Source organism: Carcharodon carcharias, chromosome 20, assembly GCF_017639515.1.
Source record: "Carcharodon carcharias isolate sCarCar2 chromosome 20, sCarCar2.pri, whole genome shotgun sequence".
Lineage (NCBI taxonomy): Eukaryota > Metazoa > Chordata > Chondrichthyes > Lamniformes > Lamnidae > Carcharodon > Carcharodon carcharias.
Window position 1 is genome coordinate 158,016 of NC_054486.1, and position 144,179 is coordinate 302,194.

Sequence of the window (144,179 nt, forward strand, 5' to 3'; positions counted from 1 at the left end):
CTCTGACACTGACTTTCTCTCTCTGATTCTCTCTCTCTTTCTCTTCCACTGTCTTTCTCCCTCTGAATCTCTCACTTTCTCTTACATTGTTTGTCTCCCTCTGATTCTCTCTCTCTCTATCTCTCACACTGTCTTTCTCTCTCTGATTCTTTCTCTCTTTCTCTTCCACTGTCTTGCTCTCTTTGATTCTCTCTCTCTATCTCTTACAATGATTTTCTCTCTCTGATTCTCTCTCTCTTTCTGTGACACTGATTTTCTCTCTCGGATTCTCTCTCTCTTTCTCTTACACTGTCTTTCTCTCTCTGATTCTCTCTTTCTCTTACACTGTCTTTCTCTCTCTTTCTCTCTCTGATTGTCTCTCTCTCTTTCTCTTATACCGTCTTTCTCTCTCTGATTCTCTCTCTGATTTTCTCTCTCTTTCTCTTAAACAGTCTTTGTCGCTCTGTTTCTCTCTCTCTCTCTTTCTCTTACAATGTCTTTCTCTCTCTGATTCTCTCTCTCTTTCTATTACACTGTGTTTCTCTTTCTGCTTCTCTCTTTCACTTACACAGTCTTTCTCTCCCTGATTCTCTCTCTCTTTCTCTGATACTGACTTTCTCTATCTGCTTCTCTCTTTCACTTACACAGTCTTTCTCTCCCTGATACTCTCCCTCTTTCTCTTACACTGTCTTTCTCTCTCTGATTCTCTCTTTCTCTTACACTGTGTTTGTCTCTCCGATTCTCTCTCTCTTTCTCTGACACTGTCTTTCTCTCTCTGATTCTCTCTCTCTGTCTCTCGCCCTGTCTTACTCTCTCTGATTCTCTCTCTCATTCTCTGACATTGTCTTTCTCTCTCGGATTCTCTCTCTCTTTCTCTTACACTGTTTTTGTCTCTCTGATTCTCTCTCTCTTTCTCTAACACTGACTTTCTCTCTCTGATTCTTTCTCTCTTTCTCTTCCATATCTTGCTCTCTCTGATTCTCTCTTTCTCTTACTCTGTCTTTCTCTCTCTGATTCTCTCCCTCTTTCTCTTACACAGTCTTTCTCTCTCTGATTCTCTCTCTCTCTATCTCTTACACTGTCCTTCTCTCTCTGATTCTCTCTCTCTTTCTCTTACACTGTCTTTCTCTCTCTTTCTCTCTCCGATTCTCTCTCTCTGTCTCTTACACTCTCTTTCTCTCTCTGGTTCTCTCTCTCTCATTCTCTTACACTGTCATTCTCTCTGTGATTCTCTCTCTCTTTCTCTTACACTGTCTTTCTCTCTCTTTCTCCGATTCTCTCTCTCTCTCTCTTACACTCTCTTTCTCTCTCTGGTTCTCTCTCTCTCATACTCTTGACACTTTCTTTCTCTCTCTGATTCTCTCTCTCTTTCCCTTACACTCTCTTTCTCTTATTCTCTCTCAGTCTCTACCACTGTCTTTCTCTCTCTCATTCTATCGCTCGGTCTCTGACACTGTCTTTCTCTCTCTGATTCTCTCTCTCTTTCTCTTACACTCTCTTCCTCTGATTCTCTCTCTCTCTTTATCTTCCATTGTCTTTCTCTCTCTGATTCTCTCGTTCTCTGACACTGTCTTTCTCTCTCTGAATCTCTCTCTCATTCTCTGACACTGTCCTTCTCTCTCTGATTCTCTTTCTCTTTCCCTTACACTCTCTTTCTCTGATTCTCTCTCTCTTTCTCTACCACTGTCTTTCTCTCTCTGATTATATCTCTCGCTCCCTGACACTGTCTTTCACTCTCTGATTCTCTCTCTCTTTCTCTTACACTGTCATTTTCTCTCTGATTCTGTCTTTCTCTGACACTGTCTTTCTGTCTCTGATTCTCTCTCTCTCTTTCTCTTACAATGTCTTTCTCTCTCTGTTTCTCTCTCTCTTTCTCTTAAACTGATTTCTCTCTCTGATTCTCTCTCTCTCTTTCTCTGACACTCTCTTTCTCTCTCTGATTCTCTCTCTCTTTCTCTTACACAGTCTTTCTCTCTCTGATTCTCTCTTTCTCTTACACTGTCTTTCCCTCTCTGATTCTCTCTCTCTTTCTCTTACACTGTCGTTCTCTCTCTGATTCTCTCTCTCTTTCTCTGACACTGTCTTTCTATCTCTGATTGTCTGACTCTTTCTCTTGCACTGTCTTTCTCTCTCTGATTTACTCTCTTTCTCTGACACTGTCTTTCTCTCTCTGATTCTCTTTCTCTTGCTCTTACACTGTCTTTCTCTCTCTCTTTCTCTTACAGGGTTTTTCTCTCTCTTTCTCTCTCTGATTCTCTTATACTGTCTTTCTCTCTGATTCTCTCTCTCTCTCTTTCTCTTACAATGTCTTTCTCTCTCTGATTCACTCTCTTTCTCTGACACTGTCTTTCTCTCCCTGATTCTCTGTCTCTTTCTCTCGCACTGTTTTTCTCTCTCTGATTCTCTCTCTCTTTCTATTACACTGTCTTTCTCTCTCTGATTCTCTCTCTCTTTCACTTACACAGTCTTTCTCTCCCTGATTCTCTCTCTCTTTCTCTGACACTGACTTTCTCTATCTGCTTCTCTCTTTCACTTACACAGTCTTTCTCTCCCTAATTCTCTCTCTCTTTCTCTGACACTGTTTTTCTCTCTTGGATTCTCTCTCGCTTTCTCTTACACAGTCTTTCTCTCTCTGATTCTCTCTTTCTCTGACACTGTCTTTCTCTCTCTGATTCTCTCTCTCTGTCTCTCGCCCTGTCTTTCTCTCTCTGATTCTCTCTCTCATTCTCTGACATTGTCTTTCTCTCTCGGATTCTCTCTCTCTTTCTCTTACACTGTTTTTGTCTCTCTGATTCTCTCTCTCTTTCTCTAACACTGACTTTCTCTCTCTGATTCTTTCTCTCTTTCTCTTCCGTCTTGCTCTCTCTGATTCTCTCTTTCTCTTACACTGTCTTTCTCTCTGTGATTCTCTCCCTCTTTCTCTTACACAGTCTTTCTCTCTCTGATTCTCTCTCTCTTTCTATTACACTGTCTTTCTCTATCTGCTTCTCTCTTTCACTTACACAGTCTTTCTCTCCCTGATTCTCCCTCTCTCGTTCTCTGACACTGTTTTTCTCTCTCTGATTCTCTCTCTCTTTCTCTGATACTTTCTTTCTCTCTCGGATTATCTCTCTCTTTCAGAGAGAGAAAGACAGTGTGAGAAAAAGAGAGATATAATCCGAGAGGGAAAGAAAGTGTTAGAGAGAGAGAGAGAATCAGAGAGAGAAAGACAGTGTGAGAGATTCTCTCTCTCATTCTCTGACATTGTCTTTCTCTCTCTGATTCTCTCTCTCTTTCTCTTACACTGTTTTGGTCTCTCTGATTCTTTCTCTCTTTCTCTTCCACTGTCTTTCTCTCTCAGAATCTCTCTTTCTCTTAAACAGTCTTTGTCGCTCTGATTCTCTCTCTCTTTTTCTGACACTGTCTTTCTCTCTCGGATTCTCTCCCACTCCCTCTCTGCATCTCTCTCTCTGTGCCTCACTCTCTCTCCCTGTTCTGGTTTGCTTCCTCATTTGGCTCCATGTGTGGGGGAGATTTTCCAGAACGTTCCCACAGCTGAGGCGTCTTCACTCCATGTGGAGAGACTGGGGAACCCAGGATCGTTCTCCTTCCAGCAGAGAATGTTCAGGGGGAGGTTTAATGGAGACGTTCAGAATGGGCAAGGTTTTGGAGAGAGTAAATAGGGAGAAACTGTTCCCAGTGGCAGCAGGGTCCGTGCCCAGAGGGGCACAGATTGAAGAGAATCGGGAAAAGGACCAGAGGGGGATGAGGATGAGGAGAAATGTTTTCACAGAGCGAGTTGTTGGGATCTGGAATGAGCTGCCTGAAAGGACGGTGGGAGCAGATTCAATCGGGACTTTCCAAAGGGGAATTGGAGAAATAGTTGAAAGAGAGAAATTTGCAGGGAGATGGGGACAGAGCGAGGGGGAGTGGGATTAATTAGATCACTCTGTTAAAAAGCCAGCACAGACACGATGGGCTGAATGGCCTCCTGTACTGTATGGTTCTATCAATTGACAAGTCACTGAGCTGTCTTGTTGCACACACACTGACTGTCTCCTCTTGTTCCCTCAGTTCAGATTCAGGCTGCCCGACTCCCAGTGAATGGGTCCCTGGGTCAGTCAGTCTCCCTGTCCATGGGGATCGAAGGTTTACCAGGTTGAATGGATGCGACCTTCACCTAAACGCAAAATAGCGAAATGGGCAAATGGGATCATCATCATCAAATATTTTCATACTGAGGAGTACAAGAAACGATTTAAACTTCATCCAGAGGATTTGAGTCTGCAGATCAGTGAGTTACAGAGAGAGGACGCTGGGGTCTATGAGGTTTCTGTTGTTCTAGATTCAGGAGATGTATCTTCACAGACGGTACAACTGAACGTGTACGGTGAGTGAGATTCTATCTGACACACCTGCCTTTCACCTCTTGCTGAAACTTATCACATTCCTGTTTGGGGATAGATATTTCCCGATTTCTTAAATTGCTCCTGTCCTGGATTTCCTGTTCAGGTAGAGGGGGTGTGGCTGTCTCAGGCTGGGGACAATTCCCAAAGAATTTGGTACACCTCATACTCATCAATCAGCTGCCCCGTGTAAATAACAGAATTGTGGTTCCAAATCCAGTGCCCTGGTCTAGACGCTCATTTCCCTTGAGTGTAGACAGGACATCCTGTATTATGTTCCAGTAGTTGAGGTATATTTTATTCTTTCCTGGGATGTGGGTGTCACTGGCACCACCAGCATTTGTTGCCCATCCCTAATTGCCCTCGATCTGAGTGGCTGGCTCGGCCAATCAGGGGGCAGCTAATGATCAGCCAAGTTGCTGTGGATCTGGGGTCTTATGTAGGCTAGACCGGGTAAGGAGGGCAGATTTCCTTCCCCAGAGGGGCACTAGAGAACCAGATGGGTTTTTACAGCTATCGATGATCATGTCCTGGTCACCGCCACTAAGCCTAGTTTGCAATTCCAGATTATATTGATTGAGATTTAATTTGACAATTTGCTGTGGTGGGATTTGAACTGCTGTCCCCAGGGCATTAGCCTGGGTCTTTGGATTACAAGCCCAGTGACATCAGCACTACACAAACATCTCCCTTGAGCAGGGTAAGGAACCCTGGGTCCCCATCACAATTCTAGATCCTCCTTGTCGTTAACCAGTCCGGTCTCGTTTAACCAGTTACCGGGCAGATTAAGAGGGTGCACTCCAGTTGATAATGGTTACAGGGATTGCTGGCAGGAGTCACCAATAACACTGATCCAGAGAGAATTCCCAGGATTCAATCCCAAAACTGGGACAGTCACTGAGAGAGAGTGACTGAGTGTCTGTGATTGGAGTGAAAGTGTGTGTCACACTCTGTGTGATGTACATCCACCCGTTATATCCACACATGGGACCTGTTTGAACTCAATGGCTGAGGGAGCTGTTAAAATGGGGGATGGAGGAATGAGCCGGGATCACAGTGGGTTAGTGAGGGTCTGAAGCAGCGTGAGGGTTCGGGATATTGAGGGGTTACACAAGGGGGGACAATCCTTCCTCATGTGTCTTTTGTCTTTCCATCTGAATGTCAGAGACTGTGACAGGAACAAACATCACGATTGATCAGAACAGGAGGAACTGCAACATGACCCTGAACTGCTCAGTGAACACAGGCGATCACGTCAGCTTCAGATGGTGGAGGGGAGGTGAAGCATTGAGAAACGACAGCACCCATCATCTTTCCAAAACCGGAGAGGAGTTACAGCTTTATTTCACTGGGGAGCCCAAGGACAGTGTGTACAGGTGTGAGGCCAGGAACCCAGTCAGTGAGGACACTGCACAGATCACACTGAGAGACGTCTGTAACATAACTGTAAACGGTGAGTGTCACAGAGAGAGAAATAAACAACTGCATTCAGGTATTACACAGTCCAATGTTGTACCTTTCCTGGGTGTGTTTGATGGGGACAGTGTAGAGGGAGATTTACTCTGTATCTAACCCCGTGCTGTACCTGTCCTGGAAGTGTTTGATGGGGACAGTGTAGAGGGAGCTTTACTCTGTATCTAACCCCGTGCTGTACTTGTCCTGGGAGTGTTTGATGGAGACAGTGTAGAGGGAGCTTTACTCTGTATCTAACCCCGTGCTGTACCTGTCCTGGGAGTGTTTGATGGGGACAGTGTAGAGGGAGATTTACTCTGTATCTAACCCCGTGCTGTACTGTCCTGGGAGTGTTTGATGGGGACAGTGTAGAGGGAGATTTACTCTGTATCTAACCCCGTGCTGTACCTGTCCTGGGAGTGTTTGATGGGGACAGTGTAGAGGGAGCTTTACTCTGTATCTAACCCCATACTGTACCTGTACTGGGAGTGTTTGATGGGGACAGTGTAGAGGGTGTTTTACTCTGTATCTAACCCCGTGCTGTACCTGTCCTGGGAGTGTTTGATGGGGACAGTGTAGAGGGAGCTTTACTCTGTATCTAACCCCATACTGTACCTGTACTGGGAGTGTTTGATGGGGACAGTGTAGAGGGTGTTTTACTCTGTATCTAACCCCATGCTGTACCTGTCCTGGGAGTGTTTGATGGGGACGGTGTAGAGGGAGCTTTACTCTGTATCTAACCCCATACTGTACCTGTACTGGGAGTGTTTGATGGGGACAGTGTAGAGGGTGTTTTACTCTGTATCTAACCCCATGCTGTACCTGTCCTGGGAGTGTTTGATGGGGACGGTGTAGAGGGAGCTTTACTCTGTATCTAACCCCATACTGTACCTGTACTGGGAGTGTTTGATGGGGACAGTGTAGAGAGAGATTTACTCTGTATCTAACCCCATGCTGTACCTGTCCTGGGAGTGTTTGATGGGGACAGTGTAGAGGGAGATTTACTCTGTATCTAACCCCGTGCTGTACTGTCCTGGGAGTGTTTGATGGGGACAGTGTAGAGGGAGCTTTACTCTGTATCTAACCCCGTGCTTTACCTGTCCTGGGAGTGTTTGATGGGGACAGTGTAGAGGAAGATTTACTCTGTATCTAACCCCGTGCTTTACCTGTCCTGGGAGTGTTTGATGGGGACAGTGTAGAGGGAGATTTACTCTGTATCTAACCCCGTGCTGTACTGTCCTGGGAGTGTTTGATGGGGACAGTGTAGAGGGAGCTTTACTCTGTATCTAACCCCGTGCTTTACCTGTCCTGGGAGTATTTGATGAGGACAGTGTAGAGGGAGATTTACTCTGTATCTAACCCCGTGCTGTACCTGTCCTGGGAGTGTTTGATGGGGACAGTGCAGAGGGAGATTTACTCTATATCTAACCCCGTGCTGTACCTATCCTGGGATTATTTGATGGGGACAGTCTAGAGGGAGATTTACTCTGTATCTAACCCCGTGCTGTACCTGTCCTGGGAGTGTTTGATGGAGACAGTGTAGAGGGAGCTTTACTCTGTATCTAACCCCGTGCTGTACCTGTCCTGGGAGTGTTTGATGGGGACAGTGTAGAGGGAGATTTACTCTGTATCTAACCCCGTGCTGTACTGTCCTGGGAGTGTTTGATGGGGACAATGTAGAGGGAGATTTACTCTGTATCTAACCCCGTGCTGTACCTGTCCTGGGAGTGTTTGATGGGAACAGTGTAGAGGGAGATTTACTCTGTATCTAACCCCGTGCTGTACCTGTCCTGGGAGTGTTTGATGGGGGCAGTGTAGAGGGAGATTTACTCTGTATCTAACCCCGTGCTGTACCTGTCCTGGGAGTGTTTGATGGGGACAGTGTAGAGGGAGATTTACTCTGTATCTAACCCCGTGCTGTACTGTCCTGGGAGTGTTTGATGGGGACAGTGTAGAGGGAGCTTTACTCTGTATCTAACCCCGTGCTGTACCTGTCCTGGGAGTGTTTGATGGGGACAGTGTAGAGGGAGCTTTACTCTGTATCTAACCCCGTGCTGTACCTGTACTGGGAGTGTTTGATGGGGACAGTGTAGAGGGAGATTTACTCTGTATCTAACCCCGTGCTGTACCTGTCCTGGGAGTGTTTGATGGGGACAGTGCAGAGGGAGATTTACTCTGTATCTAACCCCGTGCTGTACCTATCCTGGGATTATTTGATGGGGACAGTCTAGAGGGAGATTTACTCTGTATCTAACCCCGTGCTGTACCTGTCCTGGGAGTGTTTGAGGGAGATAGTGTAGAGGGAGCTTTACTCTGTATCTAACCCCGTGCTGCACCTGTCCTGGGAGTGTTTGATGGGGACGGTGTAGAGGGAGATTTAATCTGTATCTAACCCCGTGCTGTACCTGTCCTGGGAGTATTTGATGGGAACAGTGTAGAATGAGATTTACTCTGTATCTAACCCCGTGCTGTACCTGTCCTGGGAGTGTTCGATGTAGATAGTGTAGAGGGAGATTTACTCTGTATCGAACCCCGTGCTGTACCTGACCTGGGAGTGGTCGATGTAGATAGTGTAGAGGGAGATTTACTCTGTATCTAACCCTGTGCTGTACCTGTCCTGGGAGTATTTGATGGGAACAGTGTAGAATGAGATTTACTCTGTATCTAACCCCGTGCTGTACCTGTCCTGGGAGTGTTCGATGTAGATAGTGTAGAGGGAGATTTACTCTGTATCTAACCCCATGCTGTACCTGACCTGGGAGTGTTTAATGGGAAGAGTGTAGAAGGAGATTTACTCTCCGTCATAAGAGCTGAACTCCCGAGGTGAGGTGAGAGTGACAGTCCTTGACATCAAGGCCGCATTTGACCGAGTGTAGCATCAGTGATCCTGAGACAAAGTGGAGTCAATGGGAATCAGGGGGAAACTCTCCGCTGGTTGGAGTCATACCGAGCACAAAGGAAGATGGTTGTTGTTGTTGGAGGTCAGCCATCTCAGCTCCAGAACATCACAGCAGGAGTTCCTCAGGGTAGTATCCTCGGCCCAACCATCTTCAGCTTCTTCATCAATGACCTTCCTTCCATCATAAGGTCAGAAGTGGGGATGTTCTCTGATGTTTGCAATTCCTCAGATACTGAAGCAGAACATGTCCAAATGCAGCAAGACCTGGACAATATCCAGGCTTGGGCTGACAAGTGGCAAGTAACATTCACACCACACAAGTGTCAGGAAATGACCATCTCCAAGAGGAGAAAATCCAACCATCGCCCCTAAATCTTCAATGGCATTATGATCCCTGAATCCTCCACTATCAACATCCTGGGGGTTACCATTGACCAGAAACTGAACTGGACCAGCCATATAAATACTGTGGCTGCAAGTGCAGGTCAGAGGCTGGGAATCCTGTGGAGAGTAACTCACCTCCTGACTCCCCAAAGCCTGTCCACCATCTACAAGGCACAAGTCTCACATCAGTCATAGGGAAACTATTGGAGAAAATTCTGAAGGAGAGAATCTATCTCCACTTGGAGAGGCATGGTATGATCAGGGATAGTCAGCATGGCTTTGTCAGAGGGAGGTCATGCCTAAAAAAATTTGATTGAATTTTTTGAGGAGTTGTCCAGGTGTGTAGATGAGGGGAGTGCAGTTGATGTAGTTCGTAGGGATTTCAGCAAAGCCTTTGACAAGGTCTCACATGGGAGACTTATAAAGAAGGCAAATGCACATGATAATTTGATAAGGTGGATTCAAAATTAGCTTAATTGTAGGAGGCAGAGGGTCATGAAAGAAGGATGTTTTAGTGACTGGAAGCCAGTGTCCAGTGGTGTACCACAGGGATCTGTGCTGGGTCCCCTATCATTCGCCATTTATATAAAAGACATAGATGACTATGTGGGCAGTAGGATTAGTAAGTTTGCGGATGATACAAAGATTGTGGTTAACAGTGAGGTTAAGTGTCTTGGGCTACAGGAAGATATAGACAGGATGGTTAAATGTGCAGATAAGTGGCAGATGGAATTTAACCCTGAAAAATGTGAGGTGATACACTTTGGAAGGAGTAATTTGACAAGGAAGTATTCAATGAAAGGCACGGCACTAGGAAGTTCTGAGGAACAAAGGGACCTTGGCGTGTGTGTCCATAGATCTCTGAAGGCAGAGGAGCATGTTAGTGGGGTGGTGAAAAAAGCATATGGGACACTGCCTTTAACAATTGAGGCATAGATTACGAAAGTAGGGAGGTGATGTTGGAGTTGTATAGAACCTTGGTGAGGCCACAGCTGGAGTACTTTGTGCAGTTCCGGTCGCCACATTATAGGAAGGATGTGATTGCACTGGAGGGGGTGAAGAGGAGATTCACCAGGATGTTGCCTGGGATGAAACGTTTAAGTTATGAAGAGAGGTTGGATAGACTTGGGTTGTTTTCATTGGAGCAGAGAAGACCTGAGGGGTGACCAGATCGAGATGTACAAGATTATGAGGGGCAAGGACAGGGTGGATAGGGAGCAGCTGTTCCCCTTAGTTGAAGGGTCAGTCACAAGGGGACACAAGTTCAAGGTGAGGGGCAGGAGGTTTAAGGGGGATGTGAGGAAAAATGTTTTTACCCAGAGGGTGGTGAGGGTCTGGAATGCACTGCCTGGGAGGGTGGTGGAGGCGGGTTGCCTCACATCCTTTAAAAAGTACCTGGATGAGCACTTGGCACCTCATAACATTCAAGGCTCTGGGCCAAGTGCTGGTAAATGGGATTAGGTAGGTAGGTCAGGTGTTTCTCACGTGTCGGTGCAGACTCAATGGGCCGAAGGGTCTCTTCTGCACTGTGATTCTGTGACTCATGCACTAAGTGACCCAGATCCCTCTGCATCTCAAAGCTCTGCAATCTCTCGCCATTTAGATCAAATGTTTCTTTTTAATTCTTCCTGCCAAAACGTACAGTTTCACATTGTCACAATTTATACCCCATTTGCCAGATATTTGCCCACTCCTGTAACCGATCTCTCTTTTTTGTAGTCTCTGTATATCCTCTTCATAACTTACTATCCTACCTCTCTTTGTATCATCAGAAATTTTGGCAACCGTCCCGTCCATCCCTTCAGCCTATTTCTATAAATAGGAACCAGTTGAATTCCCAGCACTGATCCCAGTGGCACATCAGCCCTTCCATCTTACTGACCTGAAAAGAGCCATTTCTGCCTCCTCTCTGCTTGTCTGATTCCTGTCATAGAAATCCTGAGCAATGGGTTATATGTCTCCATGCCAAGCAAGGAATGTTTGTGTAAGTGTAGTTATATTCTCAGAAATTGAAATTAATCACTTTAGTGATGGATGTTGCAGGCCAGTGCATCATTTTCATTGTACTGTATTAATGGGTTTTACTGATGTAACTGTGCCTTTACTTCTTCCACAGTCACTTTGTCTTCAGTTACTGAAGGGCACAATGACTACGCGGGAAAGTGTGAATAACCTTCATCCTGCCGCACCATACTGTCATCAAACCCATTGTTGGCAGCTAGAGATTTATTAGTGGTTTCACATTTAGTGAAATGGTTGCTGTCAGCCATCGATATTAAGAGCAGAGCCTGTAGAAAAAAGGGAAGCAGTTCTTTCAGCAGTCAAATGAAAAGCACAGAGGCCATTTTATTTCCATTTTATTCAGGGGTGTGAATTGTAAGTTTCTGGCATTTTGAACTGAAATTAACTTTTGTTCATTTGAGAGTTTAACCATACAGACAACAGGTGACAGTTTGGAAATGTAATGCAGGGAACTTTAATAAGTTATAAATAATATCTACCATAGTGGGGCAGTGACTTCACAGAGGGACTATGGTCCTTGCTTCCCGGTCCAGCTCTGGGTGCAGGTGGACACTCGGTCTCTGTTCTCTCTCCCTCCCTTCTGTGGTCTTGTGTTTCCCTGTGGACAGCGAGCTGTGCAAACTCTAGGTTCCAACTTGGTGTAAACCTTGGACAGGGACAGCTGCTGCTTCTTAACCCTTTCCAAACCACAACCCACAGCGTGATCAATGATGTCATTGCATTCTGATTGGCCGACCCGAGGCGAGGCCATGCCATAATTATGATCAACCTATGATTGGCCCCCAGGGGTGATGATCATCAGCTGATGTCATCTCCCAGTATCCTTCTTCCTTAACCGAGGTTTTCCACCCATGGTCGTTGACAGGACTCTCAACCGTGTCCGGCCCATCTCCCGCATATCCGCCCTCACACCTTCCTCTCCCTCCCAGAAACATGATAGGGTCCCCCTTGTCCTCACTTATCACCCCACCAGCCTCCGCATTCAAAGGATCATCCTCTGCCATTTCCGCCAACTCCAGCATGATGCCACCACCAAACACATCTTCCCTTCACCCCCCCTATCGGCATTCCGTAGGGATCGCTCCCTCTGGGACACCCTGGTCCACTCCTCCATCACCCCCTACACATCAACTCCCTCCCGCGGCACCTTCCCATGCAACCGCAAAAGATGAAACACCTGCCCCTTCACTTCCTCCCTCCTCACCATTCAAGGGCCCAAACACTCCTTTCAAGTGAAGCAGCATTTCACTTGCACTTCCCTCAATTTAGTCTACTGCATTGGTTGCTCCCAATGCGGTCTCCTCTACATTGGAGAGACCAAACACAGACTGGGTGACCGCTTTGCAGAATACCTTCGGTCTGTCTGCAAGAATGACCCAGACCTCCCTGTCGCTTGCCATTTTAACACTCCACCCTGCTCTCTTGCCCACATGTCTGTCCTTGGCTTGCTGCATTGTTCCAGTGAAGCTCAACGCAAACTGGAGGAACAACACCTCATCTTCCGACCAGGCACTTTACAGCCTTCCAGACTGAATATTGAGTTCAACAATTTTAGATCATGAACTCTCTCCTCCATCCCCCACCCCCTTTCCAATCCCCCACTTTTTTCCCCAATAATTTATATCGATTTTTCTTTTCCCACCTATTTCCATTATTTTTAAATGCATTTCCATCCTTTGTTTTATCCCCACCTTTTAGTCTGTTTCGATCCCTTCCCCCCAACCCACCCCCACTAGGGCTATCTGTACCTTCCCCCCACCCCACCCCCACTAGGGCTATCTGTACCTTCCCCCTACCCCACCCCCACTAGGTCTATCTGTACCTTCCCCCCACCCCACCCCCACTAGGGCTATCTGTACCTTCACCCCACCCCACCCCCACTAGGGTTATCTGTACCTTCACCCCACCCCAGCCCCACTAGGTCTATCTGTACCTGCCCCCCACCCCACTCCCACTAGGGCTATCTGTACCTTCACCCCCACCCCACCCCCACTAGGGCTATCTGTACCTTCACCCCACCCCACCCCCACTAGGGCTATCTGTGTACCTTCACCCCACCCCACCCCCACTAGGGCTATCTGTACCTTCACCCCCACCCCACCCCCACTAGGTCTATCTGTACCTTCACCCCCACCCCACCACCACTAGGTCTATCTGTACCTTCACCCCCACCCCACCACCACTAGGTCTATCTGTACCTTCACCCCCACCCCACCCCCACTAGGTCTATCTGTACCTTCACCCCACCCCACCCCCACTAGGTCTATCTGTACCTTGCTCATCCTGCTTTCTACCCTTAATTAGCACATTCCTTTAGATAATATCACCACCTTCAACACCTCTTTGCCCTTTTGTCTGTGATTTATTTTGGTTATCTCCACCTATCACTGGCCCTCTACCCAGCTCTACCTGTCCCACTAGCCCCCCCGCACCGCCCCCCCCCCCCACCAAACCAGCTTATATTTAACCTCTTTTGTATTTTTATTTAGTTCTGTTGAAGAGTCATTCGGACTCGAAACGTTAACCCTGTTCCTCTCCGCAGATGCTGTCACACCTGCTGAGGTATTTTTATTTTTGTTGTGGATTTCCAGCATCCGCAGTTTTTTGCTTTTATACCAGTATCCTTTGACTGATTCTGAAAAATGTCAATGACTTATGGTTCACCCCCTGCTGATTAATGGTTCTTTATGTTATTTACCATCATTACCATCACTAAACATCCTATTATCTATATCCTGTGGGTTACCATTAACCATAAACTGAACTAGACCAGCCACATAAATACTGTGGCTGCAAGAGCAGGTCAGAAGCTGGGAATAGTGCGATGAGTCACACATCTCCTGACTCCCCAAAGCCTCTCCAACATCTATAAGGCACACACCGGTCATGTGATGGAATGCTCCACAGTTGCCTGGATGAGTGCATCTCCAAAAGCACACAAGAAGCTTGATACCTTCCGGGTTAAAGCAGTCGCTTGATTGGCATCCCATCCACAAATATTCACTCCCTCCAATACCGACACACAGTGACAGCATTGTCTACCATCCACATGATACACTGCAGGAATTCACCAAGGCTCCTTAGACAGCAAACCCACAACCACTACCATCTGGAAGGACAATGGCAACAAATAGATGGGAACACCACCACCTAGAAATTCCCGTCCAAGGCATTCAACATCCCAGCTTGGAAATATCTGACTGTTCCTTCACTGTGGCTGGGTGAAAGCGCTGGGACTCTGTTCGGACAGCACCGTGGGTGCAGCTACACGACATGGACTGCAGCGGTTCAAGAAGGCAGCTCTGCACCACCTTATCAAGGGAAAATAGGGATGGACAATAATGCCGGCCCTGCCTTCCAAGCCAATGTCCCGTGAATTAACATAAAAATGATGTTTTGCTCAGATAAAAGAATATGTTTTATACCTTCCTTGACCATTTTTTCAGGATAGGGGAAGTATGCTGTATTGCCCTCATGAGTGATACCCTGAGCTCATCGTCTCAGACTTTGTTCAATGGTGCAAGTTCCTCATGAAATCCAAACCTTTATCAGTGACCGTTTTCGAGGCCAAGCACAGTCATGGTTTTCTCTCTGTGGCTGCTCCTGCTTGGAATGAGTTTCTTTTATAACAAAGGATTGGATGGTTAAGTTGCTTATAACATTGAAATGATGTCGGCCTAATGCAAAGGATTGCAGAGCACTGAGGGAAAAGTTTACAAAATAAGTAGTATAAAGTTATACGAGCGTGAATAAAATATAAGTGCAAAGCAGTGATCAGTTTTTAAATATAAGGAGATGATCTCTCTTTCTACATTCAGTTAATACATGGCCTTGAGTGATAAAAACAAGTCTAAAAGGATTACATGGTTACAATATTAACCACACATTATTACAGAAGTTACCTTTAATACAAAGAATGCATTGAGACAAATGTTTTCCCTAAATCACTGCTAATGAAATCTAACTTCAGGTAGAGCACAGCTGTTTTTATTCATTCCTCCTATTACATGCTGAAGTCCTCTATTGGTTATATTTTATAATGATAATGTACTGTTTATTTAATTCATGAAGATACTTTGTTTCTGTGTAAAGTGAACGAAAGCTAATCATTAAACACAACTTTCCCTGCAGAATTTAAAGTTTGATTTTGAAGGTGCAGTCACTATTTTAATGCTGCCTGCTTCTCTGGTATTTATCCCTATGTTACAACTGAGAGAAAGGAAGGAAGAGAGACAGAAAGGGAAAGAGAGAGAGAGAGGCACCTAAAAAGACAGGCAGATCAATGCATTGAAAGAGGGAAATTGACAGGATAAAGAGAGAGACAGAAAGTGTGGTGTGCGAGAGAGAGAGCGAGATAGAGAACGAGCAAGAAAGAAAGAGAGAGGGAATGTGTGAGAGAGCAAGATAGAGAGCGAGTGAGAAAGAAAAAGAGAGGTAAGGTGTGAGAGAGGGAGAGAGCGAGATAGAGAGCGAGTGAGAAAGAGAAAGAGAGAGGTAAGGTTGAGAGAGGGAGAGAGCGAGCAAGAAAGAGTAAGAGAGAGAGGTAAGGTGTGAGAGAGGGAGAAGGACAAAGAACAAAGAGAGAGAAAGGAACAGAGAAAAAGAACAAGGGGGTCACTGAGAGAGAGTCTGATAGAAAAAGAGCCAGAGGGAGAGAGAGAGAAAGCGAGAAAAAGAGAGGAAGATGAAAAGAGAGAAAGACGAGATGGTCAAAGAAATCTAAATCAGAAACTCAGAAAGTGAGTTGTGAAAATGTGGTCTGTCTTGTGATCTTGTTTGTGTAGAAATGAGTTACAGCATTCATTGGGCAGAGAGTTCACTTTGAGGGGTAAATGGAATGCACAGCGGCCATTTCAATCCATTTTACTGTGTTAATGATCGTGCATTTCTGTCTTTGTCTCTCTCTCACTGCCCCTCCACCTTGTGAGGTGTGTGTGAGAGAGCAAGAGGGAGGGAGAGAAGCGAGAGTGAGAAAAGTCAGAGGGACTGAGTGAGTGAGAGCAAGAGAATGAGAGAGAAAGGGTGAGGAAGACAGGGACTGATAGAGAAATGGGAGGGAGTCAGGACCGAACAGGGAGGGGGAAAGAGGCGAGAGTACTGGGGAAACGAGGGAGAGGGGGTCGATAAAAAGAGAGTGAGGGGAAAAGAGAGAGAGGGAGAGCGATAGAACAGGGAGTCAGAGAAGGGGAAACAGGGAGAGTGAGAAAGCGAGTGAGAGAAACAGAAAGGAATGGGAATGAGTGAAGGGTTAACGGGGGAGAGATGGAAAATGGAGTGAACTGTGGGTGGGGTGTTGAAGAGAGACAGGACCTTGAGGATCTCCAGTGTGTAGTCACAGACCCAGCTCCATTCTCAACCTTCCAGAAATAGTGACTTGGAAGAATTAAATGTCGGGTTGTTGATATTAAGAAGTGCCCAAATTGATCAGTTTCTTCCAGTTTAAATACGGAGATAACCTTTTGTGGGGGCTGAAGTGGTGCGGGGGTGGGGGGTCAATTACTTCACCTCTCCTGAACATTAACTGTGGTGACACTGCCCCTAGTGAGATTTACTGAAGACCTGATTGTGGATTGCTTCCATTCCAATGTCCTTCCCTCTCCATCCCCTCACCTCTCTACATGAATCATATGTAAATAAAAAAATGGCCACAGCGTCGAGTGTTGTTATTTATAACCGCGAAACAGCAAAATCTTCAGGGTGCATTTCGATCAAGATTCACCCCGAGACAGGCAGGATAAGGGATAGAGACATCCAGATATTTATCAAGACCAGGAGCAATAGATAGATGAGCAGAGATGGATGAGCTGGATAGATACAGAGAGAGGAGGGGACAGAGAGAGAGAGAGAGGTAACTGTGCTAGGAATTGAATGTTTACTGTTAATTATTACTGTACACACAGCACCAATCCTGGACTGAGAAGACACAGGGAGTGAAGGAGGGGGAAGGGCAGGGGAGGGTGGGGGTGTGGGTGGATGGCGATTAGTGAATGTGTTCGGGTCAATCCTGGACTGTGCGGGCACATGGCCGGCATGGAATAGGAGAGGGACAATCCCGGACTGAGTGGGTATAGAATGATATCAATGGTGACAGGGCTGGCATGGAATAGGAGAGGGACAATCCCGGACTGAGTGGGTATAGAATGATATCAACGGTGACAGGGCTGGCATGGAATAGGAGAGGGACAATCCTGGACTGAGTGGGTATAGATTGATATCAATGGTGACAGGGCTGGCATGGAATAGGAGAGGGACAATCCTGGACTGAGTGGGTATAGAATGATATCAACGGTGACAGGGCTGGCATGGAATAGGAGAGGGACAATCCTGGACTGAGTGGGTATAGAATGATATCAATGGTTCGGTTGAGTGGGCAGGAAAGTGACAAATGAAATTCAAACCGGAGGAGTGTGAGGTAATGGAATCTGGGAGGATAACAAAGCAAAGGGAACACTCAATAAACTGGAAGGATATTGAGAGGGGTCGAGGAAGTGAGAGATTTGGAGTGAATGTTCACTGGTCCCTGAAGGTGGCAGTACAGGTGGATAAGGTGGTAAAGAAAGCGGACAGAATGCTTTCCTTTATTGGATGAGGTATTGAGTACAAAACCAGGGATGTGATGATAGAAATGAATAAAAATAATTGTTTAGGCCACAGCTGGAATTTTGTGAACAGTTCTGGTCATATTACAGGAAGGACATATTTGCCCTGGAGAGAGTACAGAGGAGATTTACAGGAATGTTGTCAGGGCTGGAAAACTGCACCTATGAGGAGATTGGATAGGCTGGTGTTGTTTTCCTTGGAACGAGGGAGTCTGAGGGGTGTCCTAGCTGAGTTGTGCAAGATCATGATGAACTTTTCAGGTCTAGGGGAGGTTCAGGGCCCTGAACTGTTAACCCAAACTTCTCCACAGATGTTTCAGGATCAGCCTGTCCAGCATTTTCAGATTTATTTCATTTTATTCTGTTTGTATTTCACCCCCATCGCTTTGGCTTTTATTTCCTGTGAAACTATCAGCTTAGTTTTTATTGATATTTGTGTACGTTTTATTCAGTCATGTAAAGCTGAGAAATCAGACAGAAATGGTGCTTAATGTCTAGTAAACGATAACATGGTTAATTAACAATAATCCAATGAGTGAAACAAATAGTTATTATTTCTCGATTGTACTCATTTCTCACTATAAAATGTGGAACAATACAACATAATTAACAGACAGAAACTATTTGTTTACATTGCACATTGTGGCTGTGTTTGTAACACTGACAGTGAACGTGAATCTGAGCCGCTCTGTTACAGTTCTCAGTTCCGGACAGTAGATGTCCCCACACTCCGGAACAATGAAGTTCACAGAATGGAGAAGAACACAACACAATAATTGTTCACATTGTATTGGACAGGGGGAATTTGGGATTAATAGGGAAGAAGACTAGCTCTAGGTCCATTAAACAGGAGACACAACACCCAATAATTGTTCACATTGTATTGGACAGGGGGAATTCAACAACTGATGCTTTCTTTCTGAGGGACGACAGAAAAGCATTGAGGAACAACACCTCATCTTCCGACTAGGGACTTTACAGCCTTCCGGACTGAATATTGAATTCAACAACTTTAGGTCGTAAGCTCCCTCCCCCATCCCCACCCCCTTTCTGTTTCCCCCTTCCCTTTTTTTTCCAATAAATTATAAAGATTTTCCTTTTCCCACCTATTTCCATTATATAAAAAAAAACCCCACTAGAGCTATACCTTGAGTGTCCTACCATCCATTCTTAATTAGCACATTCGTTTAGATAATATCACCAACTTTAATTTTAACACCTATGTGTTCTATTGTACTATTGTCGTTGACATCTTTTGATGATCTGCTTCCATCACTGCTTGTTTGTCCCTACAACCACACCCCCCCCCTCCACCTCTTTGTCTCTCTATCTCTCCGCCCCCCACACACACACCTTAAACCAGCTTGTATTTCAACTCTTTCTTGGACTCGAACACAAGTTCTGTCGAAGGGTCATGAGGACTCGAAACGTCAACTCTTTTCTTCTCCACCGATGCTGCCAGACCTGCTGAGTTTTTCCAGGTAATTCTGTTTTTGTTTTTGATATTTTCAGTCCAATCCCTTGGTTACAGAATCCACTGGAACCTCCTCAATAGGATCCTCTCTCTGGGACACCCCATGCAGTGGGTGTTTGTCTCTATTGGACAGTGGGATCTATCCCAGCTGAACAGACCCTGTACCCACCCTGAACCCACACAGGGTCACCCTGTACCCACCCTGAACCCACACAGGGTCACCCTGTACCCACCCTGAACCCACACAGGGTCACCCTGTACCCACCCTGTACCCACACAGGGTCACCCTGTACCCACCCTGAACCCACACAGGGTCACCCTGTACCCACCCTGAACCCACACAGGGTCACCCTGTACCCACCCTGAACCCACACAGGGTCACCCTGTACCCACCCTGAACCCACACAGGGTCACCCTGTACCCACCCTGAACCCACACAGGGTCACCCTGAACCCACACAGGGCCACCCTGTACCCACCCTGAACCCACACAGGGTCACCCTGTACTCACCCTGAACCCACACAGGGTCACCCTGTACCCACACAGGGTCACCCTGAACCCACACAGGGTCACCCTGTACCCACCCTGAACCCACACAGGGTCACCCTGTACTCACCCTGAACCCACGCAGGGTCACCCTGTACCCACCTTGAACCCAGACAGGGTCACCCTGTACCCACCCTGAACCCACACAGGGTCACCCTGTACCCACCCTGAACCCACACAGGGTCACTTCCCAGCAGGGTCACTGGGCAGTGATACTGAGCGGGAGCCCTAGGGGGCTTTACCCCCAATCCCAGGAATCCTGAGTGTAATTGTCAATGTCCCACTGCAGCCCAGACTGATCCCCACCCTGGGCCCCTCCCTGTCTGTACATTTCCCCAGTGCCCCATTGGGGAACATTCAGCCCCGGATATCCTGCAGAAGCAGCGCCTGTGGGGGGGCGGGGCCGGGCTGAGTCACGTGACCCGGTGGCTGGGCCTCTGACGTCACAATGGGAGATGACGCTCACTCAGCTCGAACAGGAATGTTTATCAATCCCAAGGTTCACATTATCACTCTCAGTCCAGGTCTGGTTCCCTGCAGCGACTCCAGCTGATTTTCTCCATGTGAACTGAACCGATTGCCCCGCAGCCTGAAAGAGATGGAAGGTTAAAGAGGAATAAACAGATTGAACAACAGTGTCAATAACAGGGAGACTGGAGTTAATGGGACAAATCTCCTGCTCACTGGCTCAGCAGAGACCAGACATGAGGCTGAAGATGGCCAGCGGGTCCCTGTCATGTCCTGACTCGCAGGCCTACATGGGAATTGCCCCAGAGGTTTAAATTTCCACTGGGTAATCGCCCTGCTGCCCGGGACCCTGTGTGAATGTCTCTGACTCTGGGTTAGAATCGGAGACTTGGGACAAATCCCCAGGATTTACCTGGGTAGTTACCCAGGAAATGTTAGACTGTAAAACCTGGTCTAATACCTGGGTAACTCCACAACCCAGTCCCCCAATCACCCCCCACTGACCATCATACTACACCCACACTCCCCCATTAACCCCTCCAACCACCCCCACCAACCCCACTCCCTCCTGACCCTCCCAACTCTGTCCTTGACCAAATCTGACCAAACCCCCGGCTTTACAGCCCGATCCAACAACACGGCTGACCCAGCCCCATTAGCCGTCACCCTGACCGCATTAACCCCCCCGACCCCACCGACACCCCCACTCTCCCCCTGAGCCGACTAGACTCTGCTCGGATGGAGCTCCCCCGGGGGGAGGGAGTCACTGCTGAAGGTCCTGGGAGGAAAATGAAGCAGTTTCAGTTTGGGAGAATCTTGTCGAGCTGCGGAGATCCGCTTTTCATTGCTGCTGTTTGATAGATTCAGCACCATTTATATTTTAAATCCCATTTATATTTTAATTATTACACTAAACATTAACACAAACACTCACTCGATCACATTCAGAGTCCGGCAGGTCAGGATGAGGCGGCAGAGAGCGGGGACAGATCGGTCTGTGAAGCGGTTAAATCTCAGGTCCAGATCCGTCAGTGACCGGTTTGTACTGAGAGCGGAGGCGAGATCCTCGGTACAAGAATCACTGAGATCATTATCCCTTAGACTAAGGATCAGGGGGAGAAAAATAACAGGAATCTGGGTAAATCCACAGTGTTTTAACGAATACTATTAATAATAATACACAGTAAGAGGCAATCCAAAAGCACAACATCCGTTTATAAAGGAAAATGAAAACACTATAAATGCTGCAAATTAAATATAAATATAATATATTGGAAATACTCAGCAGATCCGGCAAGTATTTGTGAAGAGAGAAACAAAGTTAAACATAGAAACATAGAAACTAGGAGCAGGAGGAGGCCATTCGGCCCTTCGAGCCTGCTCCGCCATTCATTATGATCAAGGCTGATCATCCAACTCAATAGCCCGCTCCCGCTTTCTCCCCATATCCTTTGATACCTTTCGCCCCAAGAGCTATATCTAACTCCTTCTTCAACACATGCAAAGCTTTGGCCTCAAATACTTTCTGTGGTAGTGAATTCCACAGGCTCACCACTCTCTGGGTGAAGAAATTTCTCCTCATCTCAGTCCTAAATGGTCTACCCCGTATCCTCAGAGTGAGACTCCAAGTTCTGGGCTCCCCCACCATCGGGAAAATCCTTCCTGCATCTACCCTGTCTAGTCTGCTTAAAATTTTATATTTCTCTGAGATCCCCCCTTATTCTTCTGAACTCCAATGAAAATAATCCTAACCGAATCAATCTCTCCTCATATGTCAGTCCCGCCATCCCAGGAATCAGTCTGGTAAACCTTCGCTGCTCTCCCTCTATAGCAAGAACATCCTTCCTCAGGTAAGGAGACCAGAATTGCACACAATATCCCAGGTGTGGTCTCCCCAAGGCCCTTTATAATTGCATCAAGACATCCCTGCTCCTGTACTCGAATCCTCTCGCTATGAAGGCCAACATATCATTTGGCTTATCTGCCGCCTGCTGTACCTGGATGTTTACCTTCAGCAACTGGTGCACGAGGACACCCAGGTCTCGTTGCACATTCCCCTCTCTCAATTTATAGCCATTCTGATATTAATCTGCCTTCATGTTTTTGCTACCAAAGTGGATAACCTCACATTTCTCCACATTATCCTGCATCTGTCATGCATTTGCCCACTCACCCAGCTTGTCCAAATCACACTGAAACATCTCTGCATCCTCCTCGCAGCTCACCCTCCCACCCAGCTTTGTGTCATCTGCAAATTTGGAGATATTACATGTAGTTCACTCATTTAAATGATTAATATATATTGCGAATAGCTGTGGTCCCAGCACCAATCCCTGCGGTACCCCACTAGTCACTGCCTGCCATTCGGAAAAAGACCCATCTATTCCTACTCTTTGTTTCCTGTCTTTCAACCAGTTTTCGATCCATCTCAAATCAGTACCGCACTTTAATGTTACACGCTAATATCTTAGGCGGGACTTCTGGAAGACCAAATAAACCACGTCCACTGGCTCCCCTCTCATCAACTCTACCAGTTACATCCTCATAAAATTCCAGTACATTTGTGAAGCATGATTTCCCTTTCGTAAATCCATGTTGATTCTGCCCAATTGCGCCACTGTTTCCCAAGTGCTCAGCTATTAAATCTTTTATAATGGACTCTAGAATTTTCCCCGCTACTGACGTCAGGCTGACTGGTCTATAATTCCCTGTTTTCTCTCTGCCTCCCTTTTTAAATAGTGGGGTTACATTAGCTCCCCTCCAATCTGTAGGAACTGTTCTAGTGTCTATAGAATCTCGGAAGATGACCACCAATTCATCCACAGTTTCTCTGGCCACTTCCTTAAGTACTCTGGGATGGAGATTATCAGGCCCTGGGGATTTATCGGCCTTCAATCCCGTCAATTTACCCAACACCATTTCCCTACTAATGCTGATTTCTTTCAGTTCCTCCCATTAACTAAATCCTATGTGCCCCAACATTTTTAGTATGTTATTTGCGTCCTATTTTGTGAAGACAAAGCCAAAGTATGTATTTAGTTGGTTGGCCACTTCTTTGTTCCCCATTATAAATTGCCCTGTTTTTGACTGTGAGGGACTTACATTTGTCTTCAACAATTTTTTTCTCTCCACATACCTATCGAAACCTTTACAGTCAGTTTTATGTTCCCTACAAGCTTACTCTCGAAATCTATTTTCCTCTTCTTAATCAATCTTTTGGCCCTCCTTTGTTGAATTCTAAACTGCTCCCAATCCTCAGGTCTGTTCTTTTCTCTGGCCAATTTGTATGCTTTTTCCTTGGATCTAATGCTACCTCTAATTCCCCTTGTAAGCCATCGTTTGGCCACCTTTCGTGTTTTACTTATGCGCACGACAGGAATAAACAATTGTTGTAGTTCACCCACGCGCTCTTTGAATGTTTGCCATTGCTTATCTACCGACACCCCTTGAACTAACGTTTTCTCAATGCATCATAGCCAACTCGTGTCTCATACCATTATAGTTCCCTTTGTTAAGATTCAGGACCCTAGTCTCAGAATCAACTACTTCACTCTCCATCTTGATGAAGAATTTTATCATATTAAAGTCTGAGCTGTTAGTAGAACTGGGAAATACCAGTGAATTGACAGGGTTTAAGCTATGGTGTTTGGGTGATTTGGGGCAAGGAGAGAACAGAATGGAATTTGTGGTGTGATTAAATGACAAAAGGGATGATGGTGCAAGACAACAGCGCAGTATCTCCATGTCACTCGGTGGGGGGATATGGGATGGTGCTTGACTCAGGAATGAAGTTTGTGGTCGGGATGTGGATAATGGCTGTGATCTTGCTGGAAGCTATGAAGACAACATCCCTGATTTACTGATGTCTCCCTGGGTCGCTTCTCCAGGCTGCTCGGGCTCGGAGGGAGGTCTTGTTCCCTCAGGACAGGAGGAGGAGGTCGGCCCAGTCAATCCGAGCAAGCTTGGGGGGAGATTGCCGAGGAGGTGAGCAGGTGTGGGGCACGTGGTTGCAGTGACAAAATGATCAACATCCTGATGTGTTCTGGCAAGGTAAGTGCAGCAAACACTGTTAAACGTACAGTCTTATACGTGACTAAGGATGCCCACGGAGCAGCATTGACTGTCAGAGACATGTCAGCCTCTCTGTGGAAGGCCGCGGCCAGTGAGAGTTGACTCCTGCGCTGCCAAGACTGAGTGGCCACATGTAGGAGGCATCTCTGTGATGACATGATGGGCAGCCAGGCTGACATCAGCATAGACCAATGTGTATCTTAGATGGGTGAGTAGCCATAGAAATGTATGTGCTTGTAGAAGAGAGTGCATGATGTCAGCGAAGGAGGCACTAAGAGTGCTGGCGTCCAGATCTTGCCATCCTTACACCAATAGAAGATGAAGTGCTGCAGCTGAGAGGCCTGAAGACAGGGCGGATGGTTGGTGGAGCTCAGAGATCGAGTGGTTTAATGTGGTGGGGGATGTGATCCCAGGAGTAGAATCAGATAGGTCAGCTTCAGATCAGAAAAACTGAGGTAGATCATTAGCTAGGGACGTTGTGATACGCATGGAGTTACAGGAGGAGCAAAGTTTAAAAAGTGTCCAGCAAGGGAAATTGATAGGGTTAAACTGTTTATACATCATTGCAAGGAGTATTACAAACAAGGTAGATGAGTTAATGGCACAGGTAGACACATGGCAGCAGGATGTCATTGCTATAACGGAGACCTGGCTAAAGGAGGGACAAAACTGGCAGCTAAATATCCCTGGTTATAGAGTCTTCAGACATGCTATAGAGTAGGAGATTAAAAAAGGGAGCGGGGTAGCACTAATGGTTAAAGAATCAATACCAGTTGTGAGAAGGGATGATGTATTAAATGGGTCAACAAACGAGGCTTTATGCTTTGAGCTTAGAAGTAAAAAAGGAGCAGTCACACTACTGGGGGTATAGTACAGAACCCCAAATACTGAAAGGGAGATAGAAGAATAAATATGTAGGCAAATTTCTACTTGTAAGAACAAAAGGGCAATAATAGTAGGAGACTTCAACTATCCTAGGGAAAAAAAATCGTGCAGTGTGACCAGGAAAATTTTTCAACCAATTAGCGACAAACACAACGAGAGGAGATGCAATTCTAGACCTAGTCTTGGGGAACGAAGAAGGGCAAGTGAATGTAGTGACAGTTGGCGACCATATCCGGGACAGTGATCACATTTCAGTTAGATTTAGCATTACAATGGAAAAAGACAGAGATAAGGCAGGCATTAAAGTCTTCAACTGGGGGAAGGCAAATTTTGCAGAAATGAGAAGGGACTTGGCTGAGGTGGACTGGACAGCACTGCTGGAAGAAATAACAATGGAAAATCAGTGGGAAGCACTAAAAAGCAAGATCCTAATTGTACATAGTAGGCATGTCCCCTACAAACATGAGAGGTACTGCCAAATCTAGACCTCCCTGGTTGTCTAGAGGAATACAGGGAAAGATCAAACAGAAAAAAAGAATGTGTACGATTGGCAGAAAGAACTAAGCACTGCAGATAACCTAGACGAATATAGGAATATAGGGACGAAGTAAAAAAGGAAATAAAGAAATCAAAGAGAGGACATGAAAAAAGATTAGGAAGAAAAGTTGAAGATAACCCAAAGATGTTTTACCAACACCTTAATGCTAAAGGATTAGTTAAGGAAAAAGTGAGACCTATCAGAGATGAAGATGGAAACTTGTGTGTAAGTGCAAAGGCTGTGGGAGGGGTTTTGAATGAATATTTTGTCTCCGTGTTTACAAAGGAAAGGGAGGATGTAGATATAGTAGTCCAGGAGGAACACTGCGAGATATTGGATGGGATAGTCACGAAGAGAGAGGAAGTGCTGGAAGGGTTGAAGTCCTTACAAGTTGATAAGTCACCAGGGCCAGATGGATTGTTTCCGAGGCTGCTGAATGAAGTCAGGGAGGAGATAGCAGATGCTCTGAGGATGATTTTCCAATCTTCACTAGATACAGGGGAGGTACCAGAGGGCTGGAGAAAAGCAAACGGAGTCCCATTGTTTAAAAATGGATCAAAGGAAATGCCAAACAATTATAGGCCAGTTAGTCTTACATCGGTGATGAGCACATTAGTAGAATCAATCTTGAGAGATAAGATTAACTGTCATGTGGAAAGCCATGGTCTAGTCAGGGATGGTCAGCATGAATTTGTTAAAGGAAGGTCTTGCCTCACAAATTTGATTGAATTATTTGAGGAAGTGACAAAAAGGGTTGATGAAGGTAGTGCAGTGCATGTTGTGTACCAGGTCCCACATGGCAAATTGGTCAGGAAAGTAAAAGCCCAAGGGATTCAGGCTAATGTGGAAAAATGGATAAAAAGATTGGCTTTTGTAACGGGAAACAAAGGTTAATGGTCGATGGATGCCCTTGTGAATGGAAAATTGTCTAAAATGGTATTCCACAGGGCTCGGTAATGGGATCCTTGCTGTTTGTGTTATATATTAACGATTTGGACGTGAATGTGGGGGGCACAATTGGGAAATTTACAGATGACACGAAGATTGGCCCAGTAGTGGATAGTGTAGAGGATAGTCATAATCTCCAAAACGATATAGATGGGTTGGTGGAGTGGGCGGTAAAGTGGCAGATGGATTTTAACATAGAGAAGTGTTAGGTCATACATTTAGGAAGGTCAAACAGTTACATGGATCACATAATAAATGGGAATATACTAAGGTGGGTAGATGAAGTGAGAGATATTGGCGTACAAGTACACAGGTCCCCGAAGGAAGCAGTTCAAGTAGACAAGGTTGTAAAGAAGGCATATAGAATGTTCTCCATTGGTTGAGGAATAGAATATAAAAGCAAAGATATAATATTGGAATTGTATAAAACACTGGTGAGGCCACAACTGGAGTATTGTGCGTGATTCTGGTCACCACATTACAGGAAGGATGTAATAGCTCTGGAGAGAGTGCAGAGGAGGTTTACAGGAACATTGCCAGGATTAGAAAAGTGCAGCTATGAGGACAGGTTGGATAAATTGAGGTTATTTTCCTTAGAACAAAGAAGGATGAGAGGTGACTTGATTGAGATGTACAAAATTTTGAGGGGAATAGATAGAGTGGAAAGGATAAAATTGTTTCCCTTCATGGAGAATTCTAAAACCAGGGGACATAGATTCAAGAGAAGTGGCAGAAAGTGTAGGGGGGGGGGGCATGAGGAAGAAAATTTTTACGCAGAGGGTAGTGGATGTCTGGAATTCGCTGCCCAAGTTGGTGGTAGAGGCAGAAACTTTAAACTCTTTGGAAAAAGTACCTGGATCTGCACCTAAAGTGTTGTAAGCTGCAGGGCTATGGGCCGGGTGCAGGAAGGTGGGATTAGAATGGACACTTGGGTGTCCTCAGGCTGGCATGGACAAGATAGGCCGAATGGCCTCCTTCTGTGCTGTAACTTTTCTATTTTTCTATGTTTCTAATGAATGGCACAGGAGAGCCTCTGGGGTCCGCAAAACATAATGCTTCTCTATCCATCCCTGGGCACAGATTGTAGTCTGAAGAACGTATTGGAATATGAACAGAATAACTAGGAGCAGGAGTGGGCCATTCAGCCCCTCAAGAATTCTCCGTCATTTGATAAGAAGATGGCTGATCTGATTCTGGCTGATCTGATTCTGGCTGATCTGATTCTGGCTGATCTGATTCTGGCTGATCTGATTCTGGCTGATCTGATTCTGGCCTGAACTCCGCTTTCCTGTCGGTCTGCAGTAACCCTCGTTTCTCTCGTCAATCAAAAATCTACCTTAACTCAGCCTTGAATATACTCAATGACCCAGCCTCCATTCACCTCTTGGGAAGAGAATTCCATAGACTAACTAAATTTCTTCTCTTCTCAGTCTTAAATGGGGGAGCCCTATTTTTTTTTTTGAAATAGTGTCGCTTAGTTCTACTCCCACAAGAGGAAAGATCCTCTCAGCATACATCCTTTCAAGTCCCCTCAGGATCTTGTATGTTCAATAAGATCACCTCTCAACCTCCTGAACACCAACGGGTATAGGCCCAATCTGCTTAACTTTTCATCGTAAAATAAAACCCTTCATCCCAGCAATCAGTTGAGTGAACCTTCACTGAACTAGTTCTAATGCAATTATACCCTTTAACTAAATAGACCAAAACTTTATAGTTTACTCCAGATGCTGTCTGACTAAGGCCCTGTATAGCTGCAGCAAAACTTCTCTACTTTTACAATGCATTCCCCTTGCAATAAAAACATATGAAATAGGAGCAGGAACCAGCTATTCAGCCCTTCGAGCCCGCTCCGCCATTCACTGAGATCACGGTTCATCTTCCACTTCAACAACATTTACTTGTGTTAACCACATGTTCCATGATGCTTTCAATGTGTAGAAATCTATAAATCTCAGTCTTGAACATACTAAATGACTGACCCTCCTCTGGGGCTGTGAATTCAAAAGATTCACCACGCTCTGAGTAAAGAAATTCCTCCATATCTCAGTCCTAAATGGCCTGCCCCTTATTCTGAGACTGTATCCCCTGGTTCTAGACACCCCCAGCATGGGGCAACCTCCTACCTGCATCTACACTGTCAATCCCTGTAAGAATTTTGTATGCCTGAATGAGATCACCTCTCATTCTTCTAAACTCCAGAGAACAGAGGCCCAGTCTATTTAATTTCTCCTCAGCACGCATTGCTCCAGGAATTATTTTAGTGGAAACTTCATCGCACTCAGTCTAAGACAAGTACATCTTTCCTTAGGTAAGAAGACAAAAACTGTATAGAATGCTCCTGTCACCATCTCACCAAGACAGTGAGTCATCTTTACTCCTAAACTCTAATCCACTTGTAATAAAAGCCAACATACCATTTACCTTTTTAACTGTTTGCTGTATCTGCATGTTAGCTTTAAGTGACTCCTGATCAAGGACATTGAAATACCTTTGAAGATCAACACTTCCCAGTCTCTTACCATTTAACAAATGGTCTGTATTTGTTATTTCCTGCCAATGTGGATAACATCACATTCCTCCATATTATATTCCATCTGCCAAATTTTTGGCCACTCTCTTATCCTCTTCAGATCCCCTTGAAGCTACTTTGCATCCTCCTCACAACTCACACTTCCACCTAATTTCCTGTCACCTGCAAACTTCTAAATATTACATTTAATCCCCATGTCCAAATCATTGATGTACATTGTGAATAGCTGTGACTGTGATCCTTGCCCTATCTCATTGTACCACATCCACGGGTCTCCCCTTATATATTCTACTGACTGCATCCTCAAAAATCCCCAACAGGTATGTTACACATGATTTCCCTTTCATAAATCCATGTTGAATCTGCCTAATCCTACCATTATTTTCTAAGTGTTCTATTATCACATCCTTTATTGCAAAATCTAGCATTTTCCATCCTCCTTATGTCAGGCTAACAGATCTTTAGTTCCCAGTTTACTCTCCCTCTTTTCTTAAACAACAGGGTTATATCTTCCACCTTCCAATCTGCAGGAACCATTCCAGAGGCTACAGAATTTTGAAATATGATCACCAACGCATCTCCTATCTCTGCAGCCACTTCCTTCAACACTCTGGGATGTAGATCATCCGGGTCAGGGAATTTATCTACTTTAGGTCCCAATAATTTCTCTAATACTTTTTTAAACAAATATTCATATCTTGCAGTTCCTCGTTTACATTAGTCCCTGATTCTCCTTTACTTCTGATCGATTTTTAGTATTTTGCTCCGTGAAGACAGACACAAAGTATTTGTTTAATTTCTCTGCCATTTCCTTATTCCACATTGTAATTTTTCCTGACTTTGCTTGAAATGGACCCACAATTATTTTTACTAATACTTTCCTTTTTACATACCTACAGAAGCATTTACAATCAGTCTTTGTGTTTCTTGCTAGTTTACTCTCATATTCTATCTTTTCTTTCTTAATCCATTTCTATGCAGTTTTCTAAAATGCTCCCAATTTCCAGGCTTTACTTTTTCTGGCAACTTTATACATCTCTTCCCTTGATCTAATTCAATTCTTGATTTCTTTTGTTGGGACACGTTCATTGCTGGGATTTTGTGCATCAAAGGAATGCATTTTTGTTGTAAACACGTCACATTTCAAAGCCTTAAATGGAAGCTGGGGGTAAAGACACCACTGAGATTCACACTCAGGATCTTCGGTTTACTAGACAGTCATTGAAACTGCTTTATCCACAGCATCCACATGAACACCAGCATACCAATTGTCTTCCTAATCACTTGCTCCACTGCATGCCTAGCGATCCATAGACTGGGGCTCCCAGATCCCTCAGCACCATACAGTCTGCAGTCTTTCTCCATTCACGTAAGACACTACTTTTCTATTCTTACAGCCAAAGAGGTTAAATTCACATTTTCTCACATTAAACTCCATCTGCCATTTTTTTGCCCATTCACTTCACCTATTTCAATCCCTTAATAGACTCTTTATGTCCACTTTACAAGTTACTTTCCTACCTTTGCACCATCGGCAAATTTAGCTACCATGCATTCAGTTCCTTCACCCAAGTAATTTACACAGGTACTTTAGGCCCCAGCACTGACCTCTGTGTCACTTCACTAGTACCAGTTTGCCAAACCAAAAATGGCCCTTTACCCCAAATCTCTGTTTGCTGAGTTAATCAAGCGTCTATACATACTAACATGCTACCACCTGTATAACAAATTCTTATCTTGTTATCTTTGTTATCTTTGATGTGACACCTGATCAAATTGCTTTTGGAAATCCAACTGCACCAAATCTACACATTCTCCTTTACCAGTTTTCATGCTACTTCCTCAAAGAAATCTAATCCATTCGCCCCATGTGATTTTCAATCCACTGGGCCTCCCATGAATCTGGGGAATTTTGAAAGATCACAACCAGTGCATCTACTATGTCTGCAGCCACTTCTTTTAAGACCTTATGATCAAAGCCATCAAGACAAGGGAATTGAGAACCTGTGGTTCTAATTGTTTCCATAAGAGCTTTTCCGAATAAACCTGGATGTTTGAAGTTCGTCCTTCCTTTTTACCTCTTGATTTTCAACTATTTTTTGGGATGTTTCTTTTGTCGTCTACAGTGAAGAGAGACACAAAATACCTATTCAATGCTTCTGCCATTTCCTCATTCCCATTATTAATTTCCCAGCCTCACCATCTAAGAGACCAATGCACACTTCAGTATTCATTTCCTATATAAATATTTGGAGAATATATTAAACCCATTAACGTCCCAATTGTCAGCGGGTTTTCATGGCCCATCCAACCTGACGTTGGGGGAGCAGCCAATCGGCCAGGAAACCTTTACATTCTTGATGAAACCTCATCCAAGGGAGGGACGGAATCTCCGTTAGGATTTATAATAAAAATAAATACCTGGCTGTGTGTGTTTTGTGTGAGAGCTGCTTTCAGGAGCTTGATTGTGCTGCAGGGACAGTTTGGCAGCACCTTTTGTGCTTTGTTTTATTATTTGGAGGTCTGCAGCTCTCGGAGGCATCTGTCTGCCTTCAGGGAGCTGACTGGAAGCGCTCACCAGCACTTACAGTGAGGTCGGTGCCGCCCTCTTCCCTCCCCCAGCGGCAGTGCTGAGCCTTTCCCCGGCTCCGCTTCACACTGGCTGCCTCTCCATTGGCCAAGCAGCGTAAGATCATGGTCGCGGGGCTGATCGGGCAGAAGCGCATTTCACACCCGCTCCCAGGCTCCCCGATCATGCACCCGACAAGGGAAACATTCAGGACAGCTTCATGTCTCAGTTTGATGGGTTTACATTAGAACTGGGAAAAGCAGCGTCTGCACTGGTTTTAAGTGACAGTAAATTGGGGGATTGCAACATGGAAATGCACCGATTATTAACGTGACAAAACTGGTGAGGGTACAAAATAAATCACGGCTTGGCCTAAATAGCCAAGTGGTTATGGTACTGGGTTTGTAACCCCAAGATCAAGAGCTCAAATCTCACAATGGCAAACTATGAAACGATGTAACTTCATCTGAAACAGATGGAAACGGGTTTATACTCGAAAGAGTTACAAAACAAATCACGGGAGTCCACACCTTAAACTTGTGTGTGGACATGGGGGGAGGATGGTAAAGGACTACAGTTTGTGGTGGGGAGAAAGATAATGGCTGTGAGGTCAGTGCACAGTGTTAGCCTCACAGCTTTATTTGTGACTAAGGATAAACGTGAACTTGGTCAAAAGCTTTTGCCCACCCAGCCACTGGCAATGCCCAGCCAGCAGCATTGGCTGTCCGAAGCTAATATGAGTAACAGTGCTCAAAATAATACCATAAGACATAGGAGCAGAAATTAGGCCATTCAGCCCATCGAGTCTGCTCCGCCATTCAATCATGGCTGATAAGTTTCTCAACCACATTCTCCCGCCTTCTCCCCATAACCTTTAAACACCTTCCCAACCAAGAACCTATCTATCTCGGTCTTAAATACACTGAATGACCTGGCCTCCACAGCATTCTGTGGCAATGAATTCCATAGATTCACCACTCTCTGGCTAAATAAGTTTCACCTCATCTCTGTTCTAAATGGTCTTCCCTTTACTCTGAGGCTGCGCCTTCGGGTCCTAGTCTCTCCTACTAATAGAAACCTCTTCACCACGTCAACTCTATCCAGGTCTTTCAGTATTCTGTAAATTTCAATCAGAATCCCCCTCATCATTCTAAACTCCATCGAGTAGAGTGCCAGTGTCCTCAAACGTTCCTCATATGTTAAGCCTTTTATTCCTGGGATCGTTCCTCTGGACCCTCTCCAGGGCCAGCACATCCTTCCTGAGATACAGAGCCCAAAATTGCTCACAATATTCTAAATGTGGACTGACCAAAGCGTTACAAAGCCTCAGCAGCATATGCCTGTTTTTATATTCTAGTCTGCTCGAAATAAATGCCAACATTGCATTTCCCTTCCTAACTACCGACTCAATCTGCAAGTTAACCTTAAGAGAATCCTGGACCAGGACTCCCAAGTCCCTTTGCACTCCAGATTTCTGAATTCATTCCCCATTTAGAATGTAGTCTATACCTCTACTCTTCGTACCAAAGTGCATGACCTCACACTTCCCCACGTTCTATTCCATCTGTCACTTGTTTGCCCATTCTCCTAATCTGTCCAAATCCTTCTGCAGCCTCCCTGCCTCCTTGATACTACCTGTCCCTTCACCTATCTTTGTATCATCATCAAACTTAGCCAGGAAGCCCCAGTTCCTTCATCAAGATCATTAATGTATAAAGTGAAAAGTTGTGGTCCCAACACTGACCCCTGCGGAACTCCACTAGTCACCGGCCACCATCCTGAGAAGGACCCCCTTATCCCCACTCTCTGCCTCCTGCCAGACAGCCAATATTCTATCCATGCTAGTACCTTGCCTCTAACACCATGGGCTCTTATCTTACTGAGCAGCCTCCTGTGCTGCACCTTGTCAAAGGCCTTCTGGAAGTCCAAGTAGAAAACATCCATTGGCTCTCCATTGTCTAACCTACTCATTACCTCCTCAAAGAATTCTAACACATTTGTCAGGCATGACCTCCCCATGCTGACTTTGCCCGATTTTACCATGCACTTCCAAGTATCCTGAAATCTAATCCTTAATGATGGACTCTAAAAACATACCAACCACCGAGGTCAGGCTAATCGACCTGTAATTTCCCGTCTTTTGCCTCATTCCCTTCTAAAACAGAGGGGTTACATTAGCGATTTTCCAGTCCTCTGGGACCCTCCCTGACTCCAGTGATTCCAGAAAGATCACCACTAATCCCTCCACTATATCTTCAGCTATCTCCTTCAGAACTCTGGGGTGTAATCCATCTGGTCCAGGTGATTGATCTATCTTCAGAGCATTCAGTTTTCCTAGCACCTTCTCCTTGGTAATGGCCACCATACTCACCTCTGCCCCGACTCTCTTGAACTGTGGGGATGTTACTCATGTCTTCCACCGTGAAGACTGACGCAAAGTACCTATTCAGTTCCTCTGCCATTCCTTAGTTCCCCACTACTACTTCTCCAGCGCCATTTTCCAGCGGCCCAATGTCCACTTTTGCCTCTCTCTCATCTTTTATATATCTACAAAAACTCTTGCAATCTTCTTTTATATTACTGGTACTTTACCCTCATATTTAATCTTCTCCCTCCTTATTTCTTTTTTAGTTGTCCTCTGTTGGTCTTTGTAGGCTTCCCAATCCCCTGCTTTCTCACTGCTCTTCGCCGCATTGTATGCTTTCTCTTTAGCTTTTACGCTGTCCCTCACTTCCCTTGTCAGCCATGGTTGCCTCGTCCTCCCTTTAGTATGCTTCTTCTTCCTAGGGATGAATTTTTGCTGTGTCTCCCAAATTACTTCCAGAAACTCCTGCCATTGCTGTTCCACTGTCTTTCCTGCTAGGCTCATCTCCCAGTCAATTGTGACCAGCTCCTCCTTCATGCCTCTATAGTTGCCTTTATTTAACTGTATTATCGTTACATCTGATTCCATCTGTTTCCTCTCAAATTGCAGGGTAAATTCTATCATATTATGGTCACTTCCTCCTAAGAGTTCCTTCACCTTAAGCTCCCTTATCAAATCTGCCTCATTACACATCACTAAATCTAGAATTGCCTGTTCCCTAGTGGCTCCACCACAAGCTGCTCCAAAAAGCCGTCTCGTAGACATTCCACAAATTCCTTTCCTTGGGATCCACTACCAACCTGATTTTCCCAGTCTACATGCATGTTGAAATCCCCCATGATCACCGTAACCTTGCCTTTCTTACACACCTTTTCTATCTCCTGGTGTATCTTGTGCCCCACATCCTGACTACTGTTCGGAGGCCTGTACATAACGCCCATTATGGTTTTTTCACATTTGCGGTTCCTCAACTCTACCCACACAGATTCTACATCATCTGACACTACGTCATTTCTTGCTATCGATTTAATTTCATTCCTTACTAACAAAGCAACGCCGCACCCTCTGCTAAATGGCCTATCTTTTCAATAGCATGTATATCCTTGGATATTTAGCTCCCAGTCCTGATCCCTTGCAGCCATGTCTCCGTGATGCCCACCACATCATACTTGCCATTTTAATCTGCGCCACAAGCTCATTTACCTTATTTCGTAAACTGTGTGCATTCAGATACAACACCTTCAGTCCTGTATTTCCCATCCCCTTTCTCATTGTTGTCCCTTTATCTGATGTGCTTGAAGTTAGATTCCTAGCCCTTTCCAAACACTCTGTCCTATTATGTGTTCTGGAAACTTTAATAGCCTCTCCTGGGCTCTCCTTTCTGTTGTTTTTTTCATAATTTTGCATGAAGTTGAATCCACACCCAGCACCCCCCCACCCAAAAAAAGAAAACACACGCACACGCTAACCTGCTGCTTTGTTTCCCATTACTCATACTTCTTGGTATTTTTCCCTGCCCTCCCACCCACTTTTTTGGTTTACAGTCCTGTTGACCACCCTATTTACCCTCTTCCCTAGAACATTGGTCCCAGATTGGTTCAGGTAGAGACCATCCCAACGGTACAGATCCCGCCTCTTCCAATACTGATGCCAGTGCCCCACGAAATGGAACCCTTCTATCCGGCACCACTCCTTTAGCCACGTGTTTACTTCCCTTATTCCCGCGTCCCTATATATTGTTAAATATGAAGTTATTCCAAACACAATCTCACACTGTCTGGTACTTACTGCAGTTTCTGTATTTTACAGTCTGATCCCCTCAGAGCTACAGACAGTCGTTTCACTCCTGAATCTCCCAGTTTGTTACCATACAGGTTCAGATCTGTCAGTGAGTGATTAAACACAGAGGCAAGATCTTCAGCACAAGAATCTGTCAGAGTGTTATCCCCTAGACTGGGGGGTGGGGGGAGGGTTCGAGACAGAAAAAATAACAGGAATCAGAATAAATTTCCAGTTTCTTTACAAAGAACGTAACTGATTAAAATAATAATATACAGTGTGAAACATTCCAGAAACACAACTACAAAACATAACAGCAATCTATAATTGATGCTGTGGGTGTGAAATATAAAGGAATATTCTGTAAATAGTCAGCCTGGGAGACAGTATCTGTGACGGGACAAACAGAGCCCAGAGTCCCGCTGGGGGGCGCGCGCGTGCCTGACCCAAGCAGGCGGGGAATCCCGCGATGATGATGTCAGACCAGCGTCCTGACGTCATCGCGCACCCGGGCGATATTGGGCTGGGCACGCACGCGCAGACGTTGAAGAGTTCCCGCGGACAATGAGGCGGGAAATTAAACCCATTCACGTCCCAATTGTCAGCGGGTTTTAGTGGCCCATCCAACCTGACGTTGGGGGAGCAGCCAATCGGCCAGGAAACCTTTACATTCTTGATGAAACCTCATCCAAGGGAGGGATGGAATCTCCGTTAGGATTTATAATAAAAATAAATACCTGGCTGTGTGTGTTTTGTGTGAGAGCTGCTTTCAGGAGCTTGATTGTGCTGCAGGGACAGTTTGGCAGCACCTTTTGTGCTTTGTTTTATTATTTGGAGGTCTGCAGCTCTCGGAGGCATCTGTCTGCCTTCAGGGAGCTGACTGGAAGCGCTCACCAGCACTTACAGTGAGGTCGGTGCCGCCCTCTTCCCTCCCCCAGCGGCAGTGCTGAGCCTTTCCCCGGCTCCGCTTCACACTGGCTGCCTCTCCATTGGCCAAGCAGCGTAAGATCATGGTCGCGGGGCTGATCGGGCAGAAGCGCATTTCACACCCGCTCCCAGGCTCCCCGATCGTGCACCCGACAAGGGAAACATTCAGGACAGCTTCATGTCTCAGTTTGATGGGTTTACATTAGAACTGGGAAAAGCAGCGTCTGCACTGGTTTTAAGTGACAGTAAATTGGGGGGAGGGGGTGGGGAGATTGCAAAATGGAAGCGCACCGATGATTAACGTGACAAAACTGGTGAGGGTACAAAACAAATCACGAGAGTCCACACCTTAAACCTGTGTCACTCGTGTGTGGACATGGGGGGAGGATGGTAAAGGAATGGAGTTTGTGGTGGGGAGAAAGATAATGGCTGTGAGGTCAGTGCACAGTGTTAGCCTCACAGACTTGTCTGTGACTCAGGATAAAAGTGAACTTGGTCAAAAGGTCTTGCCCACCCAGCCCCTGGCAATGCCCAGCCAGCAGCATTGGCTGTCAGAAGCATGTCAGCCTCTCTGTGGAGAGCCCCGGTCAGTCAGAGTTGACTCCTGTGCTGCTGTGACTCAGTGGGTGTAAGCAGGAAGCATCCCTGTGTCTCCATGATGGACAATCAGGCTGTCACCAGCGTAGGCTCGTGTATGTCTTTGATGGGTCAGTAACAATGGACAGTTACGTGCTTGTAGAAGAAAGCACACAATGTCGGGGAATGATCCAAGATGGGTGGCTACATCCAGATCTTGTCATCCTTAACCCAATGGAAGATGAAATGCTGGAGCTGGGAGACTGGAAGCAGGGCGGGCAATCACTGACAGTGAGATGGTTGTGGAGCTGAGAGAGTGAATAGTCTAACAGATGGACATAGGAGAGCCTATGGAGTCCACAAAACATAGTGATCATGTATCAGTCCCTAGTCACAAGGAGTAGTCAGAAGGAAATTTTGGAATGTGCATTGCCCTATAATCACACTCCTCCCTCTCACAAATCAAGGGCTGTGATTGGGGGACAGCCGTCCACCTCTGAGGAGGAGGAGAGGACCTCCGGGTGCACCGTCACATTATTCCTCACACCCTCGGCACAAAATTCTGTTGGACTGACATCCCATAGACTGGGGGTTAGAGAGAGAGACATAACAAGAGGCAGAGGAAATGCAGTTTCATTTTCATTAATAACATTATCACTGACATTAATAATAATGAACAGTGTTTATTTATTTTTCTAATAACACTGCTGAAAATGTATTGTTAAACATTCAGATATTATCAACAGAATCTCTCACAGTTTGGTACTTACCTCAGTCTCTGTATTTTACAGCCCAAGTTTCTCAGAGCCACGGACAGTAGTTTCACTCCTGCGTCTCCTAGTCGATTACCACCCAGGTCCAGATCTGTCAGTGACTGGTTTGTACTGATCACAGAGGAAAGATCCTTGGCACAAGAATCTGTGAGATTGTTATTCGTCAGACTGAAGATAAGGGAGAGAAAACCAACAGGAATCAGGGTAAATCTCTGGTGTCCAAGGGAACACTATTAATGACAATAGTAATGTACAGTGTGAGACACACCATTATATAGAGGGACAATACGATTGATGATGAAAATCTGAAATATAATTAGAAAATGCTGGAAATACTCAGCAAGTCAGACACTATATGTGAAGAAAGAATTCGAGATAACAGTTTGAATTTTAAGCCCACCCGCCAGTGGGTTTTTAAGCAATGGGTGAGAGTAAAATGTTTCGGCTGGCCTTCCCACCAGCCGAGACCTCTCAGCGATTGACGCTGGGGTGGACGGGCCTCAGACGGGTGACATTTTACCATTCCTAATTCTTATTTCTACTCAAACTAATTCTACATCCTGTTCTTGTGAACTAAGGTCATCTCTGACTACTGTACTCATGTCATCAGTTATTAACAGAGCGACCCCACCACCTTTTCCTAGCTTCTGACATCTAAACACTTTTCTCTTTTTCCCAAATCAATGGCCACGATGACCGGGGACAGCCACCCAACTCTGAGGAGGAGGGGAGACCTCACAATATTCCCCTACACCCTAGACAGAAAGTTCTTTGGGGCTGGAATCCCATAGCCTAGGGGTCAGAGAGAAAAATAACAAGAATTAAATTAAATGTTTCTTTTTATTCATAGCTAACACTAATAATAATGGAGAATGTTTTTTAATACTAGTAACAGTGTCAAAAATATGTTGTTAAATATTAAGTTATTCTGAGCAAAATCTCACACTATCTACTGTATTTTACAGTCCGGTTTCCTCAGAGCTACAGACAGTCGTTTCACTCCTGAATCTCCCAGTTTGTTACCATCCAGGTTCAGATCTGTCAGTGAGTGATTAAACACAGAGGCAAGATCTTCAGCACAAGAATCTGTCAGAGTGTTATACCCTAGACTGGGGGGTGAGGGGAGGGTTCGAGACAGAAAAAATAACAGGAATCAGAATAAATTTCCAGTTTCTTTACAAAGAATGTAACTGATTAAAATAATAATATACAGTGTGAAACATTCCAGAAACACAACTACAAAACATAACAGCAATCTATAATTGATGCTGTGGGTGTGAAATATAAAGGAATATTCTGTAAATAGTCAGCCTGGGAGACAGTATCTGTGACGGGACAAACAGAGCCCAGAGTCCCGCTGGGGGGTGCGCGCGTGTCTGACCCAAGCAGGCGGGGAATCCTGCAAGATGATGTCAGACAAGCGTCCTGATGTCATCGCGCACTCGTGTGATAATTGGCTTAGAGGACACGCGCAGACGTTGAAGAGTTCCCGCGGAAAATGAGGCGGGAAATTAAACCCATTCACGTCCCAATTGTCAGCGGGTTTTCGTGGCCCATCCAACCTGACGTTGGGGGAGCAGCCAATCGGCCAGGAAACCTTTACATTCTTGATGAAACCTCATCCAAGGGAGGGACGGAATCTCCGTTAGGATTTATAATAAAAATAAATACCTGGCTGTGTGTGTTTTGTGTGAGAGCTGCTTTCAGGAGCTTGATTGTGCTGCAGGGACAGTTTGGCAGCACCTTTTGTGCTTTGTTTTGTTAATTGGAGGTCTGCAGCTCTCGGAGGCATCTGTCTGCCTTCAGGGAGCTGACTGGAAGCGCTCACCAGCACTTACAGTGAGGTCGGTGCCGCCCTCTTCCCTCCCCCAGCGGCAGTGCTGAGCCTTTCCCCGGCTCCGCTTCACACTGGCTGCCTCTCCATTGGCCAAGCAGCGTAAGATCATGGTCGCGGGGCTGATCGGGCAGAAGCGCATTTCACACCCGCTCCCAGGCTCCCCGATCGTACACCCGACAAGGGAAACACTCACGACAGCTTCATGTCTCAGTTTGATGGGTTTACATTAGAACTGGGAAAAGCAGCGTCTGCACTGGTTTTAAGTGACAGTAAATTGGGGGATTGCAACATGGAAATGCACCGATTATTAACGTGACAAAACTGGTGAGGGTACAAAACAAACCACGAGAGTCCACACCTTAAACCCATGTCACTCGTGTGTGGACATGGGGGGAGGATGGTAAAGGAATGGAGTTTGTGGTGGGGAGAAAGATAATGGCTGTGAGGTCAGTGCACAGTGTTAGCCTCACAGACTTGTATGTGACTCAGGATAAAAGTGAACTTGGTCAAAAGGTCTTGCCCACCCAGCCCCTGGCAATGCCCAGCCAGCAGCATTGGCTGTCAGAAGCATGTCAGCCTCTCTGTGGAGAGCCCCGGTCAGTCAGAGTTGACTCCTGTGCTGCTGTAACTCAGTGGGTGTAAGCAGGAAGCATCCCTGTGTCTCCATGATGGACAGCCAGGCTGTCACCAGCGTAGGCTCGTGTATGTCTTTGATGGGTCAGTAACAATGGACAGTTACGTGCTTGTAGAAGAAAGCACACAATGTCAGGGAATGATCCAAGATGGGTGGCTACATCCAGATCTTGTCATCCTTAAACCAATGGAAGATGAAATGCTGGAGCTGGGAGATTGGAAGCAGGGTGGGCAATCACTGACGGTGAGATGGTTGTGGAGCTGAGAGAGTGAACGGTCTAATGGATGGACACAGGAGAGCCTAAGGAGACCACAAAACATAGTGATCATGTATCAGTCCGTGGTCACAGGGAGTAGTATGAAGCAAATGTTGGAATGTGCATTGCCCTATAATCACTCTTCTTCCTCTCACAAATCAAGGGCTGTGATTGGGGGACAGCCGTCTACCTCTGAGGAGGAGGAGGGGACCTGTGGTTGCATCATCACATTATTCCCCCACATGCTCACCTCAACAATCTGTTGGACTGACAACCAGACTGGGGGTTAGACAGAAATAATAGGAGGCAGAGGAAATGCAGTTTCATTTTCATTAATAACATTATCACTGACATTAATAATAATGGACAGTGTTTATTTATTTTTCTAATAACACTGCTGAAAATGTACTGTTAGACATTCAGTTATTATCAACATAATCTCAGACAGTTTGGTACTTACCTCAGTCTCTGTATTGTACAGCCCAAGTTCCTCAGAGCCACGGACAGTAGTTTCACGCCTGCGTCTCCCAGTTGATTTTCACCCAGGTCCAGATCTGTCAGTGACTGGTTTGTACTGATCACAGAGGAAAGATCCTTGGCACAAGAATCTGTGAGATTGTTATTCGTCAGACTGGAGATAAGAGAGAGAAAACCAACAGGAATCAAGATAAATCTCCGGTGTCCAAGGGAACACTATTAATGACAATATTAATGTACAGTGTGAGACACTCCATTATATAGAGGGAAAATACTATTGATGATGAAAATCTGAAATATAAATAGAAAATGCTGGAAATACTCAGCAAGTCAGACACTAGATGTGAAGAAAGAATTCGAGATAACAGTTTGAATTTTAAGCCCACCGCCAGTGGGTTTTTAAGCAATGGGTGAGAGTAAAATGTTTCGGCTGCGCTTCCCACCAGCCGAGACCTCTCAGCGATTGACGCTGGGGTGGACGGGCCTCAGACGGGTGACATTTTACCATTCCTAATTCTTATTTCTACTCAAACTAATTCTACATCCTGTTCTTGTGAACTAAGGTCATCTCTGACTACTGTACTCATGTCATCAGTTATTAACAGAGCGACCCCACCACCTTTTCCTAGCTTCTGCCATCTAAACACTTTTCTCTTTTTCCCAAATCAATGGCGACGGTGTCCGAGGACAGCCACCCAACTCTGAGGAGGGTGCTGGGTGTTGGGGGCACGGGTGGAACCTCGCATTATTCCTCTCAACCCTTGACATAAAGATATTTGGGGCTGGCATCCCATAGCCTAGGGGTCAGAGAGAAAAATAACAGGAATTAAATTAGATGTTTCCTTTTATTCATAGCTAACACTAATAATAATGGACAGTGTTTATTAATACTAGAAACAGTGTTCAAAATATGTTGTTAAATATTAAGTTAATCTGAGTAAAATCTCACACTCTCTAGGACGAGTTCCTATAATTTACAGTGCGGTCTCCTCAGAGCTACAGACAGTCGTTTCACTCCTGAATCTCCCAGTTCGTTACCAGACAGGTTCAGATCTGTCAGTGAGCGATTAAACACAGAGGCAAGATCTTCAGCACAAGAATCTGTCAGAGTGTTATACCCTAGACTGGGGGGTGAGGGGAGGGTTCGAGACAGAAAAAATAACAGGAATCAGAATAAATTTCCAGTTTCTTTACAAAGAACGTAACTGATTAAAATAATATACAGTGTGAAACATTCCAGAAACACAACTACAAAACATAACAGCAATCTATAATTGATGCTGTGGGTGTGAAATATAAAGGAATATTCTGTAAATAGTCAGCCTGGGAGACAGTATCTGTGACGGGACAAACAGAGCCCAGAGTCCCGCTGGGGGGCGCGCGCGTGCCTAACCCAAGCAGGCGGGGAATCCCGCGATGATGATGTCAGACCAGCGTCCTGACGTCATCGCGCACTCGTGTGATAATTGGCTTAGAGGACACGCGCAGACGTTGAAGAGTTCCCGCGGACAATGAGGCGGGAAATTAAACCCATTCACGTCCCAATTGTCAGCGGGTTTTCGTGGCCCATCCAACCTGACGTTGGGGGAGCAGCCAATCGGCCAGGAAACCTTTACATTCTTGATGAAACCTCATCCAAGGGAGGGACGGAATCTCCGTTAGGATTTATAATAAAAATAAATATCTGGCTGTGAGTGTTTTGTGTGAGAGCTGCTTTCAGGAGCTTGATTGTGCTGCAGGGACAGTTTGGCAGCACCTTTTGTGCTTTGTTTTATTATTTGGAGGTCTGCAGCTCTCGGAGGCATCTGTCTGCCTTCAGGGAGCTGACTGGAAGCGCTCACCAGCACTTACAGTGAGGTCGGTGCCGCCCTCTTCCCTCCCCCAGCGGCAGTGCTGAGCCTTTCCCCGGCTCCGCTTCACACTGGCTGCCTCTCCATTGGCCAAGCAGCGTAAGATCATGGTCGCGGGGCTGATCGGGCAGAAGCGCATTTCACACCCGCTCCCAGGCTCCCCGATCGTGCACCCGACAAGGGAAACATTCAGGACAGCTTCATGTCTCAGTTTGATGGGTTTACATTAGAACTGGGAAAAGCAGCGTCTGCACTGGTTTTAAGTGACAGTAAATTGGGGGGAGGGGGTGGGGAGATTGCAAAATGGAAGCGCACCGATGATTAACGTGACAAAACTGGTGAGGGTACAAAACAAATCACGAGAGTCCACACCTTAAACCCGTGTCACTCGTGTGTGGACATGGGGGGAGGATGGTAAAGGAATGGAGTTTGTGGTGGGGAGAAAGATAATGGCTGTGAGGTCAGTGCACAGTGTTAGCCTCACAGCCTTGTCTGTGACTCAGGATAAAAGTGAACTTGGTCAAAAGGTCTTGCCCACCCAGCCCCTGGCAATGCCCAGCCAGCAGCATTGGCTGTCAGAAGCATGTCAGCCTCTCTGTGGAGAGCCCCGGTCAGTCAGAGTTGACTCCTGTGCTGCTGTGACTCAGTGGATGTAAGCAGGAAGCATCCCTGTGTCTCCATGATGGACAATCAGGCTGTCACCAGCGTAGGCTCGTGTATGTCTTTGATGGGTCAGTAACAATGGACAGTTACGTGCTTGTAGAAGAAAGCACACAATGTCGGGGAATGATCCAAGATGGGTGGCTACATCCAGATCTTGTCATCCTTAACCCAATGGAAGATGAAATGCTGGAGCTGGGAGACTGGAAGCAGGGCGGGCAATCACTGACAGTGAGATGGTTGTGGAGCTGAGAGAGTGAATAGTCTAACAGATGGACATAGGAGAGCCTATGGAGTCCACAAAACATAGTGATCATGTATCAGTCCCTAGTCACAAGGAGTAGTCAGAAGGAAATTTTGGAATGTGCATTGCCCTATAATCACACTCCTCCCTCTCACAAATCAAGGGCTGTGATTGGGGGACAGCCGTCCACCTCTGAGGAGGAGGAGAGGACCTCCGGGTGCACCGTCACATTATTCCCTCACACCCTCGGCACAAAATTCTGTTGGACTGACATCCCATAGACTGGGGGTTAGAGAGAGAGACATAACAAGAGGCAGAGGAAATGCAGTTTCATTTTCATTAATAACATTATCACTGACATTAATAATAATGAACAGTGTTTATTTATTTTTCTAATAACACTGCTGAAAATGTATTGTTAAACATTCAGTTATTATCAACAGAATCTCTCACAGTTTGGTACTTACCTCAGTCTCTGTATTTTACAGCCCAAGTTTCTCAGAGCCACGGACAGTAGTTTCACTCCTGCGTCTCCTAGTCGATTACCACCCAGGTCCAGATCTGTCAGTGACTGGTTTGTACTGATCACAGAGGAAAGATCCTTGGCACAAGAATCTGTGAGATTGTTATTCGTCAGACTGGAGATAAGGAAGAGAAAACCAACAGGAATCATGGTAAATCTCCGGTGTCCAAGGGAACACTATTAATGACAATAGTAATATACAGTGTGAGACACTCCATTATATAGAGGGACAATACTATTGATGATGAAAATCTGAAATATAAATAGAAAATGCTGGAAATACTCAGCAAGTCAGACACTATATGTGAAGAAAGAATTCGAGATAACAGTTTGAATTTTAAGCTCACCCGCCAGTGGGTTTTTAAGCAATGGGTGAGAGTAAAATTTTTCGGCTGTGCTTCCCACCAGCCGAGACCTCTCAGCGATTGACGCTGGGGTGGAAGGGGCCTCAGACGGGTGACATTTTACCGTTCCTAATTCTTATTTCTACTCAAACTAATTCTACATCTTGATCTTCTGAACTAAGGTAATCTCTGACTACTGTACTCATGTCATCAGGTATTAACAGAGCAACCCCACCACCTTTTCCTTGCTTCTGACATCTAAACACTTTTCTCTTTTTCCCAAATCAATGGCCACGATGACCGGGGACAGCCACCCAACTCTGAGGAGGAGGGGAGACCTCACAATATTCCCCTACACCCTAGACAGAAAGTTCTTTGGGGCTGGAATCCCATAGCCTAGGGGTCAGAGAGAAAAATAACAAGAATTAAATTAAATGTTTCTTTTTATTCATAGCTAACACTAATAATAATGGAGAATGTTTTTTAATACTAGTAACAGTGTCAAAAATATGTTGTTAAATATTAAGTTATTCTGAGCAAAATCTCACACTATCTACTGTATTTTACAGTCCGGTCTCCTCAGAGCTATAGACAATCGTTTCACTCCTGAATCTCTCAGATTGTTCCCAGACAGGTTCAGATCTGTCAGTGAGTGATTAAACACAGAGGCAAGATCTTCAGCACAGGAATCTGTCAGAGTGTTATCCCCTAGACTGGGGGGTGGGGGGAGGGTTCGAGAGGGAAAAAATAACAGGAATCAGAATAAATTTCCAGTTTCTTTACAAAGAACGTAACTAATTAAAATAATAATATACAGTGTGAAACATTCCAGAAACACAACTACAAAACATAAAAGCAATCTATAATTGATGCTGTGGGTGTGAAATATAAAGGAATATTCTGTAAATAGTCAGCCTGGGAGACAGTATCTGTGACGGGACAAACAGAGCCCAGAGTCCCGCTGGGGGCGCGCGCGTGCCTGACCCAAGCAGGCGGGGAATCCTGCGAGATGATGTCAGACCAGCGTCCTGACGTCATCGCGCACTCGTGTGATAATTGGCTTAGAGGACACGCGCAGACGTTGAAGAGTTCCCGCGGACAATGAGGCGGGAAATTAAACCCATTCACGTCCCAATTGTCAGCGGGTTTTCGTGGCCCATCCAACCTGACGTTGGGGGAGCAGCCAATCGGCCAGGAAACCTTTACATTCTTGATGAAACCTCATCCAAGGGAGGGATGGAATCTCCGTTAGGATTTATAATAAAAATAAATATCTGGCTGTGTGTGTTTTGTGTGAGAGCTGCTTTCAGGAGCTTGATTGTGCTGCAGGGACAGTTTGGCAGCACCTTTTGTGCTTTGTTTTATTATTTGGAGGTCTGCAGCTCTCGGAGGCATCTGTCTGCCTTCAGGGAGCTGACTGGAAGCGCTCACCAGCACTTACAGTGAGGTCGGTGCCGCCCTCTTCCCTCCCCCAGCGGCAGTGCTGAGCCTTTCCCCGGCTCCGCTTCACACTGGCTGCCTCTCCATTGGCCAAGCAGCGTAAGATCATGGTCGCGGGGCTGATCGGGCAGAAGCGCATTTCACATCCGCTCCCAGGCTCCCCGATCGTGCACCCGACAAGGGAAACATTCAGGACAGGTTCATGTTTCAGTTTGATGGGTTTACATTAGAACTGAGAAAAGCAGCGTCTGCACTGGCTTTAAGTGACAGTAAATTGGGGGGGAGGGGGTGGGGGGGTTGCAAAATGGAAGCGCACCGATGATTAACGTGACAAAACTGGTGAGGGTACAAAACAAATCACGGGAGTCCACACCTTAAACCCGTGTCACTCGTGTGTGGACATGGGGGGAGGATGGTAAAGGAATGGAGTTTGTGGTGGGGAGAAAGATAATGGCTGTGAGGTCAGTGCACAGTGTTAGCCTTACAGCCTTGTATGTGACTCAGGATAAAAGTGAACTTGGTCAAAAGGTCTTGCCCACCCAGCCCCTGGCAATGCCCAGGCAGCAGCATTGGCTGTCAGAAGCATGTCAGCCTCTCTGTGGAGAGCCCCGGTCAGTCAGAGTTGACTCCTGTGCTGCTGTGACTCAGTGGGTACAAGCAGGAAGCATCCCTGTGTCTCCATGATGGACAGTCAGGCTGTCACCAGCGTAGGCTCGTGTATGTCTTTGATGGGTCAGTAACAATGGACAGTTACGTGCTTGTAGAAGAAAGCACACAATGTCGGGGAATGATCCAAGATGGGTGGCTACATCCAGATCTTGTCATCCTTAACCCAATGGAAGATGAAATGCTGGAGCTGGGAGACTGGAAGCAGGGCGGGCAATCACTGACAGTGAGATGGTTGTGGAGCTGAGAGAGTGAATAGTCTAACAGATGGACATAGGAGAGCCTATGGAGTCCACAAAACATAGTGATCATGTATCAGTCCCTAGTCACAAGGAGTAGTCAGAAGGAAATTTTGGAATGTGCATTGCCCTATAATCACACTCCTCCCTCTCACAAATCAAGGGCTGTGATTGGGGGACAGCCGTCCACCTCTGAGGAGGAGGAGAGGACCTCCGGGTGCACCGTCACATTATTCCCTCACACCCTCGGCACAAAATTCTGTTGGACTGACATCCCATAGACTGGGGGTTAGAGAGAGAGACATAACAAGAGGCAGAGGAAATGCAGTTTCATTTTCATTAATAACATTATCACTGACATTAATAATAATGAACAGTGTTTATTTATTTTTCTAATAACACTGCTGAAAATGTATTGTTAAACATTCAGTTATTATCAACAGAATCTCTCACAGTTTGGTACTTACCTCAGTCTCTGTATTTTACAGCCCAAGTTTCTCAGAGCCACGGACAGTAGTTTCACTCCTGCGTCTCCTAGTCGATTACCACCCAGGTCCAGATCTGTCAGTGACTGGTTTGTACTGATCACAGAGGAAAGATCCTTGGCACAAGAATCTGTGAGATTGTTATTCGTCAGACTGAAGATAAGGGAGAGAAAACCAACAGGAATCAGGGTAAATCTCTGGTGTCCAAGGGAACACTATTAATGACAATAGTAATGTACAGTGTGAGACACACCATTATATAGAGGGACAATACGATTGATGATGAAAATCTGAAATATAATTAGAAAATGCTGGAAATACTCAGCAAGTCAGACACTATATGTGAAGAAAGAATTCGAGATAACAGTTTGAATTTTAAGCCCACCCGCCAGTGGGTTTTTAAGCAATGGGTGAGAGTAAAATGTTTCGGCTGCGCTTCCCACCAGCCGAGACCTCTCAGCGATTGACGCTGGGGTGGACGGGCCTCAGACGGGTGACATTTTACCATTCCTAATTCTTATTTCTACTCAAACTAATTCTACATCCTGTTCTTGTGAACTAAGGTCATCTCTGACTACTGTACTCATGTCATCAGTTATTAACAGAGCAAACCCACACCTTTTCCTTGCTTCTGACATCTAAACACTTTTCTCTTTTTCCCAAATCAATGGCCACGATGACCGGGGACAGCCACCCAACTCTGAGGAGGAGGGGAGACCTCACAATATTCCCCTACACCCTAGACAGAAAGTTCTTTGGGGCTGGAATCCCATAGCCTAGGGGTCAGAGAGAAAAATAACAAGAATTAAATTAAATGTTTCTTTTTATTCATAGCTAACACTAATAATAATGGAGAATGTTTTTTAATACTAGTAACAGTGTCAAAAATATGTTGTTAAATATTAAGTTATTCTGAGCAAAATCTCACACTATCTACTGTATTTTACAGTCCGGTTTCCTCAGAGCTACAGACAGTCGTTTCACTCCTGAATCTCCCAGTTTGTTACCATCCAGGTTCAGATCTGTCAGTGAGTGATTAAACACAGAGGCAAGATCTTCAGCACAAGAATCTGTCAGAGTGTTATACCCTAGACTGGGGGGTGAGGGGAGGGTTCGAGACAGAAAAAATAACAGGAATCAGAATAAATTTCCAGTTTCTTTACAAAGAATGTAACTGATTAAAATAATAATATACAGTGTGAAACATTCCAGAAACACAACTACAAAACATAACAGCAATCTATAATTGATGCTGTGGGTGTGAAATATAAAGGAATATTCTGTAAATAGTCAGCCTGGGAGACAGTATCTGTGACGGGACAAACAGAGCCCAGAGTCCCGCTGGGGTCGCGCGCGTGTCTGACCCAAGCAGGCAGGGAATCCTGCGAGATGATGTCAGACAAGCGTCCTGACGTCATCGCGCACTCGTGTGATAATTGGCTTAGAGGACACGCGCAGACGTTGAAGAGTTCCCGCGGACAATGAGGCGGGAAATTAAACCCATTCACGTCCCAGTTGTCAGCGGGTTTTCGTGGCCCATCCAACCTGACGTTGGGGGAGCAGCCAATCGGCCAGGAAACCTTTACATTCTTGATGAAACCTCATCCAAGGGAGGGATGGAATCTCCGTTAGGATTTATAATAAAAATAAATACCTGGCTGTGTGTGTTTTGTGTGAGAGCTGCTTTCAGGAGCTTGATTGTGCTGCAGGGACAGTTTGGCAGCACCTTTTGTGCTTTGTTTTATTATTTGGAGGTCTGCAGCTCTCGGAGGCATCTGTCTGCCTTCAGGGAGCTGACTGGAAGCGCTCACCAGCACTTACAGTGAGGTCGGTGCCGCCCTCTTCCCTCCCCCAGCGGCAGTGCTGAGCCTTTCCCCGGCTCCGCTTCACACTGGCTGCCTCTCCATTGGCCAAGCAGCGTAAGATCATGGTCGCGGGGCTGATCGGGCAGAAGCGCATTTCACACCCGCTCCCAGGCTCCCCGATCGTGCACCCGACAAGGGAAACATTCAGGACAGCTTCATGTCTCAGTTTAAATACAGAATTACCTGGAAAAACTCAGCAGGTCTGGCAGCCTCGGCGGAGAAGAAAAGAGTTGACGTTTCGAGTCCTCATGACCCTTCAACACAACTGGGTGAATCCGAGGAGAGGGGTGAAATATAAGTTGGTTTAAGGTGGTGGGGGGTGGGGGGGGTTTGGGTAGGGGGGGAGAGAAGTGGAGGGGGTCTGTGGTTGTAGGGACAAGCAAGCAGTGATAGGAGCAGATCATCAAAATATGTCACAGACAAAGAACATATAGGTGTTGAGGTTTGTGGTATTATCTAAACGAATGTGCTAATTAAGAATGGATGGTAGGTCACTCAAGGTACAGCCCTAGTGGGGGTTGGGGGCGCATAAAAGATTGAAAAAATAGTGGAACTAGGAGGGTAAAGAAAAATCTATATCAATTATTGGAAAAAAACAAAAGGAAGGGGGAAGATACGGAAAGGGGGTGGGGATGGAGGAGGGAGCTCACGACCTAAAGTTGTTGAATTCAATATTCAGTCCGGAAGGCTGTAAAGTGCCTAGTCGGAAGATGAGGTGCTGTTCCTCCAGTTTGCATTGGGCTTTACTGGAACAATGCAGCAAGCCAAGGACAGACATGTGGGCATGAGAGCAGGGTGGAGTGTTGAAATGGCAAGCGACAGGGAGGTCTGGGTCATGCTTGCGGACAGACCGCAGGTGTTCTGCAAAACGGTCACCCAGTTTACGTTTGGTCTCTCAATGTAGAGGAGACCGCATGGGGAGCAACAAATACAGTAGACTAGTTTGGGGGAAATGCAAATGAAATGCTGCTTCACTTGAAAGGAGTGTTTGGGCCCTTGGACGGTGAGGAGAGAGGAAGTGAAGGGGCAGGTGTTGCATCTTTTGCATGGGCATGGGGAGGTGCCATAGGTGGGGGTGGAGGAGTAGGGGATGGTGGAGGAGTGGACCAGGGTGTCCCGGAGGGAATGATCCCTACGGAATGCCACCAGAAGGGGTGAAGGGAAGATGTGTTTGGTGGTGGCATCATGCTGGAGTTGGCGGAAATGGTGGAGGATGATCCTTTGAATGCGAAGGCTGGTGGGGTGATAAGTGAGGACAAGGGGTCCCTATCATGTTTCTGGGAGGGAGGAGAAGGCGTGAGGGCAGATGCGCGGGAGATGGGCCGGACACGTTTGAGGGTCCTGTCAACCATCATGGGTGGAAAACCTCAGTTAAGGAAGAAGGAGGACATGTCAGAGGAACTGTTTTTGAAGGTAGCATCATCAGAACAGATGCAACGGAGGCGAAGGAACTGAGAGAAAGGGATGGAATCCTTACTGGAAGCGGTGTGTGAGGAGCTGTAGTCGAGGTAGCTGTGGGAGTCGATAGGCTTGTAATGGATATTGGTGGACAGTCTATCAACAGAGATTGATACAGAGAGGTCAAGGAAGGGAAGGGAAGTGTCAGAGATGGACCATGTGAAAATGATGGAGGGATGGAGATTGGAAGCAAAATTAATACATTTTTCCATGTCCCGACGAGAGCATGAAGCAGCACCGAAGTAATCATCAATGTACCAGAGAAAGAGTTGTGGAAGGGGGCTGGAGTAGGACTGGAACAAGGAATGTTCCACATACCCCATAAAGAGACAGGCATAGCTGGGGCCCATGCGGGTACCCATAGCCACACCTTTTATTTGGAGGAAGTGAGAGGAGTTGAAGGAGAAATTGTTCAGTGTGAGAACAAGTTCAGCCAGACGGAGGAGAGTAGTGGTGGATGGGGATTGTTCGGGCCTCTGTTCGAGGAAGATGCTAAGGGCCCTCAGACCATCCTGGTGGGGGATGGAGATGTAGAGGGATTGGATGTCCATGGTGAAGAGGAAGCGGTTGGGGCCAGGGAACTGGAAATTGTTGATGTGACATAAGGTGTAAGAGGAATCACGGGTGTAGGTGGGAAGGGACTGGACAAGGGGAGACTCCATCGTCCGATGTCACCGTGTGTCATTTTATGCATCAGCGAGCAGGCCCCACCCACGCTCACTGACTCGAAAATTCTGCCCATATTTAACCAGTTTATTGGGAATTATTTGAAGGAGTAATATGCACTGTGGATAAAGGGAGCTTGTAGACATACTGTACTTGAATTTCCAGAAGGTGTTTGATAAGGTGCCATGCCAAAGGTTACTGTGGACAATACATACTCGTGGTTAGGGGGTAACATATTAGCATGGATAGGAGATTGGTTGGCTGACAGAAAGCAGAGTATGTATAAATGGTCTTTTTTCTGAAAAGCAGGATGTGTCGAGTGGAGTCTCACAGGGATCTGTGCTGGGGTTACAACCTTTTACAATTTACATCAATGATTTACATGAAGGGAGCGATGGCACGGTTGCTAAATTTTCAGATGACACAAAGAATTGGTTGGAAAGTATGTTCTGAAGAGGATAGAAGGAGGTTGCAGATGGATAGAGATAAGTTGAGTGAGCAAAGATTTGGCAAACGGATTATAACGTGGGAAACTGTGAAGTTGTTCACATTGGCAGGAATAATAAAAAAGTAGAGTATTATTTAAATAGGGAACGACTGCAGAATTCTGAGGTGCAGGTGGATCTAGGTGTTCTAGTACATGAGTCATAAAAAGTTAATATGCAGGTACAGCAAGTAATTCAGGAGGCTAATGGAATGCTGACCTTTATTAAAGAGGAATTGAACAGAGAGGTAAGGATGTTATGCTTCAGTTACACGGTGCATTGGTAAGACCGTACCATGAATAATGTGTAGTTTTGGTCTCCTTATTTGCAGAAGGATGTAAATGCGTTGGAGGCAGTTCATAGGAGGTTTCTCAGATTGATACCTGGAATGAGTGGGTTGTCTTATTAGGAAACGTTGGACAGACTGTGCTTGTTTCCACTGAAGTTTAAAAGCGTGAGGGGTGATTTGATTTAAGTAAATAAGGTGCTAAATGGTCTTGACATGGAAAAGATGTTTCCTCCTGTGGGTGAGTCCAGAACTCGGGGTCACTGTTTTAAGGACAGATATGAGATTTTTTTTTTTCTCTCAGACAGTTGTGAGACTGTGGATCTCTCTGCCTCAGAAGGTGGTGGAGGCGGGGTTATTGAATATTTTTAAAGCGGAGCTGGATAGATTCTTGTTAGGCAAGGGAATCAAAGATTATCAGCAGCAGATAGGAATGTGAAATTCGAAACACAAGCAGATCAGCCATGATCTTATTGAATAGCAGAGCAGGCTTGTGGGTCCAAATGACCTACACCCACTCCTATTTCTTATGTTCTTGCATACTTTCTGTATTTTACTACCCAGATTGCTCACAGCTGCAGACAGTAGTTTCACTCCAGAATCATTCAGTTTATTATTACTTAGGTCCAGGTTTGTCAGTGACTGGTTTGAACTGAGAGCGGGGGTAAGATCTTTAGCACAAAATCTGTGAGAGCATTGTTACACAGTCTGGAGATCGGAGGGAGGGAAAACAGTGGAAATCTGGAGAAAATACAGGCAGGGGTGAAATTGGACATGGATGGAGTTGCAGAATAGTCAGCACTGCATCGGTCATCTGCGATATGGATCTACTTCAATAGACCTCAATATCAGGTGTTCCTATAGACACCAGAAAACGTGATTTTACCTGTTTTTCATCCTTGCCATTTCCATGTCCATTTTCACCCCACTGATTAATATTAATCCTATTACTGATACTCACAATAATGTACATAGAGCTTTTAATAAACTAATTCCTGATACTAATAATAATATACAGTGTCAGACATCCGGTTATTATAAACACAAACTCACACAGTCTGGTACTTACTTCAGTTCCTGTATTTTACAGCCTGGATTCCTCAGGGCTGCAGACAGTAGTTTCACTCCTGAATCTCCCAGTTCATTAAAACTCAAGCTAAACAGAGAAGTGAGAACCACATTAAAACAGACTGAATTTTCACAATGGAGGCAAGGAACAGGAGCTGGGGTTATTTTGGGTCAGAAACCCACAATTGGTGGGAAAGTGATTACAGTTATGATTTTTACATGGGGACGTGATTATTTGTCATGGAGACAGATTTCCTGTTCACTAGGCAGCGATCACTGAGGCTGCTGGTTGTCCTGAGGGAGAGATCAGGAGTTTGTACCAAAGCCTTCCACAGCACCAGAGGGAAGTGAGATGTCACAGGGAAGCCCGAGGCTTGGCACCCAGGGCAGGGAATCCCCTCACTTTATCACTGCCAAACTGGAGGCCATGAGGGAGGGGGCGGGGGGCGAGCTCCTCTTCCCCGAGGGTGGCAGGAGGAAGCCGCCTCATCATGCAGCAGGGACTCCACTTTGTTCAGTGTCCCCTCCCTTCACCTCCTCTCTCACAGCCTGCTGTTCCCTCGATGGGCTGTGTCATCCCAGTGCCTCATTGTCCTCAAGGTCCACACCTCTCTGGAGAGCCATGTTATGGAGAATGCAGCAGAGACACTGATAGAGACACTTGCAAGAGGGGATTGGAGGTCACCATCCAACTGGCCCAGGCACTGGAATCACATCTTCAGAAGCCTGATGCCCTGTTCAATGGTTGTCCAACCACTGTGCCTCTTTCTGGGACTCCCACAGAGAGCTCAGTAACATCACTTTGAGGAATATCCGTTATCCTCTAGGACACACACTTTGGAGGATGAAGTATCCTGGCAGTTGCCAGGAAAGTGAGTGCACACATGGAGGAAGTTTTTGTTGTGGTCACAGACGAGCCATTGAGGGAGTGGAAGCCCTTCCTGTATGGATCTCCCTGACCAGTCACTGGGTACCTTGATGGCCAATGGGTACAATCAGTGATACCTGCTCCTGGGGGAATCCCTGTGTCCCTGCAAGGCCTCCCTGTTATTAAATGAATGCGCTGTCCAGCTCTGGCAAAAAGTGAATCCATGACCTGTGAGATGGCCTGGTGAGCAGCCACATGCGACATGTCTCTAAGGTCCACACCTGATCATTGGGAGGAGCCAGAAGTGAAGGAGTTCAATGCCACAATAACTGTGACCAGAGCTGCGAGGTATTCAGCATTGAGGGCACAGATGTATGTGACCACTGCCTGAAGGGTCATAATACCCACCATCACTGGGCCTTGACAGCTCCGTCTTCAGCAATAGTTCCTGCATTGAATGTTTGGCCTCTGTTGCCTTCCTGCCCCTCTTGCCTCTCCCGTGCCCTTCTGATGCCTGGGGTTCTGCCCTTCCTGTGGAGGGTTTTGCCCCTCATTCAACATGCAACAGCTGGAACCATCCTTCTGGGAAGGTGGCCTCTCAATTGTCCTTGGCAGCATTTCTCCCTCTTTTACCCCCGCACTGCTGGGAATGCCAACCCCATTCAAACCCTGAGTTTCCCTCCGCACTGCTGGGAATGCCAACCCCATTCAAATCCTGAGTTTCCCTCCGCACTGCTGGGAGTGCCAACCCCATTCAAATCCTGAGTTTCCCTCTGCACTGCTGGGAGTGCCCACCCCATTCAAATCCTGAGTTTCCCTCCACACTGCTGGGAGTGTCAACCCCATTCAAATCCTGAGTTTCCACCCTCCCTGCCACCTCCACAGCACCAAGTCACCCCCTTACTAAGTGCCTGCCCCACTGACCTTCCTATCGGGCTTTGACAGCCATGGCTGGCTCCCTCTCTGTGCCCACTCTCCTTCAGATGAACAGATAAACTGTCCGCTCTATTAGAAGTTTAAATCTCAAACCTTATTATGTGCTGAACAAAGTTCTCAACTGTCTTAATTGAGATTCCTGTCCCAACCCGCCTCCTCTTGGTGATTCATGATGAAACAAGCATCATCATCTTGAAATTGACACACTGCCGGTGTCAGTATTCTTGGCACTTTCGCCTGCTCCCTCCATTGCCTCTGTTTCCCTCCTTCGGGAAGCCCCGAAATGTAATTACATTGAATAAAAACTCAGATTAGATTCAATTGTTTTGCCCAATATTACAGGAAACATGGAAGCAACATCAGAAATCAATGCAGACATTTTACTGTTACTGTAAATTAAATCTATTGGGGGTAATTTGATCTTTTGTGGATAGTGTATGATGGGTGATATTGGATCACCCACCCATACTACAGCTCACCCGATTTTCCTTTCACTTGAACGGAAAAGGAAACAGTGAGCAGTGTAAACTGGTGAACAATTCACTATCACTAATTTGACTACTGGTGAATTGCACTTTCACCCCTCTCAATGTTTATTAGACAGAGAGTTGTCTGTGTGCAGCCTCTAAATGTCACCCAGTTTGGTCTCAATCCCTGATGATCAGAATTACTCTCCTGAATTTCAGTGACTGACCCGCCAAGTTTGAGGAAACTTGTCTCATTTCTGTTCTTCCTTAATTCTGGGCTTTTATGAGAACGGCCCAATTTTCCAAGAATTCAAGGAGAGATTCCATGTCCTTCATAACTCTGTGTATTACATAACTCTGTATAATACCTCAGAGTGAATTATATTGTGAAACTCTGCGAACTGTTGCTTTAAAATCCATACCACTGGATTTTATACATCAAGGAAATGTTATTCTCTCCCCTTTACAAAGTTGAAATGTCGCTGTTCTCCTAATTGACAGTGAAGAGGTCTCCCCCACTTTATTTAGCATTAAAGAGGCTCTGCCTTTAGTGCAGGTGAGACTATTCCTATAGTTCAGAGAAATTTCCAGGACTTCCTAATCCCTCGGAATCCCCACACACGGGGCTGAATAATCCGCTCCTGTACGGAGGGGGAGGGGCAACTTGACCAGAAAGTGGGCGGATCTCCGAACCCACCATTCAAACTTGGCGTATGATCCGTTAATTGATCCAATTGCGAACGGAGGGTGGGTTTCAGGCCAACAGGGGGCGAGCATCTGCCCAATCAGTATTGGAGGGCGGCATATCCAGCCTTTGAGGTCATTGCCCTTGACCTGAAACGAAGTCACAGTCAGTAATTTAATGGGCCCTCTGGAATGGGGCAGTGTCAGGGGACGCAGCAAACGCTGGCACTGTTCACAGCTTGGAGGCTCACTTGGACTTCAGCTATTTCCAGGCTGTTAAGCTGAGTGTTTATTTATGAGTTCTGCTGTCTCCAAACTTTTCCACTGAGCAGAGCTGACATTCTTTGTGAACCGTTGCATGGTGGAGTTGTCTAGTTGCTGCATGTTTTCCTTCAGAGATGTCTGCACCATTGGAGCGAGGGGAGAGGCAGGGGAGAAGGGCCAAACCAGCCCCTCGATTTAATGAGGACTCACTCAGAGCCCTCCTACATGCAGTGTCCAATCAACATGAGCAGCTGATGCCATCTGGTGGGAAGAGGAAGAAGCCAAGCCAAACACATGCTGCCTGGGAGCAGGAGCTGAAGAGGTCAGCAATGTTGGGCTTGTCAGGAGAACCTGGCCTCAATGCCAGAAGGGCCTCATTGACCTCATGAAGGTGGCCAGGGTGAGGAAGGCCTCAGTATGTGCAATCTTGTGCCAGTGTACTGCAGGGCACAGTCACGAAGGCAGGAGGAAAGAGAGTTTGGCTGGGCCTCCAAGACAACATGATGAACAAAGGCTTCACTGCCAGTGACAATGTCTGAGTGTCTTTAAGGCTATGGTCCAGTAGGAGGGTGGGAGTTTGGTAGAATGTGAAGGTGAGAGATTTGCACAGTATCCAGGCTGCCAGGCACTTTACTAATAGAGGGTCCAGCATGCCATTCAGTAATCTGAAATTGTTAACAAGTGAATATTACACATTCAGGAGGTGCAACCACACAATGCCCATTTTATAGCCTATATGATGGACAACATTTCAATACAACACTCAGCAGAACACTAAGCAGCCAAAAAAATGTTTCTAATTTATCTAGGTTTGAAATGGAACCTGTGCTCCTTACATTCAGCACTCCCAGCAGTTACTCTTCACATCCTGCCAATCAGAAAAAAGACCCAATTATGCATAGCCTCTGTTTTCTGAAAGCCAGCCAATCTTCTATCCATGCTAATCTGATAATCCCTACACCATCGTCTTTATTTTACGCAGTAACCTTTGATGTGGCACTTTATCAAATGCCTCTGGAATTCCAAGCAGAATACATCTATAGGATCCCCTCTACCCACTGCACATGTCACTCCTTCAAAGAACTTCATTAAATTGGTTAAACATGATTGACCTTTCACAAAACCATGTTTACTCTTCCCCATTACCTTGAGTTTCTCTAAGTGCCCAGCTATAACCCCTTTAACGTTCGACTCTAACACCTCCCCCACTTCAGACGCCAAGCTAACTGGTTTCCTACTCGTTTCTTGCTTCCTGCCTCCCTCCCTTCTTGAATAGAGGGGTTATATTTGCTAATTTCCAATCAGATGGAACCTTTCCGGAATCTAGCGAATATTGGAAAATTAACACCAGCACATCCACTACCTCATTAGTCACCTCTTTTAAGACCCCAAGATGAAGCCCATCAGGATGTGGAGTCTTGTCAGCCTGCAGCTCCATCAGTTCACTCAGCACTGCTTCCCTAGTGATTCTAATTTCACCAGGTTCCTCTCTCCCTTCCACATCTTGATTTCCAGCTATTGCTGGATATTGTCAATATGTGCTAACTGCTGCTGTAAAATCTATCTGCTGGATTTTATGCAACAAGGAAAGTTTATCCTGAGCTGTTACAAAGTTGACATGTGCCTGTTCACCTAGTTGATATGAGAGGGGTGTTTCCCACATTATTTCCCATTAAATAACCTCTACATTTACTGCAGGTGCAGCTTTTATTACATTTGAAGGGAATTTACAGGAGTTCCCTGCTCCCGGCAGTTTCACAGATATAGGGTGGATTATCAGAAAATCCTGTTACATACCAACTGTCAGTTCTACCAGAGACTGTCCACTCTGTGTAAGAACCAGTCAATGGTACAGATTCCTGAAAATACCTCCCAGTTGTCCAACGTGTGTCTGCATTCTGGGTATAAACGTGCAATGGGGGAATTTAAACTTATAGATTAGCAGCAGGTTTCTTCATTAAATGATCAGAATTGGGAGCAAATTTAAATAATTAGAATTCGAAAGGTCTTCTTTCGTAATTATCTAAATTTAAGATATTTCACCCCCCCCGCCAGAAACAATTTGATTAATTATGATGATATATAGGACTTATTTCCCCTTGTGATCCGTACAGCTTATAGTTGATATAGTTTATAATTATTATTTAATTATTTTTATCTCCACAGGTGTTTATTGTCCTTGGACTATCTATATTCTGTTCCCTTTGTGTATAATTAGCACTATTTCTTATCAACAAAATTCCACGCTTAAACTATTTGATTCACCATTACGTATACCAACAATGTGTTCACAAAGGCATTATTCTTAATTTCTAATTAGGAATTTTACACTCATCTTATTTTGTCAAGTTTTTTCTGGCTCTGCCTCTTTTTTCTTGAACTGGAAGTCATTTATGTTTTCACTTCTAAAATAGTAAATTTTCCTCCAATAATGAAAACACGAGCTACAGGACCAAACAAGCAATTACCTCAACCTCTGACATTTGTACAGAACGTTTTCCAGCCGCTGGAGTCCTTCACACTGAATGTAACATTGGTTTAGATCGAGGTGTTTTATTGTATCACAGCGTCCAAGGACAAGAGACAGGACGGCACAGTCAATCGGGGTCAGTCGCAATCCACTAAATGCAAGTGTTTCCAAAGATCCCACTGTGGCCTGAGCCAGTGCTTTATTCTGAGACTCATACAGGCAGTGGAATGTGTTCAGGAGGTTCCTTTTACCAGTTTCAGTCGCTGTGTTTCCAATCTGTCCTTTAACCTTCTCCTTCACCCAGTCAATCACTTGACAGGTTGTTTGATGAAGAAATGGACTCAGAAACTCCTCTAGGGGCCGAGCTGACTGTGGGGAGGAGAGACCAACAACAAAACGGAGAAATATCTCATATCTCCCATCTTCTTCACTGTCCGCTTCACTGAGGAGTTTCTGGATGTCATTGGGACGTGGAGTCAGGAATTGTGCGAGTGCAGCAAGAAACTCTTGGATGGTGAGGTGTGGGAACGTGTAAACCACGCTCTGGATAGAATCATCTCTCTCCAAAAGTTCCATCAGGAACCCAGACAGGAACTGGGAAGGTTGCAGATTGTACTTGATCAAATCTCCATTTCTAAACACAATCTTCTTCTCAGAGACTCCTGTGAAGGCCATCTCACCAAGCTTCAGGAACACATCACGGGGGCTTTCAATCTCTCGGCCATGGTTTTTCAGAATGTTGTAAATATAGTAGGAATATAGTTGGGTGATGGTCTTGGGAACTTGCTGCTGTTTCCTGTTTCTTTGTGTAAAGAAGGGACCCAGTGACAGACCGAGGATCCAGCAGTAGGAAGGGTTGTAGCACATGGTGTACAGGATCTCGTTCTCCTCCACGTGTTTGAAAACAGCTGCTGCCACTGCCTGATCTTCAAAAAACTTGTTGAAATATTCCTTCCGTTCATCACCAACAATTCCCAGGATTTCAGCCCAGACACTGATCTCAGCCTTTTCCAATAGATGTAATGCAGTGGGCCGGCTGGTCACTAGCACTGAACATCCTGGGAGCAGCTTGTGCTGTATTAAACTGTACACAATGTCAGACACTTCACACCAGCATTCAGGATCAGTGCACATGGACTGAGGTTCTGTATTTCTCCAATTGTCAGCAAAATCGATCCTGTCCTTGAATTCATCCAAACCATCGAATATAAACAGCAATCCCTCTGGGTTCTTCCAGAGCTCTCCCAGGGTATTCCCAAAGTAAGGATAGAAAAACAGTATCAGATTCCTCAGGTTTATTCTGCAGTTAATGGTGTTCAAATCCCGGAATTTAAAACTGAAAACAAATTGAAAGTCTGGATATATTTTCCCAGTGGCCCAATCATAAACAATCTTTTGTACCATTGTTGTTTTTCCGATCCCTGGGACTCCACTCACTGCTGCGGAACTCCCAGATTTGGATTTTCTCAGGGAAAAACTGCTCTGGAACAATTGATCAATTCGGATTTTTTCCAGTTCTCTCTGGAGATGTTTCTCTCTCCACTTTTCATGGTCCCGGCCTCTTGCCAGCAGTTCATGTTCTACAAGTATCCGATCTCGAACGTTAGAAATGATCGTTAGCTCAGCGTATCGATCAATCAGCTGGAAAATCTTAACCTTCTCCTTTATTAGGATAGTGTTCACTCTCAGTGTTTCAGCTTGTACCCAGAGTGTTTCCTTGTGTTTCTGTTGAACATCTTAAATTAGAACAGATAGAAAGTGGTCCTCAATGTTAGCTATATTGATGCAACAACAACTTTCTAAGACTATTTCTGTGTTCAGTAAAATGGCACAAGATTTAATTCACAGCTTCAATAGAGATGTGAGTAGAAATTAATTGGAATTGTTGCCTGAAAGATAACAATGAGGATTTGTAATGAGCTGTTTATAGATCAGGACAGCGTTAACCATGAGAGAAAATATCACATTCACAAAAATCTCCATGTTTAGTAAACATCAGGCGATATTTTCTCTCCGATGGTTAATACTGTCCTGATCTATAAACAACTCATTACAAATTCTCATGTGATTTTGGTTATAAGGCAATAGAGGTTCGGGTGCAGGTGTCTCAAACTGTAGGTCTCGACCCCGACTGAGTCAGAGAAATCATGTTTGAGGTCACGAGCTTCCCTTCCTCCAAGGCAGCAATAGTGACAGTGGAAAGGAGATGCCCAGTCCAGAGGCACTGGAAGGACCGTATCGGACTCATTGCATCGATGCTGTCAAGAACAAGGTACTGACTCTGAGCTAAAATGCTCTCAAATCTTAGGAAACACGTTTATCAATGAGTTCGAGCAGGCTTGGAGTGTTTATGAGCCAACTTGGCTCCGGCACATACAGTTAAATGTATTTCACTGACTGACTGACGTGTTTGCAGTTGCAGAAAAGACTGGGAAGTCATGTGTGGCTCAGAAGGTGAGTGGTGACTTTGAACTTCTCTGCGTTCCTGTTCCAATCTGCCTGTTGCACAGGCTCCTTCCTGCAGGATAATTATTCTGCGGAAGCAGAAGCAGCGGAAAAGGACTGGTGGAATTTGCCCTGGGGGGTGATGGGGAAGGGGATTGCAGTGCGTGTTAGGCCGGAAGGGAGAGGGGCCGATTACGGTGTGTATGAGGGGAGAGGGGAGAAGGACTGATTGCATTGCTTGGGGATGAGGAGGAAGGGGACAGTGGCTTGTTACAGTCTGTGCAGAGGGAGTGGTGATGCATGAGGGAGAGTTTGGCTGATTAGAGTGTGTGGGAAGAGTGGTTCATTACAGTCTCTGTAGATGGACTGGTGAAGGATGGAGAAAGGGGCTTCATTGAATCTCTGTCACCAGGGAATATGGTGTTTGGCTGAAACCTCAGTGGTCAGTAACTGTCCCAAGTTGTGTTCTATCCCTGTTCCAAAATGCTCCACTTTCCACATAGAACCCGGCTCTGAGTTGGGAGGAGCACGGTTCCACATTCAGGTAGGTTACTTTCTTGTGAATTAAACCCATTTTATTTTACAGCTGCATTGTGTGTTGCAGAATCCCTAATGGAACTGCAGCCTCTGGGATTATGGTTTTATTTTTGTGTGTCGTTTAATATCCTCAATTGAATATTGAAAGTTAATTTGATTTAACTCAGGTTGAAATTAAAGATTTCAAGATGACCCTTATGGACCCTCGGAGTGATGTTTCTAGATCACTAATGCTGAATGTAAATGTGAACCTCTATATTATCCACTGCTCGCAGGCTAAGGTACATGAACTGGAATGGACTGAGACTAAATCAAATAGTAACATCCTTACAAGTATTTTAAAAACAGAGATTTTCAGATTTAAATGATGTAGTGCCTGTTGACCTGTAATCCAAAACTTTAATTATATGCTACATGTTACTATATTGCTGCTATTTTTCACTGGTGTCAAATGTTAAAATAGGGCCACATTGGGAAATGGTTTCAGAAGCACTGTCCTATAGTGCTAATCTGTGAAAGAGCCAGTGATATTAATCTTCAGCAGAATTTTAAAACAGGATATTGGACATCACCAATGAATGACGTGAATGTGCTATGAATGGTCAGGAAGTTCACAGTTACCATATCTGATATTGGGCATCTTATCTGGGAATTTTGCATGCCGACAGAGGGACAGAATACGCCTGGACAGGAGTTCACCTGTTACTATATCAGGCTGAGACAGTTTCTTTGGGATATTGCCTGAATGGGTAAAGGGTTGACTTCCAACCCCATATCCCCGCCATTAATTTCTGTTCATGACACTTCAATGATTTATGTACTCGGATCCCCAAATGTATTTTAACCTCCATTGTTTCTAGCTTGTCATCATTCAGAAAATACCATGCTTTAGCATTTAAAAAAAAAAACAGCCTTAATATTTCAGCGATAATATGTTTATTTGAACTCCAGTACACTCCACCACACGGTGTCCTTTAGGGCAGAAAACATTTACACAGTATTCCAACTGATCTACTAATAAATATACTCATTGTTCATTTTGGTTTGAACTTCTGGGTGTCTTGAAGCTATTAATGTATATCATATTTTGGAAAATATTTTTCGTTTAAAGTAAAGGTTTATTCTGCAGGTATGTCTTAACTGGATTAAAGCCAGCTAGTCTGGATATGTACTAGTTTTGATATATAAGAGAGGTAGCGTGCATTTGCATTCTTAGAATCAAGCATTCAAGGATAGTGGTGAAAATTGATGCCTTTCTAGCAGCTACCAAGCAATATGTTTATATTATTAAGAAAATTGGTATTTTGAAAATGGTTTCAATGTTAAAAGGTGGAGTTCAAAGAGGCTGCTGATACAATGAGGATTAACATCAAATGGGGCTGGTAGGTATAAATTCAGTAGTTTTCGGGGGTGCATGCAGAGGTAATTTAAGATCAAAAGGCAGTTGCAAGCCCCCAACTGGCTCCACAGTGAAAAGAACCTCGTTCTGAATTCGTGAGGTGAAAATACTTTGCCTGGCCTTTTTGTTAAGTCTATGGGTTGCTGTTGTCTTAATGGAGATTAGTTTGGGAATTTGTTAAAAGTTATGATAGTAGTAATTTGTGGGCATGTGTACATATATTTTAACATGTTTAACTTAATGAAATGTTTTATTTTGATAATGTAAATCCTCGAGAACTCGTGGCCGGATTCCTGAATTTAGAGTCACATCTCAAAAGTTATGCTTAAAATTATAGGTTATGACAGTTGTTTAAAGTTTCCCTGTGGGATTTTTAAATAACTCAACTTTACCACTGCAACGGTCAGAACACTTCCTGTAATGAAGGTTTGGGAAAGTACCACCAAATATCGAATTGACATTGATACAGCCAAAAGACGTAATGAATAAAATAATTATTCTTCGATTAGAACAGCGTGCTCTATCTCTTTCATTGCAATGGTGAAGCAAATCAATAACTTCCCAGTCACTATGAACATTGTCTTTTCCTCACATTTCGCCAGAGATAAATATTCTATTGATGAACATTGAGACCATGTACCAAATCGCATCCAACATGATCTGACTACTCATTTTGTGCTGTAGAAGGATGACATTAACGTAACGCGTCCCTGACAGCTTACGGTGGGTCAGCATTCTAGGAAATCAGTTCACACTTCACACCTAGCTCAACGCCCTGAGTTTTACTTATCACCAGACTGAATGTGCCACATAGAGTAGGTTTGTAATAGGATTCACAGTGTATCAGGATCCTGCCATGTCTGGACAGAATTTCACAGCGTATCAGGATCCCACGAAGTGTGTACAACACTTCACAAATGATAGCGACCTGCATAATTAGAGAAAATAGCAAAAATCGTTTGAATTGTAATTTTATGCTGAAAAGTTGAGGATTGATTACAAATCCAAAGCACATTCAATCCAGCTTTTCAGGCCACTGCAGTTCTGACTCCCAGATTCTGACCATCTTGAAACAAAGTGCTACAGTTAAACATTCAGATCCTCAAGCGTGGAATAAATGTTTTGAGATTTCTGATTAATTACTTACCTTCCAGGTGACTCGGTAGTTCGGATGCCTCTCGGTTCACATTTATATAAACACATGGATCAGCCCCTGTTTAAATTAATTAGCTTTCATGAAATCAGCTCAATAATGGTATAGTAACATTTGCAGTGTTTGAAACTGAAATTGAATTCAATTTGATTTTACCATACCACGTTCCTGTATTTCTTTCAGTATTTTATCCAACTTTGGTAACTCATGGCGCATTTTCTCCAAGGATTCCCACATCACTCTTCGTGCCTGAGACCCCTTCTCCATCACCAGGCTGAGAAGAAGTTTGGAAGTGTCCACCCGGTTTCCCTTCTCCATGAGTTCAGTGACTTTCTGTAAAGAATAATCAATAATGAATGTATTGAGAAGCAGAGTGAAAGGTAAACACTGATAATGAGGATGAAAGTGATTAGTGGTGAGAATTCCAAAGTTGTTTTGAGCACAGAAACCAGTCACTGGGCAGGGTCATGACCCATGGTCAACATGGGTAGATATTCCGTAAATATAACCAGTCACTGGGCAGGATCGTGATCCATGGTCAACATGGGTAGACAGTCCGTAAATATAACCAGTCACTGGGCAGGGTCGTGATCCATGGTCAACATGGGTAGATAGTCCGTAAATATCATAATTCAATCATAAACTGGAAATAAAATGGAAATCAGGATTATATTTAGGGAAGACTGAGGAATCACTGAGACTCAGCAGTAATTTTAACCTGGTTAGTGTTCTTTGTCCATTAGTATCCTGCATGATGTCAGATTACTGACTGATAATATGATCCATTTTTTTCTCACACTGACTTCCTATTGCCACACTTTGTGATTTATTCAGATACAAAATAACATCGAATCAGAGCTCAATTTGCAGCAAAGGGACTTTTTGAGCTGAGGTAAACAGCTAGAAATCTGTCTGAGAAATTACCAGTGACTATTCAAAACAACCACTTTCAGTCAGGAGAATTCGCAACAACAGTGGTGGAAATCCAATCAATTCAATCACTGTTCCCCTTGGCCTCTAAAATATCTGGAAACAATATTTTGTACATCCACAGCTGGTGCTACATCCCAGTAACCCGGAACACGTGCCCGCAGTGGGCATGTGTAGTCAGCACTTCCATCACCAGCTTACATTGAACCAGGAAACTAAATGTCCCACGGTGTTTTCGCATAGGGGAGCAATCAAAAGATGAATCTGGTATGAAGCAGGATATATTAGCGGATTTAAGAAAATAGAAATGTTATGCAAGGGGGAGCCGTGTGTTGAGAGGTGGACAATAAGACAACTAAACACTTGGTCACGAGTCGTGGTGTGAAGAGGAACTGCACAGGAGGGAGTCTTCAGAGGAACTGATCATTTCAGTGGCACAGGATGGTTTGTAGAGCTGGAGGAGTTTACAGAGATAGAGAGGGTCAAGACATTGAAGGATATTTAAATAGGAGGATGGTAATTGGAACAAGAGACTTTAAAAGACTGGAGGCCGTTACAGGTGAACATCCAATCTGAACAGGACTTGTGGAAGATAAGAGGACAAACAGCAGACTTTGAGTTCCTCAGGATTAGAGAAGATAGAAGACTGGCCAGCAGTGAAAAAAAGGTTTTTTTACGAAGGTTCAGCAGATGATGAGCTAATGCAGGGCTGGAGACAGGCAATCCAATGATGATAGAAGCAGGCGATCTTTGATGGAGAGTATCTGGATTTGTGAGTCCATCTCACACATGGACCATGAGATGATGGACATTCTGGTTCCGCCTTAGACATTCAGCTCTGAAGTGGTAAATAAATATGCATAACTTAATACTGTAAATGTCAATATATAATCCTTGAAAAATCATTCCAAATCAGGGTTTGAGTTATATGCAAGGCAAAGGAGCGAAATCTTATGCCTTGGTGCTCCTTCTGCACAACTTATCTCCATCACATCCACCCAACCCCCTCCCACCAACACCAGCTTTAACCCACTCCCTCACATTTTTGGGTTTTCAGAATTGAGAACAACAGTCACAGTGTGGTCAACTGTTTCATATTAATTTAGCAAAACTTCTTAGCTTTTGTAATCAATGCATTTATTTGTAAAGCCCATCAAAAGCTCAGGTTTCAGTAAGATACACTTTAAAACGACAGTTTTATCAGACACTTACTAGATAACTTTGTTTCATATTATGTAACCATCTCTGCTTCTTTGAACCTGGCCCTATGCAATACCTGATCAGTAACATCCAAAAGGCTTGAAACTCAAGCAACAATCCCATATACAAATTAAAATAGCTGTATTAACATGAGGAGTATGGCTGGAGGGAGTCGGCAGGACCAGACTGCTGAGGCACTACGAACTTTACCACGTACCTTGCACTCCAGCAGCCTCCACTCAGGTCTCAAGACAGAGCGAAGATTACAGAAGCTGCAGGCAAAGACAAGGTGGTTCAAAACAACAGCAACGATTGGCCGATTCCAGATGGTTTAGGCACCAGAGATAAAAAAAAACTGCGGATGCTGGAAATCCAAAACAAAAACAGAATTACCTGGAAAACCTCAGCAGGTCTGGCAGCATCGTCGGAGAAGAAAAGAGTTGACGTTTCGAGTCCTCATGACCCTTCGACAGAACTTGAGTTAGAGTCCAAGAAGGAGTTGAAATATGAGCTAGTTTAAGGTGTGGTGGGGTGAGGGAGAGAGAGAGAGAGAGAGAGAGAGAAGTGGAGGGGGTTGGTGTGGTTGTAGGGATAAACAAGCAGTGATAAAAGCAGATCATCAAAAGATGTCACCAACAATAGAACAAAAGAACACATAGGTGTTAAAGTTGGTGATATTATCTAAACGAATGTGCTAATTAAGAATGGATGGTAGGGCACTCAAGGTATAGCTCTAGTGGGGGTGGGGAGAGCATAAAATATTTTAAAATACTTAAAAATAATGGAAATAGGTGGGAAAAGAAAAATCTATATAATTTATTGGAAAAAAAAACAAAAGGAAGGGGGAAACAGAAAGGGGGTGGGGATGGGGGAGGGAGCTCAAGACCTAAAGTTGTTGAATTCAATATTCAGTCCGGATGGCTGTAAAGTGCCTGGTCGGAAGATGAGGTGTTGTTCCTCCAGTTTGCGTTGGGCTTCACTGGAACAATGCAGCAAGCCAAGGACAGACATGTGGGCAAGAGAGCAGGGTGGAGTGTTAAAATGGCAAGCGACAGGGAGGTTTGGGTCATTCTTGTGGACAGACCGCAGGTGTTCTGCAAAGCGGTCGCCCAGTTTACGTTTGGTCTCTCCAATGTAGAGGAGACCACATTGGGAGCAATGAATGCAGTAGACTAAGTTGGGGGAAATGCAAGTGAAATGCTGCTTCTCTTGAAAGGAGTGTTTGGGCCTCGGACGGTGAGGAGAGAGGAAGTGAAGGGGCAGGTGTTACATCTTTTGCGTGGGCATGGGGTGGTGCCATAGGAGGGGGTTGAGGAGTAGGGGGTGATGGAGGAGTGGGCCAGGGTGTCCCGGAGGGAGCGATCCCTACGGAATGCCGATAAGAGGGGTGAAGGGAAGATGTGTTTGGTGGTGGCATCATGCTGGAGTTGGCGGAAATGGAGGAGGATGATCCTTTGAATGCGGAGGCTGGTGGGGTGATAAGTGAGGACAAGGGGGACCCTATCATGTTTCTGGGAGGGAGGAGAAGGCGTAAGGGCAGATGCGCGGGAGATGGGCCGGACACGGTTGAGGGCCCTGTCAACGACCGTGGGTGGAAAACCTCGGTTAAGGAAGAAAGAGGACATGTCAGAGGAACTGTTTTTGAAGGTAGCATCATCGGAACAGATGCGACGGAGGCGAAGGAACTGAGAGAATGGGATGGAGTCCTTACAGGAAGCGGGGTGTTAGGAGCTGTAGTCGAGGTAGCGGTGGGTTTGTAATGGATATTGGTGGGCAGTTTATCATCAGAGATTGAGACAGAAAGTTCAAGGAAGGGAAGGGAAGTGTCAGAGATGGACCACGTGAAAATGATGGAGGGGTGGAGATTGGAAGCAAAATTAATAAATTTTTCCAAGTCCCGACGAGAGCATGAAGCAGCACCGAAGTAATCATTGATGTACCGGAGAAAGAGTTGCGGAAGGGGGCCGGAGTAGGACTGGAACAAGGAATGTTCCAAATACCCCATAAAGAGACAGGCATAGCTGGGGCCCATGCGGGTACCCATAGCCACACCTTTTATTTGGAGGAAGTGAGAGGAGTTGAAGGAGAAATTGTTCAGTGTGAGAACAAGTTCAGCCAGACGGAGGAGAGTAGTGGTGGATGGTGATTGTTCGGGCCTCTGTTCGAGGAAGAAGCTAAGGGCCCTCAGACCATCCTGGTGGGGGATGGAGGTGTAGAGGGATTGGACGTCCATGGTGAAGAGGAAGCAGTTGGGGCCAGGGAACTGGAAATTGTTGATGTGACATAAGGTGTCAGAGGAATCACGGATGTAGGACCTCACAGGTCCAACCCTGACATTGTCATCAAACCCGATGACAAGGGTGGTGCTGTTGTTGTCTGGCGCACTGACCTCTACCTCACGGAGGCTGAGCGTCAACTCGCAGACACTTCCTCCTACCTCTCCCTGGACCATGACCCCACCACTGAACATCAAGCCATTGTTTCCAGGACTGTCACTGACCTCATCTCCTCTGGGGATCTTCCTCCCACAGCTTCCAACCTGATAGTCGCCCAACCTCGGACGGCCTGCTTCTATATCCTACCCAAAATCCACAAACAGAACTGCCCCGGTAGACCGATCGTCTCAGCTTGCTCCTGCCCCACAGAACTCATTTCTCGTTATCTTGACTCCATTCTCTCTCCCCTTGTCCAGTCCCTTCCCACCAACATCCGTGATTCCTCTTACACCTTACGTCACATCAACAATTTCCAGTTCCCTGGCCCCAACCGCTTCCTCTTCACCATGGACGTCCAATCCCTCTACACCTCCATCCCCCACCAGGATGGTCTGAGGGCCCTTAGCTTCTTCCTCGAACAGAGGCCCGAACAATCACCATCCACCACTACTCTCCTCCGTCTGGCTGAACTTGTTCTCACACTGAACAATTTCTCCTTCAAATCCTCTCACTTCCTCCAAATAAAAGGTGTGGCTATGGGTACCTGCATGGGCCCCAGCTATGCCTGTCTCTTTATGAGGTATGTGGAACATTCCTTGTTCCAGTCCTACTCCGGCCCCCTTCCACAACTCTATCTCCGGTACATCGATGATTACTTCGGTGCTGCTTCATGCTCTCATTGGGACTTGGAAAAATTTATTAATTTTGCTTCCAATCTCCACCCCTCCATCACTTTCACGTGGTCCATCTCTGACACTTCCCTTCCCTTCCTTGACCTCTCTGTCTCAATCTCTGGTGATAGACTGTCCACCAATATCCATTACAAACTCACCGACTCCCACAGCTACCTCGACTACAGCTCCTCACACCCCGCTTCCTGTAAGGACTCCATCCCATTCTCTCAGTTCCTTCGCCTCTGTCGCATCTGTTCCGATGATGCTACCTTCAAAAACAGTTCCTCTGACATGTCCTCCTTCTTCCTTAACCGAGGTTTTCCACCCACGGTCGTTGACAGGGCCCTCAACCGTGTCCGGCCCATCTCCTGCGCATCCACCCTTACGCCTTCTCCTCCCTCCCAGAAACATGATAGGGTCCCCCTTGTCCTCACTTATCACCCCACCAGCCTCCGCATTCAAAGGATCATCCTCCGCCATTTCCGCCAACTCCAGCATGATGCCACCACCAAACACATCTTCCCTTCACCCCCTACTGTCGGCATTCCGTAGGGATCGCTCCCTCCGGGACACCCTGGTCCACTCCTCTATCACCCCCTACTCCTCAACCCCCTCCTATGGCACCACCCCATGCCCACGCAAAAGATGTAACACCTGCCCCTTCACTTCCTCTTTCCTCACCGTCCAAGGCCCAAACACTCCTTTCAAGAGAAGCAGCATTTCACTTGCATTTCCCCCAACTTAGTCTACTGCATTCGTTGTTCCCAATGTGGTCTCCTCCACATTGGAGAGACCAAACGTAAACTGGGCGACCGCTTTGCAGAACACCTGCGGTCTGTCCGCAAGAATGACCCAAACCTCCCTGTCGCTTGCCATTTTAACACTCCACCCTGCTCTCTTGCCCACATGTCTGTCCTTGGCTTGCTGCATTGTTCCAGTGAAGCCCAACGCAAACTGGAGGAACAGCACCTCATCTTCCGACCAGGCACTTTACAGCCTTCCGGACTGAATATTGAATTCAACAACTTTAGGTCTTGAGCTCCCTCCTCCATCCCCACCCCCTTTCTGTTTCCCCCTTCCTTTTGTTTTTTTTCCAATAAATTATATAGATTTTTCTTTTCCCACCTATTTCCATTATTTTTAAGTATTTTAAAATATTTTATGCTCTCCCCACCCCCACTAGAGCTATACCTTGAGTGCCCTACCATCCATTCTTAATTAGCACATTCGTTTAGATAATATCACCAACTTCGACACCTATGTTTTCTTTTGTTCTATTGTTGGTGACATCTTTTGATGATCTGCTTCTATCACTGCTTGTTTATCCCTACAACCACACCAACCCCCTCCACTTCTCTCTCTCTCTCTCTCTCCACCACCCCCCCAACACCTTAAACCAGCTTATATTTCAACCCTTTCTTGGACTCGAACTCAAGTTCTGTCGAAGGGTCATGAGGACTCGAAACGTCAACTCTTTTCTTCTCTGCTTTTGCTGCCAGACCTGCTGAGTTTTACAGGTAATTCTGTTTTTGTTTTGGTTTAGGCACCATATTGGCTGCTTTGGACATTGGCCAAACAGCCTGTCGAGCTTGATAGTCAACGAGCCGGAGCACCCCGATCGGAATAGGGACAAATGATTAGCACCATCTGCAAACCCCCTCTCCCAAGTGCTGCTTATAAGCAGAGTATAAAATGTGAACAGCTGGTGTGGGTTCTATTGAAACGTGAAAAAAAAGTAATTTACATGAAGCTAAGGCAGCACAGTTTATTAAATGAATTAATTGCACAAAGATACGTTTAACCACAATCAAAGCATTTTTAAACCATTGTCGGCATCCGAGCAAAGAGCCCCAAAAGTCATCTTGGCTATGGGATCATCGTAAGGATTCAACTCTGGGTCATATTTGGTGCTTTCACTTTAGGAATCATCCCGCCACAATAAATGATCTTCCTCTCTTATTCACTGAATTAGATATTCCGCATTTTTCAACAATCTGATGGCACTTTGTGCAATAACAGAATCGAACAATTTGATGATAAAACCACACGAAACCTCAAGGGGCAGCACGCATATTTCCACTTTTTGTGAAGGTTTATTTCCATCAACCATCCAACTATTCCATTCAACTCGAACATGATTCTTCAATGGTTTATTGAGGCACACAGCCAAAGATTGAAATCCCGCCAGTCCCCACCAACCCACACACTTTCCCCAGTTTCCCCAGTATAACTGCAATGTGGGTGTAATTTCTGTGCAGGCACCTCTTGATCTCATACATTACATGCGATCTGAAACTGTTGTACATTTTTAAAATTATTGTTCCACAGGAGTTGGGTGTCACTGGATACGGCACCTTTTATTGTCCACCCCTAGGTGCCCTTGAGAAGGTGCTGATGACCCGCCTTCTTTAACTGCTGCAGTCCATGTGGTGTAGAACAGTGCTATTAGGGAGTTCCAGAGGTTTCGTCCCGCGACAGTGAAGGAACCGTGATAGTGTTCTACGTCAGGATGGTGTGTGGCCTATAGAAGAATTTGTCGGTTGTGTTCCCATGCATTTGCTGACCTTGTGCTTCTTGATGTTCCAGATTGTGCGTTTGGAAGGTGCTGCCAAAGGAGGCTTTGCTGTTGCTCTGGTACATCTTGTAGCTGGCACACACTGTTGCAAGTTTGTATCACTGGTGGAGGGAGTTGATGTTGAAGGTGATGAGTGGGCTGCCAATCAAGCAGGGATGCTTTGTCTTGGATTGTGTCGAGCTTCTTGAGTGGAAGCTGTACTCATCCAGGGAAGCAGAGAGAATGCCATATTACTCCTATGATGTAAATTCAAACCTAACATTAGGAAACACCGGAAGAAGTTTTATCTCCTATAAAACCCATTCACTTGCATAGAGTTAAGATCGGGTCCATTAATATTTCAGTGAGTGTGTGGTCAATCCATGGAACAGGCTTCCTGGGGAGACGGTGGTGTATGGCATGTGTAACATGCTTGGGAGGAACGTGACTTTTATTTTTGTGGTTCTGAAAGCTCGGTACCGCTGGGGTTTTCTTCACTTCACGAATGGGTCCCTTCCAGAGTAACTAATTACTAAGATTAGTTAATAACTCCAAAATTAACTCATACTAATTGTCACGCCATGTGACTTCAAGGGCGTTAGAAGATAACCCAGACAAGATTCTGCTCATTTTCTTCATCTTGCATTTCCTTTGTCATTATTCTGTCAGCGTTGTGATATTTATATAATTGAAACTCAACCTGTGCCCCGCCCACTTACCCGATGCTCTTGTCCACTGAAAATCCATTTGTTTGTTAACAATGAGCTGACTCCATCCACCGCTTCTTCAATCGCCTGTTGTAGCCTGTGCCGGTAGAATTTTGTCAACTGGAACAGTTGATAATCATCATACTTCGTTAAGAGCTCTGTGACTGTGGAGTTTGGAGCTGTGAACACAATGAAGATGAAACATGTTATCACGTTGGGCTATAATTCCTCATATTATACAGCTGAATCCCCTTGCGAACCAAAGTATCAAGTAGCATCTTCAAACGTGTACAAAATGTCTGGAAAAGCTCAGAAGGTCTGTAAGCATCGGCGGAGAAGAGCACAGTTGACGTTTCGAGTCACGACCCTTCAACAGAACTGTTCTGTTGAAAAGTCATGAGGACTCGGAACGTCAGCTGTGCTCTTCTCTGTCGATGCTGCCAGACCTGCTGAGTTTTTCCAGGTATTTCTGTTTCTGTTTTTGTTTTGGATTTCCAGCATCTGCAGTTTTTTGTTTTTATGTACAAACTGCCTGTCCATCTTCTCAAAAATGGGGCAAATTTGTCACACATGACTATCAGGCTCACTTTCCTATGAGTGTCTTGAAATTTTCAACATTGTCTTATAACTAACACATTGCACCATTCAGATAGCCACATGCATAAGCTGGATGGGAATGCCAATGGCAACAGTTTCCCCTCCAAGTCACACACCTTTCTGACTTAGACTTATATTGTTATTTCTTCACCATCACAGGGTGAAAATCATGGAACTTCCTATTTAACAGTTTCAGCTCTAACAGTTTTAGGATGTCCATTCTCTGTTTTCAGATCGGAATACTTCCAACCCTCCAGTCGGATCAGCTGATACCCTTCCCACTGCTTAACTGACCTACTCTGGAAAGCTATTATTCTTGGTGTCTTGGGGGCAGACAGTGGCATAGTGGTAATGACATTGGGATAGTAAGCCAGGGGCCAAGGCTAATGCTATGGGTTGAAATCCCTCCATAGCAAATGGTGGAATATAAATTCAATTAAATGAGTAAAAACTAGATTGAAAGCTGGTCTTAATAATGGCAGCCATAAGACTATCAATGATCTTTGTAAAAATAAATCCATCAGGTTCAGTGTTGTCCTTTCGGGAAGGATAACTGCTGTCCTTACCTGGTGTGGCCACATGTGACTCCAGTCTCACAGCAATGTAGTTGTCTTCTAACTGCCATCTGAGATGGCCTAGAAAACCACTCAGTTCAGGGGCAATTAGATAACGGGAACAACTGCTGGACTTGGCAGCAATGTTCACATCCCATGATAGAATATTTTTAAAAATCAGAGCACGGCTATCCTTTCCCTTGCCCTTGAACTCACTCCAATGATCCAAGAGCCATGGACCCACCCCTACTGCTCCAACCCTGCAACCACACTTTGATGTGTCTCATAATCCCCTCCTGAAGTGGCCCGGTGCAAAATGACCCATATATAATAATCATGAAGCCTTGGCTATTAACTTGCCTAAGTTGTAATAATCATTCTAACTTACTATTAGGGACCTGCTCAAGGCTGTAGAAGAGTCTGCCTATTCCCCTGACTATATAATCTCCCAACACTATTACTGTGCTATTCCTTTGTCCCACTTACCTCTCACCCTCATCTCACTCAGGGTGAGATCCTGCTCCCTTGTGTCACTTGTTGTTCAGGAAGATCCTGCTCTGAGTCTCTGTCTCTATCCCCCAATGCCAGTTATGTCATGCTGCATCTTCCTGCGTGAGCTACAGGTTCTTGCTCGAGTTTTGTAGTATTTTTCTGAACAGAAATTATATTTCAAAAGTTCTTGTGAACCTACCTGGATTCATTCTCATTCTTCTGGAAGACGTTGGATCTTCTCCCCTGTTTGATCTTTCAGCCATGGTGAAGACCAGCGTTCCCAAACGCTCTGTAATAAGTATAATATTAATAGGAGGTTAGACGGGAATATTAAAATGAGTAGGAGAACATTGTCTTGTTATCCATGATATCAGTTCCTCCTCCCCCATCATTACAATAGCTGTTAGTTCTGGGATCGGGTACTTCCTCGTGTTACGATCAACTTTCCACATCAGGTGTGACATAGCCCAGCTGCTCAGTGAAATCCACTGAGTCCCACTGATCTCCAAAATACAGTTCCATTGGGTTAGCGTTGGTTAAGACTCCACAATGGAAACACCCATTGGTAAGATTTATCCACACAGTGCAGGGTGAAACCAAAATAATTCCTAAGGCATAGAACATTTTGAGGTCAAATGTGGTAAGGAATATCATTGATGAATTGAATAATCCTTTTTTATATACATTTGTGCAGAATTGAATGTTTTATTTGTTTACAAATGTTTGTTTAATATTTTCATTTCTTGAGATTAGATATTAAGTTATGGTATTTAAAGAATATGATATCTATTCACACCAAAAAAATATTAGTGGGTGCGATTCCCCTGCTCTCCATTGGCAGTGACATTGTCTGTGTTTTCATGGATATCTATCCTGGGGTTTATGCTTCAATTTCAATATGTATACCCTGTCTCTTGTTATGCCAGAACCTGACTAATGAACAGAGTTTCAGGAGAGCTTGTGTGAAAAAGAGAGGAAGAAAGAGAGAGAGAGAGAGTGAGAGAAAGGAAAAGGAGAAGAAAAGAGAGTGAGAAGGGGGAGAGAGAATTCCAGCTCTGAAAATTGGAAATGGAGTTAGCAGCTCAAAGGCTGAAACTGCGAAGGAAACCCCTCTCCACTTGGATAACAGCATCTATCTCCCTACCCCAAACCAATCTCTGAGGTCCTTAAGTGTGTTAGATTCATTCCCAAATTTGAAGAGTTTGATGTGGATTAGTTTTGCCACTTTTCAGATAGTAACAGAACAGTTATAATGGCCATCAGATATCAGGATGTTTTTAAGTCAATGGCAGCTGTCAGGGAAAGCTCTAAATGTCTACTCCATGCTGACTCCTGACATGTCCACTAATTATGAACAGGCCAAGGCTGCCATCCTTAGTGCCTATGATTTCATTCCGGAGGCATACTGCTAGCAATTTCAGAGCACTCATATGAAGCACGCTTAGACCTACATCGAATTCGAATGGCTGAAGCAAATTGTGTTCGACAGTGGGTCCACTCTTTAATAATTCAGTGCTCCTACACGGGATTGCACGACTTGATATTGCTGGAGGAATTTAAAAACCGCATACCCTTCAACCGACAGATGCTTTTGGAGGCGCAGAGAATCCTCAATGCCAGGGATGCAGCTATCACAGCAGACAACTGTGTCTTCACCCAGAGGCCTGGGAACTCAGGCAGCCTTTCCAAACCATTCCCATGATCACTGGACCATAAATAAGGCGAAGCAGACAGGAAAGGCCCTCCATCCAGAAAGGAGAGTACAAATGAGGATGCAAGAAGTTCTCCTCAAGCTCGAAAAGAGAACACCTGTCAACTGCTGTGCTCCCATTGTAATAATACGGGACATTCCAGACCTGAAAGCTGGAGATTGAGCAGGAATCCTGTGGGTCTGATAGGGCTCCATAACAGTAATCTCCAGAAGGACATGCCAATGGGTAGCTCAGCAGAGCAGGTAGAGATACTCATTCCAGGAACTTGCCCCTTGGAGGGTGTGGCCCTATGTTTGGCTGAGCCAGACAAGCTCCCAGAAAGTTTTTAGAGCGTTGTCATTCCAGGAACATGGTTCCAGTGCCCATCCCAGGACCTGAGCAAAGCCATTATACTGCTCCAGGATATCGGGGCTACTCAATGCTTAATTTATTGGTGGAGAATGGGGAGAGGTAAGCCTGCTCCCGAGTCCTCCCTTTAAGCCAAGGAAATGATCAGTCGAGTGGAAGGAGGATACTTGTCTGTCCCCCTCCATCGGGACCACATACATTGTGATCTAGTCTCGGGCCGAATAATGGCAGGAATTCTCCCCAAACTACTGGTAGGAGGGATCAATTCCCTTCTCAGACACAATTTGGCAGGCAATAAAGTTTTAAGTAGCAAAAGAAAATAGGCCAGCAACAGCCAGCAGGAATCTGCAGGATTGCAGGGAGATGGGGAATGTTCAGAGGCCCTAAAGGATGAAATAGATACTGCAACAAATGAGAGAGCTAAGAGAGAGTTGATGAATTAAACAAGGCTGAAGTTAGGCCAGTGGAGTCAAAAAGGGTCCAGGAAGGACCAGTGGAATTTAAAACAGACTCACACAATGACCCCAAAATTAGGTTGGCCAATACACCCTTCCCAGAATCAAAAATGGACTGGAGAAGTCCCAGGGCAGGAAGAGGGACCATGAGGGAGATGCTCCATCTGTGTGAGGAGAGTCAGGAAAAGAAAATTGTTCACTCAGGAAAGGCAACGGGTGAAGAATATAATTCAAAGGAGGGCTGGTAGAAACATTCTTTCCAGAGTTAAATAGGGATGAAGGGAGATCCCAAGCAGACATTGAATGAAATGCCTCACCCAGTTGAAGAGCAAAATGGGAGTACAGCTGGAGGTGAACATCCAATTGAGGGAGGAATTATTCCAGAGGACATTAAACAAGGTATGGTAATGCCAATTCCAATCCAAAGGAATGATCTCATGCGCCAATGATCTATTTGGCCGATATCTTATTGCAGATTTAAATGAGGACCAGGGAAGTTAATAAATAGGCAAAGAAAGAGTGAGTGTGATACCTCACCTAATTGAAGAGCCACAGGTAAGTACAGCAGGAGCTGAACATCGACCTGAGGGCAGAGGTATTACAGCAGACATTGAACGCCTGAGAGGAAAACCCATTCCCAAAATAGAAGATAAGAAGAGTAAGGATGAATTTCAGGGTGAAGCTCACATTGAATCCCCAACTATCAGACTAGCCAAGAGAGAAATTGGACTCCATATTTGACAACCTAAATGGAGAACTGTGAGGGAACCTCACAGGGCTGCTAACTGAATTTAAAGCAAACTGTAAAGAGAAACCAGGCCGTGCCACTGTAGCTCTAACGGATATGCATGAGGGAAAGACCCCTTCCATCAGGCCAGTTGCAGGAAAGATGTTCCAGATTCGGGAGCAGAATTACCCACAAGTTGCAGTACCAACCAATAGAGCCTAGCAGCAGTAACCGGGGCACACCAATTCTGCTCACACTGAAGTGAAATGCTGAACCAGAATCCCTGCAGGAGGCCAAAATCACAGTGCAGTCCACCAACCTCCTGGCCTACTCCTGCTTTTTTCTATGTTTCTATGTTTCAATGAAATCATTCCTCACTCTTCTAAACTCCAGTTTTAACCCAGTCTGACCAATCTCTCCTCAAGAGACAGCCTGTACATTCCAGGTATCAATCTAGTAATCCTCCTCTGAACTGCCTCCAACCCATTTACATCCATCCTTAAAATGGAGAACGAAACTGCACACAATATTCGAGGTGCAGTCTCACCAAAGTCCTGTACAACAGAAGCATAACGTCCTTACTTCTGTGTTATATTCCTCTCCTAATAAAGGATAGCATTCCAGTAGCCTTCTTAATTACTTGCTTTGCCTGCATACTAACTTTTTGTGACTCACAGTTATGTGGAAAATTGCCCAGGCATATCCTGTACACAAAAAACAGGACAAATCCAACTCAGCCAATTCCCTCCCCATCAGTCTACTCTCGATCAATAGTAAAGTAATGGAAGAGGTCGGTAACAGTGCTATCAAGCAGCACTTGCTTAGCTGTAACCTGCACAGTGATGCCCAGTTTGAGTTCCGCCAGGGCCACTCAGCTCCTGACCTCATTCCAGCCTTGATTCAAACATGGACAAAGGAGCTGAACTCGAGGTGAGGTGAAAGTGACTCCCCTTGACATCAAGGCCACATTTGACAGTGTGTTACACCAAGGACCCCTAGCAAAACTGGAGTCAATGGGAATCAGTGGGAAACTCTCCACTGGTTGGAGTCATGCCTAGCACAAAAGAAGATGGTTGTGGTTGCTGGAGATCAGTCATCTCAGCTCCAGGACATCACTGCAGGAGTTTCTCAGGATAGTGTCCTCGGACCAACCACCTTCAGCTGCTTCATCAATGACCTTCCTTCCATGATAAGGCCAGAAGTGGGGATGTTTGCTGATGATTGCACAATGTTCAGCACCTTTCACGATAATGGAACAGTCCACGTCCAAATGCAGGAAGACCAGGACAATATCCAGACTTGGGCTGACAAGTGGCAAGTAACACACACCATACAAGTGCCAGGAAATGACCATCTCCAACAAGAGAGAATCTAACCGCTTGACGGTCAATGGCATTACATTCACGTAACCCCCCCTATCAATGTCCTTTGGGGGGTTGGGGAGGGGGGCTGGCGGGGTTACCATTGACCAGAAACTGAACTGGACTAGCCATATAAATACGTTGGGTACAAGAGCAGGTCAGAGGCTGGGAATCCTGTGACGAGTAACTCACCTTCTGACACCTCAATGCCTGTCCACCATCTACAAGGTACAAGTCAGGAGTGTGATGGAATGCTCCCTGAATGAGTGCAGTTCCCAGGACACCCAAGAAGCTGGACACCAACCAGGACAAAGCAGCCCACTTGAATGGCACCACATCTAAAAATGATTCACTCCCTCCACCACTGACACACACTGGCAGCTGTGCGTACCATCTACAAGGTGCACTGCAGGAATTCACCAAGGCTCCTTCAACAGCACCTTCCATGCACACAGTCATTGCCATCTAGATGGACAATGGCAGCAGATAGCTGGGAGCACCACCAGCTGGAAGTTCCCCTCCATGTCACTCACCATCCTGACTTGGAAAAGCCACCATTCCTTCATTGTCACTGGGTCAAAATCCTGGAACTCCCTTCCTAACAGCACTGTGGGTGCACATATACCACATGGAATGCAGCAGTTCAAGAAGGCAGCTCATCACCACCTTCTCAAGGGAAATTAGGGATGGGTAATAAATACTGGCCTAGCCAGCGAAGCCCACTTCCCATGAATGAATTTTTAAAAATGCCAGCGCTAAGAGGAAACTGCACATCCCCCTGGATGGCCAGAGTCTGAACCATTCCCACCTTTTCTATCTCGGCGTCATCCTTGACAGAAGTCTTACATACAAGCAGCACGTCATCAAGACAGCAGAACAATAACCTGCAACAGGCTCACAGTAAACTGACAAGTTCCTCATGGGGATCACAGGCCAACATCCTGAGGATCTCTACTCTTACCACCATGTACTCAGCTGCAGAATACTGCGGCCCAGTAAGATACCAATCTAACCACAACAAACGTACCAATGTACATCATGCAGGACTCTTTGCCCAAATCACCTCCCCTGGTTCCCTGCTCTGAACAGCAGCACCCCAGCCCCCAGCGGCCCACACCATCCCCACCATCAGAAGGATAACTGCAACTGGCAAAAGTCTAGCGTAACCCAGAATGCTCTAATTCAACAACTTCCTCAACCCACCAGCAGTATACCTTCCATCACGCCACCCCATATGGTTCAACACACAACAGCGAGAAGTAACATCGGTGGACCCATGGCAGGAGGCTCAGCAGGAGAAAACATCCTTCAGAAATCACTCTTGTTGTAGACCCCACTGCTCATCCACCCAGCTTTGAGCTCCTGGAGTGGGTCTCTTAAGCCGTTTCTAGACTGACCAATGCTCTGTGCAGCACCCAACATTAGTGAGGTTGCCAAGACCACCCAGTGTGCTGTGGTGTGGTCCAAACAATGACTCGTATTTTTGAGGAGTGTCCACTGACTAAACAAGAAGGTGGCTAAAAGAACTCCCTCTAGCCACTAACAAAGCTATTGCTTGGCTCTTTGATTATACAAACACTAAATAAATAAACTTAAAATCTTGGATGAATGACAGGTGCTCTCATTGAAACATAAAAGAATCTGAAGGGGCATGACCGTCTAGACACTGAAAAGCTGCTTCCCATGGCTGGGAATCTAGAAGATGGGATTACAGATTATTCAGGACTGAGATAAGGAGGAACTGATTCACTCAGAGTTGTGAATCTACCCCAGAGATTGTGGATGCTCACTGGATGGACAGCAGTGGTTCAAGAAGGGACCTCACCAGCACATTCCCAATTGGGGATGGGCAATAAAAATGCTGACTAGACAGTGACACCCACATCCAATGAAATATTAAAAGGAATGATATAAGGAGCAGGCAGGAAAGCAGAGTTGAGGCAGAAGAGTCATTATGATCAGGCATCGTGCAACAGGCTCAAGAGGCCAAAGGGTCCACAGCTTCTTATGTTCCTATGTTAAAATCACAGCATTGCCAAATCAGGAGCCAATGCAGTAACACACAAAGAACAAAGAACAAAGAAACGTACAGCACAGGAACAGGCCCTTCGGCCCTCCAAGCCTGCGCCCATCATATTGCCCGTCAACTAAAACATTTTGCATTTCCGGGGTCTATATCTCTCTACTCCCAACCTATTAATGTATTTGTCAAGCTGCCTCTTAAACACCACTATCGTACCTGCTTCCACCACCCCCTCTGGCAGCGAATTCCCGACACTCACTACCCTCTGCGTAAAAAATTAGCCCCGTACATCTCCTCTATAGTTTTCTCCTCTCACCTTAAATCTATGTCCCCTAGTAATTGACTCTTCCACCCTGGGAAAAAGCTTCTGACTATCTACTCTGTCCATGCCACTCATAATTTTGTAAACTTCTATCAAGTCACCCCTCAATCTCCGTCGCTCTAGTGAAAACAGTCCGAGTTTCTCCAACTTCTCCTCATAGCTAATAACGTCCAGACCAGGCAGCATCCTGGTAAACCTCCTCTGCACCCTCTCCAACGCCTCCATATCCTTCTGGTAATGCGGCTACCACAATTGCACGCAATATTCCAAGTGTGGCCTAACCAAGGTTCTATACAGCTGCAGCATGTCTTCCCAGCTTTTATACTCAATACCCCTGCCGATGAAGGCAAGCATGCCATATGCCTTCCTGACTACCTTATCCACTTGTGTTGCCACTTTCAGTGACCTGTGGACCTGTACACCCAGATCCCTCTGCCTGTCGATGCACTTAAGGGTTCTGCCATTTACTGTATAATTCCTGCCAGTATTAGACCTTCCAAAATGCATTACCTCACATTTGTCAGGATTAAACTCCATCTGCCATCTCTCCGCCCAAGTCTCCAACCGATCTGTATCCCGTTATATTCTTTGACAATCCTCTTCACTATCTGCAACTCCTCCAAACTTAGTGTCGTCTGCAAACTTACTAATTAGCCCAGTTACATTTTCCTCCAAATCATTTATATATACTACAAACAGCAAAGGTCTGAGCACTGATCCCTGCGGAAATCCACTAGTCACAGCTCTCCATTCAGAAAAGCACCCTTCCACTGCTACTCTCTGTCTTCTATGACCAAACCAATTCCGTATCCATCTTGTCAGGTCACCTCTGATCCCATGTGACTTTACCTTCTGTACCAGTCTGCCATGAGGGACCTTGTCAAAGGCCTTACTGAAATCCATGTATATAACATCCATTGCCCTTCCATCATCAATCATCTTTGTCACTTCCTTGAAAAACTCGATCAAGTTAGTGAGACATGACCTCCCCTTCACAAAACCATGCTGCCTGTCACTAATATGCCCATTTGCTTCCAAATGGTAGTAAATCCTGTCACGAAGAATCCTCTCCAATAATTTCCCTACCACTGACGTAAGGCTCACCAGCCTGTAATTTCCTGGATTATCCCTGCTATCCTTCTTAAACAATGGAACAACACACTAACAGAAACTTACAGTTCACTGCCCTGCAGACAGGAAGTAAAGACACTGATGTCTGTAGAGGAGCAGTCAGGGTCACAGCAGCAGTCGAGTTCACAGACTCTGCCAATCAGGCCACAGATACAACCGGAACAGCTGGAACAAGGCAGAGAGAGAAATGTCTTACTACAGGTCACAGAAAGTATCAAAAACCATCTCCCTCCCATGTCTGAATCCACAATTTTTTTCTTCTCCATTTCCCCATATCAATCTGCAAACTTATTCTCCCATTGCTTTCTACTTATTCAATTACTGGTGCCAGATATGCTCTCAACCCTTTGAATTAAAAATAATAAGGTGAATTTGTGGTCCAATTTTGATCGTGATGCAGGATTAAAGAGATTTCAAAGAAAACACACAGATTTTGAGACTTTCTTTCTACATTATAAACAGAGTTATAGATTACAAAAATGAGGAAGTTATGTTCAATCTTTATCAACCACAGGTTGGGCCTGAGCGAGAGCTTCCGGGTCCCACACTTAAAGAGCTGGAGCAGAATTAACAGAATGGTAGCAAGAATGAGAAACCTTACAAGATAGACTGCAGCAGTTCAAGAAGGAGGCTAACCACCAGCTTCTCAACGGCATTCAGGAACATGCAACAGATGCTGGCCTTGTCAGTGACTCCCAAATCCCATGAAAGAATTTTTAAAAAAATGTCAGTTATGTGAAGCCCTGGGAAAACTGGTGCTGCTTCCCTTAGAGCAGAGAAGGCTAAAGGGAGATTGAACAGAGGAATTCAAAATGAGGAAGGTTTTGATAGTGAGGGAGGAAGTGTTTCCACTGGCAGAGGGGTCAGAAGCAGAGGAGGACAGATTTATGGAATCTGTAGTTGGTAAAGGAACCAGAAGGGAGATGAGTTTTTATTTTAAACAGCGAGTTATGATGATCTGGAAGGAACGATATGGAGTAGCGGGTGCACAAGTAACTCCTCATCCTGCACCACCCCCTGCCCCAAACCCTGTCAACTACCTGCTCTGATTGAGGAACTTAGGAATGTGAAATGAAGTCATCAGTTGACAGAAACTTTAATGACTGGTGTGGGAGCCCAGGGCAAGGGGACAACTGTCCTATAATCAGAGTCACAATATTCAGGATAGCAAGTTAGGAAACACTTCCTGACACAAAGTGTGGGGGAAGTGGGGAAATCTGTCCCAGAAAATTTGTGCTCGAGAACATTCTGCACCATATCCAAGCTGTTCCAGTAAAGCTACACCAGCTACAGCTACCCGCTATGTGGAAAATTGCCCACCTATGTCCTGCACACAAAGAGCAGGACAAGTCCAAGCCAGCTAATTAGCACCCTATCATCCTACTCTACGTCATCAGTAAAGTAGCAGAAGGAGTCATCAACAGTGCTATCATGCAGCACTTGTTTAGTAATAACCTGCTCGCTGAACACAACCAGGGTCACTCAGCTCCTAATCTTATGACAGTGAGATGAGAGTGACTGCCCTTGAGATCAATTCTCCATTTGACTGAGTGTAGCATGAAGGAGCCCAAGCAAAATTGGAGTCACTGGGAAACAGGGGGAAAACTCTCTGCTAGTTGGAGTCATGTCTAGCACAAAGGAAGATGGTTCTTGGAGGTCTGTCATTTCAGCTGCAGGAGTTCCTCAGGGTAGTGTCCTCAGCCCAACCATCCTTAGCTGTTTCAATGACCTTCCTTCCACAAGATCAGAATTGGGGATGTTCACTGATGATTACACAATGATCAGCACCATTAGTGACTCCTCAGATACCGATACAGTCCACGCCCAAATGCAGCAAGACCTGGACAATATCCAGGCTTGAGCTGACAAGTGGAAGTAACATTCACACGACAAAGCTGTCAGGCAACGACCATCTCCAACAAGAGGGAATCCAACCATCGCCCCTTGATGTCCAATGGCATTCCCATCACTGAATCCCCCACTTTCAACATCCTGGGGTTTACCATTGAGCAGAAACTGAGCAGCACTGGCCACATAAAAACTGTGGCTAAAGGAGCAGGTTAGAGGTGGGAAATCCTGCAGCGGGTAACTCTCCTCCCGACCCCCACAAAGCCTGTCCACTGGAGGAGGGGGGGATTTCATGATGGGGACTGGCTCATTGTGAATACTAGTAAGAACGTCACTGTTTCTGGAGAACCGCCCCCGGCCCCGCCCCCAGGCCACAGCCCCGCCCCCAGGCCACAGCCCCGCCCCCAGGCCACAGCCCCGCCCCCCAGCCCTCTCGCCACAAGCCCCGCCTCCAGGCCCGCCCCCAGGCCACAGGCCCGCCCCGGCCCCGCCCCCAGGCCACAGCCCCGCCCCCAGGCCACAGCCCCGCCCCCAGCGGCTCTCGGGTGAAACACACCCTGGATAAGGGAGCAGGAAGTGGGTTGTAAACTGGGATCTCCGGCTGGAGCGGTTACGGATGGAGTCTCTGCAGCTCCAGCCCCGCCCCCGGCCCCGCCCCCAGGCCACGGCCCCGCCCCCGGCCCCGCCCCCAGCGGCTCTCGGGTGAAACACACCCTGGATAAGGGAGCAGGAAGTGGGTTGTAAACTGGGATCTCCGGCTGGAGCGGTTACGGATGGAGTCTCTGCAGCTCCAGCCGCCATTCCCGCATTCACATTGGGCCCTAACTTCCCGCTACCGCCGCAAATTGCTGGCCCGCTGAATTTACAGAGAAAATAAAGGCCCGCTTACCGGGTCCGCAAAACTGCGTCGCCGCTTCCGCTCCCCAGAGCTGCTCGGGGCGGAAAGGGAAAAGGTTTCTCGCGGGCCCAGCGCAGGCCCCGCCCCCGGTTACACAGAACCGGCTGATTGGCTAAAGGGCCAGGGAGATTGACAGGCCAGTGACAAGCTCAGTGGGCAGGAATTGGGGGGAGGGGGGGATGGTCATGTCTAGAGTTTGGGGGTGGGGGGGATGGTCATGTCTGGAGTTTGGGGGTGGGGGGGATGGTCATGTCTGGAGTTTGGGGGTGGGGGGGATGGTCATGTCTGGAGTTTGGGGGTGGGGGGGATGGTCATGGCTGGAGTTTGTGGGTGGGGGGGATGGTCATGGCTGGAGTTTGGGGGTGGTTGCGATGCTCATGTTTGGAGTTTGGGGGTGGGGGGATGCTCATGGCTGGAGTTTGGGGGTGGTTGCGATGCTCATGTTTGGAGTTTGGGGGTGGGGGGATGCTCATGGCTGGAGTTTGTGGGTGGGGGTGATGCTCATGGCTGGCGTTTGTGGGTGGGGGTGATGCTCATGTCTGGCGTTTGTGGTGTGTGTGATGCTCTTGTCTGGAGTTTGGGAGGGATGCTCATGTCTGGAATTTGGGGGTGGGTTGATGCTTATGTCTGGAGTTTGCGGGGGAATGCTCATGTCTGGAGTTTGGGGGGGATGCTTATGGCTGTTGTTCAGGGTGGGGGTGAAGCTCATGGCTGGAGTTTGGGGGTGGGGGGATGGTCATGTCTGGAGTTTGGGGGTGGGGGCGATGGACATGTCTGGAGTTTGGGGGTGGGGGGGGGATGGTCATATCTGGAGTTTGGAGATGGTCATGTCTGGAGTTTGGGGGCGGGGGGATGGTCATATCTGGAGTTTGGGGGTGGGGGGATGGTCATATCTGGAGTTTGGCGGGGGGGGTATGGTCATATCTGCAGTTTGGGCGTGGGTGGGATGGTCATATCTGGAGTTTGGTGGTGGGGGTGTTGGTCATGTCTGGAGTTTGGGTGTGGGGGGGATGGTCATGTTTGGGGGTGGGGTGGATGGTCATGTCTGGAGTTGGGGGTGCGAGTGGGTACGGATGGTGTTGAGGGGTAGGGGGCGATGCTCATGTCTGGAGTTTGGGGGAGGGCGTGATGCTCATGTCTGGAGTTTGATGCTGTGGGGGATGCTTATGTCTGGTGTTTGGGGGGGAATACTCATGTCTGGAGTTTGGGGGGGATGCTTATGGCTGTTGTTCAGGGTTGGGGTGATGCTCATGGCTGGAGTTTGATGCTGTGGGGGATGCTTATGTCTGGTGTTTGGGGGGGGATGATCATGTCTGGAGTTTGATGGTGGATGCTCATGTCTGGAGTTTGGGGGTGGGGGGGGATGCTTATGTCTGGAATTTGGGGGTGGGCGTAATGCTCATGTCTGGAGTTTGGGGTGATGCTCATATCTGTAGTTTTGGGGGGGGGATGCTAATGTCTGTGGTTTGTGGGGGATGCTCATGTCTGGAGTTTGGGGGTGGGGGGAATGCTCATGTCTGGAGTTTGGGAGTGGGGGTTTCTCATGCCTGGAGTTTGGGGGCGATGCTAATGTCTGAAGTTTGGGGTTGGGGGGGATGCTCATGCCTGGAGTTTGGGGGTGGGGGGGGATGCTTATGTCTGGAATTTGGGGGTGGGGGGGGACGCTCATTGGTGGAGTTTGGGATTGGGGGTTTCTCATGCCTGGAGTTTGGGGGCGATGCTAATGTCTGAAGTTTGGGGTTGGGGGGGATGCTCATGCCTGGAGTTGGGGGTGGGGGGGATGCTCATGCCTGGAGTTGGGGATGGGGTCGATGCCCATATCTGGAGTTTGGTAGTGGAGGGGATTCTCATGTCTGGAGTTTGAGGGTATGGGGACGGGGGCTTTGTGAATAATTCTAAGAACGTCACTGTTTCTGCAGAATTTACAGTATTTCTAGAGTGTGAAAGCTTTGTACTGAAGTCATATTGTTCAGTAGAGGGGCGGCCCGGGATTAACCTGCAGCTTTGGAGACAAAAGGGCGCATTTCCGCCTCTCCTGAGGAAAATGGAGCAATCAGAGGCGGGGAGAATGGAGAAAGGCGAAAGGCTGCTTTTCCCTCCCAGACCCAGCTTCACTCTCGCTCTGAAGATCGTGTGTCCCAGCCCAAGGTTAAGAATGGGAACAAATAAAAACCACATAACCAGGGCTGAGTGAGGAAATCGCTGCCATGTGGGCAATGCCGTCTTTCCAAGGTCCCAGGAAGATGAGGGGATCCTCCCAGTCCCTGGACTCACATTGAAACATCCGAAACTATTTACAGGCAATTTAAACTCTTCCCGCCTTTTCTCCCAGTCTCCACTTCATTGGAATATTGGCCCAGCCCCGCCCCCATCCCCAGCCCCGCCCCCCAGCCCTCTCGCCACAAGCCCCGCCCCCAGCGGCTCTCGGGTGAAACACACCCTGGATAAGGGAGCAGGAAGTGGGTTGTAAACTGGGATCTCCGGCTGGAGCGGTTACGGATGGAGTCTCTGCAGCTCCAGCCCCGCCCCCGGCCCCGCCCCCAGGCCACAGCCCCGCCCCCAGGCCACAGCCCCGCCCCCAGCGGCTCTCGGGTGAAACACACCCTGGATAAGGGAGCAGGAAGTGGGTTGTAAACTGGGATCTCCGGCTGGAGCGGTTACGGATGGAGTCTCTGCAGCTCCAGCCGCCATTCCCGCATTCACATTGGGCCCTAACTTCCCGCTACCGCCGCAAATTGCTGGCCCGCTGAATTTACAGAGAAAATAAAGGCCCGCTTACCGGGTCCGCAAAACTGCGTCGCCGCTTCCGCTCCCCAGAGCTGCTCGGGGCGGAAAGGGAAAAGGTTTCTCGCGGGCCCAGCGCAGGCCCCGCCCCCGGTTACACAGCACCAGCTGATTGGCTAAAGGGCCAGGGAGATTGACAGGCCAGTGACAAGCTCAGTGGGCAGGAATTGGGGGGAGGGGGGGATGGTCATGTCTGGAGTTTGGGGGTGGGGGGGAAGCTCATGTCTGGAGTTTGGGGGTGGGGGGGATGGTCATGTCTGGAGTTTGGGGGTGGGGGGGATGGTCATGTCTGGAGTTTGGGGGTGAGGGGGAAGCTCATGTCTGGAGTTTGGGGGTGGGGGGATGGTCATGTCTGGAGTTTGGGGGTGGGGGCGATGGACATGTCTGGAGTTTGGGGGTGGGGGGGGGGATGGTCATATCTGGAGTTTGGAGATGGTCATGTCTGGAGTTTGGGGGCGGGGGGATGGTCATATCTGGAGTTTGGGGGTGGGGGGGATGGTCATATCTGGAGTTTGGCGGGGGGGTATGGTCATATCTGCAGTTTGGGCGTGGGTGGGATGGTCATATCTGGAGTTTGGGGGTGGGGGTGTTGGTCATGTCTGGAGTTTGGGGGTGGGGGGGATGGTCATGTTTGGGGGTGGGGTGGATGGTCATGTCTGGAGTTGGGGGTGCGAGTGGGTACGGATGGTGTTGAGGGGTAGGGGGCGATGCTCATGTCTGGAGTTTGGGGGAGGGCGTGATGCTCATGTCTGGAGTTTGGGGGTGGGAGTGGGTAGGGATGGTGTTGAGGGGTAGGGGGCGATGCTCATGTCTGGAGCTTGGGGGAGGGCGTGATGCTCATGGCTGGAGTTTGTGGGTGGGGGTGATTCATGTCTGGCGTTTGTGGTGTGTGTGATGCTCATGTCTGGAGTTTGGGGGGGATGCTCATGTCTGGATTTTGTGGGTGGGGGAATGCTCATGTCTGGAGTTTGCGGGGGAATGCTCATGTCTGGAGTTTGGGGGGGATGCTTATGGCTGTTGTTCAGGGTGGGGGTGATGCTCATGGCTGGACTTTGAGGCTGTGGGGGATGCTTATGTCTGGTGTTTGGCGGGGGATGATCATGTCTGGAGTTTGGTGGTGGATGCTCATGTCTGGAGTTTGGGGTTGGGGGGATGCTTATGTCTGGAATTTGGGGGTGGGCGTAATACTCATGTCTGGAGTTTGGGGGTGGGCGTGATGCTCATGTCTGGAGTTTGGGGGTGGGAGTGGGTAGGGATGGTGTTGAGGGGTAGGGGGCGATGCTCATGTCTGGAGCTTGGGGGAGGGCGTGATGCTCATGGCTGAAATTTGTGGGTGGGGGTGATTCATGTCTGGCGTTTGTGGTGTGTGTGATGCTCATGTCTGGAGTTTGGGGGGGATGCTCATGTCTGGAATTTGTGGGTGGGGGGATGCTCATGTCTGGAGTTTGCGGGGGAATGCTCATGTCTGGAGTTTGGGGGGGATGCTTATGGCTGTTGTTCAGGGTTGGGGTGATGCTCATGGCTGGAGTTTGATGCTGTGGGGGATGCTTATGTCTGGTGTTTGGGGGGGTTGATCATGTCTGGAGTTTGGTGGTGGATGCTCATGTCTGGAGTTTGGGGGTGGGGGGGATGGTCATGTCTGGAGTTTGGGGGTGGGGGGATGGTCATGTTTGGGGGTGGGGTGGATGGTCATGTCTGGAGTTTGGTGTGGGAGCGGTATGGCCATGTCTGGAGTTGGGGGTGGGAGTGGGTAGGGATGGTGTTGAGGGGTAGGGGGTGATGCTCATGTCTGGAGTTTGGGGGATGGCGTGACGCTCATGTCTGGAGTTTGGGGGTGGTTGCGATGCTCATATTTGGAGTTTGGCGGGGGATGCTCATGGCTGGAGTTTGTGGGTGGGGGTGATGCTCATGTCTGGCGTTTGTGGGTGGGGGTGATGCTCATGTCTGGCGTTTGTGGTGTGTGTGATGCTCTGGTCTGGAGTTTGGGAGGGATGCTCATGTCTGGAATTTGGGGGTGGGGTGATGCTTATGTCTGGAGTTTGGGGGGGAATGCTCATGTCTGGAGTTTGGGGGGGATGCTTATGGCTGTTGTTCAGGGTGGGGGTGATGCTCATGGCTGGAGTTTGAGGCTGTGGGGGATGCGTATGTCTGGTGTTTGGGGGGGTTGATCATGTCTAGAGTTTGGTGGTGGATGCTCATGTCTGGAGTTTGGGGGTGGGGGGGATGGTCATGTTTGGAGTTTGGTGGTGGGGGGGATGGTCATGTCTGGAGTTTGGGTGTGGGTGGGATGGTCATGTTTGGGGGTGGAGGGGATGGTCATGTCTGGAGTTTGGTGTGGGAGCGGGATGGCCATGTCTGGAGTTCGGGGTGGGAGTGGGTAGGGATGGTGTTGAGGGGTAGGGTGTGATGCTCATGTCTGGAGTTTGGGGGATGGCGTGATGCTCATGTCTGGAGTTTGGGGGGGATGATCATGTCTGGAGTTTGGTGGTGGATGCTCATGTCTGGAGTTTGGGGGTGGGGGGATGCTTATGTCTGGAATTTGGGGGTGGGCGTAGTACTCATGTCTGGAGTTTGGGGTGATGCTCATGGCTGGAGTTTGGGGGTGGGCGTGATGCTCATGTCTGGAGTTTGGGGGTGGGGGGGATGGCCATGTCTGGAGTTGGGGGTGGGAGTGGGTAGGGATGGTGTTGAGGGGTAGGGGGCGATGCTCATGACTGGAGTTTGGGGGATGGCGTGATGCTCATGTCTGGAGTTTGTGGGGGAATACTCATGTCTGGAGTTTGGGGGGTATGCTTATGGCTGTTGTTCAGGGTTGGGGTGATGCTCATGGCTGGAGTTTGATGCTGTGGGGGATGCTTATGTCTGGTGTTTGGGGGGGTTGATCATGTCTGGAGTTTGGTGGTGGATGCTCATGTCTGGAGTTTGGGGGTGGGGGGGATGCTTATGTCTGGAATTTGGGGGTGGGCGTAATGCTCATGTCTGGAGTTTGGGGTGATGCTCATATCTGTAGTTTTGGGGGGGGGGATGCTAATGTCTGTGGTTTGTGGGGGATGCTCATGTCTGGAGTTTGGGGGTGGGGGGAATGCTCATGTCTGGAGTTTGGGAGTGGGGGTTTCTCATGCCTGGAGTTTGGGGGCGATGCTAATGTCTGAAGTTTGGGGTTGGGGGGGATGCTCATGCCTGGAGTTGGGGGTGGGGGGGATGCTCATGCCTGGAGTTGGGGATGGGGTCGATGCCCATATCTGGAGTTTGGTAGTGGAGGGGATTCTCATGTCTGGAGTTTGCGGGTGGCAGGGACGGGGGCTTTGTGAATAATTCTAAGAACGTCACTGTTTCTGCAGAATTTACAGTATTTCTAGAGTGTGAAAGCTTTGTATTGAAGTCATATTGTTCAGTAGAGGGGCGGCCCGGGATTAACCTGCAGCTTTGGAGACAAAAGGGCGCATTTCCGCCTCTCCTGAGGAAAATGGAGCAATCAGAGGCGGGGAGAATGGAGAAAGGCGAAAGGCTGCTTTTCCCTCCCAGACCCAGCTTCACTCTCGCTCTGAAGATCGTGTGTCCCAGCCCAAGGTTAAGAATGGGAACAAATAAAAACCACATAACCAGGGCTGAGTGAGGAGATCGCTGCCATGTGGGCAATGCCGTCTTTCCAAGGTCCCAGGAAGATGAGGGGATCCTCCCAGTCCCTGGACTCACATTGAAACATCCGAAACTATTTACAGGCAATTTAAACTCTTCCCGCCTTTTCTCCCAGTCTCCACTTCATTGGAATATTGGCCCAGCCCCGCCCCCATCCCCAGCCCCGCCCCCCAGCCCTCTCGCCACAAGCCCCGCCCCCAGCGGCTCTCGGGTGAAACACACCCTGGATAAGGGAGCAGGAAGTGGGTTGTAAACTGGGATCTCCGGCTGGAGCGGTTACGGATGGAGTCTCTGCAGCTCCAGCCCCGCCCCCGGCCCCGCCCCCAGGCCACAGCCCCGCCCCCGGCCCCGCCCCCAGCGGCTCTCGGGTGAAACACACCCTGGATAAGGGAGCAGGAAGTGGGTTGTAAACTGGGATCTCCGGCTGGAGCGGTTACGGATGGAGTCTCTGCAGCTCCAGCCGCCATTCCCGCATTCACATTGGGCCCTAACTTCCCGCTACCGCCGCAAATTGCTGGCCCGCTGAATTTACAGAGAAAATAAAGGCCCGCTTACCGGGTCCGCAAAACTGCGTCGCCGCTTCCGCTCCCCAGAGCTGCTCGGGGCGGAAAGGGAAAAGGCTCCTCGCGGGCCCAGCGCAGGCCCCGCCCCCGGTTACACAGAACCGGCTGATTGGCTAAAGGGCCAGGGAGATTGACAGGCCAGTGACAAGCTCAGTGGGCAGGAATTGGGGGGAGGGGGGGGATGGTCATGTCTGGAGTTTGGGGGTGGGGGGATGCTCATGGCTGGAGTTTGTGGGTGGGGGTGATGCTCATGGCTGGCGTTTGTGGGTGGGGGTGATGCTCATGTCTGGCGTTTGTGGTGTGTGTGATGCTCTTGTCTGGAGTTTGGGAGGGATGCTCATGTCTGGAATTTGGGGGTGGGTTGATGCTTATGTCTGGAGTTTGCGGGGGAATGCTCATGTCTGGAGTTTGGGGGGGATGCTTATGGCTGTTGTTCAGGGTGGGGGTGAAGCTCATGGCTGGAGTTTGGGGCTGGGGGGGAAGCTCTTGTCTGGAGTTTGGGGGGGATGCTCATGTCTGGAAATTGGGGGGAGGGGTGCTGCTCATGGCTGGGGTTTTGGGGTGTGGGGGATGGTCATGTCTGGAGTTTGGTGGTTGGGGGTGATGCTCATGCCTGGAGTTTGGGGTTGGGGGAGATGCTCATGCCTGGGGCTTTGGGGTGTGGGGGATAGTCATCTCTGGAGTTTGTGGGTTGAGCGTGATGCTCATGTAAGGAAGTTTGGGGGTGGGGGATGCTCATGTCTGGAGTGGGGGTGGGGGGATGCTCATGTCTGGAGTTAGAGGGGGGTCGTCATGTTTGGACTTGTGGGTGAATGCTCATGTCTGGAGTTTGTGGGGGGATGCTCATATCTGGAGTTTGGGTGTGATGCTCTTGTCTGGATTTTGGGGTGCGCGGTCCATGGGTAAGTGTGGGAAGCTTCCATGGTATTGGGGGTGTCTGGGCGTTGGAGGCTTGTGGGGGTGCCTGGGGGTTATTGGGGGTGTCTGGGGGATGGGTGGTGTTGGGGGTGTCTGGGAGTATTGGGGTGTCTGGGGATTGTGGGCGTTTGTGTGAGTGGGCGTTCCCTGTGGGAATTTGGGGGATTGCGGGTGTCTGGGTGGGTGGGGGCTGCCTGTGGGGATTTGGGGGATTGGGGATGTCTGGGTGGATGGGGGTGCCTGTGAGGATTTGGGGGATTGGGGGTGTTTGTGTGGGTGGACGTTCCCTGTGGGGATTTGGAGGATTGGATGTCTGGGTGGGGGTTGCTTGTGAGGATTTGGAGGATTGGGTGGGTGGGGTGGGCCTGTGGGGATTTGTGGGATTGGGGGTGTCTGGGTGGGTGGTGGTTGCCGGTGGGGATTTGTGGGATTGGGGTGTCTGGAGGTTGAGGGGTTGGGGTTGACTGTGTCCGAGGTGAGGTTGGGGTTTTGGGGTCTCTGTGGGAGCCTGGGTGTTGGGGGAGGCCGGATTCTGGGGGTAGGTTTCGGCAGTGTCTGGGGTTGGAGGCTCAGGGTATCTGGGAGGATTTGGGCTGGGGTTGTCTGGAGGTCCGGTGGGGGGCTGAGTCATGGGGGTGCCTGATGTGGGTTTGGTGGTGTCCGCGGGGGGTTTGAGGGTGCCTGATGGGGGTGCAGGTTGGCAGTGCCCAGGTGTAGTAGGGTTTGGGGTTGTCCAGGGGTATGGGGGCTGGGGGTACCCAGAGGTCAGGGAGTGATGGTGAGGCTTCAGGATGCCGGGGGTGTGGATGGGGTTGGGGGGAATGCGGTGGGTGGAGGTGTCCGGTGTTGGTGGTGGGGGGGGAGGTGGGGTGGGGCTTTGGGGTTTTCAGGGAGTCCGACGATGTGGGGTGTGTGGCTGGAGGAGTTCTGAACATCTGAGAGGACTGATTTTGGGGGAGGGCCCAGAGTCGTGGAGGCTGGAGGGCGTCCGAATGCTGGCTCCGGGTCTTGGAAGATCAGGGGTGTTTCGGAGGTTGGAGGGGATTGCGGGGGTTGGCAGGTCAGAGTTATTATACGGGGGCAGGGGGTGTTCCGTAGGTCGGAAAGGGTCGGGGGGTCTGGAGTTCAGGGGGCAGGGGTTGACGTTTGGTGTTTCCGGAGATCGGGGGATGAGGTCCGAGGTTCGGGGTTGTCCAAAGATCCGAGATTGGGAGGGAGTGGGGCAGTGGCGGGGGGGGGGGGGTGGTGGGGCGGTCCCGAGGTCAAGGTGGATCCGGGGCAGTGGTGGAGAAGGGGCGTCCTGAGGTTGAGGTGGGTCCGGGGCTGTGTGTGAGTCATGAGGTCGAGTTGGGTCCTTAGGTCGAGGTGGGTCCTGAGGTTGAGGTGGGTCCAGGACTGTTGGGGGGGGGGGAAGTCCCTGAGGTCAAGGTCGGTCTGTGGCTGTGGGGGGGTCCTGAGGTCGAGGTGGGTCCTGAGATTGAGGTGGCTCCTGGGCTGTGGGGGGCGCGGGGGGGAGGGAGCTCCTGAGTTCAAGGTGGGTCCTGAGGTCGCGGTGGGTCCGGGACTGTGGGGGGGGTCCCTGAGGTCGAGGTGGGTCCTGAGGTCGAGGTGGGTGCTGGGCTGTGGGTGGGTCCTGAGGTCGAGGTGGGTGCTGGGCTGTGGGTGGGTCCTGAGGTCGAGGTGATAAGTGAGGACAAGGTGGACCCTATCATGTTTCTGGGAGGGAGGAGAAGGCGTGAGGGCGGATGCGCGGGAGATGGGCCGGACACGGTTGAGGGCCCTGTCAACCACCGTGGGTAGAAAACCTCGGTTAAGGAAGAAGGAGGACATGTCAGAGGAACTGTTTTTGAATGTAGCATCGTCAGAACAGATGCGAGGGAGGCGAAGGAACTGAGAGAATGGGATGGAGTCCTTACAGGAATTGGGGTGTGAGGAGCTGTAGTCGAGGTAGCTGTGGGAGTCGGTGGGCTTGTAATGGATATTGCTGGACAGTGATGCCAGTGATTGATGCCACTTTCAAAAGCAGTTCTTCTGAACACTTATCACCCCACCAGCCTCCGCATTCAACGGATCATCCTCCGCCATTTCTGCCAACTCCAGCATGATGCCACCACCAAGCACATCTTCCCTTCACACCCCCGGTGGCATTGTGCAGGGATCATTCCCTCCGGAACACCCTGGTCCACTCCTCATCACCCGCTACACCTCAAACCCCTCCCACGGCACCTTCCCACGCAACCACAGAAGGTGCAACACCTGCCCCTTTACTTCCCCTCTCCTCATCGTCCAAGGGTCCAAACGTTCCTTTCAAGTGAAGCAGCATTTCACTTGCACTTCCCTCAATTTCATCAACTGCATTCGCTGCTCCCAATGCGGTTTCCTCTACATTGGAGAGACCAAACACAGACTGGGTGACCGCTTTGCGGAACAACTTCAGTCTGTCTGCAAGCATGACCCAGACCTCCCTGTCACTTACCTTTTCAACACTCCACCCTGCTCTCATGCCCACATATCCGTCCTTGGCCTGCTGCAATGTTCTAGTGAAGCTCAACGCAAACTGGAGGAACAGCACCTCATCTTCCGACTAGGCAAATTACAGCCTTCTGGACTGAATATTGAGTTCAACAATTTTAGATTATGAACTCGCTCCTCCATCCCCACCCCCTATCCAATCCCCCTTTTTTCCAATAATTTATATAGATTTTTATTTTCCCATGTATTCCCATTATTTTTAAATGTATTTCCATCCATTGTTTTATCTCTACCTTTTAGCCTATTTTGATCCCTTTCCCCCCCACCCAACCCCCCACTAGGGCTATCTGTACCTTGCTCGTCCTGCTTTCTACCCTTAATGTCACCTATTAGCATACTTCTTAGCTATTATCACCACCGTCAACACCTCCCTGTCCTTTTGTCTATGACATCCTTTGGCAAACTCCATTTATCACTGGTCTTCTATGCAGCTCTACTTGTCCAACCTTTAAACCGCTTATTTTTCACCTCTCTTCTATTTTTCCTTAGTTCTGTTGAAGAGTCATATGGACTCGAAATGTTAACTGTCTTCCTCTCCACAGATGCTGTCAGACCTGCTGAGTTTTTCCAAGTATTTTTATTTTTTGTTTTTATTTTAGATTTCCAGTATCCACAGTTTATTGCTTTTAGCTTATACCTTCTTTACCGCCTGCTGCACCTGAATGCTTACCTTCCGTGACTGGTATATGAGGACGCCCAGGTCTCATTGCACATTCCCCTCTCTCAATTTATGGCCATCCAGATAATAATTTGCCTTAACAAAAACAGAATTACCTGGAAAAACTCAGCAGGTCTGGCAGCATCGGCGGAGAAGAAAAGAGTTGACGTTTCGAGTCCTCATGACCCTTCGACAGAACTTGTGTTCGAGTCCAAGAAAGAGTTGAAATATAAGCTGGTTTAAGGTGTGTGTGTGGGGGGGCGGAGAGATAGAGAGACAAAGAGGTGGAGGGGGGGGGGTGGGGGTGTGTGGTTGTAGGGACAAACAAGCAGTGATAGAGGCAGATCATCAAAAGATGTCAATGACAATAGTACAATAGAACACATAGGTGTTAAAGTTGGTGATATTATCTAAACGAATGTGCTAATTAAGAATGGATGGTAGGGCACTCAAGGTATAGCTCTAGTGGGTTTTTTTTATATATAATGGAAATAGGTGGGCAAAGGAAAATCTTTATAATTTATTGGAAAAAAAAAGGGAAGGGGGAAACAGAAAGGGGGTGGGGATGGGGGAGGGAGCTTACGACTTAAAGTTGTTGAATTCAATATTCAGTCCGGAAGGCTGTAAAGTCCCTAGTCGGAAGATGAGGTGTTGTTCCTCCAGTTTGCGTTGGGCTTCACTGGAACAATGCAGCAAGCCAAGGACAGACATGTGGGCAAGAGAGCAGGGTGGAGTGTTGAAATGGCAAGCGACAGGGAGGTTTGGGTCATTCTTGCGGACAGACCGCAGGTGTTCTGCAAAGCGGTCGCCCAGTTTACGTTTGGTCTCTCCAATGTAGAGGAGACCACATTGGGAGCAACGGATGCAGTAGACTAAGTTGGGGGAAATGCAAGTGAAATGCTGCTTCACTTGAAAGGAGTGTTTGGGTCCTTGGACGGTGAGGAGAGAGGAAGTGAAGGGGCAGGTGTTGCATTTTTTGCGTGGGCATGGGGTGGTGCCATAGGAGGGGGTTGAGGAGTAGGGGGTGATGGAGGAGTGGACCAGGGTGTCCCGGAGGGAGCGATCCCTACGGAATGCTGATAAGGGGGATGAAGGGAAGATGTGTTTGGTGGTGGCATCATGCTGGAGTTGGCGGAAATGGCGGAGGATGATCCTTTGAATGCGGAGGCTGGTGGGGTGATAAGTGAGGACAAGGGGGACCCTATCATGTTTCTGGGAGGGAGGAGAAGGCGTGAGGGCGGATGCGCGGGAGATGGGCCGGACACGGTTGAGGGCCCTGTCAACGACCGTGGGTGGAAAACCTCGGTTAAGGAAGAAGGAGGACATGTCAGAGGAACTGTTTTTGAATGTAGCATCATCGGAACAGATGCGACGGAGGCAAAGGAATTGAGAGAATGGGATGGAGTCCTTACAGGAAGCAGGGTGTGAGGAGCTGTAGTCAAGATAGCTATGGGAGTCGGTGGGTTTGTAATGGATATTGGTGGACAGTCTACCACCAGAGATTGAGACAGAGAGGTCAAGGAAGGGAAGGGAAGTGTCAGAGATGGATCACGTGAAAATGATGGAGGGGTGGAGATTGGAAGCAAAATTAATAAATTTTTCCAAGTCCTGACGAGAGCATGAAGCGGCACCGAAGTAATCATCGATGTACCGGAGAAAGAGTTGTGGAAGGGGGCCGGAGTAGGACTGCAACAAGGAATGTTCCACATACCCCATAAAGAGACAGGCATAGCTGGGGCCCACGCGGGTACCCATAGCCACACCTTTTATTTGGAGGAAGTGAGAGGAGTTGAAGGAGAATAATTTGCCTTCCTGTTTTTGCTACCAAAGTGGATAACCTCACATTTATCCATATTTTATTGACATCTGCCATGCATTTGCCCACTCACTCAGCTTATCCAAATCACACTGAAGCATCTCTGCATCCTCCTCACAGCTCACCCTCCCACCCAGCTTTGTGTCATCTGCAAAATTGGAGATATTACATTTAGCTCCCTCATCTAAATCAATAATGTATATTGCGAATAGCTGGGGTCCCAGCACCGATCCCTGCGGTACCCCACTAGTCACTTCCTGCCATTCGGAAAAAGACCTGTTTATTCCTACTCTTTGTTTCCTGTCTGTTTTCTATCCATCTCAATACACTATCCCCAATCCCATGTGCTTTCATTTTACACACTAATTTCTTATGTGGGACTTTGTCGAAAGCCTTCTGGAAGTCCAAATAAACCACGTCCACTGGCTTCTCCTCATCAACTCTATTGGTTACATTCTGGAAAAATTCCAATAGATTTGTCAAGCATGATTTCCCTTTCGTAAATCCATGCTGACTCTGTCCGATTCTGCCACTGTTTTCCAAGTGATCAGCTATTAAATCTTTTATAATGGACTCATGAATTTTCCCCACTACGGACATCAAGCTGACTGGTCTATAATTCCTGGTTTTCTCTCTACCTCCCTTTTTTAAATAGTGGGGTTACATTAGCTACTGTTAGGAGCTGTTCCAGAGTCTATAGAATCTCGGAAGAATACGACCAATGCATCCACTATTTCTAGGGCCACTTCCTTAAGTACTCTGGGATGTAGATTATCAGGACCCAGGGATTTATCGGCCTTCAATCCCATCAATTTTTCCAACACCATTTCCTTACTCACACTGCTTTCTTTCAGTTCCACCCTCTCACTAAACCCTGTGTTGCCCAACATTTCTGGTATGTTATTAGTGTCCTCCTTTGTGAAGACAGAGCAAAAGTATGTATTTAGTTGGTCATCCATTTCTTTGTTCCCCATTCTAAATTCCGCTGTTTTTGAATGTCGGGGACCTACATTTGTCTTCACCAATCTTTTTCTCTTCACATACCTATAGAAACTTTTACAGTCAGTTTTTATGTGCCCCGCAATCTTACTCTTGTACTCTATTTTTCTCTTCTTAATCAATCCCTTGGTCCTCCTTTGCTGAATTCTAAACTACTCCCAAACTTCAGGTCTGTTGTTTTCTCTGGCCAATTTGTATGCCTGTTCCTTGGATGTAATACTCTCTCTAATATCCCTTGTAAGCCATGGTGCGGCCACATTTCCAATTTTAGGTTTGTGCCAGACAGGAAAAGACAATTGTTGAAGTTCACCCATGCGCTCTTTGAATGTTTGCCATTGCTTATCCACCATCATCCCTTTAAGTAACGTTTCCCAATCCATCATAGCCAACTCACATTTCATAGCACCGTAGTTTCCTTTATTAAGATTCAGGACCCTCGTCTCAGAATCAACTACGTCACTCTCCATCTTGATGAAGAATTCTATCATATTATGGTCGCTCATCCCCAAGGGGCCTTGCACAACTAGATTGCCAATTATTCCTCTCTCATTACACAATACCCAGTCTAGGATGGCCTGTTCTCTAAAATTGGCATAGGGTAAATAAGATTAAAGAAACTAATGCATGGTTCAAAGACTGGTGTGGGAGAAGTGGGGTTTGTGGGGCACTGGCACAGTGTTTGGGAAAGTAGGAACTGTACCGTTGGAGTGGTCTACACCTGAACTGTGCGGGGCAGGTGTCCTTGTGAACTGCCTAACTAAGGAAGTAGAGAGGACTTTAAACTGAATAGTACAGGCAAGGGATCAAATTTGGGAAGATGTGGTAAAATAAAGAGTAGAGACAAGGCAAGAGAGACAGCAATTAATTTGGGAAATAATAAACAGGCTGTGAAAGGTAGGGACACAGAGTCCAATTCTCAAGAGTAAATCAGCAGAAAAGGCTAGATGCTCCAAAAATAGTCAAAACTAAAGGCTCCTTATCTAAACACAAAACAGATGAACTGACAGCGCAAATAGAAATAAATAAGTCTGATCTGATAGAAATCACAGAGACATGGCTACAGGATGACATGGATTGGGACCTGAATATTGAAGTGTCCGTGACATTGAGGGAGGACAGAAAATGAGGAAATGGTTGAGAGGTGGTTCTGTTAATTAATGATGGTATTAGCACATTAGAGAGAGATGACCTAACTTCAGGAGTCCAGGGTGTAGAAATGGTTTGGGTTGAGATGAGGAATGATGAAGGCAAGAAGTCACTTGTGCTAGTGGTGTACAGGGTCCCTAATTATAACTACACTGTGGACAGAGTATAAAACAAGAGATAATGGGAGTTTGCCAGAAAGGTACAACAATAATCAAAGGGGAAAAAGCATATAGTTATGCAAAGATGGGCGGTAGGTCAGAAGATTGGAAAGAATACAAAGATCAGCAAATAATGACAAAGGTTAATAAGTAGAGAAATATTAGAGCATTGGAGTAAGCTATCTAGTAATATAAAGATGACTGGTGAGCGTTTTAGATATTTAAATAGGAAAAGAGTTATAAAATAATAAAGTAAGCATTCGTCCTTTACAAAGTGCATCTGGGGAATTGATAGTGGAAAGGAGGGAGATGGCAGATGAATTAAACAGGTATTTTGCTTCGGTCTTCACTGTAAAGGACACAAGTAACATCCTGGAAGTAGCTGTAAATCAGGAAGTGGAACGAATGGAGGAACCCGGGAAAATTATAATCACACAGTAAGTGGTATTGAGCAAATTGTTGGGGCTGTGGGGCTGACAAATCCCCAGGTCCAAATGGACTTCACCCTAAGGTCTTGAAAGAAGTGGCTAGTGAGATAGTTGATGCACTAGTTTCAATTTTCCAAAGTTCCCTAGGTTTCGCGGAAGGTTCCATTAGATTGGAAAGTAGCAAATAAATCTCCTTTATTCAAAAAGAGAGGGAGACAGAAAGCAGGAAATTATAAGCCAGTCAGCCTAACATCTGTCATAGGGAAAATGTTAGATGCTATTATTAAATATGTTATAGCAGGGCTCTCAGAAAAAAATCAAGGCAATCAGACAGTCAACGTGGTTTTATAAAATGCAAATCATGTTTCACCAACTTATTGGAGTTTTTTGAAGGAATCACATGTGCTGTGGATAAAGGGAACAGGTGGATGTCCAGTACTTAGATTTCCAGAAGGCATTTAAGAGTCAACTGCATTGTTGTGTGTCTGGAGTCACATGTAGGCCAGGTAAGGGCAGCAGATTTCCATCCCTATAGGATGGAACATAGGACATCGGTGAACCAGATGGGTTTTTACAACAATTGGCACTGGATTTGTGCTCATCACCAGACCTTTAATTCCAGATTTTTATTCAATTTAAATTTCACTATTTGCTGTGGTGGGATTTGAACATTGGTCCCTCAGTGAATTACCCTGGGTCTTACAGGAATACTAGTCCAGTGATAATACCAAACTATGCCACCACCTCCCCCATTGAAAGATGATCTGCTGCTCCCTGATGTTACGCTGAGCTTCAGTGGGTCAGTGCAGGAGGCCCAGGACACAGTTGGAGTGGAGACCAGAATTAAAATGACAGGAGATTGGGAGCTCAGGGTCAGGCCCACACACTGAATTGGATGGGTCTGCAAAGTGGGCATCCAACCTGCATTTTCTCTCCCCCAATGTAAGGGAGACAGTGCTGAAAGCAGCAAATACAGTTGCTAAACTGAAAGAAGCACAAGGCCGTCACTTTATCACCTGGGAGGAGTGTTTAGGATCCTGGACAGTGAGAAATAAGGAGGTAAAAGGGCAGGTGTGGCATCTCCTATTTACCTTTCATTTACTCTATCTTTCCTGTCGACCTTAAAACTTGGTAGATTTAATTCCCAGTCCTGACCATCTTGTGGCCATGTCTCCATAATGGGTAGCGTGTCATACCCTCCAAGTTAAATATGTGCCTGCAACTAATTGAACTTGTACTTTATACTCTGTGATTTCTACACACGAACCAGCATTTCTGCTCTTCCATATTTCTTATTTTTTTTGTCTTCATTTCATTTCTTTACATCTTGTATTTTCCTTTCATCTGTCCAGTTGGAATGCCTGCCCCCATCTACACTGTTTCTCCTGGAACTTCCAAACTTCAATACCATCGCCGACAAGGCTAATTCATCTCTGCAAGCCTGTCTCATTGTAGAAGTCAATTCTACTGGAAACATGAATTATCCAGCATCAGCTCAGCCTGCCGACCTCTGTGAAGGAATTCACCACTGAGCTTTTGATTCTGGACTCATGTGAAACAATAATTCTTTGCTCTGTGCTCTTTGCCCTGTAAATAAATCTTTCTCTATCCCTCATTTATTGTATGAATGCACAGGGAGCTACATAGTGACACCCTCTCCCACGTTTTGAGTGTGTGCAAATAAACTAATGCTCTGAGTTCACCCTTCCTCTGGGGTTATTAATAGAAACTGGATCACACCAAAGCTGAGGGCTTGGGAAATACACCACTGCTTATAAAGGAGAAAATCAAAATCAAAACAGCTTTCTGTTTATGGACGGGTGGTGAGAGGAGAAAGCAGGGCTGTTTAAATTCAATGCCCTCCTGTCGGTAACACTACAATTCTGAGAACCACATTTCAGGAACAATATCAAAGCCTTGGATTGGATTCAGAAGAAATTTACTAGGATGATCCCAGGAATGAGGGTTATCTTTTACTTGGAGAGATTGGAGAAACATGGATTGTTCTCTTTAGAATAGAGAAGGTGAAGTGCAGGCAGGGCAGAGAGATTCAAAGTGGGTGGGGGTATTTTGATGGAAGATGCAGAAGAATCAAGCGAAGGTCAAGTGTCGGCAACAATTTAAATTAATTGGCAAAAGAATGGAAGGGGAAGTGAAGAAAAAAATCAGTGGGTTGTTAAAATCTGGGTGCACAACATTAAGGACTAATGGAAGCAGATTTCAGAGAAATTTCGTGGGCCTGGGTCGGTGGGACACAGGTGCGGGCCTGGGTCGGTGGGACACAGGTGCGGGCCTGGGTCGGTGGGACACAGGTGCGGGCCTGGGTCGGTGGGACACAGGTGCGGGCCTGGGTCGGTGGGACACAGGTGCGGGCCTGGGTCGGTGGGACACAGGTGCGGGCCTGGGTCGGTGGGACACAGGTGCGGGCCTGGGTCGGTGGGACACAGGTGCGGGCCTGGGTCGGTGCAGCTTCTAAAATTCACTTGTGACTGTGTTTTGTGACAGAAAATGATCTCAGTTCAGGTTCCATTGTACGGCCTCATGCTGGATAATTGCGCTGAGTGGTCAGACTCTCTCAGTCTCATTCTCGCCAATTCCTGCCTTACCTTGTAATCTTTGTGTGCTGTCTATAGGACAAATGTTTATCAGGGTAAATAGGCCTTTCTCTCACCTTTCTCCCCAAGTCTCTCTATGGCAATTCTTTGATTTGGAAAGGTTCTCTCTCAATCCTGTGCTGGTTCACCTGTTGCTCCTCAGTCTACAATCCCTGTTTACTTCCAGCTGTGTCCTTCACTCCATCATTCAGTGGGAGGTCTAATTATAACAGGATATAAAATGTGATGACAACTGACAATGTGAAGTAGAATGTCACTTTCCCCAGATCCCTGGCCTGTACTCCTGGGCTTACAGCAAATAGCTAGAATTTGGGTGAAAATGTTTTGATTACAGTCCTGCCATTGGCCTCCCACCATCTCCTCATATCTGTCAACCTCTGATCTTTGTTTATATTTGTTCACAGGATGTGGGCTTTGCTGGCTAGGCCAGCATTTATTGTCCATCCCTAATTGCCCTTGAGAATGTGATGGTGAGCTGCTTTCCTGAATCACTGCCGTCCATGTGGTATAGGTCTGTGGTGATCGGTCTTACTCTGTCTCCCACATGTGCATGTGGTGCTGTCTCCTTGTCAGCCTCCCCCACCGTCTGCATCTCTCTCTTCCTGTATCTCGCCCCACGTTATCCCCACTTGAAGCTCATACCCTATATCACCCATCTGCCTAGCCCTTCGTGTCCACAATCTGATTTACTATCTTTATTTGTCCCATCTTTCCCGCTCTATCAGTTAGTGCCAATAACCACTTTCTCCAGCTGCCCATGTCTGCCTCTCTCTTTTTATGTCTCCCCTGCCTGTCACTTTCACTCAGTCCCCTCATATCTCTCCTCACATCTGTATCTCTCCATCTACCCTTTTATTCTCTTGCTATCTTTCTTCCATCTGGTGCCCCATCTCTGTCTCTCTCTCTAAACCAGCCCCTTGTTTTGCTGTCTCCCCAATTCGCCTCTCTGTCCATCTACCTCATCTGTCCCTCTCACTATCTCCCACATCAATGTCTGTCTTACCTCAGCCATGTCTATCTCCCCCATTTGTCTCTACCACGGTTTCATCCTCTCTCTATCTCCCATGTCTGGGCCTTACCCTCCCCACATCTGCCTCCCTATCTCTGTGTCTCTCCCTGTACCTCTGCACCTCTCTCTGCCCTTTGCTCATCTGTATATCCCTCTTTCACTCCCATGCACCTCTCTCTCTATCCTTTCCTTGTCTGTCTGTCCATCTTTCTAGCATCTTCCCTGCCTCTGTATATCCTCCATCTGTCTCCCCATCATATGCCCCCCAAATACTTATCTCTCCACTCATGCTTCTCTCTCTTTGACTCCACCCTTCCCTCTCACTCACTCTGCCCCCACAACCCCAGTATATCTCACATCTCTCTCTCCATGTCCCTCCATCCAGCTCCTCCATCTGCTTTCATTTCCAGTCTGCCTCTCCCCAGTTGACTCGCAGTCTGCTTCTCTCTTTCTCCCCCATCTACCCCCCCCCCCCCCAACAATCTATCCACAGCTCTCTCTTTCTATCCCTCTGGCTGTTTCCTATGTATGTCTAGCAAGGTTGTCTTCACATTTCTGTCTCTCTTTCCCACCTGTATGATTCATCCAATATTCCTGGCTCCCATCTCTTCCATGGCCTCTTTCTCTGTCCCCTTGCCTGACTCCCTCACTGACTCTCTCGTTCTTTCTCTCTCTCTATTTCCTCTTCTCTGCTTCACCCCATGTTTGCCCCTGACCAGTCACTTTCTGCCTCTCACATCTGTCTGCCGCTGTCTGCCTCCAGCAGTCTGCCTGTTCCCTTCCCTCAGGATTTCCCTCCACCAGGTGATCTCCCCACCATCTGCCTCTTGTACTGAATCTGTCAGATTGTTACTCTGGAAATAGAGGAAATGGTTCAGCAAAAATAACTGAAAATGGAAACAACAAAACCACCATCACGTGTGCAGAGCTCAGTAAGAGGAAGGTTAACCCTGAACATTCAGACAGGTTTTATTATTTAATAATGAAATTGTGATTCCAGTAATGGGATTCCTCCACAGACACAGCTGGACGAGCTTTGTTTTTCCAGGATTTTCTATTTTTATTATCAACAAACCATCCACTACAAATCCCACATATTAAATATGTTATGTTTTACCGATTGAGACGTCCAGCTGGAATACTCATGCTTCCAATAGCTGCCTTCGCCACCTGACATGAGGCATTGCAACCACCTTTTTGCTTCCATTCCCTTGTTTGCTAATCCACCCTCGACAGCGCATTTCCTTCACAGACAGATCAGCAGCCTCCCTTTGGCTTCATTTATCAAATCTTCGAACTTGCACCAACTACTTTCTCCTAACTCGTGGTGTGTGATGTGAGGAACCCAGCTATCTGCACTGAGCCTTGCACGTTTTTAAGATTGTGTTTACTTCGGCGAGGTGTTGAATTGTAGAAGTTGGAGTCGGAAGATTAAAACCCACAGAGATGGATTTTGCGAATGGGTAAACAATTCCGTGTGGTGTTTGTTGGGGGAAATGGTAATGTTACCCTTTTAAAGCAAAAATGCTCATGGGGCGGGAAGTGTTCTAAATTCACGAGAAGCCCAAGGCCTTCAACAAAAAGCTCCAGCGTTCCAGCTTGCAAATAGTTTATCCCCTAGTTCCCTTTGCCTCCAATTTTGGTACGGCTGTTAAGTGTCAACCTTGTTTAGGCTGATTACATTTCATCAGAATTATACAAAGCTCCGACTGAGCCCTCCCTACTCTTTCCTGCCTAACGTGCAGCAATAAATGATCATTTTATCCTAGCTCACAGTTATCGCCGGCAAAAATTTGAAACATTCTTTATGGATGGACCTCCGAAGGCAGCATTTATCTTATCAGTTTTATCTATGTTGGCAACTGATTTCCAATGATACTAATGGGGCTCGTTAGTTTAGTTAAAAGCTATGCGGTGTCTAATTGGATAGAAGCATAAGTGAGACATGAAAGCAGTTATCTTTTGGGAGATATGCGCCTTAGCTAACTAAACCTCAGTACCGTTCTGATGATAGGGCATCGTCCTGAACTGTTCCCTTTGTTTGTCTCCGCTGATGTTCCCTGGGTGAGGTGGGATTGACTGCCCTTGATAACAAGGCAGCATTTGACTGATTGTGGCCGCAGCCCTAGATAATTTGGAGTAAATGTGAAAAGTGGGACATAGGTTTGCTGCTTGGGGTCATATCTCCCACAAAAGAAGATGGTTATGGTTGCTGGAGGTCAATCATCTCAGTTCCAGGACATCACTGAATGAATTCTTCATGGTAGCGTTGTCGGCCCGACTAAATTCAGCTGCTTCATCAATGGCTTTCCTTCCATCAGAACGTCAGAAGCGAGGATTTTCGCTAATGATTGCCCAATATCCAGCACTATTCATGACCCCTTGGACACTGAAGCCGTCCATGTCCAAAAGCAGCAAGATCTGAACAATATCCAGGCTTGGACTGAGAAGTGACAATTAACATTCGTGCCACATAAAAGCCAGGCAATGGCCAACTTCGGCAAAGAGGATCTAATGATAGCCCCACCGCATTAACTGGCATTCCAATAATGAATTTCCCTGTATCAGCTTCGTGGCGATTACTACTGAACAGAAACTGAAGTGCACTAGTGGATTATTACACTGGCCAACAGAACAGATACAGAGGCTAGAAATCCTGCAGCCAGTAATTCACCTCCTTTCTCCCCAAAGCCTGTCCACCACCTACAAGGCTTATTACAGTGGTGTGATAGAATACTCTCCACCTTCCTGGATGAGTGCATCTCCAAAAGCACTCAAGAAGATTGGCACCATCCAAGTCAAAGTAGCCTGCTTGACTGGAACCCCATCCACAAACATTCACTCCCTGCACCATCGATGCACAGTAGCAGCAGTGTGTACCATAGACAAGATGTACAGTAGGAATTCACCAAGGCTCCTTAACCAACACCTTCCAAACAAACGGCCACAGCCATCTTGGAAGACAAGTGTAGCAGAAACATGAGAACACCACCACTTATTTGTTCCCCTCAAAGCCACTCACAATCCTGACTTGGATATATATCACCAGTCCTTCACTATCACTAATCAAAGTCCTGGAACTCCCTAGCTGCACTGTTGGTGTACCAACACCCCATGGACTGAGGCAGTTCATGAAGGCATCTCGCCATCACCTTCTCAAATGCAATTATGGATGGACAATAATTGTTGGACTAGACAGTAAAGCCCGCAATGTGTAAATGAATAAAAATATTACTTGGTCATCAATTACTGGATTGGCACTTGAAAATGGAGTTTGTGGCTGAGTCCAGACCATCTGCTTGTCTACTATTTTAGAGTTGCTATATAAATGCGATTTGCTGTAAGTATTAAAACACTGACTGATGCAAATATGATGGTGTGGTGGGAAATTTTGAAGTGCAGGAGCTCGAAGCAAACGAGTTGGTCATATCATTTCGAAACCAACTCTGACACTATTTCCCTCTCTACTAACATTTGAGTCACCAAATTTGAGTGAAACTATGCTTTTCAGTGAATGATATTAGCTCCCAGATGCATTTTATTTGAAAACACATGGTGTTGAATATTTAGCCTTTAGCATAGCTAGTATTTCATTATGCAGTCTAATAATTGAATTCAATATAAAAAATTATTTACTTCTGACTGGGGAGGGGGAGGAGTTGGGTGTGGGATGTGATGGTGGGTGGTATGTAGCAGGACCACTGCTTTTCTTTTTTGATATCAGTAACCTATATCTGGGTGAGCAGGGCATAATGTCAAAATTTCAGTATGGTGCAGGAATTGGAAGATTTGTTAACTATGAGGAGTATAATGATATAATTAAAAAGGATGTAATTAGGCTGCTGGAATGAGAAGACATAAGACAGGTGAAAAGCAATGTACACAATTGTGAAGTGATACATTTTGGTCAAGTGAAGGAGAGAAGTTGGCATAAATTGAAGGGTATAATTCTAATTGGATGCAGCAGCTGAAGGACCTGTGTGTAAAAACGCATTAAACATTGAACGTTGCAGGGAAGCTTTTGAATGCAGTCCTTGGTCGGGAATCCTGGGTTTGATAAATCAGGGCATAGAATACAAAATGAACTATCACAAAATACTGGTTCAACTTAAACGGCGGTTTAGGAAGGTTTCAAATGATTGAACAGAATGATTTCGAGGCTGGGAGGATTCAGTTATGTTGATAGATTGACGAATCCAGGGCTGCTCTTCTTGGAGAAGCGGAGATTGAGAGATGAATGGTTAGTTGTGCGCAAAATCACGAGGGGCCTGGTTAGTACAAATGGGGAGAAACTGTTCCCATAGGAAGGAAGTGGTTAACAAATAACAGAGGCGACATGAGGAATTAGATCCTTAAGCAACCAATGGTTTGGAACGGGAAGCCACTGGCTGAGTGTGTCGTGGAGACAGATTCAATTGCAGTTTTCAAAAGGGAACTGGATAATTATCTGCAAGGACAATATTTTCAGGGCTACATGGAAAAGGCAGAGGGGCAGTACTGGCTGAGTTGCTGTTGCAGAGAACCGACACAGAGAAAATGTGCTAAATGGTCTCCTTCTGACTTCTAAACATTCCACGATTCTATGGTTAAACTATTTATAATGCCCTGCTACTAAATCTACTCAATACCTGAGGGAAAAAAAAAACCCTTATTTCACCACAAATAATAATCAGGCCAATGGAAGACAGCCGCACTCAGAGGATTTAGCAAACATTCTATGTATAAAGTGCATCCACAACATTTGCTTCGGATTATTTATACCCAGCCAAGAGGGAATAATTTTTCCCTAGTTCCATACAACTTAAGACATGACTAGAAATTCTGCCCCTCAAAACCGCTCCCTCTGCCTGATCCCCCGAAACTGTAAAATCTGTTCACGACGAGTAAGTGATTCTGGAGGCTGATGTATAGACAATCAGACTTATGGCATATTACCCACAATATAAATATGTCAGTTCTGACAAAAAGTCATTGTCTTGAAAACGTTAACACTGTTGTCTCTGTTGACATAAGCTGCCAGACCTGTCGAGTATTTGCAGAATTCTCTGGCTCTGTATTCAATACCTGTAAGGACAGTTGCGACCAACATTTCCCTGCATGGTTCTTTGGGATGACATATTCTCCAAAACCCCATCCGCTTCTCATTTCTTGACCGGTTTACAAAACAAACCTTGGGAGGACCGAAATGCCAGTTTTCTTTCGTTGCTGTGGCCGCTTTTGAGGGCAATGATAATTGTGTAAGACGGGATATCTGTTTACGAGCTCCATGCGTCACTGCAGAGTTGACAATTAAAATGATATTGACACAGAAACTGACAAAAGTGTCGCCTCCGAAGCTGCAAAACCGGTAATAACTTTTGCGAACGCAATTTATATTCGGATGGCACTGGCCACTCACTCTTAATCTTGGGGTGACAAACCCAGTACTATAACCACTTGGCTACTTAGGCCAAGCCACTGGCCACTCACAGTGGCTTTGATTTATAGCAGGTGGAATGAAGAAACTGAATTTAAATGAAATGATTAGAGACTGCTCGCTTCTTAAACACAAGGAGTCATTTCACTTGATTGCAAGATAAAGAGAGTCCTTGAGGTACCTTCTGTCAAATGGCATAAATGGCTGCTTAACAACAAGCTTAACACATTTAAAGTGATCGCACGTGATTGAGAAACATGTGGATTTTCTGCTCCCAATGCTCCCAATGGATAATGTTGATTGCATTTGGCAGATTGGTGCAGCTGTTCCTTGCATCTGCGCTCAGTTTAACAGCTACATTTAGCTCCCCTCTTGAAAGCAAATATAGTCGTTCGTAAGTAAATTGGACTTCAGTGAATTGTAACTTTTTTTCGCTGTTGACTGGTGTGATTCACAATCGATGTTTTGCCAACTGGAAGCAGTAATATTCTCCAGAAGGTTGGCGCGCCGGTTCATTTTGTGATTCCGATATGTGTTCAGTTAAAAGGTGTAAACGTCAAAATCAACTATGCAGATTCGAGGATAACATGGTTCCCCCTGCATCAATTTGAACGATTAATAGTTTTCCCTGATCTAGCAGCAATTTTTAAGTGACATGTCATGCCAAACTTTCATTCTCCAAGCCCAGTTGAAACCTCAATGTATCTTTGAATTTTCATTATTCCTCATTTACTTATGGCCAAGAGTGTCATTATACTTAAGCAAATCATTAAATATGCTCCTAATGTGAAATAGAGGATGGCAACCAACATCACTTTCATATAAGAGAGTCTTTCCCATTTTATCTGGACTACTAATTAAAATATAACTGCATTAACGCCGGCAATGCGGAACATTACCTTATAATCAGGCGACCTGATTTCGGATGCAATCAAACAAAACAAGGGAAGAAACTTTGTGGCACTGGATCACGTCCAGCATTGTTTGAGTCGTGTCATCACGAATAACTTATAATACAGGCCTCAGCAGTAACGTCAGAGTAGAGTTACGGCTACATGTATTAGGACGATTCTCTGCACGGACACAACTATTAATGCTCGAGTAGGGGCTTCCTCAGTGAAGTTAAATTCACCATTAGTAAAGTTACGGTGACATCACCAACAGTAATGTTATTGAAAGGATATCACGAGTAAAAGTTGAGTAGCAGCCTGACCTGTATCCGGCCAGTTGGCTTACCACAAGTGATATGATGCCAATATCGTCACTACTAGAGAAGAGTCATCGTGAAAATTCTGGAATAGGGCCAAAATCAATAATCCGAAAACAAAATACTGCGATGCTGGAAAACATAAATTAAAAAATGTCAATGCTGATCATTACCTAAAACATTAACTCCGATTCACCCTCCACTGATGCTAAAAGATCTGCTGAGTATTCCCAGCGTTTTCTCTTTGTATTTCATAACACATAATGTTGGAGCAGGGGATTCCTACGGTTGAGTGGATTTTTTATTAGTAATCATAGATTATAATCAGCACGGATAATTTTCGAACATGTTTCCCACTATTCATGTTATAGTAGATAGTGACTAGTACAGTTGATTGATAGCAACAGCATAAATATACGGATATCTCTAGTATAGTTAATTTTAGAGCAATATTATCGCCAGCATTAATAATGCCGGTTCATCACCAGGTGTCGCCTAAGAAGACAGCAAGTTTAAGGTACGGAATTACTGCTCATAAGGCGTTCACATTCTGTAATGTCTGAGTTAATATCGAAGCGGAATAATATGAAGCCCAAAGAATCCAACATTTTCCAGGAGGGATGTTCCTTTCAACATTCAAGGAGACATTGCTGAACACATTCCCTCTGTGGTTACTTTCCGATCATTAATTTTAATTGATGAAGTTTCTGGAACTGAGCTGATAAATTTCCCCATAGGGGGACCGGGGTCTCTGAACAGTGAAATTAGCGGCCTGTTTGTGAAGTGACTATATCTAACCCGAATTATTGTGTAAGCTGATTTCCTCACGGGGAGACAAATTGACCTATAAAGTGGGAAACATTTATGGAGTCTCAGCACAATCAGAAAACTGAGTGAGCTCTCGCATCGTTCTAAAAAAAACATGACCCAGCCAACGATTCTGCAAGTAACGGATATTTACTACCCAATTCTCGCAGCCTTTGGTATTCCCGGTAAGTTAGTGTTGTCTAATAGAGTTTGAGTTTTTCACTGCTGCTGATTATGTGGCTGATTGCGGGAATGTCTCACTGCCGAGACATTTCTCTATCGGGATAAATCGCTGAATAGCAGCGGGAGCCCTAGCCTTTCGCGATGTCGGCAGCGATTCTGCTCAGTAGATTGTGAAAACCTCACATTCCCCCTCACACTGAAGAATATGGAGGTTGACTTCCCGCTCTTCCAACAGTTCATAGGCCACTAAAGAATGTGCTGCTTAGTCTCCAAGGTATCTACCTGATAGGTAATGTTTCCCATTGTCTAAATTACAGTGATAATTCCAAGAACTGCAGCGTCCTGCGCCCAGAATGGGACGGGAAGATATTTCGATAAACGGGAAGCTGCTCCTCATTCCTCCATCGGAATTAATCTTTGGCGATGTACTGGCTCCAGTTCAGTTCCTGAGCGGGTCCTTCAGATCGATTATGGAAAGGAAAAGGGCACCGTTTTGAATTACTTTGGATCGTTTTTTTCTTCAGAAGAAATTTTTATTTGAATTTATTCCGGTATTGGCCTGGAAATTATATTGAACACCGCTGGTATCTGATATCCTCCCCCAGAATCCCCATCTCCAAATTAGCAGACGGAGCAGACTGTCAAATTCTAATTAGTGTACCATTGCTCGTCACTGGCAATGTATCAAATTCACTGAGTGTCTCACACGGTAACTGGCTGGTGGAAGGAAGATTGCATGTCAGGAAATCCATTTATTATTTGGCTGTTGAAATTCAGCAAGTTAAAGAATAATCCATTTTTCCCTTTAGGAAAGTTATACTGGTAACTGGATTGCCTCTGCGAGGCACTCACGGGTAGACTTGCACTGTGCAGTTCCATTGAGACTCATTCCAGTGCCAGGGGCGAAGGTCATTTAAAGGGAAGAGAGGGATATATATGACGGACGGCTGATCCGATTTAGCCAGGTTTACACTATTGTCCTAAGTCTCCTTTAGCCCCAGTTGAGACATCGATGCCCAAAGGCGGTTGTGGTAGCAGGAGTTTGGGGGATACTCTCCAAGACTGAAGTTTCCAGACTGAATTCTAGTGACATTTCTTTCAGCACCATGAAAACTTCAGACTGATATTCACCGAGAGGACGGCAGAAACCTAGTCCCAAGACATAGTGTTATCGTCTCCACTTGAGGATCAATTACCTGAAAGAACCGAACTTCCCCAAGGAGCCCAATGGAAGAAAACAAAGGACAAGATGTTACTTTTTAAAATATTTATAATAAACCAAAGTCAAAAAATATATAAATAAATGCTAATTGTATTCAGTAGAAAGTATTAATTATAGTTGAAGTAGCTGAAACAACAAAGATAAGTCTCATGCATTTCTCAGCTAGTTCCAAACATATATTTGCCACTGTGTTCAGTCCGAATGTCTCTCCCAACTCCATCATGCTCCAGCAGTGCTCAGCTACTCTTTTTCACGCAGGGTCTGATTCTCAAGTGGCTTCCATCAGCCACATGACTCCATCTCAGCTCCACGGATACGATTATCATCCACAAGGCCTACTTCTGTGGAGCATCTTTCACTCGGGTCACAACAGTCCTGATGGCTGATGATTCACACAGGCACTCTCACCCTCCATTCAATAACACTCCGGTACACACTCCGATCAGCTCTTGGTAAAAAAAAAACAGCTCTTCAGCGCGCCTGGGTGGCTCATAGCTTTTCACGGGTTATAGACACAAAACTTCAGCAAGAGCCCCTGGACGTGGCCGTCTTCTGCTGAAAAGGAATTGAATATCTAAATCCCATCTCCAAGTCTGTTTGTACTTCCGAATAAGTTTCCGTTCCCTTAACAATTACATGCACAGACTCATTTCTCAGAAGTCTGATGTCCCCTTAGGATACCCCACCACCTGAAACATGGTTCTGGTCTCTGTTTCACCTTAGGGCAGTCGCAAAAATACTGCCTTGGAAACTATTTTATCACAATAGAGTGCATGTTCGTTTATTAATTTAGGAATTTCAGATTCACAGGCCAATATTAAAAATCCGATACATGGATATAACGCTGAGTAGAAATGCACAGTAACATTTCTCATAATGTTCTGTGGAATGTATCTGAGTGTCCATGTCCATTCTCTCCCGTTTTTCCCACAGCGAACCTGATGACAATCGTGATTCTCTCCAGAGGAAACTGCGGCCTTTCAAAATGCATTTCTTTCCATATGGTGTCCATGGCAACAGCCGATCTACTGGTCATGCTCAACAATGTTCTCGTGCATAAAATCCTGGGGAGGCATTTTCCACAAATAATCCTGTCCTATACACCCATTTGCAAGTTCATAATGTACACAATTAATGCCTATGTGTATTTATCGGTGTGGTTTACAGTCTCCTTCACTTTTGACCGTTTTGTCTCCATATGCATTTACAAGTTTAAGACAAAATATTGCACAGTGAGAACTGCAGCTACAGTTCAAACAACAATCTGTGCCCTCTCATTATTAGAAAACATACCATATTGGTTTGCATTTGAACCTAAGCGAACACTTAACAATGTTCAATGAGGTTTCCAGCCCAGCCTGGAATTTTATACATCTCCTTTTGGTGTAGTATTTACTTGGCTACAAAGTATTTTATTGATTTGGGTTCCTTTCTCTTTGATATTGCTTCTTAATTCTCTGACAGTCAGACGGGTTTTAGTGGCGAGTCCAGCCCGTAAGGAGCTCCGTGGTCACAGCAGCGAGAATCAGAGTGATCCAGAAATACAGAACAGAAGAAAAACGATTATTTTACTGTGCACTGTATCAGTTAGTTTTATACTGTTGTGGTTGACAGCCGTTGTTTGTTCCTTAGCCGGTGGTGTGGTCATTCATGTACGACCGGATTATACAGCTCCTGCTTACATCGCCAATCAAACTGGACAAATGCTCATGTATTTGAGTTCCTGCGCAAACACGGTTATTTCTGCGGCTACACAAACTAAATTCAGGGAAGAGCTGAAAAAGATAGCGCCATTTCCGTGGACACTAATTTTGATACTGATACAAAAATGCAAAATGAAACCAACTCTCCCCATTCTAATTATAGATAAGTTGTAGCCAACGTTTCAGTTTTGAATGGTGGCCTTTCTGCTGCAGTGACAATGTATTTTTTATTTAAAAGGCATCACAAAACATTGTTCCAATTTGTGTCATTTGTTTACTGTCAGCTGATTTTCCACAGGGATTATAATACATTTTTGATATATATCTTGCCACTCAGGTTACTTCATTACAATGCTTCAGCAGTGGAGTAAACCCTCTCTGCGTTGGCCCTATCTCCCTTGCAAGGCAGGTGCTTCAATGAGAAGCGCCAGTTCAATGAACAGCGACGGTCCTAACATTTCCAATGCCCACAACAGTGAATTTAAGTTGCTATTGCACATCCCAAACACTGCGGGCGTCCTGTCATGTGCACATGTGCTGAAAGGGCTTCGGAAGTTTAAATTCCTGATTGGCTGACTTGCGCTGCCCTGGGCCCGCTGTCAATGTCTCCCTCACTCAGCTCAGTGTAAGAGGCTTGGGGGTCAGATATATGGGCCTTGCCTGCATATTTACACTGCAAGTGTTAGGCTGGTTAAAACTTTGGATTAATTTAGAGATTAACCAGCATAACAGAACGGGGTAACATATCCAACACCCCAACTCGGCATCACCTGCTGACACCTGGATACTTCCCCCGCCCCGATAGCCTTCCCGATCCGAATGCCCACTCGAATCAATGGCCCAACCAAAATAACTACTCCCTCTCCGACCCAATTTCCACTTCCAACTCGACTATTCCTCATCCAACTAGCACACCCTTGCCTCGCGACCTGATTGCGCTTTCCCGAACTGACTACCTGCCACACGACAACACTCCTTTGCCCAACTACTTCCCAACCTGACTACATACCCGACTCAGCGGCCCACATGATGCAAACAAAGTACGCAGGATTGGAGTTTCCACCCAACCCAATTACCCACCCGCATGACCCAACTGCTCACTCAAACTGATTACACACTTATGAGACCTGATTGGCCAAGCAACCTGATTAACCATCTCCATGACCTGACTGCTCACGTGACCTGACTGTTTATCCTAGCCAGCTAACTAGCTACCTCTGACCCGACAACCCACCCCCAGGTTGACTAGCCATGCCAGCGTGCCAACCCACTGACCCACCAGCCCAACTGACCTGAGTTCTCCCACGATCTGCCTACTGACCCCGGACCCAACTACCAATGCTACATGACATCTGAGTTACTGCTTCCCAAATGCTGATTTGACATCAGCTGGGAGGACAGGATATCCTGAACCAAGGTTGTCATTACCTTTCTGCACTTCTCTGTGAGCTGAGAAGGGTTTGCTGCTCTTTCAGAGGTGAAGGTTCAGTTTAAATTAGTGGATTTATGAGAACTGGTGCAATGTGCTAAAGACGGCTGAGACTGAAGCTAGCGTCAGTTTCATGATCTTCCGTATTAGGGCTCAGCTACAGTTGAAGCTATTGGGTTATCCTCTTGGCACCTGGACACGACCATCCACCAAGCTCGACTGCACCATCGACCCGAAAGTTTACCCGAACGGACAGCTCACCCGACCAGACCGTACCCCCGCATACTGCCCACTATACCCAAACTGTCCAGCTCACCTGAGTATACAACTGACCCGAAAATACCCCTGACACAAATATAACCCTGAACGAACTAACCCATCAACCGGACTACATCCTTAACCCGTGCATCCCGACACCCAGCTGACCGGAGTATACAACGTAACACTGCCCACCCTAACTGAATTAACCAACTGATTCTACTCTCCACCCGACCCAACTGCCTACCTGACCCAACTGCCCACCCGACCAAACTGCCCACATGAGTCAACTGCCCACCTGACCCAATTGCCCACCTGACCCAACTGCCCACGCGACCCAACTACCCACCCAACACAACTGCCCACACGAGTCAACTGCCCACCAGACCAAACTGCCCACCCGACCCAACTAACCACCCAACCCAACTACCCAACTGACTTTGCTCTCTTCCCGGCCCGACTGCCCGCCAGACCCGACTATACCCCCGACCTGACTGCCCAACACAGCGGACTGCTCAGCTGATACGTCTATACTCCTGAACTGGCTGCTCACTCTACCGAACTGCACAGCCGATCCGTGTATGCATTCCAAACGACTACCTACACACATACTCAGCCAGTCACCCACTTATCCACTCACCCATTCAATCACCAATCCACAATCATTCATTAGCAGCCTTGTGACGTATATAAACAAAGATGAATATGGCAGATTGTGTCATAAAAGTAGATCCTTGACCTCTTTCCGCCGCCTTATTTTTTTGCTCATTGGACTTGCTGTCGACAATTCATGATCGCCCATTTTAGCTTCAACTGGGATCAAAAGTTCTGCCCGAAAATTGGTAGATTCTTTGGGAATCAGAACACTTCAGGGGCAGTAGCAATATGCACAACATTACAGCTGGCCGGAAGACCTGAGGTATAACGGCTTTCTGCATAAATCCCACAGCATGAGTTCTCGGAACAAACGGAATGTTTCTTCTGTTTGTTCTAAAATTCTTATGTCCTCTCATCTGTGGTCGTTCGTTCCTGATCCTTCAAATCATGGAATCAGTGTGCTGTATCCCTCCCTTCTTATGTTAAATCACCGGAGCAAAACTTACCAAACTATGTCGATCATACACCAATTCAAACCCCAGTGAATGTCAAGAAAGTGCAGTTAAACCAATTAATTAAGCCCGTTCTATAGGAGGTGGGAGTGACCTTGCATCTACTGACCAGAGAAGGATGGATTTTACAGGTGGCAGCAGGCCAAATGACAAGCACAGTGCAGGAGAGATTCCAATCAAAGACCAGTAGACCCATCACTCTGGAATGGATAGCCGGAAAGCAGAGAAATGCTTCCTAACATATGGTGCAGGCTGGCAGACCTTCTTGATTAGAATTAATAAGATTGTCATGAAGTTTGTCCATGTTGTGTCACATTGTTATCTCCGTATTTTATGGTAACTGCCATCATTAGCCATTGAAATATCACTAGGCTATTAGGCGAGTACTGACCCTGTGGCAAAGGTCAGTTTCAGGAAGAAGTGATATTAAAATTATTGAATGATATGCTATTGCACACTGATTCATAAACTTCAGAAAACTTTACTCTTTTGATAATGTATGTAATCATTTACATACATCATTTGGCATACATCATCATTTTAATTGACAACAATGAAACAGGATTAGAGCAAGGTTTATAAATCGAGAATTGGTAGAATTTCAAATATATTGATCAAGGTTGAAACAACCTCTTAGACAGCAAATTAATTCCATAATGGGTTTTGCCCAGGAGGGAAAGCAACTTGTTCAATAAGGGAAATTGTCAACATTGAATAAGGTTAAGTAAATGAAAGTATCATTATCAGACATTGAATTTTAACAATAATAGAATTATGTTCTGCAGAATTAACTGGAATGCGATGTAGATGGAATAAGATCCATGTGCAAAAATGTGTTCATAATATTTGAGTTGACATAAAAAAATGTAAGATGCGAAAAGCAACCCCTGAAAAAAATAGATTGAGTGACCTACAATTACTTATTAAACTGTATTTCAAATGTAATTAAAAGAACAATGATTTATTTCAATGTTCAGAAACCTGATTGAAACACTTACACTTCAATAGCGAAAAACTAATATTTTGAATGGGCTTCATTTATTACCTGCCATTATGCTTACTTTAAGCGTCACTCTGCCATGTTGTCCTTCATATTGAGGTTCTCCAAAAGTTATACTTCACATGGCTGCATGTCCCCAATGGAACCCACAGCGAATACACTAAATGGATAAAAGCAAAAAACTGTGGATGCTGGAAATCCAAAACAAAAACAAAAATACCTGGAAAATCTCAGCAGGTCTGACAGCATCCGCGGAGAGGAATACAGTTAACGTTTCGAGTCCGTATGACACTTCAACAGAACTAAGGAAAAATAGAGAAGAGGTGAAATATAAGCTAGTTTAAGTGGGGGATGTGGGGGGGGGGGGTGCGGGGCGGGGCGGGGGAGAGAGATAGTGGTGAATAGATGGCCAGTGATAAATGGAGAAAACCAAAAGATGTCATAGACAAAAGGTCAAGGATGTGTTGAAGGTGGTGATATCATCTAAGGAATTTGATAATTGGCGACATTAAGGGTAGACAGCAGGACAAGCAAGGTAAGGATAGCCCTATTGGGGGGTTGGGTGTGTGGAAGGGATCGAAATAGGCTAAAAGGTACAAATAAAACAATGGATGGAAACATATTTAAAAATAATAGAAATAGGTGGGAAAATAAAAATCTGTATAAATTATTGCAAAAGGTGGAGGGGGGGGGTTGGGTTCGGAAAGGGGGTGTGGATGGAGGAGAGAGTTCATGATCTAAAATTGTTGAACTCAATATTCAGTCCAGAAGGCTCTATAATGCCTCATAGGAAGATGAGGTGCTGTTCCTCCAGTTTGCGCCAAGCTTCACTGGAACATTGCAGCAGGCCAAGGACAGACATGTGGGCAGGAGAGCAGGGTGGAGTGTTGAAATGGCAAGCAACAGGGAGATCTGGGTTTTGCTTGCGGACAGACTGAAGGCGTTCCACAAAGAGGTCATCCAGTCTGCGTTTAGTCTCTCCAATGCAGAGGAAACCGTATCGGGAACAGCGAATGCAATAGCCTAAATTGAGGGTAGTGCAAGTGAAATGCTGCTTCATTTGAAAGGAGTGTTTAGGCCCTTGGACGTTGAGGAGAGGGGAAGTAAAGGGGCAGGTGTTGCACCTTCTGCAGTTGCATCAGGAAGTACCATGGGAGGGCTTGAGATGTAGGGGTGATGGAGGCGTGGGCCAGAGTGCCCCAGAGGGAACGATCCCTGTGGAATATCGCTGGGGCGGCGGGGGGGTTGAAGGGAAGATGTGTTTTGTTGTGGCATCATACTGGAGTTGGCAGAAATGGCGGAGGATGATCCTTTGAATGCGGAGGCTGGTGGGGTGATATGTGAGGACAAGGGGGACCATATCATGGTTCTGGGAGTGAGAGGAAGGTGTGCAGGCAGATGCGCGGGAGATGGTCTGGACACCGTTGATGGCCCTGTCAACCACCGTGGGTGGAAAACCTCGGTTAAGGAAGAAGGAAGACATGTCAGAGGAACTGTTTTTGAATGTGGTATCATCAGAACTGTTGTGACAGAGGCGAAGAAACTGAGAGAACGGGATGGAGTCCTGACAGGAAGTGGGGTGTGAGGAGCCATAGTTGAGGTAGCTTTGGGAGTCGGTAGCTGTCCCAGCAGACAGATCATGTCAGCCTGCCCCTTCCCCATGGAACTCACTGCTTGCTATCTTTTATTCCATTGTCTTTCCCCTTGTCCAGTACTTTGCACTTACATCCGTGATTACTCTGACACCCTACATCATATCAATAATTTCCAGTTCCCTGGCCCCGACCGCCTCCTCTTCACCATGGACGTCCAATCCTTCTACACCTCCATCCCCCACCAGGATGGTCTGATGGCTCTCCGCTTCATCCTCAAACAGAGGTCTGAACAATTCCCATCCACCACTAGTCTCCTCTGTCTGGCTGAACTTGTTCTCTCACTGAAGAATGTCTCCTTAAATTCCTCTCGCTTCCTCCAAATAAAATATGTGGCTATAGGTATCGGCTTGGGTCCCAGTTATGCCTGTCTCTTTATGAGGTATGTGCAGCATTCCTTGTTCGACACCTACTCCTGCCCCCTCCAACAATGATTTCTGCGGTACATCGATGATTGCTTTGGTGCTGCTTCATTCTCTCGTCTGAGCATGGAATAATTATTAATTTTGCTTCCAATATCCACCCCTCCATCATTTGCACATGGTCCATCTCTGAAAATTCCCTTCCCTTCCTTGACATCTCTGTTTCAATTTCTGGTGATAGAATGTCCACCAATATCAATTAAAAGCCTACCGACTCCCACTGCTACCTCAACTACAGCTCCTCACAACCCACTTCCTCTGAGGACCCCATCCCATTCTCGCAGTTCCTTCGCCTCCATTGCATCTGCTCTGATGATGCCACTTTCAAAAACAGTTCCTCTGACAAGTTTTCCTTCTTCCTCAACCGAGGTTTTCTACCCACGGTGGTTGACAGGGCCCTCAACCATGTCTGGCCCATCTGCCGCTCATTCGCCTGCATAACTTCCTCTCCCTCCCAGAACTATGATAGGGTCCCCCTTGTCCTCACTTATCACCCCACCAGCCTCTGCAATCAAACAATCACCCTCCGCCATGTCTGCCAACTCCAGAATTATGCCACCACCAAGCACATCTTCCCTTCAACCCCTCTGGCAGCATTCTGCAGGGATCATTCCCTCCGGGACACCCTGGTCCACTCCAACATCACACTCTACTCCTCAACCCCCTCCCACGGCACCTTCCCATGCAACTGCAGAAGGTGCAACACCTGCCCCTTTATTTCCCCTCTCCTCACTGTCCTAGGGCCCAAACACTCCTTTCAATTGAAGCAGCATTTCAATTGCACTTGCCTCAGTTTAGTCTATTGCATTCGCTGCTCCCAATGCGGTTTCCTCTACATTGAAGAGACCAAAAGTAGACTGGGTCTACTTCGGTCTGTCCGCAAGCATTACCTAGATCTCCCTGTAGCTTTCCATTTCAACAATCCGCCCTGCTCTCATGCCTACATGTCCGTCCTTGGCCTACTGCATTGTTCCAGTGAAGCTCAACGCAAACTGGAGCAACAGCACCTCATCTTCCGACTAGGTACTTTACAGACTTCCAGACTGAATATTCAGTTCAACAATTTTAGAACATGAACTCTCCCCTCCATCCCCACCCGTTTTCCAATTCCCCCTTTTTTCCAATAATTTTTATAGATTTTTATTTTCCCACCTATTACCATTATTTTAAATGTGTTTCCATCCATTGTTTTATCTCTACCTTTTAGTCAATTTCGATCCCTTCTGCCCACCCCAGCCCCACTAGGGCTATCTTTACGTTGCTTGTCCTGCTTTCTAACCTTTATGTCGCCTATTATCACTTTCCTTAGATAACATGACCACCATCAACAATTTTTTGTCCTTTTGTCTATGACATCTTTTTGTTATCTTCACCTATAACTGGCCCCCTATGCAGCTCTACCTCTCCCACACATCCCCCCCCACCACCACCACCACCCCCCCCCCACCCCCTCTTAAACCAGCTTACATTTCACCTCTTTACTGTTTTTTCTTAGTTCTGTTGAAGAGTCATGCGGAATCGAAACTTTAACTGTGTTCCTCTCCGCAGATGCTGTCAGATCTGCTGAGATTTCCAGGTATTTCTGTTTTCCTTTTACAATAAATGGATGCTTGTCAATGTCACAAAATGCATCGTATGCAGCTGATGCAGCATAAATGAATGTCTGGCCCGATATTGCCTCGATTGCACAGATTGCATAATGTCACCCAGCTCCGACCTTCATGCTGCTAACTCACTTGTCATATTTATGTCAGCTCCAGACTTCGCTAGTGCATTGTTACCCCGTCATTTTTCACTGTCTACTCTCCAGAAACTGATTATCAGACAAAGCCCAACTGCCCAGAAAGTAACTGGCACTCAGCCCCATTCAGACAACCCTGATGCTCGTTTTGAGTTTGCCATTTCTCTAATAATGTTTCCATTTTACTATTTTTATTAATGAAATCAAATCCATCGATTGCCTTGCCCCTGCCATCGTCTGTGATCTCGTCCTTCTCTACAACCTTCTGAGAATTCCGTGTTCCTCATTTTCTAGATTTTTCTTCATTCCCTAATTACTTCACTACACATTGTTGGGTTTGCCTTCAATTCTCTAGGATCTACACTCTCGAACCCTCTCCCAAAATCTAGATCTCCTCTTTTAAAACCGTCATTAAAACCAATTATCTGCCTCAGTATCGTTATTTTTCCGAATACATTCTTGTTAAGCCCCGCAACACTTTTTTTTTAAAAGTGTCATGTCAATGACTGTTGATATTTCCTCAACTGAACAATCAATTCCCTTCAGTCCGGTTTCAAACATGTCTGAATGGTTCTGCCCATTTACAGTGAAAGGAGTATCAATTATTGAATATCGTTGAACACTCGTTCCATTCGTGATAATGAACCTCTGATCATCACAGTTCACGGTTTCAGCACTGGAAATGAATCCAAACTTGATTCACAGCATATTCATTGGCAATGAGCACTGGGGCAGCGAGTGCCAGAGCCAAGTGACTGTTCTCAACTAACGGGCCCTAACTGTTCCCTGCAGAGTTCACCATATCAGGCCAGGTCCAGTCTGTGCTGGAGATATAACCAAAAGTTGCGATTTTATTTTAATACATTAAAGAGATGTGGGTGTCGCTGACTGGACCAGCATAAATTATCCATCCCGAGTGCCCTTAAAAAAGTCGTGGTGATCTGTGTCCTTGATCTGCTGCACTCCATGTGGTGTAGGTTCACCCACGGTGCTGTTAGGAAGGAAGTTCCAGGATATTGACCCAGCGACAGTGAAATACTGGCGGTATATTTCCAAGATGGTGCGTGACTTGGAGAGGAACTTCCAGGAGGGTATGCTTCCATCTATCTGCTGCCCTTGTCCCTCTCAATGGCAGTGGACATGGGTTTTGGAAGTGCCTTGTGGAATTCCTGCAGTGAATCATGTAGATGGTACACACTGCTGCTACCGTGCATCGGTGGTGGATGGAATGAATGCTTTTGGATCTAGTGTTAAGCAATTAAGTTGATTTGTCCTGGACAATTTCACAATTCTTGAGTTTTTCTGTAGCTGCCCTCATCCAGGCTAGCGGGAAGAATTCGGTCATACTCATGACATGTGCGTTGTAGATGGTGGGCAGGCTTTGGTGAGTTATTCGTAGCACGATACCTAGCCCCTGACATGCTCTTGTAGCCATAATATTTATATGGCTTGTCCAGTTCAGTTTCTGGTCAATGGTAACCCCCAGGATGTTGATAGTGGGGGTTTCAGTGATTGTAATGCCATTGAACATCAAGGCGCGATGGTTTTATTCTCTAGTATTGCAGATGGTCATTGCCTGTCACTTGTGCGATGGGAAAGTTACTTGCCATTTGTCAGCGCAAGTCTAGTTATTGTTCAATTCTTATTGCATTGATACATAGACTGATTCAGCATATAAGCAGTCTAAATGTTCTACAATCCAGCTTATATCTAGAGAATGCTGGAAATGCTCAACACGTCAGGCAACATTTATGCAAAGAGAAGGAGGTGTAATTTTTCAGGTCGATGACCATTTTTTTAAACTGCACTGTTGTGAAGAAAGCTAGACACTGAAACAGCAGGAGTGTCCAAATAACCTTCACCTCTCCTCTATCTAATCGCGACAGCTGCTCTTCATTCAGTTCGACATGTCGGGAATCAATGGATCACTATCTTTATTGTTTGCTTGTTGCTCCTGTTATCTTTCACACTAAGTGTCGTTTTCTGGAATGCTGTTTTCTTTTCATGAATTCAGACTCTGCACTTCCTCCAGGCGGGAAAGAACCCACTGCCACATGTAAGGTGGTGTCTCGTCAGCCCCACAGGGAACCTGATGAACAGCATCAGTCAGACTGGACCGGGACACTTGATGCTGAAGGAACATTGAGAAGAGGGGAGAAGCTGCCATTGAAATGACCATAAGTCCCAGAGGCGGCAATGGGATTGGAGGTGACAGAAGAGGAGAATATACATAACTATTTCCTTTAATTTTGTTTAGCATTATTGAGATTTGGGGTAATGCTTTGCCGAATTTGAGGTATTCACTTTATGAAGACATGCTACAAAACGGAGACATAAACAAATTAGATGAAGCACCTGTATCTGTTCAAGACATTTTAAACATTTGCGTTTCTGGGTCCCTGAAGCCTCACTCTCTCTCTCTCATGCTGAATGTAAAGTGCCTTTACTGGAGCAGGGGACAGAGATAGACATTCAACTTTTTGTTTCTGCAGAAGGTATTTTTCCCCTCTTATGGTCCAAACACATTATCTTCCCCTCGCCAGGAAATGAAGGACACAAAGGAAAACATTCTGGAGAGGGTGAGAAAGGGCCTCTTCCCTCTGCTGTGAGACCGGGAGGGTCAGTGGGTCACAGCCTGACATTTCGCCCTCCGGTAACTGGGGTCAAATCCAGCCCCAGATAGGGGAGTGAGGGCTACTGCTGTATTTAATCTTAGACCATGCTCTAAACCAAGGCCCCAAGTCCTGGGGACATTAGGAATCCAATGTTGAAAGGTAAAGAAAATAACTTGAAATACTGTCGCACCTTTCACAGCCTCAGGACATCCAGAAGATGTTTGTCATAATTGAAGTTCTAATTGAAGTTCAATCACTGCAGTAAAGTTGGAAATCCAGGAGAAATTCTGCACCCAGAAATTTCCCACACACATCAATGTAATAATGACCTGGTGATCTGTTTTACTGATGTTGGTTAAGTGATTAATATTGACAATGTTATTAGGTAATGCTCCTCTGCTCTTCTTCCCTCCGGTCTAGCCAATGCAAAGCCTACATGACATGTCTCTGAAGTTGGCACTTGAGCACGTAACCTTTGTAACTCAGAAGTGGGAGAGTCGGCAGTGAGCTACGGCGAATAGGAAGAGCAGCCTGTGACTAACATCCACCAGAATTCGAACACAACTCTCGTCTTTTGGCGGATTCATTGCATTTTCCCCTAGCAAATGTGATTTGACGAGTGCAAAATGCCAGGGCTATTTCGTCAGCCTTCCTGCCTTCGTAAATTTCACCGCTTTGAAAACTCTGTGTCCACATCTAAATGCATTGTCCCAGTGAACCATTACCACTGCAGTCCCTCCTTCTGCTTACTGAAGTGCATTTTCTCCTGTTCCAGCAAATTTGAGTTTAAACTTCTCACTTTTGTGCTCAAATGTATCCAAGTCCTTCCGTATCTCTATAAACAATCCAGTCCGAAAATTCTCATCATCCATTTCTAATTCCTTCATTACCCTCACTCCTCCCATTCTCTCTCACCTACTGCAGTCCTTTATTCTCATCCTTAAGTTTAATTTACTGTACATGTAATCTCCTCAAGTCCAACAACCTTCTGTGCACGTCCTGCTCTGGCCTCTTGTACATCCCTGATTTACATCATTGCAGCATTTGTCTCTGTGCCTCATGGTCCGCGCACGAAAGCCTGGATTCCTCTTCTAAACTCTCCCCACGTCTCCACCTCTCTCCTCCTTTAATACACGCCTTAAATCATACCTCATTCACCTAGCTTGCCGTTAGCTGTCCTAATATCTCCTTCTGAAGCTGGGTGTGAGCTTGCTCTAAGAATACAGAAGCAGAATATGTTTTTAAAATGTGTGAAAGTTGTAACTGTTCATGTTTAAAGAGAAGAAAGTGTGGTCATACAAGGAACGCAGAGCGTTATCGTGCAAGCACAGAAAAAAATTTGGAAAGCAATTGGCATGTCGACGTTAATTGCAACTGAATTGCCCGATAATATTTTTTTAAAAATCACTTGCTTCAGCTGGACGGGGCTTCGATGAGACAACACCTGGAACATTACGTGCAGTTTAAGTCACTATTTTAGGGAGGATATGCTTGCATTGGGAGCAGCAAAGCGTAAATTCACTCGACTGGCTCCCGGAAGTGACGGTTGTCCTATGATGAAAGGTTAAGTGAATTGGGTCATATACCCTGGATTTTAGATTGCTTTGAAACATTCAAGGAGGAGTTTGACATGGTAGTTGTTGAGAGGTTATTTCTCCTCTCTAGGAATTCGAAAAGGGGGTTACAATCTCGGGATAAAAGGTCAATTATTTGAGACTTATTTTCGGTACATTTTTGCCCCAGAAACTTGCTCGCTTTGAAATGCTTAAGGCTGAGATCGGCCGATATTGGTCTGTCGGGTATCGAAAGGAAATGGGGATCGAGCGGGAATGTATAGTTCAAGCCGAAGATCAGCCATGTACATGTTCATATTGACTGACGGAGCAGTCTCGATGGGCTGCTTGGACTTCTGCACCTATTGCATGTGTCATTAGGTTCTTACTCTGAAGTTCGCGTGTCAGTTACATTCACTTTCTCGCAGTTATGAATGCCTTCCTGTCAATCGTCACAGTTCTGTTCCCCGTATACGTCATGTCATTCACGATATTTTAAATGATGCTTCTGACTCCCGAATGCAACTTGATGTCTATATGGTGAATCGCTGTGGCCCCAGCATCGGTCTTTGTGAGAAAAAAACAAAACCTTGTGCCAGGGAGTCACCACTGTCGATAATTTTGTATTCTTTTGGAGGTAACATCATAATAATCATAAGCATGTTGTGATTTCAGCCAGGAGTATATTAATCCTTCTGTTTTGAAATATGTTTTCAAAACCCAAATGGAGAGAATGCGCGTCTTTGTGTTTGTGTGTGTGTGTGTGTGTGTGTGTGTTTGTGAGTTTGTTTGTGTATGTGCTTGTATCTGTATGCGTGTGAGGGAGAGATAGAGAGAGAGAGGTACATGACGTTGCGGAGTGTGGGCGGTGTGTCGGGGAGGGGTGTTATGGTTGCCCGTGTGAAAGAGAGAGAAAGTGTGTTTCTGAGGTATTATTTAAGGGACAGTGTGATTATGTGTGTGTTTCTGTGAAAGTGCCAGAGAGAGTGTGTGAGAGGGGATGTTAGTGAGAGAGTGAGTATGAACGAAACAGTTTCTAAGAGTTTACTAGAGAGTGTGCGCGAAATAGACAGTAGGGTAGAATTTCATATACAGAGGTGAGTGTGAGAGGCACAATGTCATTGGGCTTGTCAGGACAGAAATAGCCTGCAGAAATATAGGCAGACTAACTGAGTGAGCAACAAGATTGTGTTCTGTGGGGCAGTGAGACGTATCTCACTTTGGCCATACGTGTCAAAAAGCAGTTTTATTAAAGCGTGGAATGACAAAATTTTTATTCTCAAAGGGACTTGGGTGTACTCGTTGAATGACACCAAAAGTTAGCTGGCAGGTGTAGCAAGCAAATAGGAAGGCAATAGGAATGTTGAACGTTATTGCAAGAGATTGGAGAACAGCAATAAAAAAATCTTGCTATAATCGCAGAGATTTTCGGTGCAAACGCAGCTGGAAGAATGTGTGTAGTTTCGGAGCTCACACATACGGAAGGATATGCTTGGATTGTGGGCGCTACAGTGAAGGCTCACTCAGTTGATACATGAGTTGAAGGGGTTGTCCGAAGGCGAGAGACTGAGTAATTTGGCTTTGCATTTTCTGAAGTTTAAATGAATGAATGGTGATCTCATTGAAACGTACAAAATTCTGAAGAGGCTTGATAGGGCAGAGACTGAGAAATGCTGATCCTCCTAACTGACGTTAGTAAAACACGGGGGCTGAAGGGGGTTGTGGAGCTGGGGTGGGTGTTGCGGTGTGGGCGGGCACAGACTCAGGATAAGGGACTCAGATTTTGGGACTGCGGTGAGGACAAATTACTTCAACAAGTGGATGTGAATCTTTGGAATTATCTACCCAACAGGGATAATGCAAAGTTTTGCATTAGTACACAAATCATTAGAGTTCTTGCCTGTGTTAGGGGCTGTATAACGAATTGAAAACGTCTATTTTAAAAGAGCATCCAAGCACCGACATGATTGTTAAAAAATCAATTCTAATGGGAGAAATAAGTTGAATTCGTTGCGAACTGAGGCATCTTTTAACAATGGTCACATATATAATTAATTCCATTGACCTCCTCCTGTGTTGAATGAATGAGTGGTTATCTAACAATCTGCTCCATTAATTCACCTCGTTGTGTATCATTTCATCTGTAGAATTATTCTCAACTGTAAGTGTCGCCTGCTATTTGAACAATGGGAGTGCAACTTAACTGATCTATTAAACATTAGTTTATTTTGAAATTAATTGGATGTTAAATGGAGATCATGCTCCCACCGCTCAGTTAACACAACTGGCGGAGTGTACATTTTCCATTAGTATATTCTGGTTGTATTGTTGCAATTTTTAAACGTGAGTTAATTTTTCATGAATTTTGCTGTTGCCCTGTTTATGACTGTGCAGTTATTGCAATCCATTTTGTTGCGGAATCCCCCTCACATGTTTTCCACACTGATCATGATGCTAGTGTTTGGACGGTGGATTCGCGCTCTCCTGCGTACTCTTTTAGATAGATTGATATCATTCGTGTTTTTTGTTTTTGTATTTGGTGAAGGAAAGGGTCCGAATGAAGGGTTACCGAGCTGACATCAATTCCTCCATCGTTCTAGAAATGAGGACCGAACTGCATAATATTTCTCACATTTTCTACATTTCACTAAACAAACTCGAGAGTTTAGAATGATCAGTCATGATATGATTGAAATACATAACATGTTATGGACGTGACATTTTGGAAAGTAAAGCCAAATACTGAGTATGCTGGAGAGCTATAATAAAAACAAAAAGAGCGAGAACAACTCAGCAGGCTTGGAGCGGGAAACAGAGTTAATGCTTCGAATTAAATATGACTTCCCTTCTTAAATGTTGTAAATATGTTTCCTACGGCTCTGGACTCTAGCACTATTACAAATTTTCACATTTCCCTTCCAAAGATCCAGCCTCAGAATTCCCTCAAAAGTAGATCTGATAATGGCTGCTTGAGTGAATGCTCACCTCCCAGGATTTCAAATTCGTCTCCCGAGACCTGTTGCATTAAACTTCGAAATCCCTATCCCAGCGTTTAATCACTGTTTTAATTTCAGATCTTTTCTAGACCGCTGTATTCACTGAGCTAGCGATGCTGCCCCAGGGTTTGTGCGAACTCAGCCTCCCGGCTTCACCCACCTATAGATTTAAGGCTTCCAGAGCTTCTTCAGAGACCAAATTCCTTCCAGATAAAGCGAGTGAGATTAACAGCTCTCCAGACCTCTGCCGAGCTCTCACTACCTGGGCGGAAAATGCTGAAAAATTCAGGAGTTTTAGCAGCGTTTCTGGAGAGTTAAACAAATTTAAAGGATCAGTGAAACGAGGTAGGACCCCTGTCCAAAAGAAGTGCGCTCGGAGGTGAAGGTGGCACAAGATGACTTCAGCATCGTGCCGAGCCTGAAATTCATTGAGGTGAGGGCGTAAGGGTATGGAACTGACTACTTTGCTCAGTACAGAACGTTCAGCACAAGAAAGAGGAAGGTCAGAGTGCACGGTGAATACACAGAAATGGCTGAAGGTATTCACCATACCATCTGACCTTCCCCTCTCTCCTCATCTCCGTCATAAATAGGCAACACACTATTCCTAAACTGTAATCTCTTCTATCAGATTTTCCCACAAGAGGGAACATGCTCCCTACATTCGCCCTGTCAAGCCCCCTCAGGATCTAATATCTTCCAATAAAGTTGTGAAGGTTACAGACATTGAGCAGGGAAATGGGACTAACTAGACCGATCAATGAAGAATCAGCATGGACCCTATGGGCTGAGTTAACTTCTCCTGTGCCTTAAATGATGTTGTGGCTCTAACTCTGTAACCTCTACCAGCTCCTACAACATTCCCTCCCTCTTCCTTTAAAGCTGCATCTGCCTAATATCTTTCATGCCTTTATAGTTCCCCCGTGAACATTTTGACCCAAAACGAAACGCCCAGGTGGGGGTTGGAATCCTGGAACCGCAGATTAAAAGTCTGATGCCCTTTTGGCTAAGATGAAATGGCTTCAGCTGGTCACCCCCACCGCCCCCCCTCCCCCCCGACCCCCCATTCCATAGCCACCTTCGCGCTTCAACAAGAGGCACCACAAGCATTAATTTCCTTCTTTATCATCCTCTACCGAGCATTTCCCTCACCGAAAGGCTGTGGCAGCCTCCATTTGGCTTCAATGAACAAATCTTCTAACTTGCACCATACCAGTGGAGCGTGTTATGAGAATTGTTGCTACCAACAGATCCGCACTGGACCTTCAAGGCTTTGATGGTTGTGTTGTGGTAGCTTTCAAAAATGGACCACAGGAGGTTCAGGTACAGGTCACGATCATTTATTCGAGCAATTGCAATGAAAAAAATGATCTCAAGGCAGCTTGAGATAGCACTCTGCAGAATTACATGCATACAGCACATTTCATACACTACTGATCACGTACAATTAACAATGTTCAAATTACAATCTGTTCAGCATATAGGTTACATCATTAAAAGTACAATCCCTAGTAACAGGTACATGCATCAGATGACCCTATTTTCAACTGGGCAGAGACATTCCCTCCTATTTAAACTACAATGATCTGTTCTTTGCCAATCTGCTGTAAAGTGGCTCAATCTTAGTTGTTTTCCAACCTAGGTCTGATTCCTAGGCCACCTAATCTATCTTATTTGCATTCCTGTATGCCCAGCCTGGCTCCCTGGATATCGCTGATGATCACAGGCCCTCTAGGTATACAAGGTTCATGTGGGGGTTTTTAACTATTTATGCACGTGCTTGGAGCTTCGAACAGTGCCATTCCCTTACAATAACTTCTTGCATTACCCCTATATTCCCCCCTAACTGTCCCCCCTTTTGGATCTTCGCCCAGTCCAAAGTAGCAAATAACAGTGCTGTTGCCGCCGCTTTACTTACCGCTACCCATTGATACTGGCCAGGCATCCAGCTTTTGCAAGTAAAACGCTACCAGCCAGAACCTCAGTATCATCTGGCCCTTCAATTCAGGCCTTGGACTTGCTAAACCTCTTCTCCACCTGCTAAAATACCGCCAGGTATTTTGCGACCTTCGGGTATGATGAATCAAGTATGTTAAATGGATAAAGAGCATCAGCTGAATCATAACCAGGGCACGGGAGATAATCCGAATCCATCGGTTTATTTGTACATTTGAGATTCAATACCACCATGTTGAGCAATCTATTTGTTCTAATTCCTCTTTCAAGACTCCAACCTGTTGCTGAAGTTTACACTATTTCTACATTTCTGCTGAGCCTGTCTCCGAGTTACACTTGGGTGCTCTGATCATAAGGGAATTTCATTGGAGAACTGGTTCAAATACTGTATCAGTTTATCCTTAAGGCCTCTCATGACCAGAATAGTAGCCACTCCTCTTTTGCATATTTCGACAAGTTCCACCTTCCCCACCCTTGCCAGAATCTGTGGATGTATGCACACTAAATGATTGTGGATGGGGCAAATGCCGTTTCTCCCATACAGAACCGTTTGCTGCCACGTGGTAATACACTATCTCCTATTCCCCATATATGCAATATGAGTCAGTTCTCTGGCAGCCCCTATAGTTTAAATTATTCAATTTGCTGTTACTTTAAACATATATCTAGCTTCTTCCGTCTCATATATTGGATGTATGCATACTGCTGCGGTGGTCTCGATACTACACCCTTCTGTTGTTGTGCTAACCACATTCCTTTCTATGTCTACTGCATGTGACGGGACGTCATGGTACCTAATATAATAATCCCAACCCCCCAGATCACCCCAATATTTTCAACTTGATATTATGTTCTGCCATGTGTTGGCATTGGTATAAAAGCATATTATTATTCACTATATATCCAACATTCATTCTATATACACATGATAAACCTCTGAGCTGGCAACCAATCAAGTCCTGATTATTGCATCGTGAAAGATTATATAAATGTTCATTAGTTACCCATAAAGAAAGTACGCCTTCATTGAGCTGCCTTAAGTTGTCTCAGGCTTGTTCCAGTGTCCAAGTTCCATAGGTGCTGCAAGGATCAGTACTGCTTGCTTCATCTGAAATATTATTACCTATCCAGATCAGTTTATTGATAGTCCCCGCATGGCCTTCCAGCACGGTTGCTGGTTTTCCTCTCCATCCCAGAACAATGCTGAGGTATCCCTTGTCCTCACTTATAACCACACCAGCCTTCGAATTCAAAGGACCATCCTCAACCATTTCCGCCAACTCCAGCATGATGCCACAACCAAACAGATCTTCCCTTCATCCCACCTGGCGGCATTCCGCAAGGATCATTCCCTCCGGGGCACACTTGCCCAATCCTCCATTACCTCAACACCCTCCTGCAGCAGCTTCCCATGCAACCGCAGAAGGTGCAACACCTGCCCCTTTACATCCCCTCTCTTCAACGTCCAAAGGCCCAAACACTCCTTTCAAGTAAAGCAGCATTTCCCTCAATTTAGTCAATTGTATTCGCTGCTCCCAATGTGGTGTCCTCTGCATTGGAGACCAAACGCAGACTGGGTGACCACTTTGTGGAACTGCTTCGGTCTGTCCACAAGCATGATGCAGACCTCCATGTAGCATGCGATTTCAACACTCCACCCTGTTCTCATGTCCACATGTCCATCATTGGCCTGCTGTATTGTTGCAGTGAAGCTCAATGCAAACTGAAGAAACAGCACCTCATCTTCCGACTAGGCACTTTACAGCCTTCCGGACTGAATATTGACTTGAACAATTTTAGTTCATGAACTCTCTCCTCCATCCCCACCCCCTTTCTGATCCTCCTTTTCAACAATAATTTATACAGATTTTTCTTTTCCCACCTATTTTGCATTATTTTAAAATTTATTTCCATTCATTCTATTATCTGTACCTTATTGGCTATTTAGATCCCTTTCCCCTACCCCGCTCCCAGTAGCGCTGTCTGTACCTTGCTGGTCCTGCTTTCTACCCTTAATGTCACTGATTAGCCCATTCCTTAGATAATATCACCACTGTCAAAACCTCCTTGTCCTTTTGTCTATGACATCTTTAGGCTATCGCCACCTACCAACATCCCTCTATCCAGCTGTTCTTGTACCACCACCACACACCGCTCCACCACCCCGCCCCCCCTTTAACCAGCTTATATTTCACCTCTCTTCTATTTCTTCTAAGTTCTGTTGAAGAGTCATACGGACTCGAAACGTTAACTGTTTTCCTCTCCACAGATGCTGTCCAACCTGCTAAGTTGTTCCAGGTATTTTTATTTTTATTTGTATTAACAGTGAAATGTCTGCTCTGTATTTAATTGGTTGTTGTGAATTCCCTGTCCCTGTTCTAAAATCTCCGTAAGCTTGGAGTTCAAGGATTGGAACTTCTGGTCAACAGTTGCCAGGTCAATTCAATTAACTATTGATGACCCTGCAAGTTTCATATCCCTGAATCCTGCAAGCCCGATTTGAAGCAAACCCTTGCCACAATTCAAAATCATTTGTTCTTCTACCGTTATATTTAGCATTCTGCGTTTGTGTCTTGCATTCGGCACTGTAACAAATTCCTTCCTGCGGTGTGGGATGAGCCGTGATCACTCCCGACACTTTTGCCAGTATCGGCATGCCCACGGACTGGAAAACATAGTGTGAACTTAAGCAGATAGCCGCCCCAGTTATCACTGGTCAATTTTGAGGTTAGTTCTGTGGATAGGAAGCTTCACTTGTGACCAGTGCTTTCACCGCAACTTTCCGCTAAAGCCCACGCACGCGCATGTAGCGCTGGTTATGATTACCTCATATGGTCCCACACACTTGGCTGCAAAACCCAGTTCGTTCTGGCTTTATCTTAGCCATCACCTTGTCCTCACCTGGTGGGGGGGTGGGGTGTGGTCTGTTGTTACCTTTCGGGTTTATGTGTTTCCATGCCATTAATGATCTGTCGACGCCTGATTTCCTCCTTAACTCATGCAATTGTTTACTCATTTCCCTCACATAGTATCGCACCCTTCCTTTTAGTCATCCAACATCTCCCCCTGCTGCAATGATTCTCTTGGGTAACTGCATTGCTGTTCTTGTCATTAGTTCAAAATGGGTGAAACAGTTGATTCTGTTTGGGGTGGCCTTAAGGTGCATGAGAATATTGGGCAACACTGTTGCCCAGCTGTTCCCTGTTTCTTTTGCTTTTGCTATTGATTTATTTTCTAAAGTTCTGTTCATCCTTTTCACTATCCCCGAGCTCTGTCGGTGGTAGGCAATGTGGAATTTCCATTTTACCACTGTAAATTTACACATTTGTTTAATTACACTTCTTGTCAAATGAGTTCTCTGATCTGAATCCATCTGAGTAGGCACCCCCTGGTCCTTCTGGTCTACTTTTCCTGCTGCTGTCCCATATCGGGCCTCAATTCCTTAATCTCTCTACCCAACTCTACAATGGACCTTCTTATCCTATCTTGCAATGGCTCAAAACCTTCACTTCCTGTGACGGTTCTCCCTGAAAGCCACTGAACCCTGCCTGCCGTCAGTGTGTTAATCCTGTGGTTTAGGGTTGGTGGCTCGCAGGCACATAGTCAGTAATGTATCCAATTAGCCTTTTTACTGCTTTCCTTCAGGTGTATCCACCTTGTGGTGATTTGTTGTTAAGTATTATTACTCCTTACCCGTCAAAAACCTCAACTATAAATTCCACATAGGTTTACTTCTACATTCCACCCAGCCGCCCCCCTCCCTCTCCCCACCACCCACCCCCTCCCGGCCATGATCATCCTATCAAATAGGAATCAGGTATTGACATGTTTTGATTCATTATCTTATTCTTCAACAACATCTTATTGTCTTAAGAGTAAGCTACTATTTTCTTAGAATTTCCATAAATTCATTAACACTGCCAAAATTGGATTTCTGCCAAGTTTGATCAAGGTCTTTAGCTTAACTTCATGTTTCGGGAACAGACTTACAAATACAATAGCTTGCAGCACTTGAAATAGTGGAAATTGTTGTCAAAAACCCTATAAAATGCAAATTTCCTTTTCAGAACATTATCACAAACCAAACCTCAAATCTTTAAACTTTGTAAGAAATGTAATTCACACGATCAAAATTAAAACCATCTCTTCCTCATGCGTATTAATTTGTATCCAGATAAGAGGTCCCATTTGCTTATCGACACATTCTTCCTCTTAGATAGCATCCTTGTGAGTCAAAAGTAACCTTCGAAATTACACAGCTCTTTACATCTCAAGCCTTGCCCTAAATTCAAATAACAGTGTTCTCGGGATGCAGATTTCCTCTCACATTTAATTCATCTATTCAAAATAAACCCCTTTTTATCCATTGAAACCAGATAGTCCATGTAAGACCATAAGACCAGAAGACAGTGGAGCAGAAATTAAGCCATTAAGCCTATTGAGTCTGCTCCGCCATTCAACCATGGCTGATAATTTTTCAACCCCATTCTCCTGCTTTCTCCCAGTAACCTTTGAACCCCTTACCAATCAAGAACCTATCTACCTCGGTCTTAAATACACTCGATGATCTGGCTTCCACAGCCTTCTGTGTCAATGAATTCAATAGATTCACCACTCTCTGGCTAAAGTAGTTTCTCCTCATCTCTGTTCTAAAAGGTCTTCTCTTTACTCTGAGGCTGTGCCGTCGTGTCCTACTCTCTCCTACTAATGGAAACAGCTTCCCCACGTCCACTCTATCCAGGCCTTTCAGTATTCCGTAAGCCTTTGGTTTTCCTATAATCCTTTGAACTTCAGGTAATTTATTTCCCTCAGAATGTTAGAATGCCAAGTCTTATCAGCCAATGTAAGTGGTAATCAGCTTGGAAGTTGGTGATGTTAGTCTGCAAAGGGGTGGTATAAATGTTGGTCCATCTAAACCTGCTTTAGCTTTACAATACATTCAAATTACGATATTTGCCAGCAATCTCAACTCAAACCTTACACTCTAAAGTTTGGAATGTTATATCCTTCTTTTCCTTTAATCTAACATTGGGCTTTCGACTCTAAAGTGCTGCACTGCGCACACACTTGACAGTTTACGGAGGAAAACATGTTAAAACTCACGTTCAAATGCTTCCTTGCACACAAACAAATACATATATAAAGATACCTTTTTTATATTCCTATAACATGAACTTAACGACTTAAAATAATCTAACCAACATTTCAAGTGGTCGTGGGGGGAAGTAAGTGATCTTAATAACTCCACCTTTAGGGACAATCAAACTGACCGAAGCTCAATTTACACTGCTCCTGCCAATCACTTCTCATTAACCCCCGCAAGGGTACCTCCGCTCTCTCTCTCTTCCTCCCTCTCTTCAACACAAACAGCTCCTGTAACTGACTTCAATTAATTTTATTAAGTTACAGATAATTCAGTAGAGGACCTTCCACATTTGCTTGAATAATTTTGACCTTTGTTCTGCTAAAGGCCCCCGTCCGGGAGTCCCCGGCTCCCCAGTCGAGTTCCACAGCACTTTCCTGTTTTCCTGATAGCATTCTATTCTTCAATTACGTCTGTCTCTGTTTAGTTAGTTCGTACGGCTCTGACAACTTAGTTCCTTGAGGTATGTGTGTTCTACTTATTTCCCGTGGGTTCTGGCCTCCCTGCGCTGCTTTGCCTGTGGTTTATTTCAAACCGCAAACTGCCAGCACGGCTCTGCCTCCTTTTTTCTCTACTCAGCGGTCTGACCTCTCTGTACGGCTTTGGCCAAGGATGTGTTTCCAACTGTAACCCACCACCACGGCTCCGCCTCCGGCCATGGGTCTGGAATCCCGGCCTGGCTTCGGATAGGTTTTTTCTCAAACTGTTACTCGCCAACACGCCTCTTCCCCCTGCCTTGGGTCTGGCATCCCGGCGCGGCTTCGGCTATGGTTAATATTAAATCGTAACCCGCCAGCATGGCTGTGCCTCCTTTCTTCTCTACTCAAGGTTCTGACCTCCAGGTACGGCTTCTGCAAAGATGTATTTCTATCCTTTTTCGCTGGTGATCTGCTCTCCCTGCGCGGCTTTGGCCATGCTAGCCCGCCGGTGCTCTTCTGCCTCCTACCCTGGCGACTGGTGTCTCCTGTCCTGAGCCCTCCTCCCGCTTCTTTAAATAATCGACCGGACTGACCTCGGGTCGTCTTACAGTACTAACTATGGGTGGTAAGTAAGATATACACACACACTTAGCAGAGACGTCCCCAGGATCGGGTCTGATTATTCTGCCGTGTACGCCAGGCTATTCTGTTACCTTTGGAAAACGAACCACAGGAGGCTCAGGTCCAGGTCACGATCGTTTATTCCAGCAATTGCAAGGAGAGAATCATCTCAAGGCAGTTTAAGAAACTACAAGCATACAGCTTATTTTATACACTACTGACCATGTACAAGAACAATGTTTCAAATTCCAACTTGCATATAGGTTATATCATTAAGCAGATAATCTCTGGTAACAGGTACATGCATCGGATGTCCCGATTTTCACCCAGGCAGAGACATTCCCTCCTATCTAAATTAGGACCATCTGCTCTTTCTCTATCTGCTGTAAACAGGTTCAATATTAGTCTTATTCAAAACTAAGTCTCCAATGTGACACCGTGAACAATTACTTTATCTTATTAGCATTCCTCTATGTACATCCTACCTTCCAGGACCTTGTTGATGATCACAGGCCCCGTGGGTGTGCAACGTTCATGTGCAACTATTTACTTACTTGCAGATATTGGCTGCCTGAAGATTCAAACAGTGACATTTCCTTACAGTGAATTCATATTTTACCCCTATATTACACCCCCAACAGTTGTATTTATTTCGGGGAAATATTAAGTTGCAGAAATTGGAGTGGGAAGTGAAAGAGGCACAAAGATTGATATCGCCATGTGTAACCAATTCAATGTGGTATTTACTGTGTGAAAATAAGATACCTTCCCCTTAAAAGTAAGGTAACTCATTGGGGGTTACGTTGTAAATTATGTGAATCCCAAAGTATAAATGTGTAAGTAGTTCTGTCAACCCAAGGCCATCATTTAAAAAGCTTCAACATTTATTCCACCTGCTCATTCATGCACACCTTGCAGCAACAGCAATATGTTAACCCCATCTCTTTTTTTGAGTTACAGCCTGCAGTAATTCAAACTGCTTCATTAATCCTAAATCTACAAAGGTCGTATTGATCCAATCGGCTTTCTTTATATTGACACGTAAATCAAAATGCTTTTTCGGACTTTGTTAGGTGTTTTTAATCATCATGGCACATTGTCTCCCCGTTGTTTCTTGCTGTTATTGTTCCTGGTTTTCTTTTGTCACATTTCATTCTTCATTCCTTCATTTCACATTCGGACGGTTTCTGTGCAGACATTTACAACCTCATCTGGAGGCATTTTTTTGTTTGTTTGCTGAACACATAGTAATTATTTTGGTATTGTGTATCATGAAATTCTTTTTCTCCTTCATTCCTCCTCTGCAGACCTTCAATTTTGTACATCCTGCCCCCTCCCGCATTTCACTGATTTAAACCTGTTATACTTATATTTTTCTTCAGTTCTGATGAAAAGATTCTGATCCGTTTGCTCTGTTAATCTCCACGGATGTTACCTGATCTGCTGCGTATTTCCAGAAATTTCTGGGAGTTCTTTTTTAGATTTCCGGCAATCACGTTATTTTGCTTTTCTTCTAAAAGAATAATGAAAGCAGGTTCAGTCTGGATTTAAGGAATACTAAGGGGAATGTGGGAAAGCTGAATTGTGGTACAAATGTGCCAACTCGTCCCAGAGCCATCACAGTCTCGATGGACGGCAGGGATCTATGATTCACGAGTTTAATTTCTACATGGACTGGAAGATTACAAAACAGATCAAGATGCGAAGATGATGAATAAATTATTCCGGGCAATTGTCCAATGTTTTCTTTCGGACATCTTTCTTGGTATTTTGTAACAATATGTAACAATGCTACATTTGTCCAGATTTGTTTCCCGAGTGGTTAAGGTGTTGTACAAGTATGTTGTACATAGGGATCGGTGTGAACGTGTAATCAATGCCCAAAGCATGCATGACTGAAATAATTATCTTCTTCCATCAGCTTCCTGGCTTGAAATTTGTCAAATTCAATCCAGTGATGCAAGGCTTGGAAACAGAATAATTTCTCCAGTTGAACTAGATCATGTTGGTTTCTTAGAAACTGAACAAACTGTAAAAGCCAGTGAAGAACAAATTCAGGAACGTGGTTGAAATGCTTTATAATAAATAACCTAAAATGTTTGCGAGGAAAAGCAAGGCCTTCAACTCAGGGGCATTAATGGGGCTTGGTTTAATTCAGATGAAAGCAAAATACAGATGATTATGGAAATCCGAAATAAAAAACATAAAGCGCTGGAAACACTCAGCAGGTCTGGCAGCATCTGTGGCGAAAGAAACAGCGTTAACATTTAGTGTCCTTTCTCTTGGTTGGCCTAGACATCATCGCTGGGAATCAGCATTAAAAGAACAAACATTTTAAGATACAACCCCATTCTTACCGCCAAAAGAAACAGTCCTCCATATTTATCCGAGAAATCCAATTTAAATTGATAGAAACCTCGATCAGATCACATTCATTTTTCTATACTCAAGGCAATCGTAAACAGAAGAATCCCTGAAAAGGAAGAATGCGCAAGAGACCAGGGAGAAGGTTGAGGAGGGACAGGGGTTTATTTTACCTTCATTGTGCCGGCACTGACACGATGGGTCGTGTGTCATTCTTCTGTGCTGTAATCATTCGATGATTTATGAGTATGGAACTAGTGCCTTTATGTGACACACTAAACACCGAAATCTTATTGGTGAATAATTACTGCTTCCAACCCAAGGTCAGTATGAACCTGATCGTTCCTCTGAGGCGTGTCTGCAGACACATAAGGAACAGGAGTTGGTGTGTCATGCGTTTGTCTTCACGGATTCTCAAACATTTAATAGCTTCTTGGCTGACCTTCCCCAATTGCGCATATCTATACACTATACTCCTAACCCAACGGTTCCCATAGAACCCGGGGAGTTCTTGAACTCCTGGGCATCCACAGATCTCCCAGGTCTGGAACTTAGAAGATTGCCAACCCTTTGAGCGAAAACATCTTTCCACTTTTCAGGGCTAATGACTGATGCTTTCTTCTGAGACTCTGTCCACAAGTGCTGGAATCTCGAGCCTTATCAACCCTGTGTTTTACCCGTGAACAGTCATTGATGGTGGTGTGGTTGTGGGCATGGCTGCTTCTCAAGCAATTAAACTGCTCTCGAGTCCTGGTTACCAAGGATCTTTAAACTCGGAACGAGTCACTTGGAAGGCCCCAGTGTCCAACTGAACTCAGTACAGTTGAGCTTATTTTACTTCCAAAATGCATGCGAGTGTACTTCACATAAAAATACATTTAGCTCAAGTCTAAAAATAACTCAGGCTTGTTCCTTGTTGATAATAATGATGTTTTTTTTTTCCGTGAGCTGCAATGTAAATCCAGAATAAAATTACTGTGATGAAAACAGAATGTGCTGGATAAACTCAGCAGGCCAGGCAGCAACTGTGAAGAGAGAAATAGAGTAATGTTTCATTTCCTGTATGTCTCTTTTTCAACCAGAAACATAGAAATATGATGGGTTTTATGCTGTTGCATTAATGGGGAGGGGAAAGTATAGCAGAATAGATCTGATACTAGATTGAGTTCAGAAAACTGTTGATGAAAGCTAAAATCACACCGTATTGTTAAATATTTATGTTAATGTCTTGTTAAATGCAAAAGAGAATCCTGTTTTATTTTTTAAAAATGGAAACAGCTCCTTCCTTCAGTTCTGGAAACAAACGAATTAAGGAACAGCCAATGACGCTCAGTAGTTTCCAGTGTTTCATTTCACGCTCAGATTTTGATTCAAACACCAGCCGATTCGTGCTCAGGGTGGTCCCTGACAATTTTTAAAAAGGCGGACGTGCAGCAGACTCGGTATTAACAGATCCTTTGTTACAGGTTGTGCTGAGATCTCTTCAGAAAATGGCTGGGACCAAGTAGACAGTGCGGAAATAGACCGCAGGGAAAGCTCCTCTATCGAACTAGGGGAGAAGAGACTGTGAGCTTCTTGACCAAATTAATATAGGGAGTAACAAGTTATTGGACGTGTTGGCAGGCTTAAAAAAGGACAAACCTCTTGCTTCGGATGATTTATGTGTCAGACTGCTGAGCACGGCAAGGGAAGAGATCGCAGCGGCTCTGACCTAAATGTTTAATTCCTCTCTGGCCACGGAAGAACAGCTAATGTGGTTCCACTATTTAAGTAGCGTTATAGAGCTAAGCTGGGGAACTACAGACCAGTGATACTGACATCAGTGGTAGGGAAACGATTGGAGAAAATTTTGAAATTTAGAATCTTTCTCCACTTGGGAGGCAAGGTTTAATCAGGGATAGTCAGCATGACTTTGCCAGAGGGAGGTTATACCTAACAAATTCGATTGATTTTATTTTGAGGAGGTGAACAGGTGCGAAGATGAGGGCAGTGTAGTTGATGTAGTTTATATGGATTTCAGGAAAGTCATTGGCAAGGTCCCAAATGGGAGATTTATGAAGATGGCAAGCACACATTGGATACATGGTAATTTGATAAGGTACTTTCAAATTTGGCTTAGTTGTATGAGACAGATGGTGATGACAGAATGATGAGTTAATGACTGAAGTCTTTGTACAGTGGCGTACCATAGGGATCTTTGCTGGGTACTATATTATTCATCATCTATATAATTGGCATAGATGACAATGTGGTTGGGGTGGGGGTGGGAGGGTGGTGGGGGGGGTGGTGGTGGATGGGAGGGGGGAGGTCTAGGACTATTAGGTTTGTGGATGACACAAAGATTGGCCGGGTGATTAACAGTGAGTTTGAGCGTCTTGAGCTACAGGAAGATATAGACGGGATGGTCAAATGGACAGATAAGTAGCAGATGGAATTCGAACCTGAAAAGTGTAAGGTGACACACTTTGGAAGGAGTAATTTGACAAGGAAGTATTCAACGAAGGGCATGACACTAGGAAGTTCGGAATAACAAATGGATCTTGTGTGTGGGTCCCTAGATTTCTGAAGGCAGAGTGGCATATTAGTGGGGTGGTGAAAATGGCATATGGGACAATTGCCTTTATCAATCGAGGCACAGTTTACTAAAGGAGGGAGGTCATGTTGGAGTTGTATCGAACCTTGGTGAGGCCACAGTAACGTGTGCATTTCTGGTAGCCACATTATAGGATAGAAGTGATTGCACTGGAGGGGGTGCAGAGGAGATTCACCAGGATTTTGCCTGGGATGAAAGATTTAAGTTATGAAGAGAGGTTGGATAGACTTGGGTTATTTTCGTTGGAGCAGATTGGGCTGAGGGGTGACCTGATCGAGGTGTACAAGGTAATGTGGGGCATGGACAGGGTGGATAGGGAGCAGCTGTTCCCCTTATTTGAAGGGTCAATAATGAGAGGGCACGAGTTGAAGCTGAGGGGCAGGAGTTTTAGTGGGGACGTGAGGAACGACCCTTTACCCAGAGGGCGTGACGGTCTGGAATGCGCTGCCTGTGAGTGTGGTGAAGGCGGGTTGCCTCAGATGCTTTAAAAACATCCTGGGTGGGCACTCGACACGTCAGCATATTCAAGGCTTTGGGCCAAGTGCCGGTAATCGGCAGGCAGGCTAAGTGTTTCTCACGTGTCGGTGCAGACCCGATGAGCTGAAGCACTTCTTCTGCACTTTGTGATTCTGTGATTCTATGATTTTGTATTCATCTTA

The 144,179-nt window shown here is 45.9% G+C and overlaps 1 protein-coding gene across 6 annotated transcripts; it reads right to left on the reverse strand.

Annotated features, from left to right (window-relative positions):
- Positions 1 to 19,859: 19,859 nt before the first annotated feature.
- Positions 19,860 to 88,676, reverse strand: LOC121292492 (NACHT, LRR and PYD domains-containing protein 3-like). Of its 6 annotated transcripts, none has more exons than XM_041214512.1 (15): positions 88,626 to 88,676; positions 83,146 to 83,265; positions 75,221 to 75,310; positions 73,391 to 73,557; positions 65,040 to 65,211; positions 64,873 to 64,938; positions 59,343 to 61,080; positions 53,657 to 53,743; positions 47,810 to 47,980; positions 44,598 to 44,768; positions 41,360 to 41,530; positions 38,170 to 38,340; positions 35,906 to 36,070; positions 21,143 to 21,310; positions 19,860 to 20,329 (listed from the first exon to the last, which is right to left on the reverse strand). In XM_041214512.1, the coding sequence occupies exons 3-15, from the start codon at positions 75,282 to 75,284 to the stop codon at positions 20,242 to 20,244; spliced, it is 3,399 nt and encodes a 1,132-aa protein (XP_041070446.1). In that variant the 5' UTR covers positions 75,285 to 75,310; positions 83,146 to 83,265; positions 88,626 to 88,676; the 3' UTR covers positions 19,860 to 20,241. The 6 variants fall into 6 exon arrangements, with proteins under 6 accessions (XP_041070446.1, XP_041070445.1, XP_041070448.1 ...); XM_041214511.1 differs by lacking the exon at positions 88,626 to 88,676 and adding an exon at positions 85,838 to 85,945; XM_041214514.1 differs by lacking the exons at positions 44,598 to 44,768; positions 88,626 to 88,676 and adding an exon at positions 85,838 to 85,945.
- Between the last annotated feature and the right edge of the window lie 55,503 nt (positions 88,677 to 144,179).

What these genes read in the sequence shown, in the direction of transcription:
- LOC121292492 (XM_041214512.1), bottom strand. Translation starts at nt 75,284, where the DNA reads ATGGCTGAAAGATCAAACAGGGGAGAAGATCCAACGTCTTCCAGAAGA. An exon ending in TGTAAAATACAGAGACTGAG is followed by an intron (nt 44,769 to 47,809) that starts GTAAGTACCAAA and finishes CCTTATCTCCAG; the next exon opens with TCTGACGAATAACAATCTCA. An exon ending in TGTAAAATACAGAGACTGAG is followed by an intron (nt 36,071 to 38,169) that starts GTAAGTACCAAA and finishes CCCACCCCCCAG; the next exon opens with TCTAGGGGATAACACTCTGA.